Consider the following 131,135-nt stretch of genomic DNA (forward strand, 5'->3'; position numbering starts at 1 on the left):
CAACAAAATCAATGGTAAACGTCATAGAATTTTCTAGAATACCAGGTGAATGAACTCCATTTAATCTCGCCAACTCACTGTGATCTCAGCCTTACTTTAAATCTTCAGTCACATGATTTGAGTGCACTAATTTATTTACTCAACATTTCGTCACGAGAAATTCAAAAGGCTCTGACTACATGTCGGCATAGCCATTACATGACCATAGAAATTACTCTATCAGTTCACAGCACCTTGTTAAATGGATTTACATCCGGTTAAAGTGATGTTTATATGTGTCCATAGAAAAAGCTTTGAAAAGCTTCCATTGAGACCGCTTCACTTGAGTTGTTAGTTTTGTAACGTAGACAAAAACCAAAAATACTAAAAAATTCAACTTCTTTTTTAAAAACACTGTGTGTTGTATTGAAGATTTAGGATGAAGAGTGTAAAATTTTACATGATAAAGAAAAAACTGTGAGTGTATGCCGTTACTCTTAAATTGTAGTTACTTATCCACTTACAAAATGTTTAGCAACTCATGAATTAGTCTGACTTAGTGTATCTTTGGTGTTAGTTATATTTATGTTAAACATATAATACTTATTCCAGATTACAGACGTAATTAACACATAGCCTTTCACGTCTATGAACCATTCAAAAATGATGTTTACTGGAAGGATTATGGTTGGTTTTGGTATAATATGTTTGGTAACATGTAGTGAAAATGAATTTCAAGATGAAGTATTGAGCAGAAGCCGAAGACAATTATTATTTCCTAATAGCACAGTTTTACAGGTAAGTAAAATTATAATTAAGTACCTACATCCATCTTTTATGGAAGCACTAGTATTTCTTAAGGCTTATTTTGAGTGGGATAAGTTGAGTGTTCGCAGTATAGAAAATTAAATTGATAAGAAAAAATGTATTGCAAAATAATATGTAACTGATTCTATCCAAACTTTTTCGTGTTTAATTTAGCTTTTTCATTTATTTATTTCCTAAGAAATTAATACCATAATTACCTACTCATGTTCTGTTCATGAATATGAGTAGACACATTAGACAAATTAGAGATCAAATTAAATTAAAGAAAAATGTATGCACTTTATGATATGCTTTCGCTATCTCTCCGATAATTCGGAATGCAATCTACATTCCCGCGCAAATATACGAGAAAACGACATACGACAAGATGGCGGACCAATTACTTTATTTCCAATTTATTTCCAAATATTCGCTTCCATTTCCGAATGCAGCAAATATAATAAACGTTGCACAAGCTATCAGTTATCTCTTGATGACCCCATCCAGTTCTCTTCGAGAATGTTCCCGCGCTCTATTTTATAAACTCTTTACCTCCTCAAAGGACGTATTTCGTCGGCTTGATCGAATTTACCTTCAAAGTGGAACATTTTGTACCTACCTCAAAACAAACTGCAGTCGAGACGGGAGCATAGGTATGCGGCATCACGACACACGTTTGTGTCCATAACAATTTGTGCCTTACATGAACAGCTTTAAAGACTATAGTAGTATGTTACAATTTTCAGTTCAACGCCGGGATCGGTACACCAACGCCGATAAAGACCGTCAACGTAAATTGGGCGTTTCAAGCGAACTTTCAGTTGCCGTGGAATAGGAGTCAGATACCCTTCGACATATTGGAGGCGAATGGGGGGTACGGCGGCGAGTCCAGGAAGAAACGTGACACTGAAAGGGAGGGCTATAACAATGACGCTAGACTTTACCACTTTTATAAGTACGTGGAGGATGTTTTGAATGGGTAAGTTGGCTTTATGTAAATAAAGACCAGGAACTGTGTGTTTCAATATAGGTACCTAGCACAAAATTTAAATCTTAAATAAGAAAGAGTAAGTAGGTATTCTGAGAAATAATGCACAAGACATTTTATTGCAACTTATAAAGCCCCACCATCTGCATCAGGAAATAATGTTAATTCTCACTTTAAACTATGTGAAAAATGAAGCTATTAAGGTTCCCGCAGTGCGCATTATGCAATATTTCATATTAAAACAGTCCTCCCTACTTTATTCTAATCGTATGAAATTTACTAAACTGTGTTATTTATAACTTGATCTTAATTTGTATAGTCACCCAAATGAATAAGCAAGTCTAATTCTCATAGTACTTTATTCTGAGGCATTATCGATAAATTGAACACCGTGTTTCAAGGGCAAGCTCTGTCATTACTCACTTTCGATAAAAATTCGTATCACAAGCACTTAACGACTTAAATCAATCAACAAAAGAATTGATACCGCTAAAACAACGCTGAGTCAGATGAAATATGTTCATCGAACAATATTTTTAGCAACCATCAAAAACGTGCAAACTTATCAACATTGATTTATTACATTCTGACAAACGGATAGGTCCTGCAGGAAGCAATTTTCAGATAAATTGGTTTCGTCAATTTCCATTTTGGCGATGTCATTTATTATAATTTATTATTGTTTGCTCGATCGGAAACGCGTTTACGCAGCGCGAATATCGCGAGCATCTGATTGGCCGATCAATTGCAAATGTCATGATGTTTTAGTGAAATTATTGATGGAAATCGCCATACAACATGGAATTTCCTTCCATACGACACAGAAATATTTTTGTTTGAACTTCAATTATTGTGAAATTACCATTTCAAAAGTAGATACAAATTACAATATAAGGAAATCCATCTACTCACCATCTACTGCATTTTAATATCAATATTGTACCTATTTTACTGTCGTTTATAAATATAAGTAGACCACAAAAAGGCGGATATAAAATAAAGGTATAAGACTAATTTGATTGAAACTAAACATCTTGACATCTTTTTTTTATTAATATAGCCTTCGTTGAAAAGTTCAATGTCTTAGTAATTCTAATGTATAAAATACTAGCGGTCCGCCCCGGCTTCGCCCGTGGTACATATTAACGTTTTCTCTACATAAGAACCATCCTCGTACTTCAAGGAATATAATAAAAAAAGAATTATCGAAATCGGTTCAGCCGTTCTCGAGTTATGGAATTACAACGAAAAGTGGCATTGATTTTTATATATTAGAAGAAATAAAATAACACACATCTGCAAATCCTTAAAACATTTATGCTCCCACTTTGAAAAGTTGAATTGCTTCAATATCATTTAATTATTTAAAACCCAAAGTAATAAAAAATTCAGCAACTTTGTACTCTAATTGATACAAGAGCACGAAAAGATTAATTAATTAAAAAGTATTGATTATTTCACATCGCAAACTCCTCTAAATTAATTGATTATCGGGTTACGGTAATCTCTCTGATCTTTATTTATTGAATCAATTAATATCCAATATTGCCTTCCCTTTACATTATACTTATATTGTAATTGAAATTAATAATTCATTATCAGATAATATTGTTGTGAAGATAATTGAATATGATAAAAAGGTAGAAAAAAGTGACTTAATACAGAAAACATCTTCCTTTTATGAACTTAAGTTTTTTTTCAACTGAATTTCTTTTGAATCGTTATAAATTACTAGCTGTGCCCCGCGGTTTTACCCACGTTGCTTCGCTCCTGTTGGTTTTAGCGTGATGATATATAGCCTTCCTCGATGAATGGGCTATCTAACACCGAAAGAATTTTTCAAATCGGACCAGTAGTTCCTAAGATTAGTGAGTTCAAACTAACAAACAAACAAACTCTTCAGCTTTATAATATTAGTATAGATGAGAAAGTAGTTTTTAAATCGTGTTTTTTTTACATCATTTATTCATAAATGTACCTAAGCGGGCATACAAAAACATCACCAAAATTAAACTCTACATAAAAATCATCACCTTTTCCTTCAGGCAATATTTTTTGCTATTTAAATTAATATTTTTATTAACAGTTTCAGTTACAACGGCACGGCATGTGTGTTAAGGACCTTATGTGAGCTTGGAGCAGAACCTATACACACTGATCATGATGATGACCTTCTGCATGAGCTCGCTACGTTTGTGCTAAAGTAAGTTTTTCTAAATACTTATGTCAAATATTAATAATAACTTATTTAATGACTGACTGACAGACGACATAATATAATATAAATGGAATGATTTTATTACTGACTGACGTATATAAACTACTATTTTTGACGTTATAGTTCCTTTTGCAAGTGAAAGCTCAGAAAAAAAATCGGTACTCAAGGGGGTTGCTTATTTGAAAAATAAAAATCGGTCAGTATTGAGACTAAATGCGAATGAAGTCGCGGGGATGTTCTTTAATTCATACTTCATCTATACTAATATTATAAATCTGAAGAGTTTGTTTGTTTTAACGCGCTAATCTCAGGAACTACTGGTCCGATCTGAAGAATTCTATCGGTGTTAGAAAGCCCAATGAAGCCCGAGGAAGGCTATATAATATCATCACGCTAAGACCAACAGGAGCGGAACAATGCAGGTGAAACCGCGGGGAACAGCTAGTATTATAATATTCGTACATTTTAGTCAAGTAGATAATATATTGAAGAACTGTTTTAATTTTTCCGTTTATTTTTATACGTTCTTAAGACCGTAATGATTAATCTTAACGATTTAAATCTGTATTTAATGTAAATTTTGTTTATCTATCCAATATAAAGACAACAAATTGATTCTCACTATAAATGCTCACTATAAAAGTTCACATTTCTGTTTCTACCTTAGTATTATTTCGTACTAGATTTCCGCCCGCGGCTTCGCCCGCGTTTGCAAAGGAAAACCCGCATAGTTCCCGTTCCCGTGGGATTTCCGGGATAAAAGCTATCCTATGTGTTAATCCAAGTTACCCTCTATATATGTGCAAAATTCATTTTAATCGGTTCAGTAGTTTTTTCGTGAAAGAGTAACAAACATCCATACATCCATACAAACTTTCGCCTTTATAATATACTAGCGGTCTGCCCCAGCTTCGCCCGTGGTACATATTTCGCAATAAAAGTAGCCTATGTCCTTTCTCGGGTATCAAAATATCTACATGCCAAATTTCATGCAAATTGGTTCAGTAGATTAGGCGTGATTGAGTAACAGACAGACAGACAGAGTTACTTTCGCATTTATAATATTAGTATGGATATTTGAATAGAATATTAGAATAATATATATTAGATATGTAATATCTTCTATTTTATTATTTCAGCCCTGAAAATGACAAAGAAAACCATGAATTTAAGGACAGTGAACCGTACATACTTGCTTACAACGAAGGAAAACTGCATCAAGATTGTCTCAGCCTCTATTCTTGTGGTATTTCATTAATAGATATGTTTAGTAAAGTGCATGACAGTGATGAACAAAATGAAGACTGAAAATTATACTCGATGTAATTATTTGTAAAAATTTTAATAAAGTATAAATAGTTGTCTACAAATAAATTACGAGAATGTTATTTACTTAGCTTCTTATAAATTATTATATTCTACATAATTTTCCGAACCATCAACCACCAAAAATCAAATCCAGCCTATTTTACCGTTCTTTGAATAAATAAATTTATTGGGAGATTTGTATTTACATGTTGAAAATTTTGACATTTTCGAATCCATACTAATATTATAAATGCGAAAGTAACTCTGTCTGTCTGTCTGTTACTCAATCACGCCTGAACTACTGAACCAACTTGCATGAAATTTGGTATAGAGATATTTTGATACCCGAAAAAGGACATAGACATAGGTTTTATCCCGGAAATCCCACGGCAACGGGAACTATGTCGAATTTTTTTTGACTGTGTGGGCGATGCCGCGGGTGGAAAGCTAGTAATTTATAAAAAAAGTGTACATCTAAGTGTTACGTATTAAAAAGCTGATCGCCAATATGATATTAGAAATACCGATCATTAAGAATAGATGTTACCTATAAAGATATTTATATTATTGGAGAGGAATAAATCGAAGTTTAGATATAAATTATAAAGTGCATTTCTCATGTAAGACTCTACCATAACGGCCTTTTCTTGTAACTTTCGTTTAGTTTGTTACGTAGTTTAAAGATACCGTAGGTATCTTAAAAAAGTAATTGCCCCAATTTCATATTTACTGAATATTCATGCATTTTAATATTAGCAGAAAGAGAATACGAATTACAATTTCTTTATTTATTTATACTACTACACATACCTACTAGGTACTCTTAACACAAGTGTACAAATACCTACATCCCTTGAGGTTATAACTTAAAAAAATGTGTGTGTGTACACACATAAGAATTACACACACGTAAGAATTGAAACTTCTTTATGACTTTATTTTTCAAAAAATAATTTACTATACGCAACTTTATAGAAATATGTCGAAACACGAGTGGTAGGGATAAGATAAAGATGGCGCGTAACGGAAAAATGTTACTTACACTAATTTTTTTCCAAACCCGATAAAGAAGTTTCACTTCAATTAAAACAAAATGAAACAACCACCACATTTAAAAACATTTATTCATTAAAGCAGTCCAAATTTATGCAACGTATCCATCCCGATTTCTGTAAATGTCTCCAGAACGGAGGATTCGCACTCCGGGAATAGAACCTCACAGCCTCCGTTGGCAGACCGTCCTAATCGTTCAGCTGCATGGTATTCGTTATCTGTGTGATAAGACAGCACATCTTTTGTTGTAGACGGCCTGAAAATAAGAGTGGATAAGCTGGAAGTTCGCCCGATGTTTTTTATGTCAGAGCAAAGAGCAGGTGGACTACCTCATGTTAAGTGGTCACCACCATAAACACTTATACCACTGGTACAGACTTTGCCGGCCTTTTAAGGACAAATAAGCTCTAACGTCGTAATTGTTCGGGAACAACTGTGGTAAATCCTTCTTAAGTTTCACCGTACGCAAACGTATTGTTAACGATCACCATCATTTGTGGGAAGTTAAAATGTAAGTAAAGTGGGGTAAGGGGCAGATGCATCATCCATACATCTGTTTCACTTAATCCATTTTCTTTAGGGAAAAGTAGGTGATCAGCATTATGTGTCCTGCCAGAGCCAGACATTTTTTTTCGTTGTCTCCACCGGGAATTGAACCCAGGACCTCTCAGTTCTACGCTCACGCGTCAACCGCCGTACCAAGAAAGTGTTTTTTTTTTTGTGGGAAGTAGGATCTCTGCAAATGCTTTGCCCACTTTGAAGGGTTAAAGGATAAGAAAAGGATTGAAGAATGGAATTAAGGAATAGCCTAGGGAAAAGGGGTATCTAAGGGAAAGGAAACGAGCCATTTACAAGATTAACTTTGTAACTCCTAGGCAAAGATCTAGGTTCGTATTCAATCTAGATTACCATAAAGATAGAATGATCTGGAAAAATCGCATTACGTAACCGGGTAAAGCGGAAAATTACCTCGATTGTACAGGAAGTATTGCTTCAACGGTGTATGTGTAGGAACTAGTTCTGTAAAGGGCTTGGATATTGCATAGATCATCGTAGGTTGAAGGCAATTACAAAATGGCAACTCATTTTTTTTATTATTCGTATAATATACTTGTGAGAATATATATTTTTAGTTACAATCTTCCAAGTAATTATTATTAACCAGGTTCAGGTTATTAAAAAATTCACCCCCGCTGAAATGAGCTACTAAAATCATCTTAAAAACTCCCGCTAATTGCTTTGTGAACTCATTGTGAGTGGTTATAAATCGCTAAAAATTCTAGTACAACATTAATTCATTATCCGGGCTCCGAAATTCAACATCGTATCTTCAAAACGCTTAAGAAATTCGTTATACCGAGTCGAGTTAGGTACTTACGTGAATAAAATATGACCAATTTCGCCAAGCAAACCGTTTTCATAGGTAAAGGGAACTTCAGCCGCCTCACATATGGTCCGGAGCAAGCATGGCCTACCTGAAAAGCCGTACCTGGAAATTGCCAATGCTTTCGTTTGAATTTTGAAACGTTATTGTCAGGAATATCCTCTGATATGATATTGAAGAACACATTACTTTATTAAATAATCACTACATAGTATACAACAAAGTCCCTTTTTTCTGTCCCTTTGGATGCTTAATCTTTAAAACTACGCAACGGATTTTGATGCGGTTTTTTTTAATAGATAGAGTAATTTAATAGGTGGGTTTTTATGTATAATTTATTAGGTTTGAGTCAAAGCGGGCGAACTCGCAGGCGGTAAGCTAGTTAATTATAAAAGTTGATGCTAAAGTTTTTCTTTGTTTTAATTGAGAACCTTGAATTACGAATCACCATACTTAATCAATTGAATCAAAAATAACAATTGAGATTATAATTTCAATTTAAGTACACGTGACTTTATACGTAAATATCTTAATAACACCTAAAGTTATTGTAAACTGAAACGCGAAAAACATTTAACACGTCAAAGACAAAATATGATTTTGTACACTCCATGTAACATTAAAAGACCATTTAAGCACACAGTGCTTTACAAACATCTAAATAAGAACCTCTTTGTTCTCAATCTTTACACTTTCAAGTTCGAGTGAGTTAAAATTGTTTGTCAACCGCTTCAAAACTCAGCGCCGCCAACAATGTACACAAAATATTAAACAGTACTCGAAGCCAAGTTCGGAAACCCAAACTTGATACAACTATGCGAGGAACTAAATTACAAGCGACAGCCCACGTATTGTACTATATACATATATACGTGGACATAAAATATTTTAAATATGTTTCTTTTTGAGCAGGATGAAAATTTCATTGAAAATATTCAATAGTGGCCGTTTTTGGCTTTGTAGGTTACTATCATCATAAATTTAAGGAACATAATTAATTATTTTGATTTTTCATTATATTTGTGTGGTATAAATATTATGATTGTTCTGTATTATTATTGATTTAGCATCCGTATATTAAATTTATTTAGCTTTCAATTAAAAGTCATGTTCTCATAAGCATGAACTAATGTCCAATATGTAGACAACCTACAAGTATTTTTAAGATTTCAATTGTATAGGGAAATTGTGTTCAAACAAGTTTCTTAATCAAGATATAGAATTAGGTACTTTTGAAAACTTCTAATCTTATCTTCGAATAATAATTCGATCTGTTTACAACGTTCTACTTTCTTAGCATAATCAATAATTTGATAGTTTGGTAGGAACCAAAAAAGAGTATCAGCTATTTAAAGAACTAATCTACAATGAAGTTTATAAATAACTACGTACCTTTCAATCATATGTTCAAAGATTTTATAGAAATCCCATCTGTTCATTCTCGGTGGTTCTTGCTCTTCTAAATTCTTCTCATCAATAAGCTCTTGTCGTCTAATAGCTTCTTCTAATGGTAATTCAGTATTAATTTCATTATCATTTATAACACTCCCTTCACTGTACAATAGTGCACGTCTTCTTCTATCATTAAATGTAATATCAACGAGGGTGTCATTTTCATTGTCATCTTCCAAATCATTGTCAACTTCATCGATTACTCTGGCGTCACTGGATTCATTGTTAGCTTCATGTGCAGCATCATTTTCTTCTCCATCCATATCTCTTGATACTGTGTCGGCAAATCCAAAGATACGGGTTGTATATTCTGAACTGTTTATTGGTAAGTAATATTGGAACTTGATTACTGCACCCACTGTCACTGAGGCTTCTTTCAAGTCGACTGGCACACCAAGACCTATAATAAACTGAAAAATTATTAATTAATATTAATTTCGACGTTCATGAATGTCTGCAATCTCCTAGCTCTGAAACATAATACCTAGAATATAAAGACATTTTTTCCCAAATACGCATATCTATACCAGTTTTCTCCTATTTTCCCCTTCATGCAATGGACCAATAACCGAGAACTTTCAAAGACGTTTATGGACGTCGTGAGCCATAACGTGACATGTTACCATATTTGCACTAGACTAAAAAAATAAAAAGAACAAATGAATTTCTTGTATAAATAACCTCAAAAGCCAATGAAACATTTCCTATAAGACTTAAGAGAGCAATGGAAACGAAAACAAGCAATAACACACAATTCCGAAAGACTAACCTTAACTCAATTTATATTAATACAGAATTAATAGTATTAATTCCTAAGCCATAGCCGTGCTTAATCACGCTTACATGATTACACTGAATACCTAAATCATTCCGTCCCACTAAATTCAGCTTTCGTGGACTGATCAAACAGAATCGCAAGGTTTCTCGGCTTTTCCTATTATTGTGTGTATACGTTAATATGTTATTAGTTTATTTCGGTTATAAAGCCACTGTATGTAACATGTTTATATTTTATAGAAATAATTTATGCGTTCTATTTTCATTGCTCTATGTGAATTTCTAAATAAAACTATGTTGTTAACTTTTTTAATGAGTGTTCGAAAAAAAAATAAAATTAAAAAAGATCGAAACACATGACTCATAAATATAGTGTACCTCATTTTATCGTATCAATTCAATGCCAGACAGATAAAAGCTAAATAAATTAAATGTAGCAGCAGTTAATACAGCGAAATACAATTCTCATCAAGTAATTCAATTTTGTGTACGAAGTAAACATCTTTTATTTCACAAACAAACTGACTTTCGACTTCTCGGAACCCGAACGGTAAACAAAAAATTGTAAACATCAATTTAATTAAAAATTAAGAAAATAACCTCAAACAATGACGGAGGAAAATAATATCGGCCGTAGCGAGGCGTATCTACTTTGAAGAATTTATTTTCATTTAAATTATAGCTCTATTGTTTCAAACGCGAGGCCCTTACAATATTTTAAACTCCACTTGGAATAAGACAACTTTATCTAGACGTACAAAATTAATGATGTTTTTAACGTTAACAGACATTCAATTCCAAATTCCGGGGAAATGATTCATTCTAACGCCTCGGAATACTCGAGCTACAAATGTTTACTATCTCAACAAAAATAAATTACTCGCCTAATTTCTTGCATGTAAATTAATTCAAATTAAAAAGGTAGATGCTGCGAACTGCGAAGTTCAATTCGGGAATCAAAATCAGATAGCGTTATTTCATTTAAACAAAATAATCAAACAGCGCGATTCAAAGCACTAAAAGCGCTTAAAGATCTAATGGGATTCAAGAAAAAAAATATTGGAGCTAAATAAAAAATTAACTTAAGCAAAGCGGGCCGGGAGCGCTCGAGTTAATTGCATTTGAATTCACGAATAAAAAACACTGCTTCGTTAAGCCGGATCCGGTAAAAGAAAACATCATTTACTTAAGTTTAAATCGGAATGTAAATTTACACGGACGTTTGGCAAAATTTGAGACGATACCTGTGCTCGGGAAGGTCCTCCATCGGGGTATATCAGATAGCGGCGCTGGCGGCCCGCGTCACAGAACGCGCCCAGCAAATTGATTAAAAGTAACGTTTTGAGCATGTCGCAGGCTTCTGATTGGCAACGTAACGTACGGCAGGCGCGCTGATGTGTGAATACGGTGTAAGATAAAATATACAATGTTTGTTCTTGCCTTCGACTCGGGTCTAATGAACCGTTATGTTTTCACAGCGATTTGGATCGAGCGCTCATGACCCGTGGACTAGATTTACTGAAATTCACAGTTTTCAAGTGATTTCACTTGCTGCTGTTGATTTACGTCCTACTGGTTTATGCAATATGTTGAATCTTGCTTACCATAGAACTACATTTTGGGTTTGAATACATGGCGTCTTATACTTTTATGATGAGAGTTTGAAAAGAATTAAAATACGATAAACGATTCCATTTCTTGAATACATATTGTTGTAAAAAATAATATCTGTAGGTAAGTTCCTCCAGCATATATTTTTGTTCATTATTTCAAAGTAATATAATGTAAATCACTATCCAGAGTAAATTATTTTTGGTTTAAATATGCAAAATATTCTGACGACCGTTTCATAGCAATTAGCTTGCAACTAAATATTAAATGGAGGAACACGTTAAATGCGCTTACTATAAATTTTGGAGCTTTCTAAATTCTGCAGATTAAGCGATATAAAATTAGATTTTCCACTTTGAATGGTAGCTTTGAAAAATTAACGAAAGCAATAGAATTTGAGATTTAGCTTCGAGGAATCGGAATATTTATAATAATATGGATCTATCTATATCATTCTATAAATTTAATAAAATACATAGGCAAAATATCAACATATAGGTACAAACAATGACACTGTATTTTTCAAAATGACTCTTTGTTTTGTATGTGCAGGTTAAGCTTTTGCCTCCAAACCGCTTAACCGATTTAGATTAATATAGATATAGACAGATTGCAGGACATACTTTTAAAAAGGAAAACAAAGCTTATGAATAAGGCATGGAAACGCCTGACGCGAAAATGTGATATACGCGCGAGAAACCAAAGGCAGAAATCTAGTTAAAATAACCATAGTAAATTATTTTATCCATTATATATGATATACTTATAATATACATTCGTTTTATTCTCGCTGACATGTTTGTGCAAATTTCCTCCTAATTCAGTATATCTCTTTTATGTCCTTTTTATGATGTTATTTTTTCGGCATCTTTCCTCCTGAACTTTAGTGTCGTAAAATGTGTCTTGTGTTCTTTTTATATTATTTTGATAAAGTCAATATAAAATACAGTAATAATAATAACGGTGCTTTATCTATACTAATATTATAAAGGAAAGGTTTGTATGTATGTATGTATAATGAAATTTAGCACACATATAGAGGGTAACTTGGATTAACACAAAGGATAGGTTTTATCCCGGAAATCGCACGGGAACGGGAACTATGCGGATTTTCCTTTGAAAACGCGGACGAAGACGCGGGCGAAAAGCTAGTAATAAATAAATTTGATAAGTTCGTAGTGTTAAAAATTAATGTTTAGTGAATTGTAACAGCTTGCATAAGTATTGCTTGCATTATATTTATATTGTCATAAAAGTAGTCATAGTCAATTTTGAAACATAATTCCGAATCAAATGAGTTTTTCTCTTTTAAGGAGCTTTAAAAATACACTTTTCGCCTGAGGCTTCGCTCACAAACACTTGACAGTATCATGCGATAAACATACATAATTCTGTTTCCTATTGTAATCTCATATAGTTTTGTTTTCTCAACAAAAAATGCCTTAGATGGTGTGTCTAATCGGATAAATGGGTAAGAACGCAGAGAGTTTTAAAGATGTAGAGACAGTCTTTTGTTCTTTCGCAATTACAGCATTAGTCGAGCTTAAAACTTTATTGAACTTTTCGAGTTTTAAGGTAAATTCGATTACTAGTACTACACTACTATGTATATTTACCACTCAAACAAACTCAAACTCAAACATTCATTTATTCAATTAGACTACTATTTAGTAGCACTTTCGAATCGTCATACCATAGGTAAGTATTTTTAACATTTACCACCGATTCGGAAAGCAGTATCTATGGAGAAGAATCGGCAAGAAACTCCATAGTTGCTCTTTTAACATCATGTCAATATTACAATATATGAAACTTATATCTAACTACATAATATATCATCATATACCAAAGAACTGTCACTCACGTAGGTATGCGCTATTTCTAAATCCTTTTATATTGTAGACTGATTTTTTTAACAGCACGAATCCGACGCAGGGGCTATAGTAATATTAAATTATATAGACTTAAACCGCCCACGACTTGCTCCACAAGAGATACTGTAATTTTTCAACATATTACCACCTTTTCACGTCCCAATACAGAGACTCTAAATGCATGCACAAACCAAAGGGTAACCGCTATTATTTTCAGAACCGTTTCACCAGCTTGCCTAACGGATCTCAAATTCCTTATCCAAATAAGCTTGTCACACATTCGGGATGATCTACACGAATATCCCGCTAAGCTCATATTAGAACGTCAAATCTAGCCTTTGCAACGACTGCTACGACCAAAATTCAAATTTATCACCGAGCAATAAAGTTCAAATTGTTCCTTAAATCGTTGTCCACAAAGTCCAGATTGTCTCAGATCTGACGTTAGAGCATTTTAGCAATTTCCTTAAAGAAACACACACTCCGTCAAAATCTTCACGACAGTGGTTTTACGAAATTATAGCAGTATGTGGATTAGCAATTATATCACCATGTACGTATTTAACATGATTTTCTGTATAATTTTGGAAACTGTTTGTTTCATAACATTTTTTATTACTTGCATTTTATCTCCGGCTATATAAAGTCCTCTTTTGATCATTAAATAATAACGAAAACGTATGAATTCAAAGTAGGTATTAATTATGCCACTTGCTGTTTGTGCTCCTGATAGCTGATTTGGCACTTTTGAGGTTGTATTTTCATACATTATCTGACGTCATCATATTTAATGACAGACAAACTAAACAAAGCAAATCTAAAGCTGTGAATACGAGCATAAATATACGAAACTCGAGGAATAGCATACAATTTTTACCAGCCAGGTTTATTCTGAAGATTAACATCTTTTCCAGATTATACGCGCTCTACATTGCGGTCGATGGAAAACGTAATCAAAACAGCAGGCAACGAAGATACTTAATATTTACTCCCAGTACACAATATGGTGTAAGTATGTGCCTTTATTCACATAATACTAACCTTAGATACTATCCTTTATTGTATTCCAATCAGAAAAAGATTTTGATACTGATTTCATAAAAAATGGATGTGATTTGGAAAAAGTCAAACCAAAGAGTCACACAATACTCGTGTATATAAAAGATACTATGCATGGCATTTATAATAACGCGATTACAGTCTTAATTCTTAACTCTATAAAGGTTACAATTGCTTGATATAAGTACATCGATGTAATTTAATAATAGCTTCTGGTGCAATAAGAAAGTTAACTTTACAAAACCTATATATTATATAGGTAGCAAAACAGATTGCTTTTCCAACATCCGAACATCACTACATAGTATAAAACCAAGTTGCTTTTTTTGTCCCTACGTCCCTTTGTACGCTTAAATCTTTAAAACTACGCAACAAAATTTGATGAGGTTTTTTTAATAGATAGAGTGATTCACGAGGAAGGTTTTGATAATAATTAATTAGGTTTTAGACAACGCGGGAAAGCTAGAAAATATATAAAAACTAAAACACAATTGTATCTCATTAGGACATTAATTTCAACTACTCAAACACTCATAAGCTGAATAACTGAGCATATTATATATCCAAAACTTTTCGCAGGTATTTGTAACAGTAGCGATCCCTCTGGAGTCGGAGTCGACGGTAACCGTGGCTTGGTTCTTCGAAGCTAATTACTACAGCGTTGACAACGCTACCTACCTCGAACCTCTGCTAGGTGATATTGAGGTATGTTCCAAACTACATTCATACGTGTACTGTAGGCGTTTAGTGCAAGATATTAGATTGAAGAACATGTAATTAATGTATTGCTGTTAGAGAATTTAAAGCTTACGAAAATTACATAGATATTATTATATATTAAAGACTGTTTTTACGCTACAAAGCAAAAGAGATGCACATCCCTGTGTGCAGGACAGCTCCAATGTAATCATGCGCTGTATAGCGAGTCAGCTCGACTGCTGGTATGTACACCACTATTGCAAATTGTCTGCTTCTTTGATAGCGTTGTAGCGGTGGTGTGCATTTCTAGCAGTCATAATAAATTGTATTATTTTTACTAACATAAATTTAAGTTATCAATTGTTACTAACAAAATGAGCCCTGGTTACATGAATAAAATGAATGAATGAATTACACGGCACTGCTATTTTCCTGAACTTACTATACGTATTCAATACATCATACTTTATTTTGAATCTAGTGATTCTTAGACAGTGATTTAGAATAGTTTTTACTGCGGTGAAACATCCCATTACTATGGGAATTTCCTTTGACTACGCTGACGAAGCCGAAATCTAGTAGATGTTATAAAAGGTACACACTAATTAACAAGACCAAATTCTTTTTTATTTCAAGATACCGAGTAAACGGGAACAGCGTAGCACCATTGATACCAAGAAAATGATCACAAGAAGATATATCTACACTTTAATCGAGTCAATGCTGGTAAAGTAAGTGTATATAAATATGTCTCTATGAATTCTGGTCAAAATAATAGATATGAACATGAGAAGATAGGCGTAAGAACACGTAAGAAGAAATAATTGTACTGATTTCTTGGTTCAATCAAAATAAATCTTTACAATTGATTATTTAAACTTCTTTATAAGAACACTATCTGTCTGCAACTACCAATCAGAATTCAGGCAACTTCAGTCTTCAATAAACAGTAAATAGGAAGAGTATAAGTGTACAATATAAATCAAAGAAAATAGCTTCTAGAAATTTCTAAATCACGACCGGAACACAGCACACAGCTCGCGTAAGAATTGCAATGGCTCAACATTAAATTTCGACAAATCACGTTAACCAACTCGATTCCAATTCCTGAGCCCTTTAAGCCTTGTCATTTCGACGAGGCACTAATAAAGCCGTACAAGAGCAATAGAACACGACCCAATGAACCAAATGTATTACAATCCTAATGAACGGGTACGATTTCAACTTAAATTGCTTCTATATTGTTGTATGCCGCTAAATTGTGATTTGTGCTAAATGTTTCGCAGTGACGTTTGGTGGGTATTGGTTAACTAGTTTGTCAACTAATTATTACTGTATTATACATTTGGTTTGCTTGTGTGAAATAGCGTAATCAATTTATGTTGAATTTTGTTTCTTTGATCAAAAAGTTTTTATGTATTTCTTTTTGTTCTGCATCTAACTACTTACTGTCTTGCAGTCTTTTTAAATTGGGACATTCGTTTTGAAACTTCTTACGTATATCTATTGTGTATCAAACCATGAACAGATCTCATTAACTTAATTAAGGTTTTTTAATAAAAAAAACTACATAAGCTTTAGAATATCTCATTACCTCGGCTCAAACACAAATGGAATATAGTTTTAATGAACTCCATATCACCCATATAAAGACCTACCTGATTAAAACTGAGTACTGTCGCCAATGCGCATTTGTAACGAGAGGCTAATGCGCTGCCAGCTCTGCGGGTCCCTAAATCAACTATGTGACCACAACTATGACACGTTTCATATGAAAACCCTGCATTCGAAAATGAGCCAACATTTCATGACGTTAGAAACGAAATTCCTTTCCTAAAAACAGAAGCCACGGCACGATGTAAATACCCGGCCGTACGCTCGTAGGCTATCCCTATGCATTGCGTAGTAATACACGGGATAATGGTCTTTAAAAAAGGCACTCGAATAGCGCTAATGTCTATTTTTGCTTGCAGGCACGGCCACACGGGACGCCCTTGCTTACTCAGAGCTATTTGTGAGAACGCCACCTCGCATTTCTTGCATAACGGCATCCTAGGCGATTTACTTCATCTCGTCCTGACGTAAGTTACTTTGTAGATAAGTTTGATGATATAAATAGCTGTTACATGTTAGATGGAGTTTGCAAAACATTGTGCTTAAAACAATATTGGTAGAGGCGCCTGGGAAAGAGCTTAATGTTTGAGGCGTGATGTTGTGGATATTTTCATACAACTTTTCGATAAATTTTTAAATTGCAACATGAAGTACATAAGGGTTTTATTTATTTACACACAAATATTGGATATATGGTTGGACCTTATTTAGGTGAATGATAATGAGCATTCTTAGTACTTCTGGGGAGATTGCTGATAAGTAATAAAAAGGTTGCGAATGACAAAATATTCAAGGCCTCTTAGGAAGGAATTGACATATTTACAATGTAGCATTTTATCTTTAAAAATCTGCAACTGATGAAAGTAGACATATGCCTCAGACTACTGTTACACAAATTCTTTTATTATTTTCAGTCATTTTTATATTTTTACATTTCTCAGGCCATCATTATCGATGTCAGAAGACGATATAGAAGACTGTTACTATGAAGCTGAATATTGGGGATTGGAGAATAAATGTGAATACTACACCGAAGACTGCCCCATGAGCCCATTGGACTATATCTCTTTTATAATAAATGATAACAGTTAAATTATAAAGCGTCGCTGTTTTATTTCTTACCTTTTAGATGTTTCTATAATCATGTACCGAATAATAATAAGGAAAAATCAATAGGAATTCCACTGTAAAAGCGTTCTAAAAATAAGTAATATAATGGAATAAAGCGCTGTCTATTTCCACTCTTCCACAGAGACTATCAACGCAATTAATAAATATTTCCTTATCGTTCCAGTAAATATTAGTTAATTTTTCTGTATATTTATAGTTCCTTAATCCTTAGTCATAGAAATATATGCATAGATACACTCTATCACTCTATCAATATCTGGCATCATGTTAGTCAAAAACTAGTATAATAAAACGACTCTATAATGCATACAAACTTAACAAGTTCCCAGCAAAAATATCGGGAAAAAATACGTGAAATATCGTCGGTTCCACTCTGCATATTCATCAACCTGAAGGGACGAAGGTTCGATACAATCCGGTGCAATCAAAATATCGACAAAGGCCGTCGCGGTAAATATTTGCGACCAGTAAATTGCTTACAGCCTCCGCGCCGCCCTACGTTGTTTTTATTCAATACCTCTACGAGGATATTCAATCCTGTTCGTATTTGTAATATGGAATTGACTGATGAAATGAATATTCCAATTTGTAGGTTTTGTGTCGAATTAAAGATTTTAATGTGTTTCATTAATTGATATAGAAAAACATTGTTGAATTACCTGATTATAGAGAAGACCAGTAAAAATACGAATCCTGGCTGAAATACGCCGAAACGATTTCTATTTCTATTTCTATTTAAATAAAAAAATACGCAAAATCAATCAATTTATTCTGAATAAAAGCCTATAGACCTGTCAGTTTTCATATAACCCACATATTTCACCTTTAAAAACACGCATATCTATATTTTTTAAAGTTTCCATTCAAAAAGACAAAAGACAATCACAGAAATACGCCTACCATAAACTTATAACAACATAAATAATTGCAGGCTACAAGTAAACAAAGAGCGCTGAGCTTGTTAATTAATATCGGCCCGAATTGTTAGTAAGTTCGACTTGTTTGCTTTAAGCGATTTTATTGCTGACGAAATTTTTAATAAATAATTCAAGCGCTTTTGTAAAATAACTGCATATTTTTCATTTTTTTCCGCAAACTGGTTAATTCTTATGTTTTATTATTAAGTATTCATCTTTAATACAGCAGTGTGTGTTATATTAAAAAAATGTGTGCGTGTACTAGTGTACACATGTAAGAAGTGAAACTTCTTTATGACTTTATTTTCCAAAAAATAATTTTCTATATGTAACTTTACGGAAATACGTCAAATCACGTGGTAGGGATAAGAAAAAGATGGCGCGTAATAGAAAAATGTCACGCGTGACGAAAAAATGTTACACTAAATTTTTTTCCAGTCCCGATAAAGAAGTTTCACTTCAAAAAATATATTTATTAATGATTCAGAAAAATTTCTAGATTAACCCTATGTAATAATGTATGTACTAATTACTGTTATAATGGTTTAATATAATAAATAATTACAATAGTGCCTAAATTACATAATTACAAATAGAAAGCAGTTCATTAATTAGAGGACTTTAAAAACAAATATTTCCTAGATCTTCTGCTATTTACTTATTTATTTTTGAATTAAAAACTCTTTTTGCTCCAAATAAAATATTTTTGAGCCATATCCATGGTTAATTTTTGGAATTTTAAAAACGCATCTGCGTATTTCTATTCATGAAATAGTCCATACTAAAACTACTTTCATTGAACTACGTCCATTTCCACAATACTCAATTATCACTAGTGACATGACACAGGTCTCAATTCTGGAGCAATTAGCATTGAAACTAGTCGTCCGGCCATCTTATTGTAACAACGGAACTATAATTATAACCCATACGACCATTTTGGGTGACGCTTTTGTTGATTGTGGATGGAGATTATTTCTATGTTGTTTGTAATGGCTTCACAAGTGATCTTGTTTAGAAATAAATTCTGGTAGACGAGGTAATACTTTCATTTATTAATATTGACCTTACTTTTGACCTCGGTAATAACAAAATTTCATTATATAAAGCTTTCATAATCTATAAAATAGGTCTTTCAGCTTATATGCATAATACATAATAAATAATATTTTTCATAAATCAATTTTTTACGCTAAGTTAAATACCTGAAAAGCCGAAAATATAAAGATGATATAAAAGAAATACTTATCTTCGTCAAAGTTTACCAATATTATAAATTCCCTTTGAATGTTTACTGTAACTGTGTCTTGAAAAAAATGTACATTGCACTTACTTCAGATCACAGCGGCCAGAAAACTTTTCTTCAATTGATATGTACGACTTAGAAAATAATGGTAAAAGTTGCACCGTTATTCCGCGTATAGGCTCTAATTTTCCCTCCAAGCACACAATACAGTCGCAAAATATTTCAGCTCATTTAAAAAAAGTCCATCTGTGTGTACATACATATTTGTGTAAACATATAATATGGATTGGAGCGTACTTCTGGCAATGTAAGTTGTAAATTTACTTTCATTTTATACCTATTTGATAATAGTTAATTAAATAAATGTTCAAAGCAGCTATAGCCAATTAATTATTTATTAGATTTTAATAGAATATTTCATTCTGTTTCATAGATTTATAGATAATAAAGCAAAAGTTCGATGGTCAATTTAAAAAAAATGTAAGTAAGTATGACAATAATTAAATAGTGCTTCTAGAAGAAGTTTAATTAAAAAATAAATATAAATTTATAAAGGATAGAAAATAAATGTTTGAATTTGAGTTATAAGTATTCGATACATCCACTTAAATATTTATAGATTTCGCATTCATTTCTTGTTTGGCATTAAAATTTGATTGCACTGCAGCGAACCACTAATACTCATTTCACTATAATTTCGTTCTTCTATTTATCGTTCAAACTAAACCCGAAATAATACACAATACGGCCTGTTTTACCGCGAATAAAGTAGTAAGTAACAAAACCTATTATATGCAGGTAAAAATTTCATAGCGTTCGGGTTAAGTCGACTGCAACTCTATTTTAAATTTAAATGTCATATCGCGCTACTAAACTTGCCGGCATTTCCCGTAAAGGAATAATTTTAGGTCATAAGCAAGCTCTTAAATTTTTCTTTCGGTTGAAATTACGTTTTAGTTCTACACAGCAAACATTGTTGTTTTTTAAACTTGTTGTACTTAAGTATGGACTGAGGTTTTTCAAAAGGGCCAAGTTTCTAAATGTTGAATTATTTTTCGCGATTTCGTCCACTCAGTAGATTAAGTCTCATTTCATGTGCCAAACGGACCTCTGGACCTCTACCAAAAAAGTATAATGAAACTACATGCAATTCCACGCAGACTTGCTCTCAATCTGAACCTATTAAGTAGGTAATCACAGGAAAATATTTTAATATGTTCTAAGTACTCTTTGTTTAATTGGCTACCTTACTATATTTATTTATTTACTCTTTATTGTACAAAATACTAAAATGAAAGTAAAGCAAAACCATTCAAAATGTAAAAATGGCCGCCTTATGGCTCAAAGCCATCTCTGCCAGGCAAACCTTAAGGCAAAGCACAAACTATATACTATATAATTATTATCATCTATTTTGATTTCAGTTTTCTCCTGGCTTCCACGGCTAACAGTAATGATGTGCAAAAGCGAGCACTTATCTTCCCGCCAACATCTTTATATGGAGTAAGTAAATTTATAAAAGAAATTACAATGTATACATTCCCTACGTAGATATACGTTGGGAATGTATACTAATATTATAAAGTTGAAGAACGCGCTAGTCTCGGGAACTACTGATCAGATTTGAAAAATTCTTTCGGTATTAGATAGCCCATTTAACGAGGAAGGCTATCATCACGCTAAGACCAACAGGAGTCGAGCACTGCGGGTAAAACCACAAGGCACAGCTAGTTGAAACATAAAAACTAAAATGTTTCTTTACTATAGTATGATATTTCTTATGATAAGTGAAACTCAAATACCTTAGAAAATTTGGAAAATGTTTTATAGAAAAGTAAGTTTATCGTGACCCATTGAGCATGGAGCGTTTGATAAAAATGACCTCGGTCCCCTCGTATGGGGCAGATGCATTTCACATCTGTTTCACTGATCCATTTTCTTTACGGGCAATTAAGTAATTATTCAATCGCCCCAAAACAAAACATAAAGCTACCAATATAAACTGCATATCTATATATCTACCAGAGATCGAAGTAAAGTCATCTTATTACATTTAACCAAAGATACCTAATATGATATCACTACATAGTAAAAGAAAATCACTTCCCGCTGTCTGTCTGTCGGATTTTGTATAAAGAGAAAGGTTAGTATATTTTAATTGTTAAGTACTAAACATCAAGGGCAGAAAGCTATTATAGTTTGTTTATAAACAAGAGAATCAGTGAAGCAGACTGGAAATAGAATTAAAGCCATCTTCTAGAGTCTAGAAGATCGCTTTAATTTATCTAGAATCTAGACAATTTTCAAGCAAAATATCGTTGAAATATAAATTAATTTTCAAATGTTATTTTTAGTTATTCGTCGCCATAGCTGTGCCGTTGGATATACCGGACAAAAACGTATTCGTATCTTATAACTTTGAGACCAACTTATCACCAGTCACTAACATCACGGAGATCGATGAAGTCTTGTTCCCGAATCTACCTGTAAGTTTAAACTTCTTTACTCTATGCAAAGAAATTATCTTATTTGATCTACAAAGCATTTAATATGAATTTAGTGAAGTCCGATGTCCCCTAGTGGGGTAAGGGGCAGATGCATTATACATCTGTTTCACTGATCGATTTTCTTTAGGGACAAGTAGGTGATCAGCCTTCTGTATCCTACCAGACCGAGACATTTTTTTTCTTCATCTCCACCGGGAATCGAACCCAGGACTCCTCGATATTACGTTCACGCGTTAACCACTGTACCAAGGAGGCAGTCAATATGAATTTAGGGTTGTCTTTATATATACCTATTTTATTTGTTGCTTGAATGTAGAAAGGTAGATAACAGTTCTATTAGGTAAAAATATGAAATAATTTGTTTTTTGGCGTATGCTTACTTACACTGAAATTCCTTTATTAATAACAGCTTATTGTGTGGAGGTTTAACTTTTACCAATTGTGAATCGGAATTGGGTAGTCATTAGTAAAATGAGACGCTTTCACTAGCACAATTCCTAATCTTAATATATATAATAATATATAATCAGTTCAGCAGCTTATTCAATACACAATTAGTGTGTAAATGTTAATTCTATTTAATAATTAACTTTCTCTCTACATTGTAACACAAGAAAATTATACATGCTATTAAGGCATAATGTACGGGGCCAGGAACAAATTATAAAATATAGTAAGCGTGAACAATAATGGGAAAGCGAGCAGCCCTTGACCTGACAGCGCATGTAGTACTATCAGGGCAACCTAGCATACTGAGCTTATAAACGATGTCAAGTAACGCGTGTGCTAATAACGTATTTCGCACGGGGAACTTTTGAGCAACATGTGTTTATGGCAGAGCAGGCATTAGGACGGATAGTCAACACCACACATAAACACTCGTAAAACCACCTACTTACAGCAGGGGCAATATTGGAATAGCACCCTTAATTGGCTCCTTAATTTTGATGATTTTTATTACATAGGCAAGCAGGGGCATTTTATAACAACTGAAATTACTCCGACCGCCGTGTAACTGAGATTGTTCCAATATTGCCCCTGCGGCATGTACATGTGTATACAGGCTTTATACTGGTGAAAGGTGCTTTGGCGGTCTTTATATTCATATTATCCGCTCTCTTCTTAAAGCAATGTCAAAATTGTTCGGGAGTACTGCAAGTGAATCGAAACTAAACTTAAACTACAAAGTTCGTTAGTCAAAGTTCGAACTCAAACTATTTCCTGATTCGTAAAAAATTAAAAATTTGTCGTAGGCAATTTCTCTACAGTCCGAGCTAGCAAGCAACTAGTAATTTAGGTAACGATTGTAGATGTAGATTGTAGGTATATTGGTATTCTAAGTTTGTGATAAAAAATCCAATAAACGGCGTCTTTTTTATTGAACTGTTAAGAAGCTTCCAAATTACACTAGCAAATAAAAGCTTTAGATTATATTGGAATTAGTCCAAATGGTGCAAGTTACAATGTCGCAGAAAAGTTCTAAGGTTTTATATTATCAAAATATATTTTCGACTAGCTACAGAATAATAGCTTCACCCACAAATCTATAATTCTCATATTCTATGCTAAAATATATTGATCTTTTTTTCAGGTTATTTCAAGACATAGTAGGAGTATTACCAGGGAGTTGGCGTATATCGTTCTAGAAACAAAATTTAAAGAGTGAGTTATTTAATATTTTTATTAATCCTAAAAACTCCAATCTTGCTTTATAGAAATGCAAATTTACCGCCTTCTATAATATTTAATAACACATATGCATTTAATGCATATATTAAAATTTAAAATATTATTCTAAAGATACAATACAAATCAGAAAGATGGTGTGTATATATCTACTTTACTAACCCAAAATTGTATCGTATTTGTAGTACAAAATCTACATTTACGTAGTAGAGAGATAGAAATAAAACATACTTCCAAGAGAACCACCTACCATGCACAAATTGATTTGGCACTAAGTCAGGATCCCACCAGTGTACGGCCAAAATGTAAATAGGCTATATATTATGTGAAGTAGCTTAACTGTTACGTAAATCGCTTGATAAATTAGTAAATGATGATTTTATATTCATTGAAGATCGATAGCGAAATTCAAAATCTTTGTTGAAGACTCAGGAGATAATTGTTTGACATCATAGTTTTCGCCATCCGTATCGAACCTCACCACATATTTACAATAATTGACATACTCCCTGTACCTACATGGTAAAGATTTATAAAAACGTTCTACACAACATATATCTCAAGAGATTAAGTTCCAACTTTACACTGAAATTCCTTTATTAAAGGAACGGTCTGAACGGAAGAGACTGCTTGCTGCGCAACATCTGTGAAGCGGCAGACACTCCCTTACACCACAATGGACTTTTGGGACATATTCTGCACATTATATTTACGTAAGTAAAATGTTTTGTCACATCTATACGTTTTCTCACATCTACACTAATATTGTAAAGCTGAAGAGTTTGTTTGTTTGAACGCGTTAATCTCAGGAACTATTTTACGATTTGAAAAATTCTTTCGGTGTTTGATAGCCCATTTATCGAGGAAGGCTATAGGGATAGGCTATATATCATCATGATAGCCTATCCACACTAACAGGAGTGGAGCAATGCGGATTAACCCTTAACTAGAGTCGTGAACAATTGTTACGTATGTATAGTCGTGGGTCCATTAGACCCATGTATTTTGAAATGATCATAATTACTTATTTATGCATTTTTTTTAGGTAAATTTAAATAAAATATGATATTTTAGTTTATAATGAATGCATATTATAAAAATCAACAATTAGAACTTTTATTTACTTAACATAATTTCACTCATAAAATCAGTCGTTGTTTTCTTACACAACAAAAAGGCGTCTTAAAAAAAATTATAAATCTCAACAAAATTTTCATTTTTTTAAATCAATTTTTTTTATCTAACTAAAAAAAGTATGTTGCTTCTTAGAAAAAAACAAAAACAAACCAAAAACTCTTATATAAAAAAATAGCAATCCCTAATTACGTGCAAGATTTACAAATTATATTTGCACAAGTCATGCATATGGGCTCCCTGCCTTTAGTGCACAAATGATCAGAACTTTCACAATTAGATATTTCAGAGCTCGTGTCATTTTCTCTCTCGACAACAAAATCTACATCATCATCGGAAAACTCATTATCTGATCTAGTTTCTGCAATACGGGTAGGTGTTGAGTTTTCATCGGAGTCTTCATCATTTCTTAACAATTCTTCATTTAACCATTGTTCTAACATCTCTTCGTTATCAACACGGACACTTCTGAGATTCGACATAGCAATAAACTAAAAAAAAATACAATAATAAATTTAATAACGAAAATAAAAGAGTTACGTATCTATAGTCGTGGATCCAGTGGACCCCTCTAAAGGTCAGTACCTACCTAAGGAGTACCGAGCCGAACACGTCTGTCTCACAGGATACGCTCCGGCGTACTACAGGAAGGTACTGAGCAGTGGGAGGTTCTGCGGTAAGTGCCGTGGAGTAAACGAGACTTTAAAAACTCAACCTGGGTCCATTGGACCCACGACTCTAGTTAAGGGTTAAACCGCGGCGTTAACATGTAACATTAAAATATAACATTAACATGGTATTGTTAAGATATTTGATGCAACGATTAAAGTTGCGTTTTGTGTTATTTTTTCTATCACCAAGTATATGAATTACAATTTATAAGGCCAGATTTAAAATGATGTGTTGTGACCTTAGTTATTTTTTAAGATGATGTATCAGTTAATTCAAAGTATACCTAAATACCTAATAAAACTTACATACCTATGTTACTAATCGTTCAGTAAAACAGAACTATATTTTTATAAATATTTTTTAATTTATTAAAATCTATTCGAATGTATGTACCTAAATACCTTTCCTACCTAAATCGATACAGCTACACTCCAATCTCTATGTTATAAGCATAGGATAATGAAAGATTCTACGAACGCGATATTTACTATTGAAAACTCACCTCTACTTACCTTATTTCCAGTCCATCATCATCAAAGGAAGAAGGCATCGACGATATATATTACGAAGCAGAATTAGACGGCCAGAATGGTGACTGCGATAAATACTATGATGCCTGTCCAGTCAGTCTGTTCGATATGATTACAAGACTTGTTATAACGCCACATTAAAAGGATTTTTGACAATTTTTGTTTTATTTCCTCGAAGGACCTTTTGTTTTAGATAAGAGATTGAATTGTGTGATAAAAAAGTTGGTATTGCAATTTCATCTATAATGTTTAATATCAACTAGCTTTCTGCCCGCGGCCTCGCCCGCGTTTTCAAAGAAAAACCTGCATTCCCATTCCCGTGGGATTTCCGGGATAAAACTTATCATATGTGTTAATCCAAGTTACCCTTTAAATGTGTGCTTTATTTCATTGTAATCAGTTCAGTAGTATTTGCGTGTAAGAGTAACAAACACACACATACACATCCATCCTCACAAACTTTCGCATTTATAGTATTATACTATTGTAGTAGGAGTATTTCAAACATTGATCTTTTATTTTTGAATTTTTTGGCCTTGATTTTTGAATCAAAATCTAATAACATACTTAGGTAATATAATATATAAAAAGAATATATCTAAGTAACTCATTGGGTAAGGTACCTAATAGGATGAAAATAAAAACCAAATAAATATTTCGATCGTTTATTTGTGCATAAATATTACGTTATATTTGTAATTACATAACAGTTGCTTAAAAATAAAAAAAAACCCAAATCCACATTATATTATGCTAAAACAATGAAGTATCTTAATTCTCAAGGAAACAACAAATTAGCAATAGCCTAGAATAAACAAGCAAATAAAAAAATTTGGCAATTACATGGAAGAGATATAGTTATTATTCATAATTATATAAGTATGTTTAAATTACATTTATTGGTTAAAATATCATTACACTAATACACCTTTTTAAACTTTTTTTTTAATTTTTTTGACTTCATTATTTTGCTAAGATTCTAAAATACATTTTTTAAACTAAATTTCTACAATATTTGATGGTCGAGCATCGGTTTCTTTTATTCCATTATATTATACACTTTCCTACCTTATTATTTACTTTCAAATAATAATTCCTAATAATGTGCTATATAACTTATTATTTAAAATAATAATTATATAAACTTGTTTAAATTACTATTACTGGTTATAATAACATTACACTAACTTTTCGATTAACGATTTTCGTCTAATAATAAATACTTAATTCCTAAAGGTTGATTAACGCTATCATATGTGTTGGATTTGAACCGATTATTTTCGTGAAAATTCAAAATGAAATACATACGAAATGATAAAATCTACTATAATATACACACCGGCACAATTAGCGGAACAGAAAAAAAAGTGAGACTATGAGATAATAACGCATATATTTGACGAAAATGTAATTAGACACAAAATAACAAGTTGATTAACATCTTTTAACAACGGCTTTGAAAAGTCTTCGTTATTTTTTATTGAAAAATAAAGAAATTTGAAATAAGTGAAATTTTTAGATGATTATGAACCATCACAAAAAAATAAAAAAGGAAGCATTAAATGATTTGACAATAAAATTAAAGCAAAATTAATAACGAGTGTTTCCCCCTCTTGCTCTGATTACGGTTTCCATTCGTCTGGGCTTGCTACAGATTATGCTATCGATGATTTCTTGAGGCAACCGCTCTCACTCCTTAAGTAATGCGTTTCCAAGTTCATTTAGATTGTTGGGGGGTGGCATTCTGGATTTACGTGGCTCAGATATGCCTGTACCGATTGTGCACTATGAGCACGAGCATTATCTTGCATTAGAATAAAGTCGTCACCAATAAATGGGGCAAATGGTACAACATGTTCTTCTTAAATTTCTCTGATGTATTTATCTGCTGTCATGGTCCCTCCTGTGACTATCACTTACTCCGTGCGAGCTCTCAAACATATCCCTCCCCAAACCATAATCGAGCCGCCACCATAAGCCACTGTGTGTTCAAAGTAAGACTATATTTGGCGTGCTCTTCTGTGTCTCCATATTCGCTGTCTCCCATCGATCTGTTTTAAAAGAACTCTGCACTCATCAGTAAAGAGAACCTGCTGCCATTCGTTCAAATCCCAGACGATATTCTCGCGTATAGGTTTCTGTTCCGCTAATTGTGCCGGTGTGTGTATATTTATGACTAGATTATTTTACTAAAATTATAAAATACCTTTTCTATACTAAATTTCTACAATATTTGAACGTCGAGGAACGCTTTCTTTTATTCCATTATATAAATTATATTATATACTTTCCTACCTATTATTTATTTTCAAAAGTATTTCTAATAATGTGCTATAGTTCAGTCGCGTTAAGAAAATATTGACTCGTAATTGCAACTGCATCGTAAAGGTGTATTCACATTGAAGCAGAAATTAAAACAATATAGGTACGTTTCAAAAAAGTTTAATAATAAAATAATATTATAATCAAAAATTATAATATAGGTATATTTTAATCACTATCATTAGAATCTTCATTGGTGTTTATAATAAAAGGATTTTCTTCTGCAAGTTCCATTACGTAATACAAATGTCACATGGTATTTTCCACTTTACCAAAATATGGTCGCAGCATTTCTTCCATCGACTAGCATCTACGATATTTACTACGTCATTAAATATTTTTTAACAGCAGTCATTTTAAAAGTTGTCTTGTTAGCAGTAACATAATTTTTTATTTGGGCCCACACCAACTCAATAGGATTGAGTTTACAATGGTAAGGTGGCAGTCGGAAAACTTCAATGCCATTACTTTTTGCAGTAGTCAATCAAATATTTATTAAATTGTGGTGTGATCACTGTGAACTTGACTTTATAATATTTTGGGACGTGATTAGACGGGGGCGTGGCTAGGGCAGAGGACAGTGATGAGTCACTATTTTCTTAACGCGAATGAACTAAGTATATTCTCTTATTATGTAAAACAATAATTATATTTTATTTAAATTACTTTTATATAATATCTTAACACTAACATTTCGATTAACAATTTTCGTCTTATCATTAATACTTAGTTCCAAAGGTTGATTAACGCTATACCATGTCTTCGACTTGCACCGATTATTTTCATGAAAATTCAAAATTAAATACATACGAAATGATAATCTACACATTAATATATTTACGACTAGATTTAATTACTAGAATTCTAAAATAGATTTTTAACTAAATTTCTACAATATTTGATGGTCGATCATCGGGTTCTTTTATTCCATTATATTATATACTTTCCTAATAATGTGCTATAGTTCAATCACGTTAGAAAATATTGACTCAATTGCAACTGCATCGTAAAGGTGTATTCACATTGTGGTAAAAATTAAAACAATATAGAAAGGTACGTTTAAAAAAAGTTTAATGCAAAAAAGATATTTATATTATAAACATAAATTATGATATTTCAATCTCTATCACTAGCATCTTCATTGGTATTAATAATAAACTAGCTTACCGCCTGCGGCTTCGCCCGCTTTCTTTAAAACGATTTGAGATTTAAACTATCCTATCTCTCAAGTTGGATCGAACTGCACATGGTGTGCGAATTTTATTATAATCGGTTAAGTGGTTAAGGAGTCCATTGAGGGCAAACATTGTGACACGAGATTTATATAATAAATTAAGATGGATTATCTTCTGCAAGTTCCATGATGTCGTCCAAATTCCACATAGTATATATTTTCCTATTTTACCACAGGGTCGCAGCATATATTCCATCGACTATCGTCTATGACGTATATTACGTCATAAAATATTTTTTAACAGCAGTCATTTTAAAAGTTGTATTGTTAGCAGCAACATAATTTTTTATTTGGGCCCACACCAACTCAATAGGATTGAGTTTACAATGGTACGGTGGCAGTCGGAGAACTTCAATGCCATTACTTTTTGCAGGAGTCAATCAAATATTTATTATATTGTGGTGTGATCACTGTGAACTTGACTTTATAATATTTTGGGACGTGATTAGATGGGGGGGATTGGCTAGGGCAGTGATGAGTCACTATTTTCTTAACACGAATGAACTATATTCTCTTATTATTTAAAACAATAATTCTATTTTATTTAAATTACTTTTATATTATAATATCTTAATTCTTAACACTAACATTTCGATTAACAATTTTCGTCTTATCATTAATACTTAGTTCCTAAAGGTTGATTAACGCTATTAGTTATTAACATGTCTTCGATTTGAACCGATTATTTTCGTGAAAATTCAAAATTGAATACATACGAAATGATAGTCTACACATTAATATATTTATGACTAGATGTAATGACTAGAATTCTTAAATATATTTTTTAACTAAATTTCTAAAATATTTGATGGTCGATCATCGGGTTCTTTTATTCCATTATATTATACACTTTCCTACCTTATTATTTACTTTCAATAATTATTCCTAATAACGTGCTATTCTCTTATTACAGTAGAACGCCGATTATCCGGACGCCGATTAACCGAATCGCCAATTATCCGAAGCGGTCTTATAAAAAATTAAAACCAAGTAATTTAGTAATTTTTGATCTGTTTTCTTGTAACAAGTTAGATTTCACTGGAGTCCAAACATATTTTAAGTACAGCAGCAACATAATTTTTTATATGGGCCCACACCAACTCAATAGGATTGAGTTTACAATGGTAAGGTGGCAGACGGAGAACTTCAATGCCATTACTTTTTGCAGTGGTCAATCAAATATTTATTATATTGTGGTGTGATCACTGTGAACTTGACTTTATAATATTTTGGGACGTGATTAGATGGGGGGATCGGCTAGGGCAGTGATGAGTCACTATTTTCTTAACGCGAATGAACTAAGTATATTCTCTTATTATGTAAAACAATAATTCTATTTTATTTAAATTACTTTTATATAATATCTTAACACTAACATTTCGATTAACAATTTTCGTCTTATCATTAATACTTAGTTCCAAAGGTTGATTAACGCTATACCATGTCTTCGATTTGCACCGATTATTTTCGTGAAAATTCAAAATTAAATACATACGAAATGATAATCTACACATTAATATATTTATGACTAGATTTAATTACTAGAATTCTAAAATAGATTTTTAACTAAATTTCTACAATATTTGATGGTCGATCATCTGGTTCTTTTATTCCTTTATATTATTATACACTTTCCTACCTATTATTTACTTTCAAATAAGTATTCCTAATAACGTGCTAATCTCTTATTACAGTAGAACGCCGATTATCCGGACGCCGATTAACCGAATCGCCAATAATCCGAAGCAGTCTTATAAAAAATTAAAATCAAGTAATTAAGTATTTTTTGATCTGTTTTTCTTGTAACAAGTTAGAATTCACTGGAGTCTAAACATATTTCATTTTTTTTGCTGAAAGCGAGAGGCTTGACTCTACATGTTGCGCTTAATAAAGTTTATTCTATTTGCGACACTTCGTTTTCCTATTATTTTCAGTTACCAGAATTTTCGATTATCCGAATCGACCCCGTCCCAATTAATAAGGAAAATCAGCGTTCTACTGTATCTTAAATAATGATTTTTTTAAACTTATTTATTTTCAAATAAGTATTCCTAATAATGGCTATAGTTCATTCGCGTTAAGAAAATATTGACTCATCGTTGCAACTGCACCGTAAAGGTAATCACATTGAAGTAAAAATTAAAACAATATAGATACGTTTCAAAAAAGTTTAATGAATAAAAATATTTTTATCAAAAATTATAATATCTTAATCACTATTATTAGAATTGATAATATTTTTAACAGCAGTCATTTTAAAAGTTGTATTGTTAGCAGCAACATAATTTTTTATTTGGGCCCACACCAACTCAATAGGATTGAGTTTACAATGGTAAGGTGGCAGTCGGAAAACTTCAATGCCATTACTTTTTGCAGTAGTCAATCAAATATTTATTAAATTGTGGTGATCACTGTGAACTTGACTTTATAATATTTTGGGACGTGATTAGACGGGGGCGTGGCTAGGGCAGAGGACAGTGATGAGTCACTATTTTCTTAACGCGAATGAACTAAGTATATTCTCTTATTATGTAAAACAATAATTATATTTTATTTAAATTACTTTTATATAATATCTTAACACTAACATTTCGATTAACAATTTTCGTCTTATCATTAATACTTAGTTCCAAAGGTTGATTAACGCTATACCATGTCTTCGACTTGCACCGATTATTTTCATGAAAATTCAAAATTAAATACATACGAAATGATAATCTACACATTAATATATTTACGACTAGATTTAATTACTAGAATTCTAAAATAGATTTTTTAACTAAATTTCTACAATATTTGAAGGTCGATCATCGGGTTCTTTTATTCCATTATATTATATACTTTCCTACCTATTATTTACTTTCAAATGAGTTCCTAATAATGTGTAATAGTTCAATCGCGTTAGAAAATATTGACTCAATTGCAACTGCATCGTAAAGGTGTATTCACATTGTGGTAAAAATTAAAACAATATAGAAAGGTACGTATAAAAAAAGTTAAATGCAAAAAAGATATTTATATTATAAACATAAATTATGATATTTTAATCTCTATCACTAGCATCTTCATTGGTATTAATAATAAACTAGCTTACCGCCTGCGGCTTCGCCCGCTTTTTCTAAAAAGATTTGAGATTTAAACTATCCTATCTCTCAAGTTGGATCGAACTGCACATGGTGTGCGAATTTTATTATAATCGGTTAAGTGGTTTAGGAGTCCATTGAGGGCAAACATTGTAACACGAAATTTATATAATATATTAAGATGGATTATCTTCTGCAAGTTCCATGACGTCGTCCAAATTCCACATAGTATTTTCCTATTTTACCACAGGGTCGCAGCATATATTCCATCGACTATCGTCTATGACGTATATTACGTCATAAAATATTTTTAACAGCAGTCATTTTAAAAGTTGTATTGTTAGCAGCAACATAATTTTTTATTTGAGCCCACACCAACTCAATAGGATTGAGTTTACAATGGTAAGGTGGCAGTCGGAAAACTTCAATGCCATTACTTTTTGCAGTAGTCAATCAAATATTTATTAAATTGTGGTGTGATCACTGTGAACTTGACTTTATAATATTTTGGGACGTGATTAGACGGGGGCGTGGCTAGGGCAGAGGACAGTGATGAGTCACTATTTCTTAACGCGAATGAACTATATTCTCTTATTATGTAAAACAATAATTATATTTTATTTAAATTACTTTTATATAATATCGAACACTAACATTTCGATTAAAAATTTTCGTCTTATCATTAATACTTAGTTCCAAAGGTTGATTAACGCTATACCATGCCTTCGACTTGCACCGATTATTTTCATGAAAATTCAAAATTAAATACATACGAAATGATAATCTACACATTAATATATTTATGACTAGATTTAATTACTAGAATTCTTAAATATATTTTTTAACTAAATTTCTAAAATATTTGATGGTCGATCATCGGGTTCTTTTATTCCATTATATTATACACTTTCCTACCTTATTATTTACTTTCAAATAAGTATTCCTAATAACGTGCTATTCTCTTATTACAGTAGAACGCCGATTATCCGGACGCCGATTAACCGAATCGCCAATTATCCGAAGCGGTCTATAAAAAATTAAAACCAAGTAATTTAGTAATTTTTGATCTGTTTTCTTGTAACAAGTTAGAATTCACTGGAGTCCAAACATATTTCAACTTTTTTTTGCTGAAAGCGAGAGGCTTGACTCTACATGTTGCACTTATTAAAGTTTATTCTCTTTGCGACACTTCGTTTTCCTATTATGTCCAGTTACCCGAATTTTCGATTATCCGAATCGACCCCGATCCCAATTAATAAGGAAAATCGGCGTTCTACAGTATTTAAAATAATGATTTTGTGAATTTATTTAAATTAAGTACTTTTATATAATATCATTACACTAACTTTTCTATTAACAAATTTTCGTTTTAAAATAAATACTTAGTTCCCAAAGGTTGATTACCGCTATATCATATGTAGTGCACCGATTGTTTTCATGAAAATCCAAAATGAAATATATACGAAATGAAAATCTACACATATATTTATGACTAGATTTAATTACTAGAATTCTTAAATAATTTTTTTAACTAAATTTCTACAATATTTGAAGGTCGAGGATCGCCTTCTTTTATACCATTATATTATATACTTTCCTATTACATATTTACTTTCAAATAAGCATTCCTAAAAATGTGCTATTCTTTTATTACTTAAAATAATAATTATATAAATGGATTTAAATTACTTTCATTAGTTATTATATCAACACTAACTTTTCGATTAACAATTTTCGTCTTATCATAAATACTTAGTTCCTAAAGATTGATTACCGCTATATCATATGTAGTGTACCGATTGTTTTCGTGAAAATCCAAAATGAAATATATACGACATGAAAATCTACACACATATAAATATTTATGACTAACTAGATTTAATTACTAGAATTCTTAAATATTTTTTTTAATTCCTACAGTTTGCCGGTACATAGTTTTTTTTATTTAAGCCATAAGTACCTACTAATTTTATGTAAAATTAATATTTGTGCGTTTACCTTTATATTTTCCCGTTTGTAGCGTTGAGTCAATTTGTATGGATTTATATCCATACATAAAAAATAACCTTGGTTGGCTATATATACATATAGATACCGACATAGGCTTTCAGAATTACTTATTGTGCGAAAGTCATGAAAATTTACCCTAATAATTTGGCCAATATTCTATCTCTAAATAACCATTTAAACAATACCAATAGTTTCAATATCCTTAGGATAATAGAAGTTATTCTTTCGCATCGGTATAGAAGATAATTCCTGATCGACGGGAACACGGGTATCATACAAAGATGGCGACTGGAATATAATACCAAAAGTGCCGACAAAACACGCGATTGTAAACAACCAAAGGAAAAACCTGTCCAGGACCATTGACATGAATTTCCAATCTTCGACCACCTGTGGAGGGTTAAATAATGAGCACATACACAGTTAGAAAAGTTATTGTAGATAAAAAACTTAAAGGACTATTTTCATTTTTCACAGCTTCTTGATTTGTTCTGTTTACCTTATCCGTTAATTAACAAATAATGTACGAAAATTAGTTTATATAATTTTATACGTATATGTTATATAAAATAATAGGATATTATCTGCAAGCGGTAACGACCCTAAGTAAATTAAACTAAAAATATATTGAATAGGAAATAAATATATAAATGAATGTCTTAACTGCCATAGATTTTCCAATTCAGATTTAACGGTGTAGCAACTCTACGTGTGTCAACTCTAGTAAGTTTAAGATGAATGAAGTCTTTAGATATTACTTCAAAGACTAGTTTCGCCCTGATTGCAAATAATTTTATTAAAACCTCCCACGTATCCGCCAATCAATAGTTCCAAACAAAAGGGTCGCAACTCAAAGTGTAGACCTTTGGTTAACGCGTCTTCACTCATCAATGGTTTAACTATCAGTGCGTTAAGCCACCCTGTATAAGATGCCATGATTGGCCAGTCTTTACGAGGGATTGTACTACGTATATAATATTATGAATATATTCTGTTTTAATAAGTTACACGCTTGTGTTAATTTTCCTTTATGGATGGTTGTATTTTGCTGTTCATCACCTATTTTCACGCATTTGTAAATTATATCAAAGTTCTACCGTTTTCTAAGGAAAAAAACATATTTATAATTAGCGAATAATTGCTTATATTGAATTAAAAAGTGAATTCTTTAGCAAATTTAATCTGCATTGGAATGACCACTAAATTAAAAACAATTTTAAAATTTGCTTTATAATTTATGCCAATATAAATTCTTAGCATACTTCAATAATTGAATCCTTATAGAATCGTGTCCAATTATGGTAAGCAGCTCATTTCTTTGTCCTGGTTTATTCACTTGTTTTCAAAGCATCTAATTGAACCCCTTAGCTACAAAATGTAAGGCATTTTTTCATTATTTCCCTTCTCCAATGGGTTTTGTGCTTTAGTAATGAAAGGAAGCGTATTATGGCGTAATTTCCTGATGTAGATTAAGAGGCTAGCGATAATGTTGCGCTGATGAAAACTAAAGGACTTTGTTGTTATTGCACGCGCGGTTGAGAAGGGCTTTTTAAAATTGCAACATAATACTTATACGAAAACTAGCGAGCATAAAGCTTTACAGCTCATAGTGAATCCGATTTAAAATACATCCTCCAGCTATTTTGTATTGACGTATGCAAAATAGAGAAAAGATACCGAGTTAACATGAAATATAAAACGCATTTGAGAATATAGAGAAGAAATTTCGTATTTCTCTAGAATTTAAGAACATCTAGGAACGACTAAAACTCGACTTTTTACTGAGAAAGAAGGATAGAACTGGCCGGTAACTTAATAGATATCCCTGGCAATGTGTCAGACACAGTTTCATGTTATATTATCAAAACTCGAGAGGATAAGATCCATTTTAAAATTTAAACAAGACTTTTGAAATATAATAAAAAAAACTTGTTATTTGAGAAGATAATTATCCTGTGCTCTATTTATAATAATTCCTTGTAATTATAGGCAAAAATATTAATGTTATAATAACTTCGAATTAAATCCACGAAATTAATAAAATGCTTCTATTTTAATTAAATTACGTATAAGATCGTGTCGCGATGTATTGTTTTTCACATAAACAACTTTCTATTAAAACATAAACATTTCGGAATACAATTCGATAATTTAGAAAAACTTAAAGTCGTGAACATAGCAAGGTCCGTTATTATACTTAATATCGTATCAATGCAAAATGTCATTTCTTTCCCGGCGGTCGTAGTAAATGTGAATTCTATAAAAGTATTGTAGTTCATAACGAGATTTCCAAGCGAACTTCAGCCCGACATTGCTCGTTACCGCACTTTTTGCATCCTACGAAAACTAATAAAGTTTCCAAACAAGAGAACTATTATTATATTACCTACCTTTAAAGTAAATTTTATACGTTTATTCAATCGTAAATCGTAATGCTGTTGAGATATTTGTTGTCGAGTTGTTCCAATTGTTGGAGCAATATTCATTTTAGAGAAATATATTTTGTGTAGAAAGCGTATGAAATATCGTATGTTTCCCTTCACTATTAGTTTACTTTAGACGTAGTTGCTGATGTTATCATGAAGAGAGAAGATATCATATTTATTTGTAATTTTTCGTCCATGAAAACAATAATAATCTGCATATTATGTTTATTATAAGATCGTAACAGATCTATGTCCCTACCATAATTACATAGTACCAAATCAAAATGGACACAACATTATTTGAATCTCGTTACGTCAAAGCACAAATCCATTTAAAAATTGCATGAGCATATAAAATATTTGTAATTCCTTTGCAGCATAGTGGCCGGCACCTAAAAGGAACTCCCAACTAATGCAAGCAAGAATTCAATTAAAAAATTAAATAAACCATTCCATTCATAACTTTTACAGCGCGTTAAAAGTGTACATTAGCGTCTACTAATTTATTTATTAAAGCCGGCCACAGTATAAATTAATGCCACTTGTATTCCGTCTGGAATACTCAGTAGGTCAAAGTTGTACGAGCCAATGTTAGCTGAAATCACTACGAGCCAGCACTCGAGGGATTTGAGAACACTCCTTTACAAGCACTGCTTGCTTGTGTTTTTGGATGGGATTATAATGGAATGATGTTAGTACTCTTCCGTTATTAAAATGAAATCGATTATGGAAATTACCCCGTAAATATGTTTTTGTATATTGGATACTGCTTTGTTTATTTTACAGAAATTCAATCACTTCTCTATTAAATTTACTGCGTCAAGGAAATCTATTATAAGAATAAACACTATAAGATATGAAAGCAATAAGAAAGAAGACAGTACAAAGCATTGTTATAAACTTAAAATATTTCTCTCGTGTCTGCTACACTCAATGGCCTGCGGCCAAAACATATTTTCCACACCTCGTAGGGTCATTGCGCTGGTTTTCGTCCAATTATAGGAGTTGCCAACTTTGTGATACGAAATAAATATTTTGGAGCACCCTTCCTTAAACATATAATTTTTTTTTAAGTCCTTATATAGTCTTCTTTAAGATAATATTAAGGGAAAATAAATCATTTTGATGTATCTTTTTATTTAAATTATTTTCTGCAAAAGTAGGGTAAATGCTAGTTTTCGTCCAAAAAAACTGGTTTTCGTCCTAGTGTAAGCTAGTTTTCGACCACCGTGTAGAAAAAGGAGGGTAGGTCAACTATTAAGTTTAAAATCAATTACAGGTAAATATATACGTTTATTTAATTAACATTACAATTTCTCACTACCCAGGTTTAGTTTTACTTGTGGTTTTACTAATAATAATCAATATAACTAGTCAACACTGAGATCTATGTAGCACTTGGCAGTCCTTATAGGCGTTAGTGATGACTGTATAATCATTCGTAATAAAGAAAGGAATGCGTTCCTTACAATGTAAATGAAACAAGTAATAATTACAGGACTAAGAAATAACATCAAAAAACAGAAATATTCATTCTAACAACAAAAATTTTCATTCTAATACTTTGTTTATCAAATGAAACGTACTATAAACACACAGCCATAATAATAAGTTTTAGCTACAGAATCTTCAGTGTACGCAGCGTCTTTTTTTTCTAGATTTCTTAGACTCCTTCGAGGCCATCTAAAAACAATAAGATCTTTCTGAGGATACGTTGAGTAAGTATAATAAAAAAATACTGCATTGGCAAAACAGACCTAGAATAAAAGATGATACTCAAGTGAATGATAATCAAGAAAAAATACAGTGTATTATGTCTGACCTACCCCCATTTATGCTACGAATAATTGACTCTACTTCACATAAGGAGAATGATACATGACTGAATGAATGACAATATTAGGTACCTACAACACTCTGGCCCTCACCAATTATTTATAAGGAAGATACTGAATAGAAAACTTTTCAATACGTAAAAATAGACGAAAAGTAATGCAAAAGAATGGCTATATTTAATTTTTGGATACTCCAATACTCATTCATGGACGAAAACTAAAACATTTAAAGCTAAATTTAGTTTTCGTCCACTTCTTTAAATATTTTTTTATTTTGGCAGCAATGACATAGCAGTGGACGGAAACCAAAAAAACTAAACTAATAGTAATAAAGATCACTTCGGGAGAAACTATTCAGTATTTTAAAGGTCCGATAAAGTAAAATGACCCTAACAAATATTCACGTAGCTGTTTGAGTTTCCGTCCACTTGGACGAAAACCAAATATTTTGAGAATTTGGTAACCTAGTATCCGTCCACTTAATATTTCGAAGAGTATTATAAAAATGTATAATAAACACTTATAATTGCGTTTATTATGCTTATAAATAAACATACGTACCAAAAACATTACGTAAACTAGCTAAAACAGTGATTTACCTTACCATGAACTTTTCTCGCCGGCAAATTTTTCTCTCGCGCGATGACATCTGCAAGGCACGTATGCGAAGCGGCCACATTTACGTTAATTTTTTGAACTCTCTTCTTGTCAAATCAAATTTTAATGTTGATAGTACTGTTGCTTAAACATTATGGACCGTAAAAAGTGCAAACTTGCGCGGGAAGGTAGGTTTGTATTCAAGTTTTACGCACGTGATTGTAGCAGGTCAGTCAAATGGACGAAAACAGAAGCTGGACGGCAAACCAGCGCAATTACCCTATCACATTTACACAGCTACAATTCAACGTTAATCAGATGAAAATGCCATTGTTTGCATTAGATATGCTATTACTACAATATTAAATTACATTCAATACGCAAACAACGATATCGCAGTGAACCAATTCGATTAATCCTTAAATTATCTAGCACGTAATGTAAATTTAAACAATGTTTGTATGAATTAAATTATTTTGATATTTTCACACGGATTTTGGTTAAGCGAAATATAATTGTAACTATTCATATGTTTCGTTCAACCATAAACCGTATTAAAAGTTTAAAGATAAGCTAATGGTGGAATTCAATTAAAATTTTGCTCGAGCAATACATTAAAGCCATATTATGTGCGTTGGAATGACGAGTAAATGAGTTTTATTTTACGAATAATTATTATTTTAAATGTTTATAGCGACGGTCAGAGCGTGGCTATAAAATATCTGATTTAAAATTAAAACTTACTTCAATGGATAATTTCATGAATTTGGAGTTAAATTTAAAATCTTATTCACACAAATTTTAGTTCGAGAACCTTTAATCCAATAAAAACTCTATAAATCTTATAAATAGCGCAATGTGCTAAAATATTGAAGTAAGTAGCGCATATAAAATGAATGGCTTCCCACAAGGCATTCCAAGAGTGCAACTGATGCACTTTAAGAAGAATGTTCTGAATTTTTATACCCTGCCGCGTTTTATTGCGGGATTACATTTTAATATTCACCACGTGTTAACAATGTAAATTTGCAGTTTGATGTGCTCGTAAACTTTCTCATACACCACACGAAATATATTTATCAAAATTTAGAAAAACATGCGATCAAACAATGTGGTGTACTGTATAACCTTTCAAACATAAACATGGATTGAAAATCGATTACAGAACGCCGAAAGCGCTGGCCATATAAAAACAGAGACCAAAACGTAATCTTGTTTCACCGAGGGTTAAAGCAACCGCATTGTTTACGTTGAATGAAAATCTTTCCAGAAGAATCGATAGGTATCGAAATGCATAATATTGTCACGTTTTTAAGTATTTTCCAATAGCAATGCACTCCTTGGGAGCAATACGCCGATCCACTTGTTAAAGTGGTTTGGGAGTGGAGCGAAATTCAATATCCGCCCTTACCGCACATCTCATAATGGCTTCTATGCCTCGGAGACACTTTCCACTTTTATGATGTTTAATATACTCAAAGGATATGAAATTCGCATAAACATTAATAGGTGTAGCTTATTCACCTTATCGATTATGCCTTTTATTCGTACTTGTAATTTTATAGGTGCAGAAAGAGAAATGGTAGATATTATTGTTACAATATGCTCAAATGTTAATAAAATCATAACGAAAAAAACGATAGTAATGATACAAAAAACCTCCATCGTTTTAAGGAACATGGGTTTAGAAACTATGGTCGAAATTCCTTCACCTTCACCATACCAATTTCACATAAACACTGTCTAACAGAAATTACGTTGTATATAGTAAAAGTAGGTCTTTTGCATTGTGGATAGTACAAATTATACTTTTCATAGAAACCATTTCTAGAAAACCTACTGATATTTACGAACTAAACATCTCAATAAACAATTTCCATGGAAATATCTATTTTCAATACCGTGCGAAATTGAATACATGTCTGCGAACGTTAAATTGTTCCACAGAACCGCACACAAACTAGCTTCAACTTCTTACAATCAGATAATAAGAAATACAGCTTCGAGGTCTTACATTTTTCTAGAAACTTCGCCATTCCTTTACGACTCCTAAGCCCTAAAATCCATTCTGTCGTTTAGGAACACGGGAATATATATTTTATTTCTATTTAAATAAAGTTGAAATTCGATCGGACGCTCGAAACAGTTTGTTAGGTTTGTGGGTATAATATGAGGGAAATCCGCCTCAAATACTGTTAGTGCCTAGGAATGGGAATCCGTGTTTACCCCGATATCCAACTCATGGGAATGCTGTTTGAAAAAGCAATCAACTGAAATGAACGTAGACGTTTTGAATAGATTATTTTGTGTCGATGCTGATAATGGAATATTTAATTGGAACGTTTTACAATATTTAGGTTTTGAACTTTAATTTAAAAAGGTGTATTTCTATAGTTAACCTTTCTAACTGTGAGGAGGAAACTAGAGAGCTCAATTAAGTAGGGCGTGTGTCTGTAAAAGCATGTTTTTAAGGTTCATCGCCGTCTCATTTTGAGGTCACGCAGAAAAGCAAAGGGTTGTTTTTACTATATTCAGCAGTTTATTGAGGGCGAGCAGTTAATTGGGTCCTTTATACAAGTGGGCCTGTGTTTAAATATATGCAGAGTTTTGAGAGAATTAGCTAGAGAATCTATGCGATGGATCATAAGATTCAGTTTATGTATACGTTTGGTATATTATTTAGGTTAAATAGAGAATAAAGTACCTATTTAAAAAGATTTATTAATTTACTTTTATATACTAGCGTGCCTTATTTAATCATTTATCTAAACCTACGTTATTAAATAAATATCTTTGAAATTATTATTATCTGCTGCCTTCACTGAAATATTGGAAAAAGGTGTAATAAAAACATCTATAAAACATTACAAAAGACTTTAGACACAATTTATAAACTACTTCCCTTCAGTTAAGAGAGATAAGAACGACCACCATTAATATAGAAGGAAAAGTGGCAAACAAACTGAAAAGATCATTTTTTAAATGTCAGATCTTTGGTATTGATGGAAACAAATAGCTTTGGGCTGTGGCTAGATTTTAAAATTACTTAAATTTTAGTTAAATATACGTTTTAAGTTTATGGTAATTATTATATTATTATTCAAGTTAAATGAAATAAAAAAAAACTTTTACTAAAACAAAGCTATAAATTAGATTTAAAATAAAAACAGTTGAACTTCAAATGTTTTTAAATGTATTAAGGGCCGATTTTTCAATGCTTGAATAAAACTTATTCGTCGAATAATGTATAAAACTACCATTTTAAAAACGTATTCTAATTGCCCGTGTTTGACAGTTTTCGTGACATTTTAATATTATCGTTTAACTTTAGTGGACGGATAAGTTTTATCCAAGCATTGAAAAATCGGCCCTAAAAGAAACAATAAATTCATTGTGGGAATAGGATAAAATATTAAGATGTATTTCATGATTACTAGTTTTATTTTTAGTCTGTGTTTTTCTATTATTTAATCTGTGGACATGTTATCTGTAGACTGTAGATTTTTGGTTGTCTATGACTTGACTTTGTGTTTTTTTGGTAATGGTAATGGAGGATTGTTGAAATGTATTTTTGATATGTAACCGGTGTCTGGGAAATAAATCGATTGGGCGAATTTGGCTTTTCATTTACACCATCCCCACATAATTTGGGGGCTCGTCCGGGATACGGGATGGTGGAATAAAGAAAAAACAGACGAAGACTATGATGCCGGTGATTTAACCTGATTAAGAATTTACGAATTACGAACGAAGACTAAGATTTAAAGAAGCTTATGATTATACGATTACGACTTGAAGACTATAAAACTTTTTATTTACATTATTCAACATGCCGCCGAAACGAGTAAAAGATGATGATGATTGTGGTGAACCATCGCCGCGTATTTCCTTCAATGACTTAGAGAAATCAATGACGCCATTTTCGGGTGATGATGCCTATGGCATCGAAACATTCGTAAAAGATTTTGAAGATATTTCCTCTTTAATGCAATGGGGCGAAATAGAAAAACTCATATTTTCGAAGCGGCTTCTCGCGGGAACCGCCAAGCTATTTTTACGTTCACTAAGTGGGACCACCACGTGGGATACACTTAAGTCTGAGCTCCGTGAGGAATTTGGTAAGAAGTTGAACAGTGCAACTGTTCACAAGAGACTTTCAACTCGCCGGATGAAGATGAATGAGACTCATCAGCAATATTTTTTACATATGAAGGAACTTGCAGTACTTGGGAATGTTGAAGATGAAGCCCTGATGGAATATGTCATCGACGGTATTAAAGACAGTGAGTCCAACAAAAATATTTTATATGGCGCTTGTAACATTAAAGAATTCAGAAAGAAATTAGACATTTATTCAGAAATTAAGAAAAAATCATATTCACCTAATAAGATTCAAAGTAATTCAGTATCAAAGTCCATTGGCATGAAAATTCAAAAAACACTACGAGTAAAGAGATGTTTCAATTGTGGAGATTTAGATCATGAGTCGCCTAATTGTACTAAAGGCATTAAATGTTTTAAATGCAACTTGTTTGGCCATAAATCAACTGAATGTTCTAAAAGTATAAAAAAGAGTTTGGAAATTATGTCAACTAAAAATAATATTGATGTGAGACCTTTCAAGAAGCTGAAAATAAATAATATTGATGTAGAAGCCCTGATTGATACCGGAAGCGATGCTAATTTAATAATTATGTCTTATTTTAGGAAGATTCAAGGTGAAAAATTGTTATCTTATAGTTCAGGAACAACAGAAACTTTAACTGGAATAGCTGAAAAGGAAATTTATACAAAAGGATCTTTCACAGCAAAAATTGAAATTGATGATTGTTATTTTGAAACTTTATTTTATGTTGTTGATGATGGCGCTATCCCTGTCAACATTATATTAGGAAATCCTGTACTGAAAGAAGTAGAAATCAATTTTAAATCTGGAACTATCACTGCAACAAGAATATTACACCTTACAATGCTAGAGAATGAAAATGAAGATATCACAAATATTGAAAATAAAGAATATAAGAATAAAATACAGAATATTATAAAAGAATATAACCCCAAAAGATGTACTAAAGAATCAAATGTAAAACTTAAAATATTATTAACCGATGATGTACCAGTTTATCAGAATCCACGACGATTGTCACCTTTGGAGCTTAACATTGTTGACAAACAGATTAAAGAATGGCTTGATGAAGGAATAATAAAAACAAGTAAGTCTGATTATGCTAGTCCAATTGTGCTTGCAAAAAAGAAGAATGGAATGTTATGGAAGATTAAGGATGGAAATAAATTAATGGTTGTACCTAAGAAAATGCAAAATGAAATTATAAGAAAACATCATGAAAACGGACATTTTGGTTGTGTTAAGACTGAGGAATTAATAAATAGAAATTATTATATGGAGAATTTAAAAGAAAAGATTAAAACAAACATTGATAATTGCGTGGAATGTATACTTAATTCAAATAAAAGAGGAAAGAAGGAAGGATTTCTACATGTAATAGATAAAGGTGATTTACCATTGTCTACTTACCATATTGATCATCTACGACTGTTGACTCATCTGGGACAGATGATTCTGCAGGATGACCGTGTGGGAATAGGATAAAATATTAAGATGTATTTCATGATTACTAGTTTTATTTTTAGTCTGTGTTTTTCTATTATTTAATCTGTGGACATGTTATCTGTAGACTGTAGATTTTTGGTTGTCTATGACTTGACTTTGTGTTTTTTTGGTAATGGTAATGGAGGATTGTTGAAATGTATTTTTGATATGTAACCGGTGTCTGGGAAATAAATCGATTGGGCGAATTTGGCTTTTCATTTACACCATCCCCACATGTATTTACAAGACATAATTGGACTGTCATTATCAGGATCAAGGGGAGCAAATAAACTGTAAAGATAAGTCTTAATCTACAACTAAATCCTATAATCCGCATACAGATCGAGAATTCTTCACTAATCCACTGATGGTTTTAAAATTTATTCGCCCAGAGGGTGCTATTATATAGCCGTTTCAAAAATGAACAGCGGTTATCTACGAGACGTAAAAACGTGTTCGGAATAACAATTCAGTTTGCCATCAACGTTGTCCTTGTAAAAGATCGATCCGCCCTAGTTTAAAAGCTCTTTGAATTAGGTTGGGTAAAGAACACTATTCCCGCGACAATTGGCGAGCCGTAATTGTTTTACATTCTTCCAAGTTTCTTTTGAAACTAGATATCATTTTGTTGGTGGCAAGTTTTATAAGCGGTATGTAAATAATATATTTTGAAGGCCAATTAGGCTGATAGCTAAATCACTTTAAGAGCAGTAAAAGCAGTATGTCGCGGAACGATTTGCGTATTACTGTATACCTATTACCTATACGATTTAAGGAGCTTTGTTAAGATAAAAAATAATTGAAATTAAAACTGACATGTTTTCAATAACCATAAAAATATAAATCGTAAAAAACTGGAACGAATATTTCAATCGAATCGTAAAAACTCAATCCACAAATTGTGTCAATGTTGACTTTTCAGAATTGCTTATTACGTGTTCATTTAAATCCTCATATTTTGCAAATATTCACCAATTTTTCGAAACAAAACAGTAATTAAACGATATAATTGTAGAACTGAAACATCTCTTTCAAATAAAATTTTACATTTATTCCTAAATCACGATAAGAAGCTGGCGAAGAACAAAACAAAAACGCTGTAAAGAATTCCCTTTGTATGCAGTTCCATAGCGGCTCAATAACGAGGAAGCAAACGCATTTCTTCGTACATTAAACAAAGTTAACATTCTACAATAGAGAAGAAAAATTATTTAAGAGTTTCCTTCATGAAAGGCTATTATATCCTTTAAAACTTTGTAACAAACTGTGCCTACATGCTTTTGTCTGGTTCTGAAGGCGGGTCGCTCTTATAATAACTTCATAAATACATAAATAACAAATTCATTCTACGTCTAATATCCTCGAGTTGTTGAAGTTTTCAATTCTCTACAAAGGACGCTATTGTTAGAGCAAGAAAAGTTTTTACAAGTTATTCTCGGCTGCTTAACCGGTCCAAGAATGATGATAGTTAAGTTCAGTTAGAAAAGTCTTCAATAAAACCTTCTATTGGCTCTCGTCAATACTTATTTTAGAATTTCATTTCTCTTTCACTGCAAAATATCCAGGTACTTCATTCAATTTTTTAGAGTCAAAACAAAAAGGACTACTGCACAAAATTCTTTCTCATCTATGGCAATAATTTAACGTCCAATATAGTCTAAATCTTCAAGGATATTCTACCAGATTCGGAAACTAAACTTAGCACTAGCTAGACAGTTAATTCAACCATCAAGGATCGCAAAGCTGAGTAACTTGAATTTCAGTGCGTAGCATAGCTTTAGATTTTGGCCGCAGATGCAAATTTTGAGCCGATTATACAACTTCACGCGTTTCTGAATTTAGAAACGTTAAAAGCAGTCGGCTAAGTGCAGGTCTTAGCCTATATGGAACCATTAGGAAAAGCAAGACAATGTTTTAACACAATACTGTTTTAATAGAGTTGACTTATTTCCAACTTTTCTTTGTATTCATACAATTTCTAAGCGACTTAGGCAATAACGTAATGAAGCAAAGCAAACTTGATAATTTGTTTCCCGAAAGTGATGGAATTCAATTCACAAATAATTTTGCCATTATAAATTAAACTTTCGTTATTAAATTATATACAGTGATTGGAGTTGTGTGGAGGCATGCGTTCATACTTCAGAAACTCGAGTGATTGTTCTACAAATTTAAGTGCTTTCTACATTGTTTTGTGTATAAAGTTGACTAATGAATGCATTAATATCATGACCTATTTAATATTTATAAACAAGTTGCAGGATTTTAAATTTTTAACTATACCCAATTTAGAATACGATTAACAAATCATATTGTTATCTCTGCTCAGTTGTCATGACACAAAACTCTGCTCAGTTTTCGAAACTTTATACCATTTTGTCGTTATAGGTACTTCACAAATTTTTCAAAACTTTAAACAACTTTAAAATCTTGAAATGAGAATGAAATTAAAGAACTAAATGTAGACTTTCCGTGTAACAGAAATTTCCTTTCACATCCCAATTACGTATATTGCAATACGATAAACCTCCGTATTCAAGTCACAACTTGTTAAATTTTAACAAATCCTAGTATTTACTTTCATGAAGCAAATTGGAACGTAAGGAAAATCTTAAGAAACGTCTAGCTAGCATTAGAACACGTTAGGTGTCCCACAGGGCACATAACGGAATACACCTCCCGCGGGAACGGTATGGATGACCGCAATTTAAATGTGCTGATTTCGTCTCGTTACTCCTAATGAGATTGACTAATTACATTCGCTGAGACTGCTTTGAGATTTATCAACATTTGTTCTAGGGTAGCTCTTATAAATGCTAATTAGAACCGTCTTGTATTTGGCGTTCTGTTCTTGATGTTTGTACTACGTATATAAAGTACTTTGATGATTTTCTTATAAATTAACGAATATAAACAAAATTAAATAACAAGATACAACATTGCGCGTTTAGTGCATCAACAAACTAGTTCGAAACTTCGCGAAACCACAAATTTGTACGAGCATCTTATTCAGTATGGCAAAGGATTAAAATTAACGTTAAAGATAGTCACGTAATAAACAAGCTTAAAACTTTTAACAACGCTATTCAAGCTTTAAACCGTGTTCGAAGTTATGTACGGCTATTTCCTAAGAAATTAAAGACGAAGTTGTCGTTTTAAAGGATCCAGTTAAAAGACTTAAAGAGTTATTTACGTTTAAACTAATTTGCAAGTTAAAGTAGCGCTCGAGTCTTGTAACTTTGATTAAAGTAGACAACTGCTAACTTTGCTTTGACAAAATAAAAAATAAATATTACTTCAGATTTGGAAAATAATATATTCGTTTCGGAATCTTACTTCCATATTTACGTTCGCTTATTTTATACACAAAATTGTGGCTATTTACTTACGCAAGCAATAAGCTTCTAATGCAGAATAACTTCAAGATTGTAGTTTCGAACACGAATATAACCTAAACATAACTGTTTGTCCTATTAGCATCAAAAACTACCAACTAACAAAAAATGCAAAAACATTTGCTATTTAGATTATCCAAGCAATCTGCGCTATAGTGGTTCAGAAGTCACATTCTGCCATTCCCAGTGATCGAACGAATAGCGCAAGTAATTTGTTAACAGTATTAATAATGTTAATGGAGTGTGCCGTGTTGGTTCTACAAATTGTTCCCATAGGGAAATTGGATTCAGCTATTTTTTCATCGATTTCGCTACAGATTCCAACTCCGAATTTAATTACGATTTTCGAATTAGAGCAAAGCGAGATTGCTGTATTGGCATGTTCGGAATGAATGGAATTCTTACCTTTGAAGTTGAAGGATCATGAGATTTTAAAGTTCCGATAACTAACATTCAAAAAGTTGATTTAACTTTTTCATTTCATTCCCAAAAACGAAGGAGGTTCTCAGTTCAACTATATTATCTCTGGTTCTCTCGATAACTCCATAAATTTTCAACCAGTTGACGTTATTATTTATTTATTTATTTATTATACTTTATTGCATTGAAAATACATAAATACATATAACAAAGACAAGACTACAGAAACAGCAAAGGGCGGCCTTATCGCTAGGTAGCGATCTCTACCAGGCAACTCAACAATCAGATATTATTTTTGTATTTGATAAAAAAAATTATCATTTGGTCCCATTTTAGAATCTGAAATCGCGCACCTCCTCTCGATTATTTTTTGTTCTTTTTTTTGTAGAAAAGAATTACGTACTTCACATACTTTTTAAACTTTAGCTTAACCTCTGTTTTAACCAAATAATCCAAGACATAATTTGCACTACCACAAATAATTACACAAATTCAATGCGTGGGTGGGTGTTTACTCATTCATGGCACGTGTTGTGTGGGTTTGATAAAACATTCACTCGTTCATTACACTCCTCGCTCTGGGGACAATTCGTTCGTTCGCTGATTTCATACGCCCGCAAATAGTGACGCAATATTGTGGGGGTTTAAGGTTCAAGTGAGAATCAGCTATTTTTAATAAGGCTTATTTTGAGGCGTAGGATTTATGGTATTTTAGAGAGAATCCATACTAATATTATAAATGCGAAAGTAACTCTGTCTGTCTGTCTGTCTGTTACTCAATCACGCCTAAACTACTGAACCAATTTGCATGAAATTTGGTATGGAGATATTTTGATACCCGAGAAAGGACATAGGCTACCTTTTATTGCGAAATATGTACCACGGGCGAAGCCGGGGCGGACCACTAGTGTATGATAAAATTCAGACGTACGACGAATGAATGAATCGTAATGCAATATAAGGCGGAAACGTTACAATGACAAGTCGAAATCGCGAGTCTATATCAATATTTCTTCTTTATATGATGAAAGGTTACAATAAAGTACATAATAATAATATTATAAAGAGCAAAGGTTTGTAATTATGTATGTATCTATGTATGGTTTTCACGCATAAACACTGACCTCTATAACTATACGCTGGACAGGCTAGTGCTGTCATTTTTTTGTGCCTATTTGAAAATCGCCATTTTGGCGCTGACGGCAACAGTGAGGCCAGTGAGGGGGAATGGAACTAATACTTGTGATGTAAAACAAATGGTTTATTATCGATAAAAACTTTTCTGATATCGACTACAATGATAGAAATATTACCGACACTATTTTTGATTCAGACTCAGATTATCCAGAGGTTAAACCTGTGTAAACAAAACGAAGCGACGAAATTTGTAATCTTATTAGTTCTCAGAACTTTCACCGGGGGCGCTTTGAATCGGCACAGCAAATAGCTGTCATTTTGTATGGGATAGCCAGTCCAGCGTATAGATAAAGAGGTCAGTGCGCATAAACTACTGGACAGATTTCAAAAATTATTCTGTTGGCACCATAAATTGGATATTGATAATCTGTGGTACTCACAGCGTCATCTGGCAACACTATATTTCGGGAAGACATCTTTGATTTTACATTGGTCATATACACGGCATTCTATACAATCCTTTTCTGTTAATTACTATTTACAATTGTTACATGAAATAAAATATACATTGAGATTAATTGCTTTCTATTATACAACCCGACATACATAACAGATTGGCGACGAGGACGGAGGAAGTGGAAATTCAATACTAATAATCAAGTGAAGAACATCGTGCGTACGTCGACCCATGTGCTCCTAACACCTTTTCCTTTGTTCCAAGGGTTCCACATCCCGTGATGATAACCCGCTTCACAACCTCCTTTTTCCTTTACAATAATATACAATACATTACAAGTACGCAAAATGGAACAGCAATTGGGGCAAGTATTATCTCAAATGTTAGAAACTATTCGAGGAATTCAAGTACAACAAGCGCAATTACAACAACAATTACAAAATACGGATAAATCGGTGAGTGGAATTGCATTACAACCATACGACGAAAACAATGAAAGTTTCGCATCGTATTTACAAAGGTTAGAAAATTACATTAATTTAAAAGGAGTCACAAATGATAAAACAAAATCACAGATTTTTCTGAACTGCATTGGTCCTAAATACTACCAAGTTTTACAAAATATTACAGCACCTGATTCTCCGAAAACTAAATCATATTATGACCTGATACAATTATTGAAAAACCATATCGCACCTGAACCCGGTGAAGTAGCCCAACAGCACAAATTTTGTTTAAGACAACAATACGAATGTGAAAGTATTTCGAATTATGTTGCTGGTTTAAAAGAACTAGGGGGAAAATGTAACTTTAAATGTGCGAGCTGTCAACACAGCACATTTGAAACTCATCTGCGAGTACAATTCATACGAGGTCTCCGGAGTACAGAAATAAAAGAAAGATTACTACAAGAAAGCTCATCTACAAAGGTTGATGATTTAATTAAGATTGCAATGGCGATTGAGACATCAAAAGCTGAAACAAAAGAAATGTGTTCTGGCCAAGTAAACATTAACAAAATTTCAACAAAATCAAATCATTTCAAAATTAAAACAAACATACAGCAACCTACAAAAATAAATACATACAAAAGAAAAAATATAAATAAATCATACAATTCATATCACAAGAAGAAGAGAGAAATAAAATGTTTTCGCTGTGGCAAAGAAAACCATACAGCAAGACAATGCCGTTTGAAAGATAAACTATTTTGCAAGAAATGTAAGATAAAGGGACATATACAATCGGTATGTTTCAAAGATCAAAAACAACTTGACTTAGTACAGGATCAATTCAACGAGGAAGATGAAATATATGAAATACATAAGATATTTAACAATAACATACACAGTGATAAATTTAACATAACCTTATTATTAAATGGAAAAATACATACTTTGGAACTGGATACAGGCGCTGCAGTTACTACATGCTCAACAAATTTTTATGAGAAATATTTTAGTAATCTGAAACTTAAAAATACATCAGTAAAGTTAAGAACATACACAGGAGAAATAATACACCCATTAGGAACTTGTAATTTAAATATTCAGTATAAGAACACAGTTATTGAAGGAAGAATCTTTGTAATTGACCGCGAAGTAGACACCGTAGTTGGAAGAGAATGGCTTAGAAAATTGAACTTAAATTTTGAATTAAATACAATATACAAAGAAGAACAAGACATAACAGAGAAAGAATTCAAATATAAATTACAAACATTATTAGAAGAATATAAAGAGTTATTTACAGAAGAAATAGGTGAAATTAAAGATTATCAAGCAGCATTTAAATTGAAAGAAGGTTCAGTTCCAGTTTACTTAAAGCCACGCCCAGTACCATTTGCATTGAAAAATCAAGTTGAGGCAGAAATTGACAGATTAGAAAAAGAAGGCATATTAGAAAAGGTTACATACTCACAGTGGGGTACACCAATTGTCCCCGTGATGAAACATAATGGAAAGGTACGACTATGTGCCGACTACAGAGCTACATTAAATAAAAACCTAGAGAATGACAATTATCCAATTCCCCGAGTTGAAGAGATATTTTCAAAGCTCAGCGGTGGTAAATATTTTTGTACATTGGACATTAACCAAGCGTATTTACATATGAAGACAAGTGATGATACAGCAGAGATGCAAGCCATAAGTACATGTAAGGGCACATACAAAGTAAGAAGACTGATGTTCGGTGTGAAAATAGCACCAAATGTTTGGCAAAGATACATGGATCAGACACTACAAGGATTAGACGGTACAGCTTGTTTTTTCGATGATATCGCTTTACAAGGACATTCATACATACAATTACTACAAAGAATCCGAAAGGTATTTAATAAACTTAAAGAATGTGGATTACATCTAAACAGGAAGAAGTGTCAATTTTTTCAAAAATCAGTTACATATTTGGGACATAAAATAAATGAAAAAGGATTACACCCTACAGAAGAAAAGATAAATGATATAAAGAATAGCCCACGTCCCACAGATGTTACATCTCTACGTACTTTCTTAGGAATGATAAATTATTATCAACAATTTATATCTAATTTGGCATCTAAACTAAATCCTTTATACAAGCTATTACAGAAAGATACAAAATTTATATGGAATAAAGAATGTGAACAAGCATTTCAAGAGTTGAAAAATGAACTATGTGGAGAAAGAGTACTTATACCATTCCATGAGAACTTACCTGTCACATTAGCTACAGACGCATCTCCTACAGGATATGGAGCTGTTTTATCACACATTATGCCGGATAAAACTGAACGACCTATAGCATTTGCATCAAGATCTTTAACTAAAGCAGAAAAAGGTTACAGTCAGTTGGATAAAGAAGCAGCAGCTCTAGTATGGGGATTAAAGAAATTTTTTCAATATTGTTACGGCAGGAAGATATTACTCATTGTAGATAATCAACCATTAGCTAGAATTTTACACCCAGAGAAAGTTACACCAGCTACAACAGCCATACGACTAGTACACTATGCAAACTTTTTAGCAGGATTTGACTATGAGATACGATTAAGGAAGACTACAGAACATGCGAATGCCGACTATTTTTCAAGAATACAATATACAGATACAACTGATAGGAATGAGACAATGACAGACGATGAAGCGTTTTACCTAAATCAAATTGCAGAAATGCCAGTTTCATTAAAGGAAATAAGAGAAGCTACAGCCACTGACCCTGAGTTACAAAAATTATACATAGAGATACAGTCAGGAAGAGAAGATACAGGAAGACTATACGAATATTCGTTACAAAACAATTGCATATTTTATGGCATAAGAATTGTAATACCTAAAAAATTACAACCTCAAATATTAAAAGAACTACATACAGCTCACACCGGTATTGTGAAGATGAAGGCGTTAGCCAGAAGCTACGTCTGGTGGAAGAATATAGACATGGATATAGAGAACATGGTAAAGCAATGTAAAACATGCTGTTTAATGAAGAACAACCCTACTAAAGTACCTATACACATCTGGGAATATCCGAAAGAACCATGGAGTAGAATTCATATTGATTACGCAGGACCATTCATGAATCAATATTTTCTTATTGTGGTAGATGCCTACACAAAATGGTTAGAGGTAATACCTACTACTTCTATCACAGCTACAGCTACTATTAATATTTTAAAGAAAATCTATACTACGTTTGGCTTACCAGTTACCCAAGTATCTGATAATGGAAGACAATTTAGATCAGAGGAAATGTTAAGATTTTTAAAGGAAAATGGAATTCAAGCAAAGTTTACAGCACCATTTCACCCATCTACAAATGGTCAAGCAGAAAGATATGTACAAACGGTTAAAAATAAACTTAAAGCAATGATGAACGAAGAAGGATCTGTACAAGATAAGTTACAAAGATTTTTAATGATGTATAGAAAAACACCTAATAGCTCTACAGGGCAGAGTCCAGGAGAAATGATGTTTAAAAGAATATATAGAACAAGAATAGATTTAGTGAAAAGAAAACAAGAAGTTAGAGATTGCAACAATGAAGAATTAAAGGTAAACAAAGAGTTTAAACCAGGGGATAGAGTACAAATAAGGATGTATGATAGTAACAAATGGAAATTTGGAAGAATATTAGAGAGGAAAGGAAAATTACATTACGAGGTGGAAGTAGATGGAAAGATACATCACAGACATATTGATCAGATAATAAAGACATCTTGTTTGAGTGAGAACTTTAATACACCAGATACTTACCGACCAACGTACCTGCAAGAGAATTCACCTACACCAGCTTCACCTGAAAAAGAATGCATACAACCTAGCCCTACAGTAATATTACATACAAGTCCTACTCGAAGAAGATCATCTACACAGCCAGTAGAAAGTCCAGGAAATTACCAACCAGAAAACCTTGTACCAGAAACAATTCCAGATACACATGAACCTACACCGTCCAGAATTGAAATCCGTCGTAGTACTAGGATGAGAAGACCTCCAAACAGATTGAACCTTTGAATTTATAACGAGGGAGAGTGTTGGCACCATAAATTGGATATTGATAATCTGTGGTACACACAGCGTCATCTGGCAACACTATATTTCGGGAAGACATCTTTGATTTTACATTGGTCATATACACGGCATTCTATACAATCCTTTTCTGTTAATTACTATTTACAATTGTTACATGAAATAAAATATACATTGAGATTAATTGCTTTCTATTATACAACCCGACATACATAACATATTCTTTCACCATTAGAAAGCTGCATCTTCACTGAGCAACATAGGCTAGGTTTTATCCCGTAAATCTCACGGGAACGAGAACTATGCGGGTTTTTCTTTGAAAACGCGGGCGAGGCCGCAGGCGGAAAGCTAGTAGTACATAATTCTACTTATACAATGAATAAACATCTTTTTGACCAAATGAAACTAAAATACGTATCGCTTATAGCACGTAATGGGATACATTTGAAGATAGACTAAAATAAAATTAGTCTCATTTCGTTATTTTTTGGTATTTTAAAGCGGGGATTATAACCGCAATAATGTAGACTCAATCAAGATATCTTTGCCGCTTTCTGTAAACAACGCTCTTACAAATAAATTGGAATTCCGTCGAAATGCTTTATAGGTATTAACTGGTGATATTAACAACGAGATGACGCGATCTATTCCTATCCCCTAATGCCTCTTGAATATTGAACGAAATCCCGAATCGAATTTTATTACCTTAACCGTGGAATACTTTAATTAAGATAGAGTGCTGGAACATAATTTATTCCATAATTGTGACTTTGTTCGCGCGAATATTAAATATACTTTTTTTGTCCGTAACTTTGTTTGTCATAATCACGTTCTAGCTTAATATGTTTTCTATAAATATAAATGAAGTTCGGTGGCAAAGGTGCTGGCAATTATTATGTAATGAGATGGTAACGAATTTTTTGTAATTATGAAAAATACCTGAGTTCTCTTTTTCATTGGCACTAACGTAAAATAAGTTTAGTTAGTAAAAAGGTTTTATCAAAAAAACGGTCGCTCGCTCTTTCCTACCATCATTGAACAATCAAAAATATCGAAAAAATAATAAATATAGTATACATTATACATGTAGCAAAATCACTTTTTGTGCAATACTGAAGAATACCTAATAATATTTCAAACTAGGTACATACATATTTCAAAAAATCAGATAATAAAAACTTAACTTTTTAAATTGGAAAACTACTTTATTCTCGACGTACAAAATAATGAGTTCAATCTATTCTCCACAATTCTGTACACAAGTTATGAAACAAAATTTTCATTCTGTGCACAATTCATAGAATGCAAACTTAAAAAATAAACCCAACTTACAAGTTTGCTTAGCATGACGTGGGTTTGAATTGTAGGTACGTAACTTGGTTTAAACTTTTGACAAGCATTCGAGTTGAATCGAAAGTGATTTAACGAAGTTCGCCGGTTGTTTTTGTTTTAATTGGAGTTTTATTTTTTGGTGAATTTCAGAGTTAATTCGTTTTAAATAAGTATATTTGTAATTTGCGTAATTTGGTTTTAAACCGCAAATTAAGTAAATGTGTTTTGATTCGCGATAGGTACATTTAAAAGTTATGTGAAAAATACATATAGGTAATCAATCTAACGTCATGCATAAAATACCTATAAGCGTGTTATTATTATACTTTTACTTATAATAAAAATCTACACAATCTATCCCTGTACATAAAATCAAATCATACATTGTAAAAATAAGAAGATTAAACAAATAGTTATCTAACAACAGCTTTATCACAAACTCGCTTGAACAAATATTAACGAACATTGTTGGTTCACTCGTTGAAATAAAAACACTTCAATAAATCCTTTAACATCGACAATCAGCCAGCAATATCAACATCTACAATGTTTGCGCGAACATTTGCTAACATTTCATACGACATTTCCTTACTTTCTATTGACTTTGTTCTAATATTCGTTTTTCATACAAAATTCGACGTTTTCTAGTTTGGGATTTGGTTCAATTGAATTTAGATTAGAATTATGGAGTATCGATATAAAAATTATAAGCAAATGCATTTGTTTATGAGTATGGCCGCCAAAAATTGTACATTCAAGAAAAAAAAAATGTCCTTGTCATTTTATATAGCACCAGATTTTTTTATATAGTAATTATGGTAGTTTTTATATAGTTTCAGCTTCACTATGTTATATTTATCATTATATTAATAATTTAAATTAATTTTGAGTGCCTTTAACAAGCTCAATATTTTTTTTTTGAAATGCTTATTTTCCTTTCCATACTAAAATCATGTGTCCCACTTAGTCATCTCACACTTTGAAGTCACAAAATTATGCAAAAATCTATTGATACCTGTAAAATTTTGGTATTTCTAAATTATTCTGTAAACTTGTGGATAGTTTTAACAAGTTCTAATAAAAATAACATAAAAGAAATTAATATAAAACTCACTTAAAACTATGTCCCACTTTTTTTCACGAATGATACTTCACGCACGGTTACCATGAAATAACACCCTAAATAACTAGATATCCAAGCCACAAAAATATTTTTAAGTAGTGGCAACACCGATTTACATGTTGGCCAACCTTTAGAAGAAAAATCGCCATTTTGTTACTGTCAAAGTTAATCGAAAGGTAGTCGGCATTTTTGCTTCGCAACATTTTAATAATTTTGAGTGAGAATTATGCAAGGTAAGAATACAAATTTACTATATTATTTAAATTATGTGTGTAGCTTTAGTGACCTAGTAACAAATCAAACTATGCGGCGTCTTATTACTACAATACTTTGGCGAATAAAGGCTTTTTAGGTTATGTCCAACCATATTTTTATTCACGAATGATACCATGTGTTACTATTGTGTTACGTAACATCCGTGAGGTTTTAGGCTCTTAGGGGTAGTACTCACTAGAGAATCTAAACTTAAAAATTTACTTTTTTACATAAAGAGAACCCACTTCAAAAACTATCATGTTTCGGAAGTTAGTAACTTTTTTACTATAATAATTCGTATTCGTAATTAATATCATAAGTTGTGAATGATTCTTGCATTTGTAAGTATTATAGAAATACAAAATTTGAGAAATAAAACTTTTTCTTTAATATTTAAATTTGTTTTATTGAGTTTTAAAGTAATTTAATCAAATAATTTAATTAACAATATAAAACAGAAATGTAAAAAAAATCTCCTGCATTATTAGTTGTAATGTACACTAGGCTTAACAAAATCACGTATGTTACTATCAGTCACGTATGTTACGGTGTGTTACGACTTCACGACTGTTATTGTACAATATTTGGCGGCCATACTCTTATCAGTATTAGTGTTATACTAATTTCTTTACTTAATAGAAAATAGGATACAAATTGAGAACATTTCATCGTTTTCAGAAACATCCTAATTGAAAAAGATGCCTCTTGGTATACTTAACGGGACTTTATATACACTGTGTTTGTATGTGTGTGTTTTGTCTACATTTTTTATTATTTTATTCCTTTCTAGATTATAATTCTGTGCCTCCAGTGAATAAGGGAGTAAGACGAGTTATTCCCTTTGGTTTTTATTGCACCATTGGATTCAGCTCGTCAAAATACACAACATATCAAAAGGACATATCTCTAGCTGCATCCTAACCCATTTTTTCGAATGACCCAAACGGTATAAGTAGGGTGTGATTAACGGTATAAGTTACCTTATCCATCATTTTAGGCAATCGCAAAGGAACTATTCGTCTCGAGTCAAAATAACCCACGAACACAAGGACGTATGTGTAGTTATACTTTTTGAATAAAGACATAATTCATTTTGTTCCATCCGTGCTAACACTATTTTAGTATATAAACGCATTTGTGTCATTTTTCTAACATGAGCATAAAGGAACAACTCTTAGTGTCATTGGTTCAAGTGACGATATGAGACAGTTTCGCATTAATGCCGTGTTGTAATTGGTCTATTTGAATACTGCACGGAAACAACAGACACTATTTCTTTTTGCTTAATAATATTTTTCAATCGTTTTTTCAATAAATATGCAACAATAAATCTTTATATTTAAAAAAAAAGGTATTTATCAATCAACTTGGAATACTAATAATATTTCTATGGAAATTAACTATTTTTTGCAATAGATAAAAATACAGTTTTAATTAACACATTAAGTGCATTTAATGATATTATACTCTTTGTTTATATAAATAGAGAACGATAATTGAATTATCTAAAAAAGCCAACAAAAATGTTAAACTTATATTTTCTTCTTTTAATTGGGTAAGTTTTCTAAAAAATAACTAGTTTTTAATCTTTTTTTTTTTAATTTAATCTAACCAATAATACTATAATTATAGACGCATAGAAAAAAAAATTATAACCAGTCTTGAAGAGTCTCTTCAAGTCGTATTTGCATCCAAGGCACCTTCAAATCTGTGCTTAATTTTTTCATAAAATCTCTGCGGCTCATTGTTTTTTCTTTATTTATCTATATTATTTTGATATTATAAGATATAGAAATTGTTAAAATTTCATATCATGCCGTAAAATATTGCCACAGACCACCTATAACTTTCCCTGTAAGGTAACTGAACATACAGGAATATGGTTTTCGAGCTTCTCTTAACTCTTTATAGTGCTTGTATCCTCAATGTATAACAAATATTCGTTTATAACCACCAGACAACATCTCAGCCACCCAATCCTCTTTCTTGGAGTCCAAATCCAGCGGAGGACAACAGTCATTTACTAAAATTGAAGGTTTTTCGTCCTAGTGTTAAAGTTTTCTGGATCCTATTTTATACTCAATATATAGTATATAATACTATATCATGTAAAACGTGACTTGGAAAAAAAAATATTCACATAAATCACAAAATAATTTTTTTTAAACAATCGTAAAAGTTACGAAAAGCCCAATTATACGTCAAAATGACGTACAACATCCTCTTAACTACAAAATGGCGGAATTTACCGGGAAGAGCCAACTATGTACTGCTAGGTCTCGACGGCTAATGAGTTGTTTCTGGATTTCGAAGTGATTCGATGGTAAATATAGAAAAAACAAAGATATTTCGCCGCGGTGTACATCAAATTTACGTAGATTGGACTTCTAGGGTTAAATGCATAAACACCTAAATGTTGTTTTGTTTTTATTATATCTAATAACGTTAAAAAATCCGTTGATTTCACTCGTTTTTCAAGCTACATGCATGGTTGTTCCACTAAAAGGCTTCAATTGAGTCATAAAGTACACAAATTTCAAGCATGATAAGTCGCATTATTTCTATAAAACCAAAACTGGCAATAATATAAGTCGTGTTAAGCGACTATGAACATAGTGCTTTAGGGCATAAGTCGTTATATTGCAAAGAGCAAAAAAAAATTATGTGAATACATTGAGTTATTCCATGAAGTACTCGTTCATAAGGCCACAACTACAAAAAAACACGAAAAAAGTATATTTATGGGGTTGTTACAATATCTGTTTATATGTAAAACTAAAGTCTAACATCATATCTTACCCATACAAGCTTAAAAATTTGAAGTTATAAAGATTTAGTGTTGATATATAGTTTTTTGTCTCTCCTGAAAAGTGCTGTTTTTGAGTTATTCCCTTATTCACTGGAGGCACAGAATTATACTAAATAAAGCAACACCAACTTCGTGATAGATAAGAAAACCGCTCTATAAGCGAAGCAAAACTAAAAACTTACCTATAATAAAATTATGGAGATTTATTCAAATTTACGCTATTATTTCAAGAAAATCCCGTGGTTTCTCAATGGAAGTTTGCACGGAGAGATTAAACAAGGATAACAATTAAATCTGCATTTAATTTCAAACTAAGCAAAGTCTATTTACAGTTGTGATAAGTGCATTAAGGTCTGCAAATTTAAATTTCAGAAAACATTTATCAATAGGCCAATGTATATTGTTTGTTTTGGTAGCTTTGATAATGTAGACAAGTAAGAAACCATTCCAATTTTGTGAATAAATAGTTATATGTACTTCACTACATAGTATAAAACAAAGTCGCTTTCTCTGTCCCTATGTCCCTTTGTATGCTTAAATCTTTAAAACTACGCAACGGATTTTGATGCGGTTTTTTTTTAATAGACAAGAGTGTTTCAAGAGGAAGGTTTTAGTATATAATTTATTACGTTTTAGACAAAGCGGGCGAAGCCGCGGGCTGTAAGCTAGTATTTCATAAAGGAAAGCGTGGGAATGTTTTGTTTTAATATACAGTTATTAACTAATCGTATCGACAAATAAATTTCACTAAAAACATAAATTGCATAATTTAGTTTACGTTCTCATGTCGCACGCTGAGAATGAAAGTGACCTAAAACGAAATTCTTGTTTTTTGGGAATCATCAAAAAAGTGTTCGTAATTTACAGAACTATTTACAAATCATGTCATAATTTGTTCGCATGCTAAGTCATATAGGATATTAAAGTCTGATATCATTTTAGAGGATATTGTCCAAACATACAACCCATAAAAAATAAATAAAATTAAATTTAAATATTTTTTATCTTTTTTTAAAAATTACCATTAGATATTGCGTCACTTTAGTACTGAAAACTTGTAAATCGTCTTTGACTAGTTTGGGAATGAGTCACTTTAGTATTTTTTTACTATGCATGCATTTGGACGTAACCTGAATTATGTCAACTTAGTATTAAAATATTAATGAGAAGTAGTCTAATGAAACCAAATGTTAACTAAGAAATTATATTTATTGTTTGTTTCAAGACTTATTTTTACTATTTACTTAATACGTATGGGGCAAAAAACTCTAATATTGGTATTATTAGTTTAGTTTTTTTGTTTTTTTGTTTAATTTAATTGAAGTACTAAGTCAAATTCTTCTAACAGCTGCGAGTGAAGATCTAGGTAATGAGATACGATGCAGCAACAAGTGGTTTTACGACGAATGCCAAAAGATTACTAACGAAAAGAATGAAGCATACCTATCGTTACAGCAGACCTACACTTGCAGACGAGAGAGAGCATAAAGCGCGACGAAGGAAAAAAAATAACTACATAAGAGAAAGAAGAAGAAATGTTTTGATGTCAACCAGCTTGAAGAGATTGCAAAAACTTACTCAAGGAAGGACTCGAGAAACTTAGCTCTATCCAAACTAATAGAGGTAGGAAAGATTTCAAACCTAGAACCTCAGCTTGTAAAAGTAAAGATGGCGAGCTACTAAATATGTAGTAAGAACGATATTATTAAAAGATGGAATTAGTACTTCCAAGAACTGCTAAATAGCACAGAAACTGCTGAAACATCATCTTCCATACAAAATTATACTAACATCCCAGATATCTCTCTGCCTACAAATAGACCAAGTTAAATTGGCCATTAGGAAACTCAAAAATCATAAGCCACCAGGAACTGATAACATCTCTGTGGAATTGCTAAAATATGCTGAAACTTGCTTTAAGGAGAAATTTTACTAGCTGATAGTCCAGGTGTGGAAGTCTGAAACGACGCCCTGTTAAGTTATGGGTTTTAATGATAACAACGATTATTTAGCACAATTTTCTTTATTCTTTCTAAAAGGACATTGCTTTACACATTGCATAGGTACAAGAATCACAGACTAAGTACAGGGTTGCCACAGTGACATAAGAAAAATTAAAGTTAAATTTTTCTAATATAATCTAATACGCCCGATGAGAGGAACACCGCTGTAATATAGGGTATATACAGCAGCGTGTACTGCACAAGAAAGGTGACATATTTGATTGCAGAATTATCACGGTTTATCTCTTTTAAACACGGCATATAAAATCTTCGCTTATGTCCTTTTCAATAGAATATCTCCATACACAGAAGACAAACTAGGCGACCACCAGTGCGCTTGGGGCCCTAACCGGTCGACTACTGATCAGATTTTCGCCTTGCGACAGATTCTTGAAAAAAACACTTGTGTTCAATGTCATATTATTTTCGTGGATTTCAAGGCTGCATACAACAATGTTCACCGAAATTTCCTGTACCAAGCGTTGACTGAGATCGGCATTCCACCACAATTGGTGTTACTTACAGCAATGATGTTAAAAAAAAATAACAAAGCGTCGTTCGGATCCATTCAGTATCTTGGAACCTTTTAGGGCAATGGAAGGCCTTAGGCAGGGTGATGCGCTCTCCAGCCTTCTGATTAACATAGCCTTAGAAAAATGCATCCGAGATTCCAGAAATTGAGACATCGGGCACTATTTTTCGAATAGATATAAATACTGGGATACGCGGATGACATAGACCTGGATCGCGAGGATGCTACCAGCAGTGATCCTCTACTGCTGTTAACGCATATCTTGCTATAGAACGAACTGCCCAAAAGCCCGGTCTACAAGTCAACACTGCCAAAACAGAATACCTGAAAGCTACTTACGAAACTTGGTAGGATATTGTCATCGGCGACAAGGCATTCGTGGCTGTACGTGACTTTGTGTACCTGGCATTAATAACAAACCAGAACGAAATATCTGCAGAAATATGTAAACGAATTATGGCTGCTTCGGCCTTCTAAGATATTTTCGTTCGAAACTGCTATCCCGAAACATAAAGGTACTGCTATAAAAGACCCTACTAAGAACATACGGGTCCGAAAGTTGGGTCCTGAGCAAAAAAATGAGGATTGCCTGCTGGTGTTCGAGCGAAAAATCCTTAGACGGATTTTCGGTGCTGTGCTGGAAAATAGACATTGGAGAACGCGGTATTACCATGAGCTTTATGAAATGTACGAGGAGCCGAATGTCATAAAGACCATAAAACTAAGCCGTTTACGCTGGGCCGGACACGAGGCACGTATGGAACTATGGACGACAACAAGGCACCTCTGCGTCTTCTCTATGGAAAACCAGATGGGCCAAAACTCCGATGGTTGGATGGAATCGAACGATTGGTGTGAAAAGCTGGAGAACTCAGACAAAGGACCGAGAGATCTGGAAGAAAATACTGGACCAGGCCCAGGCCCACTAGCAGCTGTAGAGCCTCAGATGATGATGATCACTCAGCGAGGAAACTCTTGTATTTCATGATAACTTTTTGGTTATGAATTTTGCGTTTTCTTTTTCATTTTCTTGAACCATTTGTAATATTATAAAATCATCTTTAATCTCTTCATATAATGACCTAAACATAAATATTTAAACAAATTATTATTGAAACAACGACATAAACTTTAATACGCCATAAAATTAACTTATCAAAATATTATTAAAACGGCCTAATTATACATAATACACTTACACAAAGAAAGCATTTAATAAAGTACAGGCATAACGTGAAATAAGTCGTTACCTTTAGAATAGTTGATAATACAAAAATGACATAATATGATTTATGTCACAATTCAAAAACTGCATTTTAGTAAGAAAGTGACCTAATACGAAAAACGGTCTTTTTAAGATTAGAACATTGACAAAATATTTACTTACCTTTCGGTAAAAAAACGCCGCAATCAGGATTGAATCACTTTAAAACTAAGAAATGTAATCACTGTGCCGACATAATACTAAAACGGTCACTATTTTAGCGGAGGGACGTATAAAATACGCAAATTATAAAGAGACGCAACATACGTGTTTTTCTCTTTCTAGGTGACATAGGATAGTTTTTGATTTATTAAATGATAGAATACCTTATTTTGAGTCATTTTATGAGTATAACTCATTTTTGCAAAATTTTGAATTAGGTCACTTTCGTTCTCAGCGTGCGATGTATCTAAAATACGAGCAAAACGAGCGTGGTTTTATCATACATTCGTTTTAATCCTCCTGAACAAAATATAATTACGAATACTTATATTTCTTTTGGCAAATACTTTCATAACAGAAAGCACGTGGCTCAAACAGCAGAAACACAAAGTTAATTAAAACACTCCGTGCTGTAATTACGTGAAGTCGGATACAATATTATATTTCACTGAATTAAGAGTATCAATTACTTTCGCGAGTTAAAATTAGTTTTCTTTAAGTAGGTATTTTTCCAATTCGAACGAATATGTTGTTGGTGTAAAGATTTTATTTTAATTGAATTCAATTACACGCATTTTGCACGATTGCTTATAAAATCATCTGTTGTATTTCTTGTTTTTTTATTATTTAAACTAAGTATGGGTCATTATTGAAAATATTCATTAATTCATTCGATTAAAACAATAGTTCGTTTTTTTCCAAAAATACAATAAACCACAACCAAAGCCGAAAACATAATTATAATTTCATTCAAACAACGTAAAACCAGTATTTTCTTTACGAAAAACAAATTGAAAATAGCAAAACATCAAAGCTAACCTATTTATAAAGACGCGATGTAATTTAAAGTTATCAAGGAAAGTAGGCCGTTGCCGCAAGTTTATAACATAGTATAAAGAGAACAAGTAAGTAATCTTCGAACAAAGCTACATAGCGCGTTTGTATGTATATTGTTTATACGTACGCAAGCTTGACGCACGCACACAACGCCGCTCGGTTCCTTCTCATGGACCGTTCTCGTTCTCCGTCTCGTTCGCAATACTAGCTTTATGCAATTACTAGCTTTTCGCCCGCGGCTTCGCCCGCGTTTGCAAAGAAAAACCCGCATAGTTCCCGTTCCAGTGGAATTTCCCGGATAAAACCTATCCTAAGTTATCTTCAATATGTGTGCTTAATTTCATTGTAATCGGTTCAGTAGTATTTGCGTGAAAGAGTAACAAACACACACACATCCTCACAAACTTTCGCATTTATAATATTAGTAGGATAGGATTAGGATTTAAAACATCAACTTGACAAGTGACAATCCTGCACCTCGCGAGTTTAGGTACCGTGAGCTCCTAAACGCCGGGAGTTGGTCTACTTGTTATCTTTATACTATGGTTATATCTAGGATTAACGAGATAAATGTAATAGGGAATATGCATAAAATTTTAAATGGCCTAAAATATTTTTTTCTCGAATACTTATTATCGTAATATTATAATGAAAAGGATTTTTTTTTATTTACTTTTTATTTAAACCCCTAAAATAATATTCAAAAAGTGCAAAATAAGAGAGCGAAATTCAAACTGCCAGAACGCGCCACCACTGGTCGAACGAAATGTGACGTCATTTGACACGACATTGTATGAATCATCACTCCATACTCCATAGTAAACACAAGTGTCATGTGACGTCACGCAAAGCGCGCGCACAATGGCGGCGTTTGAACTGCTTACATTTTTTAAAAGTTTTAAATTTCATTTTTAAAAATATCTAGAGTATTTTGAAGCCCATTAATATTTTTTTCTACGTTAAAAAATAGTAAACTATTAATTTAAGACAAAAAAGAAAAACATGAATATTCCCCATTGCGATTCTAAGGATTTGTTAATGACCAATTTGTTTGGAACTTGATTCGGCTATCGTTAAAAATGTTGAAGTTTCGTAATTAAAAGTTCGAATTGTTTATAGTAGATATTGAATAATGGGAATTTGGGGCAAATTGGATATTGGTAATTTTGTTTATTTGTTACTATTTTCACTTAAATTCTACTGATGACACAAATGAGTTTTGAATTAATTAAAAAATAATAACTAAAAGATATTAAAGGCACGTTTTCGCCGCTTGCTGGTATGTCTCACATAGACTTTTTGATCTATATTTTGGAGCACATTTTTGTGAATTTAACTGACAGATAAGCTAAACAGAACCTTTTCAGAAGATGTGATAATGAATTACCACTGAATTACTTATAGACAATCCGAGTAATTGGCCGTAGATAACCAAAAAGGATCCAACCCACAAAATGTTACTTTTGAGTTATTGAAGTTTGAAGTTTAACCTGTGTTTGTTCATATAAAGACTTGCTTGTGTTAATTGCTTCTTAAGGAAAAGTGTGTGTGTCAATGTATATTTTATTCTTACAAACAAATTTTATTGAATTTAGTATTATTTCTTGAAATATTCAGCTAAATGTGTGTTAGGATCCTTTTTGATAAAACCTATTTTCAATTATGATAAGTGAATTTTCATTTCGCAAAAACGATTCAAAGTAGCTAATTGCTACTAAGATCCTTATTTTTTTTTAATTTCGTAAATAAAACAACTAACTTTCAATTTTTTTTTTCATTATTTATATAAAACATATTAATTCTATCCGATTTACTATTCTTCTTCGTGTGCAAAGTCCGGTTCATCGCCATATCTACATCGTCATGAAGTCTTGGATTGCCCCCTTGGATTGATTTATAGAAATCCAGGCAGTATTTAGATAAATAGTCAAAGATTGACTCCAAATCGTCTAATTGGGCTTTTCTTTAACATTTGGCCATAGTCATTGAAAATCATTATCAGATACCTCCGAAGATTTACCTTTCGAGCCCGCCCATACATACAACTTTTGCATCGACTAAACTGATCTGTCGAGCTGTATTCTCCTCTTGAATTCAACATGACTAAACTGTTTAGTCGATGGAGGTGCGCATACAATCGATTTCAGTCTTAATAATTTATATCCCCAACAAACCTTACAGTCTTCTATAGGCAATTCTTGAATGAAGGTAATAAAGATCACATGAGCGCGTGATCGATAGTTGTGCGAGTAATTTTTTTTTGTTACTTCGACATGTTCGTCAGCTTCGTAAATTTTTTCAGGTATTTTCGAAGTGCTTCTATTTTAGAAAAATCGGTATAAAAAAGGCAAAGATGTGTGACCCGATCAAGATACTTGGAGTGTGAACTTAATGCATGCCTAACGCCTCAAGCTTTAAATACATAATATTCAGTCTATCCAAATGTTCTGAATCGTTTTTGTTATTAAACCAGTATACATTTCTACAAAATTCAGTTTAACAAAAGAGATCCATGCTTTCTGAATCTTTTTAGTGATTTATCTATTGCATCATAATATCATAAAAATTAAATATCTAAAAGGATCCACATGCTTTTGGATTTTTTTTAACATTTTAGTTTTGTGTTAGTTTCTTAGACTGAGCGTTTTACAATATGATCCAAGAAGAATGGATTGTTTTTACGAAACTAAAATATGGCTTCTCCATACATGTGGGTTGGTACCCAGTGTCAATTTAACGTCAAAATATTCATATTTTACTTGGATTGTTTTTGCTAATCGAAAATATAGACCTAGACGAGCAGTTTGGTATATTTAACTCATTTTCGGTCATGTTGTGGGTTGGATCCTTTTTGCTTATCTACGGCCAATTGTGAAAAAGGGTGGTTGGAAACAACAATTTTTTTTTTTTCTATAATCAGTCAGATGAATTTACAAACATTTGAAAAACTGGAATCGGATATATAAAACGAAATATAATTTAAATAGTTGTAAAAGAAGAGTTATTTAGAATAGGTATAAAAATTGTAAGTGTTTCCAATCACCCCCGTGCTCAATTACCCGGGTCTTTATAATATCTCAATTAATAACAATTACCTAGAATTTGATATGGAAAAAAATACCGAAAAGAAAAATATTCTTCAACGGGCGATTTTTCAATCAGTGGTTAAAAGTTATCCTCCCAATAACGTAATAGACAGTAATATAATATATTATGTAACCTATAAAACTCCAATAGTTTCGCATAGAACGTATTTTTGAAATGGTCGTTCAATACTTACTTAATTCGACGAATAAGTTTTAACCTAGGATTGAAAAATCAGCCCTAAATATAACAAAAATATATAATAATATATCAAAAAAGCATAACTTACTTCATTATCCTTATCCGCGTCTTTAATATGTTGCGCGATGAATCGCACGCTCTGTAGCGCGGCAGCTACTTCGGGAGAGAGATGCCGTGGTAGCATGTTTTCCGATTCCGTTACTAGGAAAAATATGTTTATATTGAAATTGTAACACTATGTAGCCTTAAGCTGTGTGAATAAAGTAATGAAAATGTAATTGTGAGTACAAAAAATCGCAAAAAATCACAAAAAGTTTTTAGAATACACGTTTAGAACAGGATCTTAATAATTTATTTTTTTTAGTTTTTTCGTGTGTGTACATGTCTGTGTGTGTTGTGTGTCTCTGTGTGTGAATTTATGAGTTTATGTGTGTGTATACCTGAAGGTCGTTGATGTGCTCCAGCTCCAAGCATATCGTCTTCAGGTCCTGGAGACTTGCGATAGTCACCATCATCACCCTTGCCGGTAGAAAACGCGTCCGTCAGACTGTCCCTACTGGACAATCATATAAAAATCGTTTATTTACAAAAAAAGGCGTGTGTGCCGAGCACATGTGTCAGAAGTGAAACTTCTTTGGCAAGATTTAAAGATACCCAAATTCAATTCATCTTATAACAACTAACAAGTCGTCGCCTTATTCCATGGCGTGACGGTATTGCAATGATGCGACCTTGAAATTTTACTCTCAATGCGCCTAAAGAAGTTCCACTTCAAAAAAAACTTGACTGAATACAGGATGTGTCATAATGGATAACGAATATCTCATGGGAGGGATTTTTAAACACAAAATGCTTTATTCTGAATCGACACAACGTCTTCTTTCTCTAGTTACCTGGTACCACATTATCCGTTCATTGTGCCGAACGTTGTATTATAATAAAAAGAAAATCTAACCAGCTCCAAAATTTACAAATCTGGCTCTAACTTTTAACTTCACACAATGTTCGTCGTTAAACTTACATTATGCACGTATCGTATCTTTTTAATTTAAAATCCCTTGCCAAACGAGCGAAGTATCAGCTTATATATTTTTCATATCGACTGACAAGCGATACCGGGTCGTATTATATGAACATTAGAGGCGCTCGCGTCACGTGCGCCGTTTGATAAATGCGAGAACACGCAAAATACTTTTCTATGAGTTTAGAGGTGATGGCACAGTGGGTAATTTGTAACAATTCGGATGTAACAATTTGTTGCCAGGAGCGGCAATTTCATAATATTTATTTTGAACCCATTTGAATTTTTTTTTTTTCATTTCATTTCATATTCTTAAAACTAACTAAGAAAAGGAAAGCGCGGTGTATATGTTGCCGTCATCTGGTTGAATCTGCTTTTTGATTGAAAGACGAGCTTTCATTGAAAGATGACTGTCCACGAAAAGGCGGTTGCGAGCCAAAGTAAATAAGCACGATATACGACTTCAAATATTATGATTTTGTCATCAATCTAGATCGACTTATTAATTCACGTGCCCAATCATATTTATGTACGTTTAACGCTCTCATAATGTACCAAAATAGCGGCTAAAACCTTTTCATTATTCAGGTACTCAGTGTATCCTTAGCTTACTGCATATATTACAGCATAGCATTTTAGAATATTGACTAAATTATCGCTCATTCGAGCCATTTGCCCGGGGCGTAAACAACGCACCGCGGTTTTACTCGTAAAATATTTTACATTTCACTTCACCCAATAAACGGGTTTTACGACCCAATAAGGATATTATATTATACGGAAAACAATTTTGAACGGTTTGAAATTAAATAAAAATTTGAGCCCAGTCAGACAGTGTCAATAACGATGTAATCGAGTGAAAACCAATCGATTGATAATAATATCGATTTTATTAGCATTTTATATACAACCTAAACAATACTTGAAATACAAATTCCAATAATAATTTAATTATGTAAATCGTACAGTATTAATATAAAGCAAGTTGTATTGAAATTTCATCTTGAAAACACAACCGCGAACATTAACAAAATAAAGTAACTGTTAATTGAAATGTTATGCTCAAAATCGAATATCGCTCAAATGAAACTTTGTTGATATTAACGAAACATCAGAGCTGTGGAAACACAACATTCCACTCAAAATGAAATCGCTAGAAAAGATACGAGCTTTTAAATTCGCGAATGGATGGCCGTATCGCGTGCGATATTTTAATAAACGTTACAAATTACAACGACTGATTGATGTATCTTTAATTATTGAATTTGACGATTTTTCTCGTCTTATCTTTAAAGGTACTGATATTAAAACAGAATTTTAGTATTAGGACTCCTTTTATGAGTTAGGCAGTAATCGACCTCGCTAATCAATTAATTAATTATTAATGTACAATCAAAATATTATAAAAAAACCTGTAATTACAATACAACGAATCCCTCAAAACTCGATAAACGGTTGTTTAAAAATAGGACAGTATTATCATCAACGCGAATTTCAACGTTAAATATATCCAATTCATTAACTGCAATTTTAGTATCGCCTTTAAACATTCATATTTCATCATAGAATCAGAATATCCTACAATTATCAAATAGCAGTACACTTTGCGAATACGAAAACTGTATCATAGAGATGTACCGGTAAATTAATGTCCGCCAGTATGAACCAGTATGAACCGGATTAATCTAGCGCGGCTCACGAGCACCGGATTTTGCGGAAATCACATGGCTACGAGCCTTTGAGGTATTTTCACGTTTCTTTAAATATTATTTTAGTGACTTATGTTTATTATCTTTTTAGAGAGTTCTGTCAATTTAAATTTGGAATAAGGTTATGAAAAATGACATTTATTTTTTACAGGTTTATTATCATCTGAGCGGATATAACTAATGGAAGCTACGAGTATTGTGAGAAACAGTATACGCAACCAAAAAATCTTAGGATGAAAAGATGAACGGTTTACAATTTTAATGCAAATTATAAAGCAAGTAAAACGAACAGAAATTAGGAAAAATATTACAGTAATTAAAATAACTTACCTCATATCCAATTCATTAGTATATCCGTTAGAAACGAAGGTATCATCGTAATCTGGCAGCGAGTACTTGGTGCGCCTCATCATGAGGAGCTTCGGCATGAACTGCAGGAACACCTTCTTCATCCATGGCGACATTGTATGCGTCGATGGTGACCTTCGAATTACGACCACATTTCAAGAGACAATCCTCCAAATATATCATCATCATGATGCTACTTAAAGGGGAAGTGCTTTAAAGTGCTAAATCAGTAATCATTGCCTCATTAACCGTGTTTGTGCTTCGGATGCAACATGCATCCAGCTAACAGACCTCTCCATACCCTACGATATTGCCAATTACGTGTATATATTTATCGATAACATCTGCACAATTATGAACACAAAGCGCACGTTTTATAATGGCAGTTAAATTTTAACTGGCCACATAAATAACACATTAAACAAAGGCCGAATGGTCCTCAAAACTAAAGCGCGCAAGCATTATATTTTTAACCGACTTCAAAAAAAAAGGAGGAGGTTATCAATTCGGCCGGTATATTTTTTTTTTTTTTTTTTTTTTATGTATGTACACCGATTACTCCGAGGTTTCTGAACCGATTTACGTGATTCTTTTTTTGTTCGATGCGGGATGGTGTCGAATTGGTCCCATAAAAATTTTATTCGGCTAGGCCTAGTAGTTTTTATTTTATGAGCATTTTTGTCTGTACTCGATGACTTAATTTCAATGTAGCAAGTAACTTTGATTCACTTCCCGGTAACCGATTGAGCTGAAATTTTGTATACGAATGTAAATTGGATAGCGATGAAACATTATCATGACATGGAGCTGATCTGATGATGGAATCGGAAGGTGGCCATAGGAACTCAGTAATATATTGACTCAACTTTATCGAGTTTGGGCTCGTTTGATTCGTGTTGAAAAATACACTAAAAAAAGTATTAAATAAAAATAACTGCGTTAAAAACAACCGACTTCAAAAACGGAAAAGTAAGAAATAAAAAAGATTTGATATTATTAATTACTACATATTATTTTTATGTGCTATTTATTAAATAGGTTTGAAGTCGGTGCCAAACACTAAGCACTTAGTATTAAGCCCATGCACCGACATCAAACCTTTTTAGTAAATAGCACATAAAAATAATATGTAGTAATTAATAATATCAAATCTTTTTTATTTCTTACTTTTCCGTTTTTGAAGTCGGTTGTTTTTAACGCAGTTATTTTTTACAATCATTATTCTATTTCCCCGTCACACCCGGTCAATGAACGTATCATCAACGTTAATGCACCGTAATACCTCGTTAAGCTGTTTGCGACAAATTATGTCTGTGATAATTGCTGCTATCACAAAATCTGCTATTATTCCCGTCGCCATGTTAGGCATTATTATTGGGTTGTAATGTTTCGCAATAACAAAAGACGTTAACGCACATTATGTGCCACTGAAATAATTATCATTTTAACAATACGCCTCGCCGTTACTGGGTTCTCTTGTGTATAGAGCCTCTTATTAATAGCTTTTATAGCGTAATGTATCAAATTATTTGATTAAATTTTAGTGTTATTATTCACGTGACACGTGATTCAGTGACGTGTTTATTTCTATTTAATTAGATTATAGTGTAATTAATTAGCTAAGTATAATTCTTTTGTAATGTATTGAACAGTACTCAATAAGTAAATCGACGATTAAATACTGAAAATACAATAGCACTCACAGATAGAATCAAACCAAATGAAAATAACAGCGGACGTTAGAATTTATGCAGCAATTTGCATAGCCGCGTACAACACTACACGAATTTATGTACTTCATTAATTTTTATTTTCAACGCCAAACGGGATTTGTTTTGAATTGTATACAGAAAACTGAATATAGGATGTTATTGATTTTTTAGACGCTTCAAATGCAGATTTTACCCCATAACAAAACAATTCGTAGATTTTCAATTAGAAAATTCTATTCGATAAACTTTTTACATTTCAACAGCAAACTACAGTTGTAATTGAATCTGTTGTTTTCATTTTTTATTTTGATCCTCTCGAGTAAATATTAACTGAGATAACGTAGTAACACGATATATAAATGTATATCGCTCTCTTCGTATTGAAAATTTTATTTTAGGTATTGCGATAGAAATATTAAAACGAATACTCCGTAGTATAAAATTGATAAAAGAACTCACTTCCTTTCATCACGATAGTAAAATTGAAAATGGAAGTGCACCAAATGCAAGTGCAGAAGCTCATATAAATATAAACATAACACATGCATTCAATAAACGATTCTCTCATGGTGCTAGTAATAATTTATATGCTTTTGTCGAGTTATCGCATACCAATGGCACAATAGGGTAAGATTTATGTAGCAAGCCTTTGTACTGATACATTCTGTGCTGGAGAAATTACGTTCGGTATTTTAGTTGCATTATTTGTGGTCTTTAGTAACGAATGGAATCAATGCGTAATGTTCGTCTAGCTATTCGGTTAGAGATCGCTTCACAGTCCATGTATTTGTGCAAATGATTTTTCTATGTGTGTTTTAATTTGTCGATGTGACGGATCCAAAAATATTGGCAAATCGAATTAAACAGTGCTTATAATAAACTGATTACTATAATCGAACTTTGTAAAATAACTATATCGTCCATGTGATCTATTCAAAGGATATTTGCAGATTGCAATAGACGATGCTTACGTTTCGAACTAATCATAGACTCGGAACTAATTATGAAAATCCTGTAAAATTGCAATATCATGAAAAAAATTCGCATTTCACACAAGTGCTTCCTCAAATAGTAAACTGGTCAATACAAAAAGTTCGTGTTAAAAAAGTTCTATCTACTATAATACGACTTACCTGAAGTGCACGTTTAGTACCAACACAGTCATCCACACGCTGAGGGACACCAGGATCATGGTGAACAGCAAATACTTCCCCAAGAGCGGTATGGCGAGGGACGTCGGCGGTATGATCTCGGCCAAGAGGAGGAAGAACACCGTCAACGAGACGAGTATCGAGATGCTTAACGATATCTACGACAAAACATTACCTGTGAACGCCCGCACCTTGCGGTTTGGGCGGACGTATTCTAGTCATTTGTGTGCAGCGCCGCTATCCCTACCGCCGAGACTCGCGTCTCCGTCGAGCTAGGGTTGCCAATTCGAATAACCTCACAAACATCTGAAAGAATTGGCAGCCCTAGCTCGGCCATCGCGCTAGCCTAGTCGAATTACCTGAAATGCACGTTAACAATGCACACAGTGACCCACACGCTGAGGGACACGAGGATCATAGTGAATAGCAGATACTTCCCGAGCAAAGGGATCGCCAGGGATGTTGGCGGGATGATCTCGGCCAGACCGAGGAAGAACACTGTGAGGGACACCAGGATGGAGATGCAGAGCGATATCTACGGGAGAGAAGTGTTTGTATTGCCGCTGGTTGCGGTACGTAAAGATGTTTTGAGACGTTCCCAGTGACTATTGCATTTATTTACGTATATTTTTTTGTATTTTGAAAAAGTATAAAAAATCGATCTTTTAATGGTATTCAAATCCACATCCTTAGGTTTAGTTAATGATATAACTAATGGCTAGGAGTAATTTTTATACATTTATTTAATTGGAAGTGGCATTTATGATATGACGATAGTTGTTGCGGATTGAACGCAACTTATAAGTATGCCTCAGATTTTATGAATACTGTTATTCAAATATTCCTTTTAGTTATATACTTTTGATTAGATTAGTTATATTATTTTTAGGCATATCTTCAAAATCTAATGTTCTAATACGGATTTTTCCTACTCATTGTAAATCACGGAGATCAGGTTATACAGATAGAAAATAGGAACAACGAGGTACAATACGCAAAGAAATTTAAACCCATAGTTTTATGTGGCTGATTAAAATAAAGCTCATTGATCTATTTTTTTAACTCTTGCTTTGCAGATTGTACCCTTTTAGTGAAATTTATAGCTTTTAATAAAATATTTTGTCAACTCATGGAACTGCTCAAAACATCATGATAATGCATTATATTTTAAATCCGTTAATAATTTATCAATATATTAATCATATTGTCTTTCCACCACCTAGTTAAAGAAAAAACAGATGCTCCAAATAAATCATATAAATTAATTAAGACAACAAATAGATACCATGCTGGAAATGATTTGGAACAAAAAATTAACAGCCAATTATAATAATATAATATACAATATAATAGATAATTTGCTATATATTAAGAAAAATAATACATCAAGGAGCATTTTAAGGTTTCAATAGGTAATTAAATATTTCAAAGTTAATTGTTAATGACAGTTAAATAAACTTTAATTACATGTTAACTGCTAGTCTAGATCTAGGATATAAAATTTTATATTATTAAACTTCATTTTGAAAGTTAACAATTCGTTAAATTAGATAGTTACTTTACTGTTTATTAGTTTATACATACTATTATATAATTCACTCATCTATTAAGTTCTAATAATTACTACTGATATAAATATCATACTTTAATCTAATTACTGTACCAATTATCCAATATTTACATACACAACCCAAACATTATAAAACAAGATTTTGAAACAAAATTATAAATTTCCAATTGTTCATATTATTAATAAAAACCATTGGAAAGACAATAGTTAAGCAGAATGATACTATCACAACCACACATCTAACTAATGAAGACTATAACACGGAAGATTATGGAAGATGGACGGTTTATAGGAAATGGAAATGAGCATGCTCGCCTTTACATATTCGTTAAAAGACACCAAAATATGAGATGCTACTACATTTGAATATATATCAAACTCAAACATTTATTAATTCAATTAGATTTCTTCTAGAAGCACTTTTGAATCGTCATAAAATATTTTTAACATTTACCACCTATCTCTTTTCTATTGCAACTATTCAGTCTAAGTAAAAAGTAAACGATCGTGATTTTAAAACACTACCTACTTGAAAATTTTATTCACTTGCTACTACATATTTGCTACTCTACTAATTAATTAAGAGGAGGCTCCCTAAATTTTATGTGAATTGGCATTAATATTCTGAAACAGTCACACATACAATCAAAATGGAACTTTAGTACATGATTTATTGGGTCTTTTTCTTTCCATGTACAAGACAGTTACGTAATTGTAACATTTTCGCTCGATTCATTTTTTATTCAAAAATTATGCCTTTTTTAAGGATTATTCCTTTTTTTTACTTGGACTTTATGTCTAAAATAAATGTTAACAGTAAGAAAATATACTTTACTATCCAATCCCAAGATATTTTTTCTCTTGATCAATTATTACTTTAGTTATTACGAGATTTAGTTTCGAGCTCGAACGCGATCAATGAGCGCACGCGATAACTTTATTACGGCTGTGTTACCGTCTAGCACCGTAGCGGTCTAACCGGTCTCTCAGTGCCAGAAATTATGTTAGGGAGCCTCCCCTTAATGTAAACTTGTCTGCACTAAAGCACAGAATACATAATAGTAGCTACGCTACAGAACGGACACTCTCCGCCTCCCGCCAAAATTAAACACTTACCTCACCCCGCACGATCAGACATAAAATGGTCCATATTTTTCTACAGGGACGATACGCAACGAAGATTGACAACATTAATCAAAAAGTAATTTTATTATTTTGGATTTGTGATTATCGTTTTTCGTATAAAATGGTTAGATATTGTGCTGTTTACGGATGTATTTAATCAGAAAAACGCGATTTTTTTTTACGCTAGTCAAAAATTTGCCAACCATAAAGCGTTAACACACACATTTGCAGTCTCTACAGTCTACAGTGTGACTGTCAAAACGATAATTTTGTATGGAGTGTCCGGGGTGTGACTAAAGTGTCCACTAAATCTGCATAGTCAAAGCAATTAAATCCTACAATCCAGACTGGTCAATGATTAATTAAGTGGTTATAAAATGTTCATAAAAAGATAGATTAATGCTTAATGGTGGTTAATATTTTCGTTATTCGGCATTACAATAGTATGCAATTCAAGTTTCATGCAATTACTGATATTTATTTGACCTTCTTAACAAGTCAATTCTTCTTAACAATTACCACGAGGCAAATTCAACTCAAATGTTTTGTTGATTTTATGCAATGTATTGAAAGCTCAGTAAGTATATTAATTAATTTTACTAAAAAATATATGTCTGAATGTAGTAGCATCTCCAAAGGAAATATCATAGGAAATTAATATAGTTAGGGTTCTTTCTATGCTACAACTAAACAAACACCAGAGGGCGTAAGTTTTGCCTTGTATAGTTTTTTCTAATCTATTATGTTCTACTTCTCATCTTAAATAATTTACTTTTTTAAGTATTAATATATAAAATATCCTAAAATTGAAGTTAATAGCAGAATCTTTACAAGGTTATAATGGTATAATTCGAAATCTCTAATCATAATATGAACTATTTTCCCTAAGTTGAGTAATGGATAACTTCCATTTCTATTCTGAATTTCTCATAAATTGAATATTTATTTGGTGTCTTTTATTTACAAATAATACAATACACTGTCGTGACGGCTATATACTTATGCAGTGGAATTAATATGGCAGGTACTTGAGGAACCAAATTGGCTCATTCAATATAAAACCTTTTGGTATTTATTATTAGCATGAAACTATATTATATTGAAGTCTTTGGCTCTTTTTAATATTAATATTATTTTGAATTATCTCCAAATCAGAATTATTTAATAGTAGGTAAGTTAGGAACTAAAATTCCAATATTTCCATTTTGCATAGTGCTTAATTTTTTTCACAAATAATTATAATCAAAAATCTTTCTCAACTTGCAAAATAAAAAAATCTAAATATTTCAACCTTAACTCCTGCATTAAAAATCGCAATTGAACATTGTTTCATGATATTCAAAACCAATTTCTTTTATTTTTATTTTGGGCTATTCAAAATCATTTAAACTTTATAAAATCTGACATCTAAAGTCGTCATCACCAGTCCATAAGCACCTGCCATATTACTTCCACTGTCCACAACACAACATCAAAAAGTACAAAAACATACCTTTTCTCCAGAATCCGAGGGTAGATAGAAAACTAATACAGTGAGGAATGTCAAACCAACACATGGTATGATCAAGTTCACAGTATAGAAGAGGGTCTTACGACGCATTGTTAGTTTGAATGTTATGTCTGGAACAAGGGAATGAATAAGAAAAATTTGATAAAATATTATGAGGTGAGATTTATTCAATTTGTATGATTTACTTGATTAACATCAGAAACAATTTAAATTGACATTTCAATATAACATGACTTATATAACAGGTGAAACAAATAAAATAGGTACAGTTATAGTTTCTATTAAAAACCTACTTCTGCATGAGATACCTACATTAGATACCTTAAAATATTTATTTACAAAATAAGAATTATATTTAATCAAATAAAATCTTCTTTTCTTAACATATTATATCAATTAATATGCTACAAAAATAAGTCAAGGCATCTATTAACATATGAATAACAACTTCACCTACCGCTATTATTGTTTTAAAATGTAATCATGAACTTCTGTTAATAATAATTAATAACTTTTCTCCATAAAACCTACCTAAGTACATTTTCATTTACAAATTCAATACATAATTACACCATATTCACAAACCCACCAGAGAAAGGCTCCGGGCAGCAAGGATAATACTCCTCGTTCCTAGTAGCGGGCACTTCCAAGATATCCCACTCAACGGATAGATAGAACTCACTGAGATCAATGCCCACATGGACCAGGCTGCTGCCAGCTGACTGGTCCATGTGTTTTAGGTCCACCTGGAAGGAATAAAAGGTAAATAATATTATAATTTTCATATTTTTTGTCCATACTACCACATATTATATTTTGAGATTTTTAACAATAATATTTAACAAAAACACTATTTTCTAAAACTTATAAATTTGTGAAGAATTTCTTTGTTTTATTGTAATTGATGAGACTGATTAATTTCATATTAAGTGGCTGTATCCTAATTGCAAGTAGTTCAGAAAAAATAGCTTCAAAGACAAATAAATATATTTACTTATACTTTACTTAAATACAAAATATCTTATATCAAATAAATATTAAAATTATTAACCTGAGCTCCATTATACGTCCAAGAACCAAACTTCATAAAACAAGTTTGTTCATCAAATGGGAAGTATTCCACATTAATTTCACAAGACGACTTGTAAATAGCTGGCGGCTTCCAATTCACTTCTCCTGTGTATTTCAATGTTGCTTTTGTCATAAGTGTCACCTGGAATATATTTATTAATGGTTTATGTATAGAATCAATTATTTATTTCAATGTAATGATGACTAAAAATATCTATCAACCATGCTATTATAGATATTTCTTACACTTAAATTTTGATTTAAAAGCTGCGATGTCGACTTTTAAATATAAATTCAATTAAGATAATTTATATTCTTTATTCTTTTATGTATTTAATTATAAAAATATATTGTGAACAAGTATTTCCTAATAAAATAATTATAGCTGTTTTCCCATAAAACTACTGTTTTATTTTGTATGTTCTATTGTTTTTTCTAATTCTTGAAATAACATTTTGCATGCATTATAGGTACTACATTATTATAATGCAAGACATAATAATTACCTCATAATTTCCATCCCAATTATTGTAAAGAACAATATCTGGTAACCAAATATGTTCCGAGGGCACATACAGCATCTCCACACCACCATAATCATCTGGATTCCATTGTAGTTTATAATCAAACCATTTCTGAAACATAATTCAAGTTTCTTAATTCTATTTTATGAGAACTACTACCGATAATTGTTTTAACATTAAATTGTTGAAATTAAATATACTTTTTAATAGGTAGCTGAAGAAGATTATATTGATATACTTTATCTTGCCTTCTATTATGATTTATGACTTGCTTTAAAACTAATAAAATACAGTTGATATAGAAGAAAGCACTTAGTTTCAATACCAATGTAATAGTGATACCATTAAATGGTTACTATGCTAAAACAGTGGGTCGCAGATATTTTTTGCAATAAATAATCAATTACCTGCTCCACCCACAAGTTTGTAGTCATGACCTGGTTCTTCAGATTGACTTCCATCAACTGAGACAATTTTAGGCCAAGTCTTACGGTCAGTATATCAGTCACATTAGTCACAGGTCGAATTAGCCGATTGTAATTGCTTAGAAGATCGTCATATAGTCGTTTTACGTCTGGATTTGCTTCCAGAAGTTTCACACCTGAAATATTATTCAATTTTATTAACAGCTAGTAAATAAAACTTTGCAATTAGCGGTAAGAACTGAATGAAAAAGAAATATTGGTGTTGTTTCTTTTTACTAATAATTTATCAATCAAAATAATTATAATTAATATGCTGGTATTGTAGTGTTGTATAAAGTAAAATTACTTACCCATACAGTTATGCACATAATGAAATATCAACCATATAAAACCCAACTTCATATTGGCACGTATTTATTTTTTATAATTATAAGTGTTTACAAAACCCAAAAGTGGATGATAAAAACACGCAGCTTTTTCAAGTAGGTACCTAGTTAAAAGAATTCAATTTTGTACGCAATACGAATACAAAGCGCATGCGTAATCAATATTCGTACAGAATGATTCCCGCCCATTTTCAAATTTCAATAAAGGAAAAGAGGAAATGTAACATAGGTACCTACCTAGCGCCTTTTCAGGCCAGAGGCAAAGAGAGGAACTATATTATAGTTTTTTTAATTCTGAATATGCCTTGGATACTTAGGCATTTTGATCCTATTTGAGATTTGTTGATTTCACGCTGATTTATATTTTATTCTATAATTATTGAATTAAGTACTTTGTTGTATTAACGTAGTATTCGTAACTTGATTAAATAAAACATAGATTAAAAAAGTAAGAGCATTTATTATAAAAAATCTTATAAATGAGATAAATATTAAAGTGTGGGCCGTCTAACCACAATTTTAATAACGTTAATATAAACAATATCGTAATTTTGTCACAATATTATCTCCTGTGTCTTCATAAAATATTTTACATCACTTTCTATCTTTTATTTTGTCTTACTTGGACATTTTTTATACTTCTTACATGGTAACTTTCGAATTCTTCATTTTCTGAAATTTTAAAATTTATATTATTTATCAGATTATTTTATCCAGTCTCTACATTGACTTATTATAATGTTAAGAATGCACCATGAAAGAAGTCTCCTAGATGCGGCGCTGTTTACGCCCAAAATAATGTTGCCAGTATTACATATTTAATTCAAATATCCCAGCGTTGGGAAATGCGAATGAATAATCTAAACTTACCTATAAATTAAGAGAAAAAAGTTCATTGATTCTGATAGATGTTTACTTCCTTGTCTTATGCAAGAATGTCGAAATAATTATCGAGATTTAAAACATTAAATTATCTATTACCACTAAAGATTTTTATCACTTTCTTAGAACCTGGTTTATGGTTGTGTGTGAAGTGTTAGTAATCAATGAACATTTAAGTATTTCAATGCAATCAATCGTTTAATTGGGGAAAACTCATTACCTAGGTACCTCTTTCTACAATATGACCAACATGTCAAATTTAGTTCAGGTGTTCGCCGTGGGACTTCTTTCGTGGCGCGTTCTCTATGTGTTGCAAGTTTCTAATTGTACAACTATTTTAGCATCGTCGTAAAAACTAAAAAATAGGTTATTTTCAAATTCTAATTCGATTTGCTTTCTGTAATACACTGACTTTACACTGAATACGAATTTTGTAAAACTTAAAAGGATTTACTCACTAAAGCACTTTTATCCTGGAAACTAATTATCATTGGTTATGTTTAAGTTTTTTAATTTTTTTGTTTTTAATTTTCGCTATAAAATAATTCAAAAATTACCTCCAACAGAATATTTTGGTAAAGGCCACAAACTGAATGGATAAAAATAGGCACTTGGCACTCGTCGTATGATAATAGGTTTTTCTTGTATTGTCTTTCGTTCTGTAAAAAATAAAAACATTTAGGTAATTATAGCACCTACTGTTAAAATATGTGTACTTATATAGTTAGGCTGTTTTAATGGTATCTTTGTTCGTATAGTATTTTTGGTAAATTAAAGTCGAAATAAATAATTGTTAACTACCATAGACTTAAATAAGAATTTGGAATTTCACAGGTACTTTTAAGGACATCGTTATTCTTAGTTTCATAGGTTTTTTTTAAACATTAGGTAAAGGATCATTTTTAGTGATTGAAGACTTAAAATTTTTGTGTCAAATGTAGATACGATAGGTAGGTTCTCCTTTAAGTTGTCCTACTTATAAAAAAAAACAGCTGGTATTTGGTAACAGCAACGTCTTTATGAAGGTAGGTACTCATCTTAGTTCCAACGCTAGCTCTATTATAAGTAGACCTACTTATAATAGAGAATATACCTGTATATTATGTTTGGAAAACGTCGGTATACATGTACTCAATATCAAGATGACTCATATTATATTCAAGACCAACAAGCGAGCTTGAAGCTTCAATTCGATGATATAACAATATGTATACTGTATAGTCCAGAAATGCGTTCACAATAAGGAAGGGAATGACCGTATCGAACCTTCCGGGTTCAAGGTAGGAAGTCACTTCCAATGTCATGACCATTATGTCATTGGTAATGATAGTTTATATACATTTTTCCATTGGACCAATATACTTTATAGGACCATATGAGTTCCGCGTTATCTGGGAGTTCAAAGGGCATATTTTTTTAATCGAACATATTTTCAGCAGTTTCCTTTGAAAGGAGACGTATTTTATCCATCTTGCCAATAGATGATAGTATCATACTGGTATAGATCAAAGTGAATAGATTAAATGCATTTTTTAAAATCCATGTGTCAATTTTTTTCTTATTGATAGGGGGTTCTTAGTTCTATTCATAGCCTCACAGACAAACAAAATAGTCATAAATCTGCCATAAATGTCGACATAAATTCTGCATTCCAAATTAATATGTGTGTACAATTGCTCCATTTGCTGACACTTCCCGGTTCAAAGACGTAGGTGTAAATTTTTCACTTAAGACCAATTTCCAATACACATAAAATCTAGTACGTAACAATCTATTACAATGTATTTCTATGTTACATTGTAATGTAATCTATACAATCGGTAATATGTGTTAATAATATTTTTACATATAATTAAGTAGGTGCACTTACTAGATGCAGGATCTACGAAGTAAGTATGCACAATCTTAAAATACCAATGCACTAATAACTCATAATAATAATATGACAGCAGTACCTACCTATGAGTTAATACTTTTAATATTTCATCAACTATGAAAGAGTTCATTTTAGTTTCTGCAAGACACTGTAGAGTAGACATTTGTCGTTACTAGTGTAATGCTTTTCTGTACTAGATACAGTATCTAAGATACATCCACGGAAATATTATGTTAAATCCTTGTGTAAAAAAATGAAAAAAAAAATAGAATTTTGCTTTATTATTTAACTAGTGTTGTATAATATTTGTATTCCCTGACCTACACATCATAATATTATTGCTCTTCACGAATCCGGTCATGTCGCAATTGCGTAACTAACTATATCATCAATCATGAATCGCACTACCTAACTCAATTTGAATAAGAAGATAACTGATAAATAATACCTATACTGAAATATTTAACTTTAACCAAATACATTATATTATTCTGGTTTTTAATCAATTTTTTGATGCGGATTTCAAGAAGCTTTATGTTCTGTGACTAGTCACCAGATCAAGAGAACGTAAAAAAGTAAAGTAAGTTAACATCCCCTCGACTTTAAGTAGATAATAATGTATCTCTGGAACACTACGAGATTGTTGTGTCTGGAGGTTAATATAATAAGCGTGCGATTTATAAGAAGGTAGGTAAGTACTTTAAAATACTGATAAGAATTACCTATATCAAATTTAATAGACGCGGAACCAATTTCCTTTATATTATATTAGTTAATTTAAATATCTCTACAAGTAGACGGATTTTATTATTCAGATACGCGATCATTGGTTAAATTTGTATAGTTAGATATTTGGTCCAATCGCTTAGAATTTAGATCATTACCAATCGTAACAATTAGATACTGTCCCTATCTATGATTATTTGAATATTTTCCAAACAAAATTTCGGTCCCATACCTAGAAAACTAAAGCAAAATCCATATCGATAAAGCATTTATAGTTCGATTATCTGTCACAAGAGTTAAATAAACAATGGGGTCACTATCAACCGCGGCCGTAACGGCAAAGGTATAAATGATTGAAGATCGGTCAAAAATAGGGTGAGATACTTAGCATCCGTCCGACTTGGGAGTAGGGCTACCAAATGATAGGAATTAAGAATTATAAAAATGTGTTTATTCTTCACTACCTAGGTACTTACTATAAAATAAAGTCGCCGTCTGTGCCTATTTTCAGAAGAATGATTTATCGCCAAAAATTTAAATACACACAGTAGATATGTGAATTAGATGATACTAAATTTTTTATGGGTACATAGACTCATAAGCTTCTTACTAAGCTTATGCTTTGACCGCGGCCGGGGCTTCACCCGGGCCGCGTGGTCAAAGAAAATTAACGGTCTCATAAACGTGTAACATTTTAAATATAGTGCCCTCTATCGGAATTTTCTTTATTTCGGAGTGATGCGTATGATAATGGACCTTCTCATGGGATTGAGATGTTTTATTGCGGCTAAAGTAGCCTATATCACTATAAAGCCTCTAAACTGTTTCCAGGCTCAAAAATGATGTCATGAATTAACTTCGTTGCGACGTGAATAAAAGATGAACATACACATTTTCACTTTATAATGTATTAGCATGGACCCAATATACTCTATTGGGTCCATGGTATTAGTAAGGATAGCACTGGTCTTGAGGGTCGCTTATTCTGATATAAATATTATATTATATTAACCACATCGTTTATTATTGCAACAACTACAGAATACTTATTGACTAGACTGTCTGACTGAATTGTAAAATTATACAATTCAGGTACTTAACACCGTCAATAACTGCTGTTATTTCAACTTTTTCGAATTATTTTATAAGTTTATATCTTTATCTCTAGTCTCTACACCTATAAAGATGAACAAATCTAGTAAAAATTGCCACATTCCTTTAATCTGGTAACCCTACTTAGGAGCTGGGAGTGATAAGTGCAGTATTAGGTAATGTAGGTCAGTATATGCGATCAAAGCTGCCGCAAATCAACAATCACTTAGCAACCAATTTCGTTGTCGCGATGCATTTATTTTTATTTACACAGGAAGGATAATGAGGAGCCCTGTGAGCTTGTCATCTGATTTCCTAAATGATTCATGGGGCTCCCCGTTAAAAATATGAATATTGTACAAAATCCTTCATTACATAATATTATAAAACACTTCCTCCTCTTCGTCAGTCTGTTTGCGATAACTTTAATAACAACTGAACTGATTTTTATTCTATTTACATTAATGGGCTATTCACGAGGGAATTTTAAGTGGGTAGGTATATAATTTGTTATCTAGATATAAGCACATAGGTATAATAAAATACTATATTAGTAATATTAAGTAGAATTAGAAAGCTGGTTTGTTATGACTCATTAGAAGATGAAAAAGCTCTACTAAAAGTCACACTGAAAATTCTGTATGTTGAATTCATAACATAATCAATAATTGATCAAGAATAATCAAAGAATTTAAATTTAAGGACTAATTAACACACACACGATTCAACAAAAAATATTTTATGACCTAGCATGTTCATTAAAACTGGCCATCGAAATGATTTCTGTTTTAATTGCTTTTTGTTAGAGCTAGAGCTGTAGATTACTACCTGATTTACTATTGATGCGTATTATTTATTTGTGACACAGATTCGAAACATAGAGTGAATAGAAAATTAAATACTTCTTACTTCAGACCTTAGGTACATATTTAATTTTTCCTACCTTTCGTTTCCATTTTCTTATTTGGCGCCAACGCAGGGTCGCTAACAACGATAACGACGAGAGCGCAAATGCAAACCACAGCGGCCGTACGCGCGTGCGCCATGCGTACAAATATATATTTACTACTGTTACAGGACAGTGTCCACACAATCAACGGCAATGTTACACTGACTGTGATACTGACCGATACCCACTGACATAGTACAAATGCTCGTCACCCACGCTGACTAAATAGCATCGTACGTTGCAAATATATCAGCGGCAAATTAGTGGTACGGAAATAAGTAAGGGTCCCGTGTCGATAGATGGTGAACATTGTTGCCGTCTTGAACACTGTCTGTTTTGTTTTTTACATAGTATTCATTTTTTACATAGTTAATACATAGTATTCTAGATGTGCACGCGGTTTAACTTGCAGACGAAACCACGGGCAAAGGCAAATACCTTATAATATCCTGGGACATAGGCTATTGCCGGGATAACATAAGATACATAATTATTATCATCCATTTTAGAATATAATAAAAATCCTTTCAAAGGTTTTAACGTGAAAAAGTAGTGACCAAAAACGCTCGTTGAGCGAAAAAATAGTTAAAAACGAGTGGGAGTTACAATAAAAAAGCCACAACACGAATTTCGCGTTGTGGCTCTTTTTCACCCTGAGCAATTTTTTCGCTATTGGGTGTTTTAGGTCTCTGAGCTTAATTAGTAATTACTCATAAATCACACAATTTTCGCGCCTTTTATGTTTTAAATAAGAGGAAGTTTGCTATGGATCTGTATCAGAAAATTGTTATTTATGTTAATCTTCATGATAAAGTCCTTCCACCCGTTCACATATAAGGCTGATAAACATTATTTCTGTACTCCAAAGAGGATGTATATTTTCTGCGACACACCTTTTTCCCATAAATCTACCTAGTTAGTGACAACTAAAAAAAATACAATTGGGCCATGTTTTGATGCAATCAAAAATTAATTTAACGAAATTAAAAATTTCCCAGTAATTATACTTTAGAATGAAATTACAAAGAAGTGCATACAAGGACACAGAACGTAGCTATTTGTCAAGAAACTTGAATGAAATCGTTGCTGAAAATCGTAAACTTCATCAACAGCTCCTTGAAGCTACAAATAAACAACATCAGGAAATGACAAGAGCCATCGAGTTGAACGAAAAGAATACTACGCTGAAGCGACAAATCCATGAAATAGAACTGAAAACAAGTCTAAATAATTAATTAGTGTACTGTTAAAATGCAACGAACGTACGAACAGAAAATCAAGTGTTTGGAACGGGAAAATGATAATTTGCGCAATCAAATTTTGTTGGCAAAGAGGAAAAGAAAGGAAGCGAGTGAAAATGCTAAGATACTAGCAGAGTCGAATTATTATTTGGAAAGATATTTAAATAAACTCCGTGAAAACAGTGCTGCAGAAATAGAAACAAAAGTTGTGGATAATGAAAATTTTGTAGTTTAAAATTATTAAGGTTTGTGTTTTGCATTGAGTTGCTAGGTAATTGATTTGTTTTATAGATTTCATTTCATATCAATACACATAAATTGTATTTACTTAATAGGTACCTGCATAATTTTAAAATTTCATACAGTGCATAAAATAAAAATACACAAGAGAATAATTCTACCTACCTACCTGCAGAACTTAATATAAATTGTTTATTCATTACATTGTCAATAGATGGCGTTAGTAGTATGGTATTGCAAAACTAACAATCCATACTAATATTATAAATGCGGAAGTAACTCTGTCTGTCTGTTACTCAATCACTCCTTAACTACTGAACCAATTTGCATGAAATTTGCTATAGAGATATTTTGATACCCGAGAAAGGACATAGGATAGGTTTTACCCCGGAAATCCCACGGGAACGGGAAGGAACGGAACGGAACTATGCGGATTTTTCTTTGACTGCGCAGGCGATGCCGCGGGTGGAAAGCTAGTGTAAAATATTTTCTAATTTTACTTTCATCTATTCTAAGCCTATTAATTGTAACTATCAACATTCTGCATCAGATAAATGCAGTTTGTTATTTATTTACTCTATTGTACAAGATCTTATAAAATAAAAATGTAAAACAAAACATTTAAAATGTACAAGTGGCGGCCTCATGGCTCAAAGCCAGATTATAATATATCCTGCATGAAGTAATTCTAACCCTAAAAACATTGAAAATTCACTTGTATTTACCTAGGTATATTCTCACTCTTAAATTTCCACTTCTGAAGAAGCTGAACGTATCTTATTGACAGGCTCTACACCTTAGGGGCCATCCATTAATCACGTGATGTTTTTTTTGGTATTTTTTGACCCCCCCTCCCCCTTGGTGATACGTGGTGAGGTTTAAGACTACCCCTCCCCCCTATATCACGTGTATTTTTTCGTACCTGCAAAGAATCAAATTTTTTATTTATAAAAAAATACTATTATAAATATCATCTAATTTTATTATAGTAAATTAAAGACTACTATAATAAACGTTCAGAGGTAGACAGAAAGATTGCAGTTTGATTTTTGAATGACATAAAAATAATGAAAGATATGCGAAAAAGTTGTACGCGTTTGACTAAAAATAAATACATGTAACGCCGCTTTTCGGTTGAGTATCGTGCGCTTGTCGAAAAATAAATACACGTGATATATTACTTTACCCCCCCTCCCCCTTGTGATATTTCGTGATGTTTTGATGGACCCCTCCCCCCCCCCCCCCTTTCGAGCCTCACGTGATTAATGGACAGCCCCTTACAAGACTCTTAATCAACCAAACCACTTCCAAAAATAAAACACTCAACTTGTTGTAGTCATTTATTAACCCCTAACGTCTATTCCCTCATCATCTTCTCCTTTTGACGAGCCAGCTTCTTCTTGGAGAGCTTTTTCTTAGCGGGAGCATCGTCTGTGGGCGCCGCTCGGGCCACCGCATCCTCGCGCTCGCTGAGACACACCTCAATGTGGCAGGGGGACGACATGTAGGGGTTGATACGACCGTGCGCACGGTAGGTACGCCTGCGCAGACAGGGGGCACGGTTTACCTGGAAAGAGTGATGAAGTTCATAAGGAAATTGTTGTAAAGACTGATTTATTTAAAAAAATATGACAGTTTTTGTGCTAATGAATGCAATGACAAATATTAATACTATAGAAAACATTGTAAGGTCAGTTGGGGGCATGCCTTAGAGCATTAAACCAACCGGAGACGACACGCGCAATTCTTTCATAGTCAAAAAGTCTGTCATTTCCTGCGGGGGGAACGAGTAAACACATTTAAATAGTGTTAACACAAACGCATTTTGAGATTACGTCGCTACAACACGCACACGACAAAATAATCAAACACCAGCATGACTATACACATACAAGTACAAACCTTGGTACAAACACACACATAGACACCGTGTCTGTATTCAACGTCAATGTAAACATCGATAGTGCGAAAACGCGTCGATAATTTAAGTCGATAATAATTATAATACTTATCGATACTTTATGCTCAATGAATTTAGAATTTTAATTTTAATGATAAATTAAGTATTTGTGATTTGTGACATCTAAGTATTCATAACGAATAACAAGTTGAGAGGTCGTCGTGACGTCGATTTGACACTTTCAAAACAATGAATATGCGTAACAAAAATAAAGATGTAGTATAACCTCTATAGTAATTTTCTAGTTTTCAAAAATTCATATCTCAAAAACTAAAAGTTTCCGTCAATTGCAAATTTTAGATTTAGGTTCCGTAGGACAACAGCTAACCACAAAAAAATTTACGCCGACGATAACTCGACGTCCCATAAAGTTTAGCCTAATACCATTTTTTTTGTGAATGTCACAATTTACATATAAAACAAGAAATAGTGAACAAAAAGACAGCTTCGTCGTTCATTTACATCATTTATTTACAAATATTTACATTTATTTTAACGCAGAAACACTAGTTAGTGCTAGTCCGTTTAGGTGTCCATGAAACATGATTCGCATTCGGAGATCGAATCCAAACATCCCGAATCACAGCAGCTTTTAGAAATCTGAAAAAAAAATGAGAATGAAACAAACTGATAAAATTTATCATCATCAGCCATAAGACGCCCACGGCTGGATAATATTTATATCGATATTATTCTTTTACCGTACCATCCCTAATTTTTATGCAGTGATACCAGAATAACGAATTAAAAATGCCTTTTTACGTACATGTTACGAACGTAAGTAATTGCATTATAATTAATAAAATACAAACTTAAACATAGTATACTATAAAATATTAAAGAAAAACATGTGTTGGAGATAAACAATAAATGAATTTGCAAACGGTATTTATCATTAATTCATAAAGTTTATACAAATTATACTTCACGTTATTTATGGTTTCTTTGGCTAAATTTTATTACTCTTAATAACAAATATGAACGGTGATAAAAGTTATAATTAAATATTAAAACAATCTACGTACTTTAAAATTTACCCAAAAGTGGATGTAGTACCATTATGTGGCAACACTTTTACATTGACAATATATTTCAGTATTTTGCAAATTTGCTGCAATATTTCACAATATTTTGATGTAAAAGTACTTACAGATGAAAAGTAACATTATCCTTAATTACATTCCACGTTTCTGACCACTTCTTACACGTAAATTCACTTCAATTTGGCATATTTCGCTCCGGTTTTTTCACGTTCACTGACATTAGCAAAATGGCGTTGGGCGCGCGTCAACTAGTTTTATATAACAGGTATGTAACGCGTACTCAAACCTTTGGCGAGCGGGGAACGCCTGCCAATGGCCACTCCGGTTGGTTTAATGCTCTAAGGGGCATGCACTCAAGAAATATTAGCTGATATAGTAGGATTGTTGAAAAATTAGGATTTCGTAAAAACAGAATAACATACAATTATAATATCGTCACTGGAAAGTAAAGTACTAAAGCGCCAAAATACCTAAAGTGCGTTTTTTATATGGTTGAGTTGGGTTTTTTCTTCTCTATACAATGGTCTAGGTCTTTTAGCAATCTGAGCATTAATTAAGGAGATAATGGCGCTTTAGCAGTGGCATTTTTCGTTTTTGTTGATGCGTCTATTTTACTTACCTTAAGAAAATAAAATAATTTTTATTGTTATTGTTGGTTAGTTTTTTTTTCTTACTGCCATATGTCCTTCAAGGTAAGATTAGAAACCTAAAGTGCGTCATTCAGTTAATTGTTGTCGTTTAAGTATTATTGACTTGCCGCAAATGGTAACGAAAAGGTCGTTTAGTAAATTTGCCTTACGAGAAAATTGATGAATGTAGGACTATTACTACTATTACACAAAGAGATGTCCTGCTATTCGGGACAGAGACAAATGCAAGAAATCAAAGATCAAAAGTAAGGTTAGTTAAATTAGTTGATGTCTTTAAATTCAGTTCTTACGTTTAAGTTACAATGACTAAAACTGTATTATTCTGTATATAAGTTGTATGTGGCATATTAGTTGTTTTTATTTTCCTAAATATCAATGGATGTTAGTGATTAATATTTATGCTTTACTGTGTCTGAATATGTTTATGGAGATAAGCGCTTTTGGCTCACGTAGTTTTCAGAGCATTTATACTAAAGCGACACTATCTTCGAAAATACAACAGTAATACGCATTATGTTTATTTTAAATGGTAGATAGAATTTTTATAAAGATTTTTTGCCTTCAGCATTATTACATCAGAATACAAGAAAAAAAGTTATGCCTGTTTGAACAGAAAAAAAAACTTTAAGTCGCTCTCCTGTAAAATGCACTTTTGGCGCTTTAGTAATTTAGCCTTTCCAGTGACGATATGTTCTATTATGCTTTTCTGATGATGAAAAACGAAAAAGAAAATAAATGTTATTTCGCATACCTATTATGAATATTAAATGTTTATAGCTGGCATATGAATATGATATAGTGCACTGGTTACATCTTGAAAAAAAGTATAACCTCTTTTACCAAATAGCAAATTAGCAAATTTACCTTTTTTTTTAGCAAATCAAAATTTTTTAATATGCTGATTAAAATGTGCTCTTGACCTAGAATTCATTAAGACTCAATCCTTTTAGTGTAGTAAAAACAAAATTTTCTGTTCTGCATGTTTGACATGATTAAACTTAAGAAACTCCAAAACCATTAAACATTTTACTAAGAGTCCATAAAATCTGCACTGAGCATACAATAATTTTTATTATGCACACCAGTGTTTCTTAGACCGGCAAAACCTAGCAGTGTCATAGAATACTTAGTACTACTGTTAAACAAGATGATGTTACTCCAAAACTATTATTGGACAAATTAAGAAAATTAATAATATTCAAAATCAAATAAGAATAATTTATTCCTGAGTAGTATTGAAGTGAAGCGCTGCACTTTTGAATATTATTTTAGTTAGGACAATATCAATAATAGTTTGACAATGAACTCTGCGCTGCAGTCCGCCATATCTGAACCGGCCCTAAGAATGTCTTGTACACTAAGAAATATATATTAAGTGTATGAAAACTAACTAAAGTCGTTGAGATTGCTAAAAAAAATTAGACTCTACTAGCCATTAAACTTTGTGTCAAACAATGCACATATAGGGAAAGGTATCATTTTTTAATTTAGTATGTAAAATGTATGAGTAAAAATTAAGGCAAAAGTTAAAACATCTTTGCCAAAAGAGATCTTTACACATGATACTTTTTGCCTTTTGAAAACAATCTATATAATGATATAGAATGTCAAGCAAAAAAGGCAAATGGAGGTGCATGTATAAATTAAGAACTATTTTTGACTACATTAACATTAAAAGGAGCGCACATCATAATATATTTCAGGCCATCTAACCACATAATCGAGGCGTTTCTTAGTTTTGTAAACATGAGCGACACTAATGACTAATGAGATATTATTAAATGTTCAACTTAACCTATACTCTGTTTATTATTGTTATGACTGTATCCATATTGTAGAATGCTATTCTTGAAACAGTAGTCATTTTTAATGTTTTCCTAGCAACAAGTTAATGGTTGTATCAATAATATAATTATTTCATCAAAATTATTCAATTATATGTACAAATTTAGTATTTTTAAGGACAGAATTGTCATGTAAGTAGTGTAAACACTGTATTGACCACATAGAAACTCACATGTTTAATTCACATCAAATAAAAAGTACAAAGGAGAGGTGGTTCGTCCAATAGTTTACAAGCCTTGTTCACTTAGTTTTGAATTAGTACATTCCTATTTCAACATACCTGAATGTGATCAATAACAAGCCTGTCAACATCCAATCCTTTGATGTCTGCGTTGGATTCAGCATTCCTCAACAATTGGAGGAGGAATTCAGCTGACTTTTTCGGCCAGCGACCCTGTGTGGTTCCGAATTGCTTAGCCTGTGCACACCTTCCAACACCACCGTTAAACCTACGGAACGGAATGCATTCCTTCTTCTCAGTCACATTTTTAAGGTAACGTACAGCGCGACGCAGTGGCAACTTTCTGATAGCCATAGCTGTTTCATATGTGTTCTGAAATGAAAAGTTCAAACGTGAGCACAAGTTCGATTTTGTATCATGTAAACAACAAGAATAAATCGTCTGTTTTATACCTTGAAGTGAACACGGAGGTTTGAGCCACGCGCCTTGCATGATTTCGCTGGATTATCCGGCTCCCGAGAATAACGACCCATTTTTGTTACTGAAAAATAGAGCGGCTTTATTCACACGGGTTACACTTTCGAGGTTATTACTTGTTTTTGTGATAAATATTACGCATTCACAAAAATACGAGCACAGTTAACTTATATTCACTGATTTCTTTAATACCACATTGTGTTTTAATTCAATTTTAGGTACTTTTTTAGATTAAAATGGATTTTCGAAACACGAAACCAACCTCTCAAGAGACTTTTAGAGCAGGAAAAGGCATAGACAAAAAGTTTGACGTTTATTGAGTTATGACATTTTATGATGTGTTGCTACATTACAAAATCACATTACATATCTATGACGAGATAAATACAGTTCAAAGTTATCAATATTTTTAATTTATATTAAAAACTATATTGATTTGTTTATTCAAATTATTATTTTTTAAATTATTTTTATTCAATTAGAATACATTTGAAGTATTATATCAAAACATATTATTCGAATATCAATAATTATTATAGTTCAAGCTAAGAGTTCAAGATGGTCAAAAAAACTCTTGCCCCGTGCTGCATACTTGATAATACATCATATAAATCCTTACTTGCTCAGCTCACTTTGTAGCTGCTTATCGGGTCCGCGAGGTGAGACGGGATTTTTTTTTAATCTGATGTGAATACGCATTTGTACAGTACAAGCAAAAGGGAATCTAAAGAATATAATATTATGGAAGGAAGGTGGAACTGAGATGATGAAAAGGTCTAATTTTTTCATTAAATCATAAATACACTAATTCTTAATATGTATTAAGTTTCATTAAAAAAATCATTTTGGTACCCTCTTTACTCTCCATTATTTTTTTATGTCAATTTATAGAATCAAATTGAAAAGGATTTAGTAAGGTATAACTCAAAATTATCAACCAACGAAATACTATTTCTTCATTAATTATGTTCGTTGTTCTTAGTAGGAGCTTAGAAAACTTTGTAGTACCTATAGTTTAGTACCTACAATAATTGATATTATTATTTTCTGTATAGAATTAATATTTTTGATCAGCGATAATAATTGATTAGTTAAGTACTTATGTACCCAATAAAACCACATGGAAATGATAAGTAAATTTTTATTCACGTTTATCTGTTCTAAACTCTACAATAAATAAGTACTTATTAATATGTACAAAATTTGATATGTTTAGAAGTTATCTACTTGCAATAATAATTTTACATGTACATATTATTATTTTTACAACTTATTTTTCTACAGACGTAGCACTAGTAGGTACCTTACCTACATCAGATACGATGATCGATATTACTTTATTTATTTTTGTTAAAAATGTTCATATTATTCTTATCATAACATATTGCATGCCATATATTATTTCACTATAAAGTATTAAATAAAATCGATATTTTGTACATTTCTTATATTATTATAAGCTATCATAAATAATTTTTAACACTAGGTATATTATTTATTGTGTCTATTTTAACTTTCGTTAAAATAAAATAGACGGCAGACGCAATCAATAGATAGGTACATATTATCATTACTTATTATAATTCATATTTAGTTTTCTACTCAAAACAATAGTAACAAAGCAATAATGTGACCCTATACTCATAACTTTGGTAATTATATTATTCATTAATTATTAAAGTTTTACATTTTAATATACATCTTTGTATTTATTCATCGAAACTCGTCTTCACTATCAAAACAATAATGATTTTATTACATAAGTACCTAGGTAAATAACAAAGTTCTTAATTAAATTTCCATTTATAATATTTCGATATGCCGTATATTACTTAATAATTATTAGCATGACTAGATTGATTTGCCTAATATAAAATTTGGAATTTAATAAATCAAATTTACCTAAATTCTAATATCTACAGATACAGCTATTTATTCAATGTTATTGCTTTTTCATTTTAGTTTTGGTAATTAAAATAACTAATGAGGCGCAGGTGCTGTCGGCGGTAGCAATGGAAGCGGAGCAACGCATGCAGCGCAACTGTCTCTCTCTGTAAAAAGTATAATATTATATAATATATATTTACCCAGATCGTATAGCAAATTTATTCTTAATCGATATGTAAAATTTTTAAATAACTAGTTAATAAAAGTGAATTAATATTGTTCTGAATCTTCGTTCATATCATAATGTGTAAAAACGGCAACACTTTAGCTGAAATATTCTATAGTCTATGACTAAAATGCCCGCGATGTCAAGATAAATGACAAAATCATTTTGAAAAATTTTCCCGCCCTTGGTTTGTCGTAGTCCGATGTTTTTGTATATTTTCGTTAAATCTTATTATCAGCAACAAATAAAAAGTTATGTGAGTGAAATAATTATTATTCTGATCTCTCGAAAAATAATTTTGGTAAGTTGATTCGTAAATTTGAATTTTTTGGTTTTTATGGCATTCTAATGCTTTATAAATATAAATTTATAAAGAATAGAAAAAATTCGATCACGAGGCGGGACTTGAACCCGCATCCTTCGCGCCATTCCGGGGCGGATGCCTAACCAACTCAGCCACTCGTGACCCGCCTGATCAATCGAATTTATTCTATCCTTTCAGTTTTATGTGTCTTAAGGGACACACCGCGCGCCATCTATTGAGATGATTTAACAACCATCTCAACCAATATGAAGCACTTTTCAGTGAATACAATATTGTAACGATGGAACACGACCTTTTCTTGAATTTGAATTTTTTGGTTTTTATGGCATTCTAATGCTTTATAAATATAAATTTATAAAGAATAGAAAAAATTCGATCACGAGGCGGGACTTGAACCCGCATCCTTCGCGCCATTCCGGGGCGGATGCCTAACCAACTCAGCCACTCGTGACCCGCCTGATCAATCGAATTTATTCTATCCTTTCAGTTTTATGTGTCTTAAGGGACACACCGCGCGCCATCTATTGAGATGATTTAACAACCATCTCAACCAATATGAAGCACTTTTCAGTGAATACAATATTGTAACGATGGAACACGACCTTTTCTTGAATTTGAATTTTTTGGTTTTTATGGCATTCTAATGCTTTATAAATATAAATTTATAAAGAATAGAAAAAATTCGATCACGAGGCGGGACTTGAACCCGCATCCTTCGCGCCATTCCGGGGCGGATGCCTAACCAACTCAGCCACTCGTGACCCGCCTGATCAATCGAATTTATTCTATCCTTTCAGTTTTATGTGTCTTAAGGGACACACCGCGCGCCATCTATTGAGATGATTTAACAACCATCTCAACCAATATGAAGCACTTTTCAGTGAATACAATATTGTAACGATGGAACACGACCTTTTCTTGAATTTGAATTTTTTGGTTTTTATGGCATTCTAATGCTTTATAAATATAAATTTATAAAGAATAGAAAAAATTCGATCACGAGGCGGGACTTGAACCCGCATCCTTCGCGCCATTCCGGGGCGGATGCCTAACCAACTCAGCCACTCGTGACCCGCCTGATCAATCGAATTTATTCTATCCTTTCAGTTTTATGTGTCTTAAGGGACACACCGCGCGCCATCTATTGAGATGATTTAACAACCATCTCAACCAATATGAAGCACTTTTCAGTGAATACAATATTGTAACGATGGCGCGCGGCGATGTATGTATAGATGGCGCGCGGTGTGTCCCTTAAGACACATAAAACTGAAAGGATAGAATAAATTCGATTGATCAGGCGGGTCACGAGTGGCTGAGTTGGTTAGGCATCCGCCCCGGAATGGCGCGAAGGATGCGGGTTCAAGTCCCGCCTCGTGATCGAATTTTTTCTATTCTTTATAAATTTATATTTATAAAGCATTAGAATGCCATAAAAACCAAAAAATTCAAATTCAAGAAAAGGTCGTGTTCCATCGTTACAATATTGTATTCACTGAAAAGTGCTTCATATTGGTTGAGATGGTTGTTAAATCATCTCAATAGATGGCGCGCGGTGTGTCCCTTAAGACACATAAAACTGAAAGGATAGAATAAATTCGATTGATCAGGCGGGTCACGAGTGGCTGAGTTGGTTAGGCATCCGCCCCGGAATGGCGCGAAGGATGCGGGTTCAAGTCCCGCCTCGTGATCGAATTTTTTCTATTCTTTATAAATTTATATTTATAAAGCATTAGAATGCCATAAAAACCAAAAAATTCAAATTCAAGAAAAGGTCGTGTTCCATCGTTACAATATTGTATTCACTGAAAAGTGCTTCATATTGGTTGAGATGGTTGTTAAATCATCTCAATAGATGGCGCGCGGTGTGTCCCTTAAGACACATAAAACTGAAAGGATAGAATAAATTCGATTGATCAGGCGGGTCACGAGTGGCTGAGTTGGTTAGGCATCCGCCCCGGAATGGCGCGAAGGATGCGGGTTCAAGTCCCGCCTCGTGATCGAATTTTTTCTATTCTTTATAAATTTATATTTATAAAGCATTAGAATGCCATAAAAACCAAAAAATTCAAATTCAAGAAAAGGTCGTGTTCCATCGTTACAATATTGTATTCACTGAAAAGTGCTTCATATTGGTTGAGATGGTTGTTAAATCATCTCAATAGATGGCGCGCGGTGTGTCCCTTAAGACACATAAAACTGAAAGGATAGAATAAATTCGATTGATCAGGCGGGTCACGAGTGGCTGAGTTGGTTAGGCATCCGCCCCGGAATGGCGCGAAGGATGCGGGTTCAAGTCCCGCCTCGTGATCGAATTTTTTCTATTCTTTATAAATTTATATTTATAAAGCATTAGAATGCCATAAAAACCAAAAAATTCAAATTCAAGAAAAGGTCGTGTTCCATCGTTACAATATTGTATTCACTGAAAAGTGCTTCATATTGGTTGAGATGGTTGTTAAATCATCTCAATAGATGGCGCGCGGTGTGTCCCTTAAGACACATAAAACTGAAAGGATAGAATAAATTCGATTGATCAGGCGGGTCACGAGTGGCTGAGTTGGTTAGGCATCCGCCCCGGAATGGCGCGAAGGATGCGGGTTCAAGTCCCGCCTCGTGATCGAATTTTTTCTATTCTTTATAAATTTATATTTATAAAGCATTAGAATGCCATAAAAACCAAAAAATTCAAATTCAAGAAAAGGTCGTGTTCCATCGTTACAATATTGTATTCACTGAAAAGTGCTTCATATTGGTTGAGATGGTTGTTAAATCATCTCAATAGATGGCGCGCGGTGTGTCCCTTAAGACACATAAAACTGAAAGGATAGAATAAATTCGATTGCTCAGGCGGGTCACGAGTGGCTGAGTTGGTTAGGCATCCGCCCCGGAATGGCGCGAAGGATGCGGGTTCAAGTCCCGCCTCGTGATCGAATTTTTTCTATTCTTTATAAATTTATATTTATAAAGCATTAGAATGCCATAAAAACCAAAAAATTCAAATTCAAGAAAAGGTCGTGTTCCATCGTTACAATATTGTATTCACTGAAAAGTGCTTCATATTGGTTGAGATGGTTGTTAAATCATCTCAATAGATGGCGCGCGGTGTGTCCCTTAAGACACATAAAACTGAAAGGATAGAATAAATTCGATTGATCAGGCGGGTCACGAGTGGCTGAGTTGGTTAGGCATCCGCCCCGGAATGGCGCGAAGGATGCGGGTTCAAGTCCCGCCTCGTGATCGAATTTTTTCTATTCTTTATAAATTTATATTTATAAAGCATTAGAATGCCATAAAAACCAAAAAATTCAAATTCAAGAAAAGGTCGTGTTCCATCGTTACAATATTGTATTCACTGAAAAGTGCTTCATATTGGTTGAGATGGTTGTTAAATCATCTCAATAGATGGCGCGCGGTGTGTCCCTTAAGACACATAAAACTGAAAGGATAGAATAAATTCGATTGATCAGGCGGGTCACGAGTGGCTGAGTTGGTTAGGCATCCGCCCCGGAATGGCGCGAAGGATGCGGGTTCAAGTCCCGCCTCGTGATCGAATTTTTTCTATTCTTTATAAATTTATAAGTTGATTCGTAGTTACATAGGTAGTAAGACCATAGTTACCTACTGCATTTTCTACTTGCATTTTATAGAAATTATAATTATAACGCTCATAGGGTTATTAATTACGTGAAAAGAAGTTAATAAATACGCACAGATTTAATGTCTAGTTTTCTGTAAATGTATTGTCTTGCCTTCGAAATCACATAAAAGGCGCGCAACCTAAGTATGAACCCTTGTTCATATTATTATGTTATATAGGTATTTTCATGTCAAGTTTATAGTTAAACCCTAAGGTTAAACCATTCTTACCACGGTCATGTAAGTAGTGTATGGGTGGGCGAAGGTCCGGGAGACGCCACGGTTCCCTGTCCTCTTCTCTCTCGATCTTTGGCACGAGGCCGCTCCAGCAGTCCGGCCGCGGAGTAGGCGCGCTTCGGCATGGCCACGTGCATGACTGGAAAGTGGAAATGTGTTTTGTGGTCAGTAATTATAAATGGTATCATTAATATAACGCAGTTCATTAAAGAAACGAATCTTCAATGGCGGCGCTTATCATTCCCTATCGCTTACACACGGCCGTACGGCATGCAAGAAAAAACGGGAAAAGTAAAATCACTAAATTTATTTGATTTTCCCTATATTAGTTTTTATCATAAATTTACAATGACAATTATTATGTATTTGCGAAAGTAAATAATGTTTTAATTGAATGGAATTTGACAAAATAAGTTCCTTGCGAAAAGTTGTTCAGTTTTATGGACTCATTACAAGTAGGTATTAAGTATGAGGATTTTGTTACATTCTGTATACGTAAATATGATAATTCATATAAATACACAAATACCATAACAAAAAAGTTGGTCAACAAACAATTTGAAATAATTAATAAAATAATTATACATTTAGTTACGTTATTTTTATTTTATTTTTTTCTGACCCTACCATATGTCAGTGTCAGCTTTGGCCGCCATTGAAGATACGTTTCTTTAATGATACGCGTTATACCTACTTACACAGTTTGAGATGTTGTTTTCTTGGATGTTTAGGGCAGGTTCAAAATGACATTTTCAACCTGTGTTTTCTGATCGCTCATAGATACTATTAGTTGCTAATATTTTAATTCGTTTACACGTGTACTTAAAATGCTTACGTAATATATAGACATTTTTGTATTATCGTTTCATACGATCGACGATTGATAATAACAATTTGTTACCTCTAACTGCGTAAACGAGTACACAAAGCATGCGTATTAAAAAATCACAAAATAGAACCCATATTATCTAATAGTCAAGTAATATTTCAAACCTGTGTTTATTGTTCAAAAGATAAAACGTAGAGATAGTAACATAACCACTTAAATAAAGCACGAATTGTAGTGTGGCTTGCTTCGATTACCGTCACGAGATCGAACCGTTATCGTATGGGACACGCGGACAATTACCGGAATAACTCCTCGTGTCAATTTTGTATATTTAAAACTTTCACATTGTGCCTCAATACAGTAGATAGTATCTTATGTGACTTCTTTTGGTCCGAAATTTATATTAATTGCATTAAATCTCGTTTTATTTCAATTTATTTTTAAACAGCTTGTGTTACAGTTATACCTACCTATAATAAAAAACCTGAGACTAAAATAATCTTGAAACTTTTTGGATGAAACAATATTTGAATTTAAAATGTTTTCTAGGCATCTATCAGATACCTAAGTCCTCTTAGTAAAAGTAAAAGCGCGACAAAATCTTGTCTTCGCACATTGAAAGTTCTAAAATCGTATAGTCTGAGCACTTTTACTGTGCTTAAAATAATTTTAGTTTTCTTTAAATCTTAAGATGCAATTTATTCAGTCTTTCATTATATTAAACCCCAAAAGAACATGTTTTTTTATTATCGCGGTCACAAGCAAAGGGGCTGGCGAGACTGATGATATAAGTGGTCATCACCGCCCATAAACACTTGTAACTAGGCTTGTAACACTAGTGGTGTGACTTTGAAGACATGTTGAAGACGTACGTTTCTTCATTTTAACTTTTGAAAGTGTTTTAGTTGGATAAAGTTAGTACGTCACTTGATGGTTAATAAAAAAATTACGCGCTAGGAGCTATCCTGTAATTATTTACGTAATGCCGTGACGCGACACTGGTGAGGTGTGAATAATTCATTGCACCCTGCAGCACATCCAATGCACGATATGATTGTTTAGCAGATATGCCAAGTGGTAATCAAATGGTTTGCGTCGCGGTTATTTCGATTTAGGAAAATTCTATTCCGATTTTAATATAGTGCAACGAATAAGATGTAAGAGTTAATTACAAATGAAGTTCCTATCTTATAGTAGGTATCTACAGAGTTTTTTAATATTTAAACATGCGTATCATCGAATTTTTCATAATCTTTTAGTCATCTACAGACTACATATTAAGTTTTAAGTTATATTACCGATGAAGTTTGTTTGATTAAAATAAAAATAAATGAATAAATCTTGCCATTACACTATGCGTAATAATTATTGTGAATTGTTCACCTTTCAAGCATCAAATAACTATTGTGCTATTATTGTGAATAGAAAAATTAATGTTCCGCACGCGTGCTAATAAAACGGACTTAAATGTCATCTCCCAAATGAGGTTGGTAAATAAAAAACTAAATGCCACGTCGGCATTTGTAACCAAAGCTATGGGTTACGCATCACATTAAGGGATGCCTATGTTTTATCCAGAACTTCTACTTTTGGAATTCATTACTTTGACTATTGCTTAATATAGTCTTCTTTAAGACAAATATCATCGTATTATATTATGCAGTTGATTGCGAAAAGTTGATTTCCTAAAGAATTTCCTTTTATTTTAAGTTGCTCTACCTTATTTGTACGGAACGTGGCCGATTTTTCTATTACCTAATTCTTTAAATTACACTTATGAATCTGTAGAAGTTCATATTAAATAGCTTATTGCTACGAAGCTCGCATTGCTTGCTGAAATAGATCGAACTTCAAGTTTAACTAGGTTTATTATTATATGATCTAGAAAACAATAATTTTCAAGCTTTTTCAGTTTTGAAATTATATATTACCATATTCTTAGATATGAGCAAAGCATTTGATTTTGTGGACCATCAATTACTCTTGTTTAAGTTGGAGAAATATGGTATAAGAGGAATTGCTAAAGATTGGGTTGCAAGTTACTTAAATGATAGATATCAGTATGTGGAGATTCATAAAATGATAAATCAAACACGAAACTCATATAGGTCAGAGAAAAAAGTTAATAAATCAGGTGTACCACAAGGAAGTGTGCTCGGTCCATTTTTATTCCTCTTATATATTAACGATTTACCGAGATCAGTGAAACACAAGACAGTTTTATTCGCAGACGACACTACCCTTATTGTTAAATGCACGGATAAAAATACATATGAGAGAGATATAAATACAGCATTATATAATATAGTAAAATGGTTACAAAATAATAATCTGAAAATAAACTTAGTAAAAACAAAAATAATTCAATATTATACAAAGAATTGCACCAAAATTAATCTAGACATAAAATGTAATGATCAAGTAATCGAACAGGTAAAACACCATAAATTCTTAGGTGTTCTGGTAGACGAAGGTCTAAAATGGGACAGTCATATTGAATATATTTGTGATAGGTTAAATCGTTTCGTTTACGTATTACGTCGCCTTAGAGATACTGTATCTATGAATGCTGCAATAAATGCCTACCATGCATATATATCGTCGATACTCTCTTACGGAATAATTCTTTGGGGACAGTCTTGCGAGGTGCGTAAAGTGTTTGTAGCACAAAAGAAATGTATCCGGGCCCTGTGCGGATTACATCAAAGGGACAGTTGCAAACCAATGTTCGGTAAATTACGTATCCTTACACTAACCTGCATATATATAAGAGAAGTATGTTTATTTGTTAAATACCACCCAGAATATTTTAAAAAGAAAGGAGAAGTAAATTCGCATATGTTAACGAGGTATCAAAATAAACTGCACTTTCCAACATGTAGAATAAATCAAGCAAAAAATAGTGTGATATTTATGACTATTACAATATATAATAAAATACCGGATAACTTTAAGGATCTCCCAGTAAATATATTTAAGAAGAAACTGACGAAATGGTTAATGGAGAAACAATTTTATGATATTCAAGAACTTATTACATTGCGGAATCTGTGAAGGAATTAGTGACGTTTAACAATAGTGACGCGAAGAATTTGTGTAGTGTTGGTGTAGTGTAATTTAATTAACTTATTTCCATTTAAATATTTGCACACCCAAATAGTGGGTAGAATGTATTAGCGCCTTAATATTGTAACAACACCTTTTTTGTAACTACATTCTTGTAAATAAATGAAATTTGAATTTGAATTTGAATATAACTTCACTTTAACCTTTACTCTTATATAATTTTCAATCGAGATCAAAAAATATATAGGCCACATGTGCCACATGTCGCGCTTCAGTCTTTACTTGCTTAAATATGAAACAATGGGCATTGTGGATTTGAAACGTTCCATTTTCTACAATTTTAACCTTCAGTATCATTGTAGTAGGCTATTCAAAGCTTTGTCTGTTTTTATTCGTAAAGAAGAATTTTATTAAACTTTATGGATATAATTATTGCATATTGCCTAAAATGGCTGAAGGAATGAAAATAAATAATCTAAATTATTCTTATAAAAAGCCAACAATTAAAAATGAGAAAAAGTAATGTTTTACCTACACGAAGAAAGTTAAAAAATATATAAAAGTGTAGCATAGTCTATTAGAGCAAATGTAATTATTACAGTACATACAGCCATCTATTTCCAAAGCAATAATTAATCACAATTAAAACACACTACAACTTCAAAATTTAACAAAGTAATTGTTATCTGAATAATGAATGACAAATCTGTTTGTCCTCGGAGCGTGTAATTAACTTGGTCCCCGTCCCAATGTCCCGGGGGACATGCATAATTATGTCCTTGTGCGTATTGCTTATTCAATTACGCCCTGTCGCCTCTAGCTTATGGATTATCGTTTAATATTCAATTTTTCGTAATTAAATTGAGAACTATGTTGCGGCAATATCGTAAAAGATACCTAGATATGTATTGCGTACGATTCGTGTAGGTAGTATAAATAATAAACAAAAAAAATGTATCTATAATTTTATTGTTGTATATTTTATTACAGTATTTTATACTTTTCACACGTCATCATGTGTCATACAATTTTATTTCGTACTACTAAAAATGCCTAAATAATTGATTATTATTTTCACTAACAAAGAACATAAATAAATCTTTGCGGGTAGTTACATAGCATAAGAATTAAGAATCACCCAAATACCAATAATCCAAAAGCATTGCTTCAAAACGCGCTACAAAAATACAACCTTTTACACCGTTAAAAAACCCTCACAACAAACAAACAGTGATTTATAACAACATCAAGTGGTATAATTGAATCGTTTGCTACAATCCGCACAAAGTATCTATTAAGTACGTGACGAGGTTGCTGAGGTATCTCGTGTCCTATGCGGCAAACGTTCGGGTTTAATCGCAACTTATATTGATATTAAATTGTTAATATTGCGTATTTATTGGTAATAGAGATTTTGGTGTATTTTACTTATGGTATTTTGAAAACCGGAATTTTACATAAGTTTTGGAATAATTGTTTAAAAGGTCGAGTTAAAACTTAAAATACATACTGCAAATGTTGCAGAACATACCTTATATTCAGTAGAGATAAGTAAGTAGAGGAATGCATAAATTAGAACCTTAATACAGTGCATATATTTATAATATATAGTGAGTTTTTAGTATCATGTCCAGAATTATACTTAAGTCAAAATTTATTTGGCAATTTTGGTCGAATTTTTACACATTGTGACATGGTAACTTCTTATAAGATAACAAGGTTCGAAGCCTGTTGTTACTTTAACAACCAGGATAAAAGAAACAGTTTTTGATTGAACGTAATGTATCAGCGGGTGAAGGTAAAATTATTTCAGACGTTGAAAAAAACTGGTTAGTGTTAATTTTTCGTTAGGTGCTCTATTTTTATTCCATTTCCATTTTCCAGAACATGTAACAAATGAATTGTATACTTAATTCTAACAGAACGAAATGTTCATAATATATTATATAACTAGCTTCCGCCCGCGACTCCGTCCGCGCGGATGTCGGTCTTCGCGTGGATGGTTTATTTCTCCATTTTGAGTAACTCACAATGACATCTTATAAATATCTATTGGACCCAAATACGGCTAGGACTATAATAATACGCAACGTGTGTTCGCGGTTCTACAGAACAACGTCTATGGTTAAAACTGAAAAATTAATTTAATTTTTTTTCTACGTATTTTTTCAGAATAAAAAGTATCCTATTTTACGCCCAGGTTAATAAGGTATAATTATACAAAGTTTCATCGAAATCGAACCATTAGTTTTCACGTGATGCCTTCACATACAGACAGACAAAAATTTTTTTAATCACATAGTATTTGGGTTTGGTATCGATCCAGTAACACCCCCTGCTATTTATTTTTTCAATATTTTCAATGTACAGAATTGACCCTTCTACAGATTTATTATGTGTATAGATACTAAGAACATTAATCACTAAACTTACTTACATAGCTCTATCTCCCAAATCCATCATCAACTACCCGTAAATAATGTAACCTTTAATAACATTACCGCCGAATAAACTTACAATCGATACACATAAAACAACGCTATAATATTTACAAAACGATATCAGATATCGAGTTTTTAATTTATTAAATCGTCGGAACCCCGTACGCACTACAGTGAAGTGTTTACCACGCCTCAATTTGGTACACGCGACGATAATCGTTTTTCGATGTACTTAATTCTATTATTGAATTGGATTCAATGAATAATGTCAACGGTTTTTGTTTTATATTTTGTAGGTTTTATTAAATACCTGGAATTCTAATGGTTAAAATAAGAAGTTCTATAAGACATCTGATCAAGACAATGATCAAGACTCTGCAGCGTTCACGGGGCTAATCTGTAGTACCCTGTAAGTTTTGATTCCCTTGCGAATGGCGAAAATTCTTCCGAAAATGCGATAATTTGAAGCATAAACGGCTGTATCTTTTGAATACGGCTTTAATTTCGATTTTTTCCTTCGATTCGAATAATTTTGGATATCTTTAATCAAATGGAAAGTTCTTTAGAAGGTAGGTAGTTCTTGGGGATTCTACTTGAAAATTAAATACATCCAGTTAGGTGTTAATGTGCTAATATTGATCCACCATTCAAATACATGAAGTTAATATGAGCTTGTTTTTAGAGGAATATATTGATCTTTGATAAAGACTGATAGATTTTTTAAACAAAAATGTTTGCTCCATTTTTTTTTTTTTCATTTATTCGATTTCTATTAAGTTGAAATACTTACCGTTTTGTAAGGTATTCAATGAATTAGCCAATACCTTACCTACAGATATTTATTGATATTAAACATAGCAGTTTAATAACCTAAAAGCCCCTTCAGTTTAGATAAGCCGATTATAAATAAAGCTAGCCATTTCAAAATGACCTGTACTCGACATGATCAATCACACAGACCTCTAAATTAAGAATTTATTAGCTCTATGAATGTCATAATACCTTCGTAGATATTATGGCATTCATAGAGTGCGCTTAGATTTTGGAATAGAGCCAATTTCTAAGATACCTAACGATTGTTCAACAATTAAATGACTCAAAGTTTTTTTAGAGCGTAAGATCGTTTTGCTTACTATAAAAATAACTTTGTTCAACTGCGAATAAGCTTATAACCACTATTTTGGCTTATGTTTTTTATCATAGAACGAACAGACCAAAACCTATACAAAATCCACCAATGCTCAATATTCGAAGTAAACACCTTTTACTTACCATTATTACCAGAAACTAGAAACCAAAACATCGCTTCATAAATACTTAATACACAACATATCAATAAAACTAAGTAGCGCATGATCAAATAATTATCAGCCCTACCCTTTGAGGGGATAAACCCTTCGCTACGTTCATTAGAGAGGCTCCGACGCCTTGCCTTTCAACAGGTAAATAAAGATGTAATAACGATTAATTAGTAGAGCATTAGCGTTTGTACTTGTACTTCCTGGAATGTGTCATTACTTAGTTTAAGGTTTGGTAGTGTTATATTTAACTAACTAAAATGAAATGCAATTATTACATAAATAAAGTTATATTGTAAAGTGCGAGACAGCATCGCGCATCGAGGGTTTCGCACACGCACAATCCTGTTATTTATTACTAGCTTTCCGCCCGCGGCTTCGACCGCGAAATCAAAGGAAAAACCGTATAGTTCCCGTTCCCGTGGGATTTCCGGGATAAAATCTATCCGATGTCCTTCCTCAGGTTTCAAGCTATCTATGTAGGTACCAAATTTGAAGTAAATCCATGCAGTACTTTTTCACGGGACGTAACCAAGAGGTTTTAATTCCCTATTCAAATGTCGAAAATTTGTAGCATAAACGGCTGTATCTTTGATTGCATTTGTTTAGAAGATAGATTTTTCACAACTTTAAGGGACAATAGACCTGAATATTCGATATAAATTTCCGCTTGATACCTGAGCAAAAGGGTCTTAAGAAACAGACATACAGACGGACAACGAAGCGATCCTATAAGGATTCCGTTTTTGTTTATTTATTCAATCGCGGAGCAATAATGCTCCGTAAATAAATATAAATTTATACGAAATGTTCGAAAGCCAGTATGGAAAACGTTTCTTATTTGCTAAAACTAAGGATAAAACAGATGCATAAAAATAATCTTTTAAGTAAATACACATGTAATGAGACCTCAAGCATATTTCTAAACGTTATAAATCGAAGCAATCGCTATTCAACACGCAGCGAAATAAAAAGTTAAGCTAAGTACATACGAACGAAAGTCCCCGATTAATTGGTCCCGTGGAATCCGATTGGTAGTAAATTAAACATTTTCCCTTATTTAAAGGCAAAATGAAGTCCATTTGAATTCGCGGCCGTAATTACAGAATTTACGACGTGCGAAGCATTCCAACGTTGCTATGAGAACGTCCCTTGAGTGTATGAAACGTAACTTCTGTAGTAATTAGTAAACTCCTCTTAATTATAACTTATAAAACTCGACGTTAATTGGTATACACGTACCTATTCATAATATCTGTGTGTTTATGCAATACATGTTAAATGCAAATATTATGATCTATTCAAATTAAATGTTCATATTCATAGAAACTATTTCATTGGAAACGCAAAAGCGTTAAGCGTAGCACACCAATAACTAAAAAGTTATTGGTGTGCTACAAAGAAAATTGAATAAATCTCATATACCTATTAAATTTTCCTGTAGCTGCCATCTTTGTTAGGTACAACGCCCACTCAATATAACTAATAGTCTAATAAATACTTCCTACGCGCTAAGCTCAGTAAAAAATAAGCAAGTACTTAATACCGTTCGTTGAAAACCACTGCAATATAAAAGCACATTTTATGTAAAGAAATAAACATTTAAAAGGAACTAAGTAACTTAAAAAGACAAGTCTAATCGCAGATTACGTAGCGGGGGCTTGTGATTGGAAAAATTTCTCCAACTTTTTAAATTGGATCGTTTCGAGCGGTTTGCGTCGAATGCGAATAGGGTAGTAGATAATGCGATTTCTTCAATACTTAGGTATTAAATTGCATCTCTGAAGAACGGTTGTATGAACGTAAGTAGAATCTGTATTGATGCTCTTAATGGTCAGCTACTATGATTAGAAAACGAAATAATTCGCATTTTATGTTGTGCTTAATTTTGACACACCTTTTAATTATATAATTATTTGCGAATACCTACGTAAAACATTAATTATTTCCTTTAAGTAAACGGATCAAGCTTAATTCTCATGAGATTTCGATCATTCTTATACCTACGGTCTATTGTAATCATAATTTGGTATGATCACGTTAAGCATCTAGATAAGGTGTTTTTACAGCTTAGTGCTTAAATTTGATCTTTCGAATATTTATCACACTGCTTCACAGGAATTATATAAATACCTTATGTAGATAATTCCTTTTTAAATATTCATAATATGATGAAGTTGCTACTGTGAAAAGCCTTATCAAAATATTTCCTAAAATAACTTACCACATCCTTAGCCTGATCGTCTTCAGTAGTTTCAATATCCACGCTTTCATCGCTATCGCGGTCGCTTTTAGTGGATCGGGCGGGTGACGAGCGAAGCGGGGAGCGTGGCGGCGAGCGAAGCGATAAACGGGATGGCGACTGGAGCGGCGAGCGGAGCGGGGAACGGCTGCTCGGAGATTTGTTTATTGGTGACCTGCTATATTAAGATGGATAAACAATTACAAGAATCTGAAATGATTTTATATTTCATATGGATGTATGCGTAATCTTTATTATGTGACTGCAGTGGTATCTAAATTGAGTTTCTGTAATAGCGGAGCGAATTTTCTGCAGTATGAATTATTCACGATTGCAGTAAGTATTATATTTTTTTAGATAAAATGCACTATTTTTTAACTTATTGGAACATGTCGCACACCTAATATTAATCTGTGTTAATTTTAAGCAAAACTTTCTAGCAGATTTACAGTAAAATAGTTTTGTTCTCTTTTATTACCTGTTCGGTGATCGTGACGGTGATGTAAGTGGTGATATCTGCGGCGAGTCCAGACGATGCGTGATCACCGGTCGGAACGCACGCGGCTCTTCCATAGCTCCCACCCCGCTTAACGCTGTTAATGCACCTTAAGAAGTGAATTTTTGGATTAATAGTACCTAAGTATAAAATGTTGCTGAATATCAAATAAAATACGTTACAAATACAGTGTAAACTCTATATAACGACACCGAAGGGACTGTGCATTTTATGGCGTTATAATATAGAGTTGTCGTTAAATGGAGAGAAGAAGAATCAGAATTAGAAAAAGAGAAAATTTATTTCAGACTAGTGTTAGTAGTTATGTACATAAAAAAGAATGTTACTTGAACGCTATTGTGTATAGTCTGTTGTCAGTAGTCGTCAATAGACAATGATTTTCTTTTACTAGCCATGTTTACAGTTTGAAAGTTTGTGAGCAACTAAGAATATGATAACGTATCGGTCAAAAACAGTCTACACGTGCAAGCAATCCCAATTTGTAAACAAAAGAACGAATTTCTTAGAAAGTTCGGTATGAATGACGTCGAGTTTATTACTTAATTGTTGTCGTTATTGAGAGTGAGTGTGATGCTATGTAGAGTGTATGGGCGTATTCAGAAAGAAAGCTTGAAACTTATAAGCGCTTATCGGCGCTTGTCAATGCTCAAACCAGCTTGTCAAAACCAGCATTGACAAGCTTGTCAAAACCAGCATTGACAAGCACTATAAGCTTCTTGACAAGCACCGATAAGCGCTTATAAGTTTCAAGCTTTCTTTCTGAATACACCCTATCATTGTATGGTAGATAAGCTAAACCAACCAAAGGCAATTGATTTTGACCACAGTTGACAGATATATACTACGTACATACAGTTAGGAAACTAAGCCCCTGCGATGAAATTATGACGTATAGCTATAGGGCTGTTACCTTTTTGATATTTAACCGACTTCAAAAATGGAGGAGGTTATCAATTCGGCCTGTATATTTCTGTTTGCTTTTTTTCACAGTTGACTTTGTGGTAATTTTGAGATTAAAACCCGTTAAAATTAAAAAATGGTGTAGCCTAAATATGAATTTACAAGAAGAAACAATCTCAATAAAATATATACCTTGTAAAAGTAAATAGGTACGTTTTTTTCAGTGCTATATTTCGAAATGTTGTCTTTTTTGGACGCCGAAGGCTATTTTAATGTAGGTACCTACCTAAATTATTTATAATGCTTGATATTTGTATGATACATATAAGTATTCAATAATAATTTTAAACCAGAATTGCATTGCACATGTGAGTGCAAGAATTAACAATACTTGTATGTAGGTATTCCTACTAAATTATTTTTAAAACGATAAATTAAATTAAATTAAAAAACACAAAATATGCAAAAATAAATTAAAATTATTAAGTATTATACGAACATAGAACCTCCTTTTATATAACCTTTTTGTTTTAGGATGAAAAAGAAAAAAGTTTGACAGGCTTAGTGCTTGACAAAGTGGTAAAGTCACGTATCGATAAAAATACAATAATTATTATAATATTTATCTTTTTCTTCCCTAATATTTACGTAATTATGCACATAAATTTAAACAAGATTTTTTAAGGTTTCCATTTTTTAGATTTTCGTGCTCTTCTAGATTGCGTAAAAAATAGATGCGGTCTTTAAACAGACTGGACTCCTAATAGGTACTATTTGTAGCTATCATTTTGGTAGAAAATATGTCAACATAATTTAAAACTCATACTGCCATATCTATAGAAATTAAAAAATAGTCTCTTTTTAACTTGTAGTCAGATACGATACAGATATATATTTATTGAAAGGGCTACAAACTGAAACAATCGATATTTATTTAATGTGAAATGACATCACTTTAAACTTTTTTCCATACTATATTCAAAATCTGTGGATGTGTCACCCGCTACTATCGATCCCCCTCAATACCCTCGAAAACACGCTTTATGGGGGGGGAGCCATTTCGAACATTTTGTATGAAGTTTCCTTACTGTATGTATCTGTATATTGTGTTTTGACGCTTTAGAGAGTTTGTCGTTAAATCGAGTGTCGTTATATAGAGTTTACACTGTATATCAAGTTTTTCATCATTACTTGGATTTATGCAGGAATCTTGCGCGGAAAATGCTTCGTGAAGTTGCTCCGGTCTGTATATGGTTTCGCCTATTCAATTTCGTTTTCCCATTGCAATAACATTAATCTTACCTTATAATGTATGTTATTATTACTAACAGTTTAATTTATAATTTACCTTCACCAACGTAAGTTATAAAATAAAAGCAACAAATCCAAATCACCTGGCGTCCACAAGGTCGGCTTTAGCCACGGTATAGCATACGGCAGTGGTAGCCTAGCGCCCCACACATAGTCCGCAAGCCGCGGGACTGGCGTGTGCGCGCTGGGCGGACTGGCCGGCACACGCTTCGCCTCGCCCTCCTCCGACCTGCGGATAGGTACCCTTCTGTGGCACAATTTAAGGCTGCACTTTTTGGTAAAGTTTTTGCATTGTAGAGAGTTATGGCTATTCAAAATAATAGGAAACGTCAGACAAAAAAGTTTTCCGGAAAAAACAATAAGTTGATTAACAAAAGGTTTGATGAACGAACGAAAGGATTGAACGACCGAATTTGTCATGACGTAAGCAAGCATCACTTAACTCCTTTTTGGTGAGTACTGAATGTGAACTCCTATCTTTTTAAATTCTAAGTAACATAACTTGATTTCATCTTACGTATTATGTTCCTTAAAAACCTTATAAATTTATGATTGCAGGATAAACCTAAATGATAAACACTTACCTAGCAGCAGACAACATTCTCTTCCGCGTACCACCATTGAACATAGCCTTAACGTCCTCCCAAGCATGCACAACTTCTACGGGAGGATTCCCGCTCAACTTCATGTGTCGTCTCCAAGAATTGAAGTTTGCAGCATCAGGTTGTACGTACTTGTCACCAGGTCCGACTCGGTGTGAATGAAATATGAATTTGTTCGGAGAGAAGAAGAGGCCACAGTATGTGCATTTGATGCATTTAGCACGAGAGGAGTTGTATCTAAAAATATCGGTACGTCAATCTCCTTTGTTTAACAAGGTATGATTGTTTATCACTTATTTCAGGAAATAATTTGGTTAAAATGTTCAATTTAATCACAGGAACTACACTGATTCGATTTCGAATTGAACCATTCATTAATGAAAATTGTTTCAAAAGCGGGATAAAAATATTCCGCTCACCTAACAGCAGACGAAGTTGTGTGGGCATCTTGAAACGATAAAATATAATATCTACAGTTCTGATATTTCAGTTCTCCCAATTAAGAATTTTTTTCTATAGTTTTCAGAAATCTTAGTACCTACCTATTAAAGCTATATCAATTTTTCATCAAATTGTAATACATTATAGTTATGTCCAATTTTAAAGTATAGCTACTTAATATACTAATTTACCTGGCTGGTAGAAAAGCCCCACGGCACCCCCAGGCACATTCATGATGTACTGCGAATGCAAAGTCATCAGGTAACCTCGGTGGAGCGTTGTCGCCTAAAAATGATTTGCATAGGCGCTCTGCTTCCCGACGGGTTATCATTCCTGGACGAAATTAATTAATACATTGGACATTTTAAATGAAAAAACACGGGTAAAAACTTAAAGCTCAAAACGAATTATTATCTCTCTTTATTTCATAGAAATGTAGGTATCTATCCGGGATGTGAAACCAAGAAATTTTAAATCTATTGAGTTTTCTCCATTTATGCCTAAAGGAGCTTTATATGGTATCAATAACGTCTATTCTTATGTGTAGGCATAATATCTATTAGGTACAGTAAGTTTTGATTCAATAATAATGAATCTTAATTATAATTCCACTTACCACATCGTCTAGAAGACACAGGCATTGCACCGGCGCGCCTCAAAATTTCCAATTGCACGGGTGTACACTGCACACAAGTGATGCCCAACGCTACTCGTCTATTGTGAATCTCATTGTAGGAAAACTGCTTTAACAACGTGTTCGATATCTGCGCTAAACATAAGCGCTCTATGCCTTCAATGACTAGGGACACTATTGGTACCCCGTATAGAAGAACTGTTCCTACCTGTAAGGCAAAATATATTAAAAGATCCAGCTTTTTTCATAGACAAATCTGTTTATAATATCTGTAGGTGTATAATTCACTTTGAATTGATGATGAGCTTTTCCTACATAGTTCACAAGCGACGAAGTGACTACCTATTGCTTTTAAAGTTTAAACTAATATCACGAAAGCTTAAACGAAAACTTTTGGATAAGTATTATCATTTCTATTATTTATATGTACCTATATGTTATGTAGCTGTTTATGTTGTATGACTAACTCATGTTAAAGCTAAGATGATGATTTATGACTACTTACTTGATTGGGTTTGCTGTTCATATCCATAACTTTGTGGTCACTCCGGGACTTGGATTCTCTCGAAGTCAACGCTAAATTTGTCGCCTCCATCCTTATGACAAAAATAACACTATACATTTAGATGAAACAATAAAGTCACAGAAGAATTGTACCCATAAATTAATATCATATTTGAGAGAAAAACAGTTTTTGCACAATCACCGAAATAACATAAATAAGCCATTACAACGAAAAGGAAATATTCCGACCTTAATTTTGCCGGATCATAAAACAGCTATTCCGAATTTTGTGTGATTTCGTACAAAAGATCATTTATACAAATTGGCAAGCGTGTGAATACACTGTATCGAATATCAATTGGTTTTATTAACGTGGGGTGATAATGTATGCCCGCCCCTGAAGGGCGCTTTTGTTACCAATTTATTTCGTTGTAAGTAGCAATTGCTTGCTATAGTTTGTTGTATCTGGAAATAATAACTGACTTCCATACTTGCAGGAATTCACTTTATTATTTCAAATTAAATATTTCAAATAAAAAAATATCAATGCTTTAACTATTAAATAGTACCTAGTTACCTATATAGTAACAACTTGATATAAAAAATGAAAATACTATTATGCCGTTCATCTCTTATTTCTAATTGATGAATATTTCCAAATCTCCATTATATACCTAGGTTGATTATATTATCATTTAAATCTTCAATTTGAAACGGACCGTTTAAATACAACCTGTTATGATGTTCCATAACGTATAAATTTATATTTAATGAGGACAAAAATAAATAAGGGGTTTGCAATTTAACAAAAGACGCATTTTATTTTTTCACACTTTAAGATAATGATTTGTTACGGTGCATTTCCATCAAACGAACATAGAGCAAGAGCATTCTTTCGTGATCTTTTGTTGTAAACAAAACCTCATATCCAATGTTGTTCAGTATTAGAAAATTGCATAGAATCTTTTCGAACGCACTAGGAACAACGAAAGAATGCTCTACGCCTGTTTACACTAAAATAATTGGACATAAAGTTAAGCATTCGTTCTTTTGATGTAAATGCACCGTTACCCGACGAGTCTAGAGATAAGCCTAGATGGGAATGCAATAAGTTAAAAGACATTTGGAACCAAATCAATGCAAAATGCAAAGTACTATATAAACAGTAAGGTGGTAAAGTGCACAAACATTGCATATGACAATGCAATTCTCAAATCAAGAATGTTTCGTACCCCATGTGAAATCTTCCTAACAAGCTACTATAATATCAAACTAAACGACACTTTTTATTACCATGGAGGAAACGATGAATATATTTATCTTAAAAATAATAAGTAATATAGACATAGTAGATATTTTCAACATTTTGCCTTAACATGTATGGTGATCCAACAATTCTTTAAAAAATACTAAACATGCTAAGAATGCACGTTATAAGCATAGAAGACTCTGTCAACTGTGTTACGATGCATTTACATCAATCGAACATAAGCTCTATGTTAGAGCTAGAGCAAGGGTATTCTTTCGTGATCTTATTTAGTGTAAACGAAAACTCCTAATGAGTGTTTTTCAGTATTAGAACATAGCATTAAATATTTCCAAACGCACTAAAAACGAATGCTCTACGCCTTTACACTAAAAGAATTTGACAGGCAGGCACTGCTATAGGTTCAATGATATTATATATAGAATTGTATAGGTTATACAAACAAAATCTTAAATTATTATTTCAAAATGTTATCCAGAATATTTTATTTATAGTTACTACTTAGTTATTATTCTGTGATTTAGCTAAGTACCAAGTTTTGGTAACATTAAATAAAAAATGCTAAAAGAAAGGAAAAGTAAACAAAAGCAATTTATAAAGAAACAAATAAGGGATGTGACCATACAGGGGGCGTGAGCTGTTAACTTGTGTCAGGGTTGCGAGCACAAAATTGATTACACAAAATGGCATTACATTATAGTAATGATTGCATATGTTACTTTTTGTCGGCTCCGGTTTTGTGGCAACACTGCATATAAATTACGTAATTTTGTCATTGTAGCGGCAATTATTTGATAAAATTTATGATTTAGCTTTTTATTATGCTATTATCTTTGTAATCAAACATGTTATTTTTGTATTGTTTAGTGACAGTAATCGTAGGAGCTTCCAATAATTAGACTATCCAGATTGCGAATTAATAAAATGTGTATATAGATAGTCAAATTGCGAGTTCTATTTTACTTTTGCCCAATATTACTTATTTTTCTTAAAAAAACACAATTAATAGCAAAAACAAGCTAAATAGGTAATCGCAGCTAAAGCGAATTAATTAATTTCGCCAACAATGCATCTTATATCATATTTTCCGCTCCAACTGTGAGTGAGCATTGATAATTTACTATCATGTAATTATCCTTTATAAGTGCCATATGGTGAATCGAGCCGGGATGGCCCATCCCGGGAGACAGGCAACACTTGTAACGGAACTAATCGTTTTTGCAGACTCTTCAATGCGATACGCCTGCCAGGATTATTATGAATTGTATGTCTAGTGTTCGCATTGTTAGTTTTGAAGTGTTTTAAATAAATGATTATTTAATATGAGCGAAGTATGTAGGTCGCTTCTGGATTCTGGATTTGCATTGTGTGTATTTAAAAAAAATGTTTATTTTATTTACAGAGATTTATCACAAATAGAACAAATAGAAGTGCTATAATGTCATAATTAGTATGAAAACCACATCACAACCTTGTAAAGAAGGAATTAAGTATAACTTTATCCGTACAAAAAAGGTTAGATATCCATTGACTGAGTCGTCCGTCAATGACAATACATTTTGACATAACTACAATCGAAATATTATTTTGGTGTTAAAAACCTTAATATTTATTAATTGGAAATGGCACAAACATGCGGCGTACACCCTATGACAATAGCCAGTCGCGTGGCTATAGAAAGAGAGAGGTGTATCGGAATGAGCAGTGCTGAGAGAGAATGGCGAAAGCAATGGTTACAGGACCAAGTGCTCTCTAAAAACGAACCAGTTTACGTAGAAGAGTACTGGAGAGAACGGACTAACCCTATACGTAGACTTTACCGAGCACCACTCAACATTTTCTTTAACCTTCTAACACCCATCTTAGGAGAAGGTCGGGCAGCAGACTACCGGTACATAACTGGCAAACTATTCCTACTATCCTTTGGTGTGTTAGCGACACATTATTATTTCAAATACGGAGGTAATAACTGGACGAAGAAGGGAGGTTGGCGGGTTGTGCAGTCCAAACCCATGGTGTTACCAGGACAACCCGGGTTCCCGTTTAAAACTAACTATGCTCCGTCTGATTATGCTGATAGAGGATTTAAATGCTCTGGTTTTGCTAAATAGATATAGACATTCTCTTCTTTAATTTGCGTTATGTAATGCGATTTTATTCAATGAATAAAAATAAATTTTGCTTGATTTTGTTTGTATGATATTATGTGACTTATTACACAGTAAAATGTGATAATGTTCTTGAACTAAAGTTACCACTTTGATAGATTTGAAAGGAATGCCTTAGTTAAGTAGGTAAACCATAAATGACCACCAAACAGTATTTAGCACGATATATTTATATTTTCGAAGATGCTCAATATAAACATCTTTCTGAAAATCTTCACTTAATCGAAAAACATCAAGAAAAATGCTGCTTTGTTTTAATAAAACTGCCTTAATTTATCCTCTAGGTAGGGTGGTATGCACCTTTCATAAATTCACTTGTAATTTTCGCATTTATTTTCTTCCTGTGACCCACAAACCCGTGAACTAGTCAACAAGCTGCCGTCAACAAACCCGCAACCAATCGTATTGACATGTTGTACATTTCTGCGGATAATATGGGATTATCCCTAAATAAAGGGGACATTCGAGTGTGTAGAGTGTCTACACGTTTTTGTTTTTGAGGATACCTGATTTATACTGATAATATCAAGACAATAAACGGTGTGTCGGTACAGTAGGTAACCCTATTTTTTTACTAAAAGACAATGAACTCTTGACGGAATATGGCACCTCTTACTAAGTGCGATTTAACCTGAAGCAAGTAAAATAATTTTAGTGAAAGTACTAAAACAGATATTACTTATACGTATATTAAGTACCAATGATGAAATTGGTCTTAAAATAAAAACTAGGATTTTACATACTGGAAACGGTTTTCTTAACTTAGTAATTCTCAATTACAGAATCGACATAAAAGATAATTAAATTTGTATTAAAAAAGATTCTCTTTATTTATTATCTAAGTCAAACTTAAGTAACTACTTAGTTATAATATTTTTTTTTGTAATAAAACTTCATACCTACTATAGTAGTGTAGTCAACCTACAAAAAATCCGATCATTTCTCAACTATTGAATGGAAGTGTTCCTTTGAGGGCCGTCCGTAGTGAAATACTATTTAATCTTTATAAGATACCAGTTGTGCGCCCCTTGGCCTACAATGTTACAGTTTGGGGCATGTTTTTAATTTTTTTTCTATCCGATTATTCACTTGAATTATCTTTCAATACAAATTGTTAATATTAATCAAGTTTAATTTAAAATATAGTGGATAAGTAATAAAGTATCTAATGTTAAAAAATTAATATACAATAAAAATGAAAAACACTCGCCTAGGTATTAAAAATAATCATGATAACATTAATTAATATCTATCTAATTGTATGATACGATGAAAACAAATGAGTAATATGATCCATCATGTAAATAGGTAGGTACTAGGTACTATACCTAACGATTTAACTACATGCTTTCATGAAAGAATATAAAAACCCACGCTTCGGTAATTCATGCTTAGCTTAAATAAAACCAAAGTCACAACGTAGGTTCGGTGTAGCTTTATGAAAAAATTAACTAATACCTCCGATCTACCAATCTTACTACCAACTATGAACTGTATAAGTAGGTACAATGATAATTTATATCCCAAATCAACCCGCGCAAATCATAACCCGAAAATGTGGGAACAATATGACAAGTGCTATTTATCTTACAGTATTAGAAACTTAAACAGGGGAATTCACGTTATTCATTTAATATTAATTGTCGAATTAACTCCGTCTTCACCCGTCGCGCCGACACCAATTACGAGCACAAAGTACAAGGTAAATACAGCGGGTCGCGGATTAATTTTGTAAGCTTTTGAATTGAATAGTTTGTTTAATGGTCCCCGGGCTTGTATTACGATCATCATTTATGTATCTTGCGATTTGCTTTGTTTTGCGATGGGCGGGGCAAAATAATGTACCTATGGAGGCAGGTACGTTCCAAAGCGCTAAAGATCAACATTATTACAGTATTTTATTTGAAGGAAGCAGCAATTTCAAGAATAAACAATAGTCCACGTAGAACGCATAATTCTTCAACAGCAATAGCTACCTAAAATATATCGTGTGGTAGGTACCTACCTACCAACAACATAAAAAAATGATTTTCCTGCTTGTGTACGTCTTGTAACATATTATCTATACATTGTTACGAAAAAACAATGGGGACATGAAGTCATGAAAGCGAAAACAATTTTTAGGCGGGGAGTTAATTTGGTCTTCGCGCGAAGTAATTTTCATCAAATCAACTTCGCAAATGTCATTTCGTCGTCGGAGGCTATTCAATTACTCTTGTAAATAAAATCAGGCACAATTTGCATGTTTATGCTTTTTTATTTTATCATCCAGCTTGTTTAAAGTTTCCTGCCTCGGAGTAACTTATATTACCCTAATTTGCCTCGTAGACGAGCAGATTTAACGAACGAAAACGTATTTTACAACTTTTTATTCAAACGGTAAAATGTTGTTGATGTGTGTGATGGAATTCCTTTAAAAATGTATATAGAATGGAAATTCATTGTGATAAGGCTACCTACGCAACATTCAGCATGGAGGTAAGTAGGTAATCTTCTTACATTTAAATACCTACATAACGTGTACATCCATACTAATATTATAAATGCGAAAGTAACTCTGTCTGTCTGTCTGTCTGTTACTCAATCACGCCTTAACTACTGAACCAATTTGCATGAAATTTGATATAGAGATATTTTGATTCCCGAGAAAGGACATAGGATAGGTTTTATCCCGGAAATCCCACGGGAACGGGAACGGGAACTATGCGGGTTTTCTTTGAAAACGCGGGCGAAGCCGCGGGCGGAAAGCTAGTAACATATAAGTAGGTAGGTAGACTCCTAGATACTATCACGTACTAAAGGTAGGTTATTAATAATGAGTTATATAAACGAATAAGGTAAATACTATAGTTATTTATTTTTGCAATTACATAATTTGAATTTATTTTTAACTAGGCTTCCGCCCGCGGCTTCGCCCGCGCAGTCAAAGAAAAACCCGCATAGTTCCCGTTCCCGTGGGATTTCCGGGATTACATCATTTTCCCGGGATAGTAGTAGCCTATGTCCTTTCTCGCGTATCAAAATATCTCCATACCAAATTTCATGAAAATTGGTTCAGTAGTTTAGGCGTGATTGAGTAACAGACAGACAGACAGAGTTACTTTCGCATTTATAATATTAGTATGGATTCTTTTTTAGTCTCAAAATTGTGCTTAAAAATCATAACTGTAACATCTCAATAAGTATGTAGGTATCTACAGTTGAAGGATATTTTGTTTCAATAATGGTTTCCCACGAAGTAAACCGTACAAATTTAAAATCAAAATCGAAACAAAAGTCATCAAAATCAAAAGAATAATCGCCTAAGCGGAATTAAGTTAATGTTATAATAATGAGACCGGGCCCGCCCCTGTTTGTCTTTCAATTACGGGCCCGGGGGACCCGCGCTGTTTAAACAACACATTTATATTTTAGGGGATCAAATTAAATCTTACTTCTCTCTCGATTTTAATACATTTTCGCTTCATGCTTTAAGAAACCTGCATTGTTGTAGGATAATATATCTAGGTCTACCTGCTTATAGCTTAAAAAAATTAAAATATGTTGCATAGATTTCAAATAAATAGAAATCTTTGTACCTAAAGCTTTATTATAAGCGACCAGTTAACTAATATGAATTGATGATAGATTTACAAATTTAATTTGCGTAGGTAGAGATAGAATAGAAGTTGTTTACTGAACTAATATTTTTTATCAAAAAGATAGATTTTCTTTAAAATAAAGACTATGAGAAAATTTTTAGGTCTTATTCATAAATATTTAAATTTTTATTCATTCGCAATTCTCATTAACAAGACACAATCATCAGCTTTTATGTTGAACGCTGATTTCAGCTTACATAAGGCAGTAACTTTACTGTGCTTTAATTACGATTTACGAAATGATTTAAATTATCTAGGTACACCTGTATACCTACTGCAGTTTAAATGTAAGTATTCTGTGGTTTAAGCGATTGTAGGAACTGCTTATAAGCGCCAGTTTTCTTTCAGTTTAGGAGGAGCAAAGAAAATACAAAAATAGATTGTATCTAGTATATTCACCACTCGACTGTATCTCAGTCGTGGTACCGATATAATTTCTCTGCACAATTAAACCTTTTTAAAAGTTAGGTACATTGTAAATACATATTAAGAAATATTAAATCTACTCAATGCAAAACATGAAAATATTTATTTATCTAGACTAGATGTGTTTTTTATACTTAGGCTCTAGCTCTATCTAAAGCGGTTGGGAAAGTAATTTATAAATGTTAGGTTTTACATCTAAGTTTGTATGTATATATCTAATTGTCAACCAAACATATTGTGCTACTTATTAGTTATTCCGTAACTTAAAAAATGGATCAAACGAATAAAATTATTAAAAATAAGATGAAATTGTGTTATTGTTTGTAGGTTTTTAACTTTTAAGGACGATATTATTAAAATGATTACATTATTATTAATATTGCATTAGTTTTTTTTATTTTATTTATTTATTAATATAGCCCTGTAAATTATATTTTTTTAAACAATAGGATATATAGGATACATATCGCATTAAATTGTTACCTAAATGTTCTTTAAAAATAATGGTTCTATATGTAGAGTCTTTTACTGTATACTGTATTGTATAATATGTAGGTATATTATATTTATATTTGAATAAAAATTATTTAGTTAGGTACATTTTTTTATAATTTATTTCAACTCCAAAACTATAAACATTAAATAATCTTACCTCACGCCACTATGAACAGATTCACTACAAGTCCTTCCACCCGTATGGAAGCAGAATTTACGCGAAAAGTACAGTCACATACACTCGCCTATATTCGCACACAAAATTAAGGCATGACACGTCAGCGTCGCTTACATCGTCACACTGGCTACAGAAGAGGGCCCAGCCGATCGACCAATGGGAGCCCCGCCCTGCACGAACCGCCCGCCCAGTTTTCCCGAACCGCCCAATCAGAACACGCGTAGAACCTTATTTACCGATGCCGCCTTCGCCGTCCGCATGTATCGATTGGACGAATGGCTGGTTGTTTAATACGGACAAATTAATGCTGTGATTGAAATTACTATGTCATTAATTTGCTCATCCGATTAACGCGCGATTCGATTGTGCGGTGCCGCGGTCTGTTTTGTTTATGTTGTAATTGTTAATGTTGATTCTCTGTTGGTTAAATGCGCATTTTATTTTTATTCGCATTGGTTCGTATTGGTTATCGCGCTGTTTATGATACGGGTTTATAATTTAATGATTCGTTTTGTAATTCATTGCTAAAAAGATATTTGTATATTATTAACCCTTGCATATACAAGAGATAATGATTTTTTTTTATAGAGACTTAAAAGTGATTTTATTCTAATTAATATTTTAAACCAATAAATCACAGGCATGGGGTAGTGTACATAATATTATATGAATGTATATTTTTTAACTCTAACGAAATTATTGTCGATATTAAGAATATAAATTCACATTTCTCTGTGCATTTCATTGTGCATGATCTCGATCTGTACAAAATTTGTAACTGTTACCTACTCTGTAGATTTGCCAGAATAGAGACAGAAAAATCATTTAATACTTCGAATAAAAAAGCACTGAAATTTAATTATGTATCTACCTATATTTGTTGTAAACAATAATACAAAGTTATCTTATACATTAATTGACGCGTCTACGATTATCTTAAGATCGTAGCACGGCGCTACACTCACTGCTACGGCGCTACAATTCTGAAATAACTAGGTAACGTACCTAATGTTGTAGTATTTCTAATGTAAAACATTATTTTATTATATTATCTACGATGTTACCTCTCAAGAAAATATTACCCTTATATTGCAAGCCAATTAACGTAGATACTATAAACTATTATGTTTTCACTAGTAGTTTTTTTTCTTAGTTAATAGTTAGGTATTTTTTTATTCAGATAGCGTAGAATATGAATACACAGTATACCTATGATAAGAAATAGTGTAATATAAAGTTAACTGGACAATTACTACACATAAAAAATCTGATTCTGTATTCCTGTCTGTTTTTACTTTTCTATGAAAGGGTCATGTAACACTCGTTATATCATCATTCACCACTTAATTTCTAAATAAACAAGTTGCGTATTTGTTAAACTCTTGAGAGATATCACTATACCAAGAAAACTCGAAAATAATAGTAGGTACCTATAAGAATGGAAACCATTATTTTCACGACATATGTCGTGTCTTCGACCTGAAAATTTCTGCTTATTTTCAGAATACTTAAAATGTGTTAAAATCTGTACTTAGTATTCATGAAAGAGACAAATACATTAAACACCAAAAGAGTGTTACAATTGCAAAAAAAATACATTAAATTTTTTTAAATGTGTGACGTCATTATTTTTCTCTTCTTATTAACAGATGTTTACTCGATGTCTATGAAATAAACAAAATGTCATCGCGATAACAAGCCGGTGTTGATAAATGTGACAGCCTGTTAGAGATTTAGCCCTCAATCATTGAATTAAGCCACGAAGGGTTAAATCCCCTTCAAAAGTTAGGAATGTTCGCAATGACATGTGGATATCGATAATACTTTTTTATCTGCATGCATTAGAATAGCTACAATTAACTAGGTAGGTATATTGACTTTATTTTAACAATACGATTACCTATTTTCAATTAGGTATTATTAGATAATTGTTTAATGTTAGAATTGGTGAAAAAATCACGTCTTTTTTTCTTATTTAGGTATTCACAAATATTTGAACTCACATTCAATGAACTAAATTACTTAAATGATGAAAATGAGTATAAAAACATCTTACACGTTCACCAAAAGACTTCATCGAACCGTGTCATCTAAATCCGATGAAAAAATATTATTACCACATTTTATCGATAAGTACACATCACTACTCAAGTGGCGATGTTTAAAACAACATAATGAACAGTAGTGTCGTCACGCTGCGATTTTATAGACCCAATATTTTGGTTGAACCCCACTGTTTGGGTATCAATTTTGAATCTGTGACAGTCTTCGGCTGGATAATGGGCGGGAAAAGCGTGGATACTTATGAGTTATGATAGTATTAATTCTTTAAAACATTAATTAATTTAGGCTCAGTTGTTATGCAATCTTAAGGCACTTAATAATAATTAATCATTGTAATAAACCGTGGCCCTGGTGTACTATAAGATACCTACTGTAGGTACCTAGGTATGTTTTTTTCTACGTGTGCGTTCTGTATGAAAACGGTTATAAAAAAAACTAACATGAAAATAACTTGAATGAACTCGACGGGTTCAATAATAAAGAAAAATTAATCAATGCTTTACCTTTTCAAAAAAAAAAAACACAATATACCTAACGACGTCTCACAAAAGCTAAAAAGCAAATCGCATAACTCACCCTTGAATAAAATTGATACGAGATCATACCAATTAAAAAGAAACATATTGTAAAAACCAAATACTTTTTCATTGAAATGTAAACGTTGGAAATCCCCAATTAATTGGTAACTCATAGAGAAAACGATTACGGGCTCAAATTGTTGGAAGAAAAATATAAAAATTCAAGTTGTATAATCACTCTAATTCACTTGTAATAAGGGTGCTTTCTGAGCTGTAGTATTACATTAGGGGTGACAGCAATTAGTGGTCGATGCTCAATGCAGGTATTATAATCTATGAGCTTTGCCGGTGGTTATCGGCACGTGTTTATTTTTTCCTTTATTAGTTATTAAAATTAATTTGATAGTATTTTTAATGGGCAACGTTTTTTAGAAGATAATAGGCAATCATTCAATATAATTTATTATTCAATTTTTTTAGAGGATTTCCTGATCACTATTGATCACAAAAAACTACTTAAATTAAAAAAATACGTGTGGCACAGTGGCACTCGAGGACTGCCGGTAATCGCTGTGCATCGCTGTGCCGGTTGGAGTGGGGTGTTAGGTTTTTTCGTTACGGAATTTTGACATTCGGTCGCCGCGCTCAAAGTCTGAGATAAAAGCTATGCAATAGCTTAAAAATATATGAGCAAAAAGTTCACAATTTTTCGACGTTTTCGCATAAGAATATAACCTTAGTGCAAAAGAAAACTATTTATACTTATAATTATTTAAAAAGTGCAGATCTCTTTTTTCTATAAGCAGTAAGCCAGCAGTAGGTAAGTAAATGAAAAAAGAGTAACCTACCTATTTCATACAAATAGATAATTTCATTTTCGAAGATGTTGTATAAACATGGTACTTCACTATAATTTTACATTTATCTCAAATTCATAAAATTAAACAATCGTTCCATAAAGCAAATGTTATATCTACAATAATTACCTACCTATACCTATATTCATAACGTCTTTACAATATAAACATCAACGACTATTTACTTACGCCCTTATAAGTATGAAGAATGAATAAATTGAATGCAAATAAACAATGTATTTAGGCAGTCGTTCCCGACGTAGTTAGACATAACTAAAAGTGCGAAGGCTCTCCATCCAGCCTCTACTTAATTGAATATCGCACCACTATCACTGCAACTCGAAAGCGATTCGTTTAGTATTTATATTTTGTATTGCACTTTAGGTATGTATGTGTTTTTTGACATTAGTTACTTTCATAATCGTTCAAACATATTTTAGGATTTTTCGACAGCCGACTCTACAACACGTTGCAACTGCAGGGCATAGAAAAATGTCATTTAAGTGTTTACATAATATATTGGTTCAAAGAGTTATAGGGCACAATATTGTAAAAGTTTAAACAAAACTACCCAACGTTATTAAAACTATAAAACTACGCAACGGATTTTGATGCGGTTTTTTTAATAGATAGAGTAATTCAAGAGGAATATTTTAGTATATAATTTATTAAGTTTTAGAAGAAAGAAAGTTAGTAGTATCTAAGACAAAGATAATATTGTACTAGGTGGTAGGTACTAGTAAAAATATCGTGAACAATGGTAGTGGAACAACGCGGGCAGCGACGCGGAAAGTTAAAACGAAGCCCCTCCCCCCACCTCCCAGACAATACCGCTGAAAATGTGCCGGAATTAATTAACAAACGTACCGCTACATTGTTCTTTACATATGTAATATGTATAGTGGATTGTATGTATATTGTAGAATTTAGACATGGGAAGTAACTGGTTTATACTGGTTTGTAGATAGTTCCTTATATGATTTTATTGTATCTTTGTTATTGCAATATATTGTTTTTTAAATAGTTTAAAGGGACGATGACGTTATAGATGTTATTGGTAACATTTATATGTTAGGTACTAGCTGTCCCGGCAAACGTTGTTCTGCCTTACCTACTATTATCATTTAGGAGTATGAAAAATAGATGTTGGCTGATTCTCAGACCTACCCGATATGCATAGAAAATTTCATGAGGATCGGTCTAGCCGTTTTGAAGGAGTATGGTTACTAACATTGTGATACGGAAATTTTATATATTAGAAGATATTATACGACCTTATACCTACGATTAAACGTTCAGGAATAATTATTTATTTCAGCAGAAAGGGCAGAAATTTTCACATTTGAAATCGGTTTACGAATTGCACCATATTCAATTTTATATCGTTTATTTTTAAATTAAAATACATAATATACCTATTGCTATTACCTAGTTAGATATAAGTTTCATATATTGTAATATTGATGTTAAAAGAGCAACTATGGAGTTTCTTGCCGATTCTTCTCCATAGATACTGCTTTCCGAATCGGTGGTAAATGTTAAAAATACTAACCTATGTAATGACTAAATAGTAGTCTAATTGAATAAATGAATGTTTGAGTTTGAGTTTGCATATCAGCTGGGACTAGCCGTATCCCAGGACCGCTCGGATTTACCCGGGATAAAAAAATAGGCCCTGTTACTTGGCATATTTTTTTAAATCGAATCACTAGTAGGTAAATGAGTAGGTATCTCTAATCTCTACTCTTTACAAATTATAATAATAGATAATATGTATTTACCTACTAGATGAGCATTTTTCCTTTTGACTGTTTTGAAAAATAAAAATTTTACTTTAGTTAAGTTTTCTTGTTTTCCCAATGTCTAGAATATTTAGGTACTTAGATGTTTATACCTATTATTAATTTTAAATTATGTAAATAACTAATACCTATGATAGTAGGTATTAGAAAAACATCTTACTTATTGCTAAACCAAATTGTAGCACGCCTGTGTATAAAAATAAGTACCTACGTATATTTTATTATAAATTAACCTTCAAATAATATAAATCACGATACTTTCTTAGCTTATATAATATTTCCGAAGCTCAAATCGCTTGTAATTACTAGCAACTCGTGTACTTAAGTGGTAATCCTCTGAACCGACAAATACCATTACTCACTTGCCGTAAACCGATTACCGACGATACAATATACCCAGCTATTGTACGAACATGTTACCAATCGGAATATTTACATACATCGCAATTTTTCATTGTATCTACGGTCTACCTACATTTGCTATCGGATTATTCACTTTATTTTAATCTCCATTAGTATTGATAACAACGGGGTGGTTTGTTGAGCGTTAAAGCTCTGAATTTAATCTGATAGTTTAGATTTTAAGGAATAAATGTCAGTTTTAAGGTCTATTAGCAAATAATGATCACCATAACCCACATCATCACCGCTATGAATTGGCATTTCGAGAACCAATATGTTGAAGACATGTTTCCAATCTTGATTACATAATATTATTATAGCCTGATTTTCCAACCGCAGCTGCAGGAACAACCTAGGTACTATGAAAACTAGGCTATTTATTTGAGCAGTGGGATATCCTGATGATGAAAGGTCCAGTACCATAGCGAATTAACCACCAATCATGAGTTATTGTGTGTGACAATTGAAACCCTGAAAGAAGATAAGTTCTTTGATCTAGGTTTTAATTGAGTTTCTTAGAGTACCTACCTACCTAATAAATAAGCTGTATTTTATGTGATTTCATTATTACCTAAGTAAACATTTTGTACAAATATAGGCGCAATATTAGAACAATATTGAATCTTTATTTTACAAGCTTTATTAGTTTTTTAACAAACAATTTATCAAATAATACCTTCCTCGTCTTGAACCACTCTATCCTTAGACTCTATCTATTAAAATAAAACCGCAGTCAGACAATCAGACAGCTGGAAGCGACTGTTTTATACCATGTACTGATAATTAATTTACTATCTCCCGTAAGTGACTGCTAGATGCTGAGGCTAGATGTGTGTAGACTATATAATAGACTAGTTGCGCTCCGCGGTTTCACCCGCGTGGCTCCGCTCCTGTTGGTCTGATCGTGATTATATAATATTATAGCCAGCCTTCCCCGATGAATGGGATATCTAACACCGAAAGAATTTTTCAAATCGGATCAGTAGTTCCTGAGATAAGCGCCTTCAAACTCTTCAGCTTTACAATAATACAATATAATAAGAAGAATAAGAATAAAATACATTTATTAGAATCACCAAAGTACCACCACCATATAAAAAAAAAAACAATAACAAAAGCACTCTTAAACACTATAGAAAATAACAAGATAAGTCTAAAGTGTCCCTAATAATACAATTAAGTTATATATAACATAAAACAATATAAAATAAAACAAAG

At 32.5% G+C, this 131,135-nt stretch overlaps 9 protein-coding genes and 1 long non-coding RNA gene across 11 annotated transcripts; 5 read left to right on the top strand and 5 right to left on the bottom strand.

Annotated features, from left to right (window-relative positions):
* The first annotated feature begins 635 nt into the window (after positions 1–635).
* Positions 636–5,300, top strand: LOC123698688. The gene is made up of 4 exons (XM_045645435.1): positions 636–777; positions 1,533–1,765; positions 3,861–3,977; positions 5,132–5,300. Exons 1-4 carry the CDS (start codon positions 643–645, stop codon positions 5,298–5,300), a joined length of 654 nt encoding a protein of 217 aa, XP_045501391.1. The 5' UTR covers positions 636–642.
* A 1,106-nt stretch (positions 5,301–6,406) lies between these two features.
* Positions 6,407–11,600, bottom strand: LOC123698689. Its single transcript, XM_045645436.1, has 5 exons — positions 11,571–11,600; positions 11,211–11,357; positions 9,130–9,599; positions 7,732–7,842; positions 6,407–6,609 (listed from the first exon to the last, which is right to left on the bottom strand). The coding sequence occupies exons 1-5, from the start codon at positions 11,598–11,600 to the stop codon at positions 6,429–6,431; spliced, it is 939 nt and encodes a 312-aa protein (XP_045501392.1). The 3' UTR covers positions 6,407–6,428.
* Positions 11,601–13,951: 2,351 nt separating this feature from the next.
* Positions 13,952–17,916, top strand: LOC123698690. Its single transcript, XM_045645437.1, has 6 exons — positions 13,952–14,004; positions 14,366–14,459; positions 15,090–15,215; positions 15,354–15,451; positions 17,183–17,290; positions 17,765–17,916. The coding sequence occupies exons 1-6, from the start codon at positions 13,979–13,981 to the stop codon at positions 17,913–17,915; spliced, it is 603 nt and encodes a 200-aa protein (XP_045501393.1). The 5' UTR covers positions 13,952–13,978; the 3' UTR covers position 17,916.
* Positions 17,917–20,347: 2,431 nt separating this feature from the next.
* LOC123698691 lies at positions 20,348–26,787 on the top strand. Its single transcript, XM_045645439.1, has 6 exons — positions 20,348–20,424; positions 21,542–21,620; positions 22,472–22,603; positions 24,216–24,286; positions 24,916–25,023; positions 26,640–26,787. The coding sequence occupies exons 1-6, from the start codon at positions 20,399–20,401 to the stop codon at positions 26,785–26,787; spliced, it is 564 nt and encodes a 187-aa protein (XP_045501395.1). The 5' UTR covers positions 20,348–20,398.
* A 7,582-nt stretch (positions 26,788–34,369) lies between these two features.
* LOC123698553 (acetylcholine receptor subunit beta-like 2) lies at positions 34,370–87,524 on the bottom strand. 2 transcript variants are annotated; one of them, XM_045645217.1, is made up of 12 exons: positions 87,358–87,524; positions 83,278–83,379; positions 81,435–81,628; positions 81,010–81,138; positions 80,484–80,645; positions 80,022–80,178; positions 79,415–79,542; positions 75,587–75,762; positions 72,347–72,499; positions 69,727–69,842; positions 69,375–69,487; positions 34,370–35,685 (listed from the first exon to the last, which is right to left on the bottom strand). In XM_045645217.1, the coding sequence occupies exons 1-12, from the start codon at positions 87,458–87,460 to the stop codon at positions 35,470–35,472; spliced, it is 1,749 nt and encodes a 582-aa protein (XP_045501173.1). In that variant the 5' UTR covers positions 87,461–87,524; the 3' UTR covers positions 34,370–35,469. The 2 variants fall into 2 exon arrangements, with proteins under 2 accessions (XP_045501173.1, XP_045501172.1); XM_045645216.1 differs by lacking the exons at positions 83,278–83,379; positions 87,358–87,524 and adding an exon at positions 81,803–81,942.
* On the top strand, positions 43,698–45,786 carry LOC123698552. Its single transcript, XM_045645215.1, has 2 exons — positions 43,698–44,436; positions 44,861–45,786. Exons 1-2 carry the CDS (start codon positions 43,983–43,985, stop codon positions 44,914–44,916), a joined length of 510 nt encoding a protein of 169 aa, XP_045501171.1. The 5' UTR covers positions 43,698–43,982; the 3' UTR covers positions 44,917–45,786.
* A 2,647-nt stretch (positions 87,525–90,171) lies between the features above and the next one.
* LOC123698562 (60S ribosomal protein L17) lies at positions 90,172–95,322 on the bottom strand. Its single transcript, XM_045645241.1, has 4 exons — positions 95,263–95,322; positions 94,976–95,064; positions 94,623–94,895; positions 90,172–90,411 (listed from the first exon to the last, which is right to left on the bottom strand). Exons 2-4 carry the CDS (start codon positions 95,054–95,056, stop codon positions 90,202–90,204), a joined length of 564 nt encoding a protein of 187 aa, XP_045501197.1. The 5' UTR covers positions 95,057–95,064; positions 95,263–95,322; the 3' UTR covers positions 90,172–90,201.
* Positions 91,251–92,191, bottom strand: LOC123698563. Its single transcript, XR_006752425.1, has 2 exons — positions 91,830–92,191; positions 91,251–91,404 (listed from the first exon to the last, which is right to left on the bottom strand). It is a non-coding gene; the product is annotated as an uncharacterized LOC123698563 (long non-coding RNA).
* A 1,658-nt stretch (positions 95,323–96,980) lies between the features above and the next one.
* Positions 96,981–116,190, bottom strand: LOC123698671 (ski oncogene). Its single transcript, XM_045645415.1, has 9 exons — positions 116,101–116,190; positions 115,578–115,803; positions 115,153–115,294; positions 114,503–114,757; positions 114,002–114,165; positions 111,669–111,795; positions 111,173–111,365; positions 101,309–101,453; positions 96,981–97,051 (listed from the first exon to the last, which is right to left on the bottom strand). The coding sequence occupies exons 1-9, from the start codon at positions 116,188–116,190 to the stop codon at positions 96,981–96,983; spliced, it is 1,413 nt and encodes a 470-aa protein (XP_045501371.1).
* Positions 116,191–118,977: 2,787 nt separating this feature from the next.
* On the top strand, positions 118,978–119,477 carry LOC123698635. Its single transcript, XM_045645371.1, has one exon. The coding sequence runs from the start codon at positions 118,989–118,991 to the stop codon at positions 119,475–119,477; it is 489 nt and encodes a 162-aa protein (XP_045501327.1). The 5' UTR covers positions 118,978–118,988.
* Positions 119,478–131,135: the final 11,658 nt, after the last annotated feature.

This window comes from Colias croceus, chromosome 16 (assembly GCF_905220415.1).
Source record: "Colias croceus chromosome 16, ilColCroc2.1".
In the NCBI taxonomy this organism is placed as follows: Eukaryota; Metazoa; Arthropoda; class Insecta; order Lepidoptera; family Pieridae; genus Colias; species Colias croceus.

Bases quoted from the DNA above. Each gene is read 5' to 3' on its own strand.
- LOC123698635 (XM_045645371.1), top strand. From the start codon at position 118,989: ATGGCACAAACATGCGGCGTACACCCTATGACAATAGCCAGTCGCGTG.
- LOC123698688 (XM_045645435.1), top strand. From the start codon at position 643: ATGATGTTTACTGGAAGGATTATGGTTGGTTTTGGTATAATATGTTTG. The intron at 1,766-3,860 runs GTAAGTTGGCTT...TTTTATTAACAG, and splicing joins GTGGAGGATGTTTTGAATGG to TTTCAGTTACAACGGCACGG. The intron at 3,978-5,131 runs GTAAGTTTTTCT...TTATTATTTCAG, and splicing joins CTCGCTACGTTTGTGCTAAA to CCCTGAAAATGACAAAGAAA.
- LOC123698671 (XM_045645415.1), bottom strand. From the start codon at position 116,190: ATGGAGGCGACAAATTTAGCGTTGACTTCGAGAGAATCCAAGTCCCGG. The intron at 114,758-115,152 runs GTAAATTAGTAT...CGATATTTTTAG, and splicing joins GGGGCTTTTCTACCAGCCAG to ATACAACTCCTCTCGTGCTA. The intron at 111,796-114,001 runs GTGATTTGGATT...TCACTTCTTAAG, and splicing joins GCCGACCTTGTGGACGCCAG to GTGCATTAACAGCGTTAAGC.
- LOC123698552 (XM_045645215.1), top strand. From the start codon at position 43,983: ATGCCGCCGAAACGAGTAAAAGATGATGATGATTGTGGTGAACCATCG. The intron at 44,437-44,860 runs GTGAGTCCAACA...GTCTTATTTTAG, and splicing joins CATCGACGGTATTAAAGACA to GAAGATTCAAGGTGAAAAAT.
- LOC123698562 (XM_045645241.1), bottom strand. From the start codon at position 95,056: ATGGGTCGTTATTCTCGGGAGCCGGATAATCCAGCGAAATCATGCAAG. The intron at 94,896-94,975 runs GTATAAAACAGA...TTTTCATTTCAG, and splicing joins ACCTCCGTGTTCACTTCAAG to AACACATATGAAACAGCTAT. The intron at 90,412-94,622 runs GTATGTTGAAAT...CACTCTTTCCAG, and splicing joins TTGTTATTGATCACATTCAG to GTAAACCGTGCCCCCTGTCT.
- LOC123698553 (XM_045645217.1), bottom strand. From the start codon at position 87,460: ATGGCGCACGCGCGTACGGCCGCTGTGGTTTGCATTTGCGCTCTCGTC. The intron at 81,139-81,434 runs GTAATTGATTAT...ATTATGTTTCAG, and splicing joins CAAACTTGTGGGTGGAGCAG to AAATGGTTTGATTATAAACT. The intron at 80,179-80,483 runs GTTAATAATTTT...TATTCCTTCCAG, and splicing joins GGACGTATAATGGAGCTCAG to GTGGACCTAAAACACATGGA.
- LOC123698689 (XM_045645436.1), bottom strand. From the start codon at position 11,600: ATGTATTCAAACCCAAAATGTAGTTCTATG. The intron at 11,358-11,570 runs GTAAGCAAGATT...TTCACACATCAG, and splicing joins ACCCAAAATGTAGTTCTATG to CGCGCCTGCCGTACGTTACG. The intron at 9,600-11,210 runs GTATCGTCTCAA...ATAATTTTTCAG, and splicing joins GAGGACCTTCCCGAGCACAG to TTTATTATAGGTCTTGGTGT.
- LOC123698691 (XM_045645439.1), top strand. From the start codon at position 20,399: ATGGATTGGAGCGTACTTCTGGCAAT. The intron at 20,425-21,541 runs GTAAGTTGTAAA...TTTTGATTTCAG, and splicing joins TGGAGCGTACTTCTGGCAAT to TTTTCTCCTGGCTTCCACGG. The intron at 24,287-24,915 runs GTGAGTTATTTA...CCTTTATTAAAG, and splicing joins CTAGAAACAAAATTTAAAGA to GAACGGTCTGAACGGAAGAG.
- LOC123698690 (XM_045645437.1), top strand. From the start codon at position 13,979: ATGTGGATTAGCAATTATATCACCAT. The intron at 14,460-15,089 runs GTAAGTATGTGC...AACTTTTCGCAG, and splicing joins CTCCCAGTACACAATATGGT to GTATTTGTAACAGTAGCGAT. The intron at 17,291-17,764 runs GTAAGTTACTTT...TACATTTCTCAG, and splicing joins TTACTTCATCTCGTCCTGAC to GCCATCATTATCGATGTCAG.